Genomic DNA, 137578 nt, shown 5'->3' on the forward strand with positions numbered 1-137578 from the left:
AGAGGAGAGGAAAGGCTACTGTTCTGTCCCTGTTTTTCTTGAAAATATTTCACACTCATCTGCCTTGCAGGGGCAGTCTGGGGACCGCCAGGCCGCTTGCAGCAGAGGTTTTGATCAGAGCGCGGCTTGAGGTAGGTGCCGTGCCTCTGGTAGTGCCCTGCTTACACTCCCTCCACAGACAGGAACACAGCGGTGGCAGCTCCCCGGCTTTCCCTTGGAGACCGTTTGCCTCTCTCCAGCCTGGTCACTGTGGCGTGAACATTCGTGTCCGGGTGGCCAGAGCCCGTGACCTCTGTGGAGGCAGCACTGTTGGTGGGGGACAGCCCCTTTCACCATCACATGCCCGACACGGGGGTAAGACCCAGCCCCCAGCAGCTGTCCTTGAGTCACGGCTCACTGATGGTGGATCCGACTGCTGGCTTCCTGTGTGCGAGGGCTTGGCCTGCTACCAGCAGAGAGACAGCTGGCGAGGGCCAGGTCTGAAGTGTAATGTATATCCCAGCCCAAGGCTGCTGGTTTGGGGGGGAGGGGGGCAGTCCTTAATCTGATAGCGCACACATGTATGGGGGAGTGAGGGGGTTGCTAGTGCCTGCAGAGTCTATTACCCTCTACACGGAACTTGTAACTAAAATATTTAACACAGCGGATTTTAAATGAAATAAAACTGGGCAATGACTGCGAGGTGGGAGTGTGTTTGAGGGGGCGAGCGGCAGCTCCGGAGCGAGGCCTCGGGCATCAGCAGCGTCCCTAGTGCAGGGTGAGAAGCCTCCTGTTGTCTGATGGCGAGAGAAAAGAGAGAATGGGAGCTGGGCCTGTCCCTGGTGGTACTGAATTGAGGCTTCTCTGGCTGCTAATTCTACTGTCCTCAAACCCTTTCTGGCACAGGATTGGCTCTTCCCAGCAAAGAGGAGGTTTTCAGGGCTGGAAATCATGCTTTTTGTGGTCTAGCAACAGAACTGTGGCAGACAGCAAGGAAATCCCAGTATTTGCTAAAAGGCATGATGGCCAAGAGGAAAAAGTGGGACAGGCTCTTAAAGCTCAAGTGTAGAGCCAGTTTGGTTTTTCCCTAATGTGACCGGAGTGTTGTAAATCATGAAAGTGGGAAAAAGGCTGTTAAGGGTTGCAGAGGGAGAAAGGAGGCAAGATGGAAGAAGAACTGCAAAACAAAAGCCATCTGTGGGGCTGGGGGCAGTTCCCCAAGGGACTGTTGGAGCAATATGAAATTGTTCCTGGATCACGGCAGGGTTTTTCCAGCTCTGACATCAGCTTAAGAGAAGGGTTTGCCCTTCCCGACTACGAGCGAAGACAGCAGCCCCTTTTGGCAGAAGACGCTCGCACTGACAGCTGGCGTGCTGGTGGAAGGGAGAGCAGTTCTCCGTACTGGTTCCTGGCAGCTGTGGACAAAGCTGCATGTGGCGTTGGCTTTCCTCTGCCTGTCCCTGGTTGAGGTAGAAGCTTAGGAGAGAGAGGAGAAACCCCTTCCCTGTGCTGTAAAGGAAGGGCAGAGAGTCTAGCTGCTCTTGCACAAATAAATGGGATGAAAGAGAAGGTTCTGATGACAAAATGCTGCTAGCACCCCCTCCCCCGTGCTGGTGGAGGATGCAGAGGGCCTACCTTGACTTTGGCCATGAGCCTGGGGAAGGGCAAAGCCTGTCTTCTGGCTGGAGCTGCAACAAATGAGGCTGTCGAACTACCCAGGGAGCGAGCATACAGTCAGGTGCTGAAAGTGATGCAGCCTAGCGAACTGCTGCATTTCATCTGCCCTGCCAGGGCTTGCTGTAGGAGGGCCACGCAGCTGCTGTCCTTGAAGCTTCCTTTTTTGACCCTCCTGGGTGCTGCCCAGGGCACTTGGTTGCAAGAAGCCGTGCTGTGCCTTCAGCCGCAGGCCTGAGAGCCCGTTCTGCTGAACCCCATGGAATCCAGGGCCAGGAGGCTGCTGGAGGGCAGGAGAGAAGCCCCTGGCGTAGCTTCTCGGCCGGCCATCTCACCTCCTGTGCCAGGCTGGGAGATGGGCTTCTCCCAGGCTCCATTCCTATCCGGTGGCCGAGTGCTCCTGCTGGTGCCCGGGAGCCAAGTCGGCAAGGAGCCAGGTGTTGCTGCCGGGGGCAAGAGGGAGCTGGAGCCAGCTAGCCACCAGAAAGTTTCACTTTCACGGCCAGTAATTCCTTGCTGTCGGGACGGGTGAGCAATGGGAGTGCTGGGAGAGGAGGGCCGAGGCTAGCTCATCCTTCAGCCCAGGCTTTGACTGGCACAGATGCCCACAGCAGCTCCTGCCCTGGGCTGGTAGCAGACAACTTTTGTGTTTGCGCTGCTTTTCCTTCCATCCTGGCTTGTATTTGCTCTTACCCTCCTCCTATCAGTGCTGGTTCTCAGAGCTGATCCCTTCAAACCCTTGCTGTTTGTTCTACCAGGAGTGACCGTGCTCAGAGCAGATAGCCAAGGGCAGCGGGGGCTGCAGTCCGGCAGGCAGAAAGGAGCCAGGCTGGGCAGCAGCGACAGCACTCGAGGCTGGAAGGAAGCACAGGCACTCCGTGCGTTTTCCCGGCTCCGAGCTGCAGCCAGGCGGCTGTGTGGATCCAAGAGGCCAGGGTGCAGGCAGGGGAGCTGGCAGGGCCCCCGGTGCCACCTTCCAGGTTTTGGCTGCAGGGCTCCCACACAGGTCTGAGACAGATCTGGGGTCCTCCCTCGCTCAGCCCAGGCCTCCCTGGTCCAGCTCAGAAACAAAAGGACACTTCCGCAAGCGATAACGAGTGGTTTATTCTTTTCAGAGGGCCGGGGGGAGAAGAGCAGCGGGGTCCGCCCGTCTCGCCCCTGCAGCAGGCATTACCCACACACATGCTGCCAGCAGGGGCTCAGGCACCAGCCAGTGGGGCCCAGAGGAGATGCACTTGGAAGCCAGAAAAAAATAACAGGGGGGTGGGTCACTGTGATAGCAGCAGAGATAAAAACCATAGGGAGGGAGTCCTAGGGTGAGTGCTCAGCTGAGCAAGGGATGCCCCAGAAGGGGAGCGTGGTCTCTGCCCAGTGGTGGGCACCTGGGCTCTCTTTCCCACCAGGGAGGACCTAGAGGAGAAGACAGCCTGGCCCAGACTGCAGCCGCCTCTCTCGCAGACTCCATCAAACACAGAGACAGAAAACGTAGGGCTGCAAAGCCTCATGCGTACCCCACCGTGGGGCAGCCTGTGCAGGCCAACCTCCCCCGGCAGGCACAGCTGCCAGTGCCACCGGGGGACACAAGCGCTAGGGACCGTGGCTCTGCGCCCAGCTCCCCACAGGAAGCACTGCCTGCCTAGCCCACGAGCTTGTTCCACGGGATGGTGCTGAAGAAGGAGTGGGACTTGAGCTTCGCCATGCCACCTCCTCCAGAGCCCAGACGCTGCTTCGGGTTGTACTGCAGGAGCTGCGGAGAAAGGTGATGGGACAGCAGGATGGGGAAATGGGGTTGCTGGAAAAGCTGCCCAGGCTGGATCCTGCCTTTCCCCAGCCTCTGCCGTGTCCTCCCTCCCATCTGCCCCAGCCCTCACCTCAGTGAGCAGTGATGCAGCAGCCAGGCTGAGCCGCTCCGGCAGATGCAGCTGGGTGTGAAGTTGAATCCCTGAAGGGTGGTTTTGGGACAGTGGCTGCAGGAGGCAGGGGGTGATGGTGAGCAGGGGCACCCCGCTGAGCCTTCATCGCCACACAACCCCAGCTCTGCACAGCAGGATTTAAAACCTGGGGCCCTGACCACCAGAGACCATGCACAGGCACCAGGAATCACACGCCTGAAGTAACCTGGCACAGTGCTGAGGTGCCAGCAGGGGCAATGCACCCTGCACGGCAGGGAGCTCTTGGGCTATGGCGTCACCTCCTCCTTCTCCCCCCACTCTGTGCACAGCTCCTCTGCTTCTTACCACTCCTGTCAGCAACTCGTACAAGAGAGAGCCAAAGCTCCAGCAGTCAGCTGCCTCGGTGGGCTCCATGATCCCCCCAACTTCTGCAGAAAGAGCCAGAGAGGCGTTAGAGCCGTGGTTGTGCCGTGCTGGGCACATCTTGCTGCCTGCAGAAGCCCCCTCTCCCCTGGCTGGCAGCGCCAGGCTGAGGGCAGGAGAAGGCAGGGGCCACGTCCCTTACCGGGGGCACTGTACAGCTCGTCCCGGGCCTGGCTGCAGCACTGGGGCTCCACCTCTGTCCACTGGCCAAAGAAGGTGAGACGAACATGACCTGCAGAGTAAGTGCCGGAGCCAAAAGCAGGGAGGTTAGGACAAAGCTAGGGACTTTGGTCAGAGCACAAAGCCAAGCCCTGTCCCCACAGCTGGCACCAGCCAGGGCGCCGGGTCCCTGCCGTGCCCTGAACGCAGCGGCACTGCGCATGCCCTGGCACTGCGCATCCCCCGGCCTCCCAGTGCTCGCCCGAGACACCCAGCAGGCCCATGCAGCTGGTGAGACTGCTTAGGTTGGGCTCCAAGCTCACAGCCCTCAGGCCAGGCTCCAGCGAGGAGAGACGCAGTGCCAAAGGGAGGAAGGTCAGCTTTCCCCTTGCAAAGCTCTGGGCATTTTTCTATTCCTAAGCAATTTGTAGCTCTCCAGTTTGCCCCAGCTGTTGCCAGCTGAGCAGGGACATGCACTCGGCTTGCACTGACAGTGGTACCCATGGCTTGAGGGGATGGGCAGGCTCCAGAATACCCCAGTGAGCAGTAACTACAAGCAGGGGAAAGCTGCAATCCCACCAACTTCGGGCACAGTTCAGCTGGTCTCAGCTTCCCCGTCCTGGGATTTCCCAGGCAGCCAGCCCCAACGTGGGTGCGGGGGCAATGCATTCCTGTGGCTGTGGGCCCCAGCTCGCCCACTGCAGAGCCATCTCTTGTAACAACTGCTTGGAAACCCCACCTGAGACCACAATTCCAGGCTCAGAAACATCCAGCCCTCCCCAGACTCCCGCTCTCCCCCAAAGCAAGCTCAGCGAAGTCTGCGTCCCTGGAAATGGGGCACACAGCAGCCTCCTGGCCGAGAGGCCACCCTCCTCCTCCTCAGGGCAGCAGCCTAGGGCACTACGTACCGGCCGCGTCCAGCAGCAGGTTCCTGGGGTTGAGGTCCCGGCACAACACACCCTGTTGGTGAAGTCCCTCCAAGGCCAGGAGGATTTCCGCTGCCCACAGCCGCACCTGCTCCTCTTCCACAGCCCACGCTCTCCGGCCGGGGTCACGGGAAGCCAGAGGCCGGCACTGTCCCGAGGGCAGCCCCTCTCCAAGCTGGCCACAGGCTGGGCTCGCTCCCCATGAGGGCTCCCGCACCGCGGGGTCAGGCCCACGGGGCTTGCTGGAGCTGGACGGGGCAATGCAAAGCTGCCTCTGCCCCGAGGAGAGCAGGAGAGGCCGAGCCCAGGGGACGTCAGACGCTTGCTGCGACAGCGGCTCCCCTGCCCCTGGCTGGCCCCCTCTCTCCACCTTCAGTACCCCCGCCTGGGGTAGCCTTTCACTGGCTCCTGGCCTGGGGTCTCGTTGGAAGGCTGCTCCCTCCAATGCACAGCCCACGCCGCTGGTCAGAGCATCCCAGGGGTAGACGACCAGGCCCTGGTTGGTAAGGTGGCTGGGACCTTTGGCTGTTGCTGCTGGAGCACAGTCCGCGATGGCAGACGTGGCCTGGGTCACGCTTAGCTCCTGCTCTCCAGGTGCAGCCCTCGTGCCAGCAGCAGGAGGCAGGCGAAGCCAGCAGAGGTTCCCCAGGCCGGGGTCCATGGAGTCGGGGGACTGCTCCCGAGGGGGCAGAGCATCAGTGTTTCCCAATGCTCGGTGGGCCGCAGAGCCTGGGAGGCCACTGCCTGTCTGAGCAGAGAAGACGGAGACTTGGCTGCTGCCCTGGGAGCTTCCGAGGCCGTCCTCTCTGCCACGGTCCCTCAGGGCTTGCACGGTGTTTGAATCGGCAGAGCCCTGCTGGACACAGTACTTGGAGCGGAGGTGAGACCACAGCGTCTCCCCTGGAAAGCGGAGAGAAGAACGAGTGATGGGGCAGAAAGCATCCCTGGTCCCCCCGCTGCGGACACGGCCCATTCAGGCACAGGCCAAGGCTTGCACGCTGGGGACATGACCGAGCAGCATTAATCTCCCCAGCAAAGCTCAAGTCCATGCAGACTACTCCCCAGCCCTACAAGCACCATGCTCAACACCACACCTTCTGCGGGACCTGTCACATCAAAGTCTCACTCCCCCCCCCTTCTTTAGCAGCCCTGCTCCCTCTTCTGCACGGTCTCCTTGATCCCAGCTCTGCCACTTCCACGTCACAGGCCAGCCACATCTTCACACATGCCCTTGATCCTACCGCCATCCCCATTTCGCCTGAAAGCCTTTCCTCCTCGCCTGACAGCGATTCTAGAGAGCTCCTGCCACATGGCACAGAGCCCGTGGGTCAGCAGTGAGTCAGAGCAGTGAGCCCTGGAGCCCACGGCACACTGCTCGGGCTTCCCAACCTCACCACCTCAGCCGCCGGCTGCTTTCTGCAAATTCATCCTACAGCAATGCACAAGGAGCTGAGGCTGCTCTCCAACACACGTCAGCCTTCCTTTGCCACTGCTGGACTCCAGCTGCTGCTCCCTACGCATCCGTGCAATGAGCAGAGAGCGAAGAAGCCCCTTGGAACAAACCTCCACCTTGTCATGCTTCTTCACCAGGATCTGGGACAAGCCCCAAGCTTGCCTCCTTGCTGTACCCAAACCCCAATGTGCTCCTTGCCCTTTATGGCCTGATTTTCCATCTCCTCTCTTTGGTCTGATCTCAAAATCCAGCGTGGCCTCTTCTTTTGTAACCAAAAAATGTTTTAGAAAGGTCTTATCAAAAGATTATTTTGTTCTACCACATCTAGGTGAACTCCTTCACTTGGTTCTCCTTCTCCATCGCCTTTCTGTCACAGACAAACAGTGCCACTAAAATGAAGAGTTTCTTCTTTTTTCAAGGCACTGGACCACCTCAACCTCTTTACCTCAAGGCATGACCGTTCCCTCCCATGGGACTCAGTGCTCCCCAAGGCTAGTTTCCATATAACATCTCTACAAACACGACCTCTTTCTCCTTGTAGGTCTCCACAGGCCCGTTTCTAGGTTAATTCCCCAGTCAGCTCCTACCAAACCTGCAGAAGCCCCAACACAGCTGAGCAGCTCCTTCCACAAAGTCTCCAAGCCCTGATACCCATCACCCTTCTATGAAGAAGACAGGTTGTGCTGTCACCATAAAAACCAGTTCCAAAACAGCAGAAGAAACATATTTGAGACTTTAAAGTAAGGGAGGCTGGGGATAAGAGCAGGATGCTCCACAGATGGGAGGCAATGCTGTCCCTACTCACCCTGCACATGCTCCAGGTGGAGGAAGATGGAGTCCTCACTCACATAGTAGCACAGCAGCTTGACCATGAAGGGAACCCCATGAGGGATGATGGTCTGTCGCTCACGGGTCTCAACGTGGGATTTGGGGAGACTCTGAGGAGGCACAGGTAGATGGACGTTACAGCACAGTAGAGGCTTGGAGTCCCTGCAGCCTAGCACCCGGCAGGGCAGGAGGCCAGCCGGAAGGGCAGCGTGCCATCTTCTAAGCCCCCCCAGCACGCAGCTGTGACAAGGCAGGGCTCTGCACAGCTCTGCCAAGGCAGAGCACTCCCCACCTGCACTGCAGGACCTAAAGGACAGCGCTGGTCCAGAGCAGCGGCCTTGCCCCACAACTGCCCCTACCTCCTTCAGACGGGAAGCTGCCATCCCAGCCCTCTCTCCTCCCCACTCTGGAACTGATGCTTCTCCCTGTCATGCCAGAGCCTCCTTGTCCAATTATTAAAGTCCTTTGTTTTTAATTCCAAGGGCACTGGAAAATGCCCTAGGACTTGTACTGATCACACCTCACCCACCACCGGTTTCAGGGGTTGACCCAGACTAACAGGGGCATGTGGCTTGGCCTGCAGCATTACAAGGCAGAGGAACGGAAGACCGAGGAGAACCACATCCCTTTCACTCACAGAACATGCCTGAGGCACCCAGAAGAAGCTTTATGAGCAATGAACTTCCCCTAACACTTCTGCGATCTGCGATTTTTTGGTCCTCTCACCCGCCCCAGCCATCTGCTTGGACAAGGAGGCTCTGGCATGACAGGGAGAAGCAGGGAGATGAAACTGAAAACACTCACCTTAAGTATAAAGGTCCCACCAGTGGCCGGATCCTGGACGACCTGCACCTGGGAGCAGCACATACAGCACGGATCAGAGTGGGTGACGGCTGCCGCCCTGACACACAGCCCATGGGAATGCCCCAGGGACTCTGCAACAACAAGCTCCCACCCAACTAGAGGAGTCCGGCGGTGCTCAACCCCCTACTCTTGAAAGACGAAACACAGGCTATTAGCAACGAGACAGCGCCAGAGCCAGGGAGTGCAGAGTTAGTTAAAGAAAGAGATGACTCCCACACCATTTTTGCTTCCTTCTCAACGAAGGGTTTCGCATTGCTCCTTCTGTGGGGTGCGTGGGGTTGCCCACCATGGCCTCAGTGGGACAGGAGGACCACAGCAGTCCTGACAAACAGAGATGTGTGACCGGCAGAGGAGAGCAATCTGCCAGTGTGCGTATGGAGATGGTAAGCCATCTTCACTCTGAGATCAAGAACTACTAATTAGTTAACTCCTCTGTATAACTAGTCTTCTGCTGAAGTCTAGGTTATCCACAGGAGTCCACCATCATGGTACCTAGGCATCAGTCACGATTCCATGCGTGGGAAAGAACCGGATGCATCAACCTCCTTGTAGGGAGGTCTTGTCAGCAAAAGGAATGGGGACATTAAAAGATTTCCCAACTAAACCCTAAAGGGACTTGCAACCTCGCCTGCGAATTTTCCATGGTGGGAACATGTCCTGGGTTCGGCCAGGACAGGGTTAATTTTCACCAGGAGCCAGGAGGGAACACAGCCAGGGGGGTTGACCCAACCTGGCCAACCACAGCAGGGAATTCCATACCATGTGCCTTCATGCTGGGTTCTGGCTGGGGGAAGCTGGGCGGTGGGAAGGCAGTTGCAGCTCAGGAGCGCGGGAGCGCATGGCAGCGGCGGGTGGTGAGAGTTGCTCTCTGTGTTCTGCTGTTTTGTGTTGTGTTTTCTCCTCATCTGTATCGTTGTTGTTCCTGTTCCCTCTGTTTGCTGTTCTGTTGAACTGCCCTTATCCCCACCCACCAGTTTCTGCCTGTTTCTTTCCATTCTCCTCCGCACCCCGGCGGGGGGAGGGGCGGCAGAGTGGCCCCATGGCCCTACTGTTGCCAGCCACAGCCAAACTACAACAGAACGGTGTGGATGGTAACCCTCCCGTCCCTTGGTGGGTGTGCTGGGGGACAGGTTAGCCCATCCCCGCTGCCAGGACCCTCCAGGTTAACTCCCCTTGGCCCAGCCCCAGCCTCACCCCCCCAGTCCCAGGTCCAGTCATTACCTTGTCGATCACTCCCACAACCTTACACCGCCTCAGGTTCTCCACCGCCGAGCTCAGCGTCCTGATCGGCCGGAAGCGCAGGCTGCTGTAACCCTGCAAGGCAGTGAAGAAGAGGGTGAGGGACCTAGAGATGCTACTGTCCATCAGAGCGGCTGGGAGAAGTCCCCGCATTTTCCAGAGCAGGCAGCAATACTGTCAGGCTGGTCAACATCTGGGGACAACACTCCAACCGCCGTGGCTGATTCCTAACATCAGCTGGACCATTTTCTTGGCCAGCTCCTGGATTTCTGAAGTTTTCAGGGGAAGTGTGCACCTGCAGCAGAGGCAAAATCACTCCAAAATTTACACCTGGACCCAGTCTGCCTCAGTACTAAGCGGATCTGTATGGAAGGTGGTTGCCATTCTCCCCTTGTCCTTCTCACCAGGCCTCGACCCTGCCCTGCCTCGTTCCCCTCCCTCTTCATCAACCACCTCCTTCCCACAACACAGCAAGCAGCCATCGTCTTTTGTTTCCATCCAGACGGGAATAATGACAGGGAAGACGACATGTTTAACACCTGACAAGGTGGGTCCCCCCCATGGCTTCAGTCCCACCAAAAATGGCCATTTTCACTACGATGGCTGCAAGCTGAAACATCCACACCTGGTGGGTCCTGGGAGCACCCCAGCCAAGCTGGGCCCACCTCAGCTCTTCGCTCCAGGCAGGGCAAAGGGCTGCCAGCTCCCTCGCAGCCACTGCCATGCCAGGACTCTCTGCAGCTGATGTGTCTGCCTTTTCCTCTACGCCACCTTACCATGACCTCTGGCAGAGGTGGTCGAGGAAGCTCAGCGGGGGCTGCTTTACGTGTGTCCCCCCCCCACCCAGGTTTCCCAGTGCCACGGACCCACTGCCATCCCACCCGTGCTGCCCCATGCCAGCCCCTCACCGTGGTGGTGGGGTTGCCACCCCCTGCAGCCCGCTGGAGGTGGCAGTTGAAGATCTCCTCTGCACGCCTCAGGTACTGTGTGATCTTCCGCTTCACAGCCTCCCGGCGCTCCTTGTTGGGGTCAACTGCGGACAGTGCAGAGGGTGGGCGTGAGGGGCCTGCTGTGCCTCATCCCCTGGCCGTGATCCCCGGAGGCATCATAGAGTCATTAAGGTTGGAAAAGACCTCGAAGATCATCAAGTCCAACCATCAACTCAACACTAGAATGCCTGCTAAACCATGTCCCGAAGTGCCGTATCGACATGTTTTTTGAACACCTCCAGGGATGGTGACTCCATCACCTCCCTGGGCAGCCTGTTCCAATGTCTGACCACTCTCTCAGTAAAGAAATTTTTCCTAATATGCCTAGTCCCCTGGCTGCCTTCCCCGGGGGGGATGCCCCAGCCCCCTGGCCACGCTCCCTGGAGGGATGCCCTGGTCCCCTGGCTGTGATCCCCAGAGGGATGCCTGGTCCCCCGGCCGCCTTCTCCAAGGGGATGCCTGGGATCCCATCCATGCTCTCTGGGGGGATGCCCCAGACCCCTGACTGGTCTTCCCGGAGGGATGCCCTGGACCCCATCTGTGCTCTCTGGGGGGATGCCCTGGTCCCCTGGCCGTGATCCCAGGGGGAATGCTCTGGTCCCCCAGCCACAATCGCTGGAGGGATGCCCCGGTCCCCCAGCCTCGGTCCCCGGAGGGATGCTGCAGTCCCCTGGCCGTGATGCCAGGGGGAATGTTCCGGTCCCCCAGCCACGATCCCTGGGGGGATGCTGCGGGTCCCCAGCCGTGCTCCCCGGGGGATGCCCTGGGCCCCCGGCTGCGATCCCCGGAGGGATGCCGCGGTCCCCTGGCCACCCTCCGCAGAGGGATGCTCCCCGGGGGGATGCCCCGGCCCCCCGCCCCCCCTGGCGCCGCACCCTGCACGCCGCGGAGCAGCACGTCCACGCCGTTCTGGTAGTGGTTGAAGGCCTCCTCGTAGTCCTCGCTGACGTCCCGCTCCAGCGCCAGGCGCAGCTGCCGCGCCGCCTCCAGCAGGTAGTCCCGCCGCCCGCCGCCCTCGGGGCCCGCCGCCGGGACGCGGCCCCGCCGGTGCCCCGGCCCGGCGCGGGGCTGGGCCTCCGGGCGGATCATGGCCCTGCGCCGCCGGGAGCCGGCAGCCGGGCGGCGGGCGGCGGGCACGGGCGGCGCTGACTGGCCGCGGGTGAGATCATCGCCGTGCCCCCGCCCCACCGGGGGGTCCCGGGGGGGTCCCGGCCGGGGTCCCGCCGCCCCCGCCCCGGGGCGGGTTCTTCATGCCCCTGCTGAGCGCCGTGCTCTGCTGGCGTTGTTATCGCCGTTAGTCAGCGCTGGCTGTCCTTAATTAATAAAGCTCCCGTTCGTTAAGTGCTGCCTCCGCTGCCGCGTCTCCCTCCTGCCGGGCGCCCGCCGGCCGCTCCGAGCCGCATCGCGCAGGCGGGCGTCGTTGCCCCCCAGCCGCGGCCTCCCGGCTCGCCCTCCGACCAGCTCATAGAATCGTGGAATGGTTTGGACTGAAAGGGACCTTTAAAGATCACCTGTTTCCAACTCCCCTGCCACGGGCAGGGACAACTTCCACTGGACCAGGCTGCTCAGAGCGCCATCCAACCTGGCCTTGAACACTGCCAGGCAGGGGGCAGCCACAGCTTCTCTGGGCAACCTGTTCCAGTGCCTCACCACCCTCACGGTGAAGAATTTCTTCCTAATATCTGATCTAAGTCTGCCCTCTTTAGAGTGGAGGGCAGCCCACAGACTCATTATGTTTCACACGCTTACTCCAAACATGCAGGGCAGGGAACGGCGGCACAAACGCGTTGAGGTGCCGCAAAACGGCAGCGCAGTCGAAATCCCAGCTGGTGGGTGACAAACGCTTTGCAGGTGGAAAATCTCAGTCTTTGGCTTCAGCCTGGAAGGTCAGGTTCCTGACCTCCAGGGCTGGCTTTTTCCTGGAAGGCCAGGTCTGCAGGGCTCACTCGGTCACCACAGTCATCAGCGAAGGAGATTTGCCGACTCAGGAGCGCTCACCCGGTTACGGCTCAGGCCAAGGGATTTCCTGCATCTCTGGGACGGTCGGCCCAGGTCCAATTCTCTCCGCCCCTCCCCGGAGGGCTGGCGGGGGACCTGCGGAGGGAGGAAAGCTGCAATGAAATCCCAGTGACACCCTAGCAAAGACGGTCCTAAGAGTGGTTGGGAAGGGGGAGGCACCTGCACCTCTGTCCAGCCCGTGCTAACCTCTGGGCATGTCCCACTGCCGCAGCGAATGTTGCCAAAAAGCGATGTCACTTCAACGGAGCCGGCCCCGTGCCGCGCCGTCGCAGCCACGCCAGCCTGCACGGTCGCCGTGTTCGGTCCCCGCTGGAGCCTGGCCCAGCCTTCCCCAGGGTGCGACCAGACGGCGCCCGAGCCCGGCGCCGAGTGAAGGCGCAGGGCCAGGCCGGGCTGCCCAAGGGGCACCCGTTTGCAGCTGACCCGTCGCTTCGTACCCTGCGCACACCGACGGCAGGGATCTCCCCTGGCTCAGCATCCCCCCCCTCAGCTCCTCTGCAAAGCCCAGTCTGTCAGCGACAGAACGGTCTGCTTTGTGTGACAGCTCGCTGACCAAACACCATCCGCGTGTTTGGGGCTTTGGTTTCTTCTCAAAACACTTCCAGGCTCCTTTTTCCACCAATCTCTACCTAACAGGGACCAATTCTTTCTGCCCAGCCTGTTTGTCCCCCCCAGTCTCCAGGGCCTCTTAATTCCCACCACAGCCCAGGGGCTTCTCCTTCAAGAGAGAAGTCTGAGCAGGCAAGAAGTGAAGCGGGGCCCGGGATGAGAGGAGGGGCTCTGCCAGCACGACTCACCTGCCTGACTTCAGCAGATCTGTGCAGGCCTGGAGAGGACGGAGAGCACAGGTAGACTACAAAACCCAGCGTAAGGTGTGTGTGGAGGGGTTTGGACATCAGGGTGATGGAGAGATGTCTGAAGAGCAGTTGCCAGGAGGGGAACAAAACTCCGGTACCGGAGTTCATTGCCAAACACCTCCTTTATCCCTCACAAAGACAAACCAGCCATTGCCCAAAAACCACATCAGGACTGTGTTTAAAGCATTTGGTTGCTTCACATAGTTAAAGCTGTGTCCCCTGTGGACAGAAAGGGAGGAGCTGGAAGATGGTGGTTTGACCTCCTTTCGGACCCCACAGCGGAGCTTTGCAGCGCTGAGCGGGGCCAAGTTTGGGTGATGCTGGGGTCACCCAGCCCTGAGCAGTCACACTGCGGGGCCAGCAAGGCGGAGGGGTCATGGGGCAGCGCAGCAGAGAGGGAGCCAAAGGCATCGGCAAGGAGGAGTGCCCCAGGGACTGGCCTGCAAGGAGGAGCCTGGTGAAGGGAGAAGATGAGTACCAGCCCTGAGGCACAGCCACCCTCACCTGTGGGCTTCCAGTTTCCTGCATCAGTGCTGTCCAGAGGATGTTGAATTTTGGTGATTATTTTTAGCTCAGCCTGCTGAAGAGCGTGTGGCCCTTGTCGGGAAGTGGGAACTTCCAAAGCAAGACCAGCATCGACAAACAACAGGGAGGGGCGCGAGGGCTGCACGGTTTCTCACAGCCTGAAATAAATGCACGAGCCTCTCTGCAACTGCAGATGTTGCTGCCTGCAACAAGCAGAAAGGTTATGCACAGCCTTCTGAGAATGCAAAATGCTCTAAGTCACAAACCAGAGATTAGGACCGCGGGGCATCTTTACTGGCAGGGAAGCAGGCGGGAGAGCTGTGCTGGCGTGTGCGGGGCGACGCAGCGGGGAGGCAGCCCTGCGCTGGCATCCCGGGACTGGGGAGGCTGGAGCTCAACAGCGAAGCTGTAACGTCGGGGCTTTGTCAGCTACGATGCTACATCTCTGGGCTGATCCCCACATCGCCGTTTCACGCCCAAAATACATGGTGTTTTGTTGCTAGCACAGCCTGAAGCCCAGCTTATGTTTAGTCTCCCCTATAACTCTCCTTCTAAACCATCTTGCTGCAGCTCTGGCTCTTAAACCCTGATTAAACAAACCTTTACTCTGGGGCTGGGAGCCGTGGGGAGACGCGGGACACTGATAACCCAGGGGCGTGCTGCTCCCATGCGGCGGCTGCCCCTCAGCAAGGGGTGTGCAGGCAGAGGAAGGATCAGGGCTTTGGGAGCACTGGGTGCAGGGTGCCTTTGTTGTCTGTCCATGGAGGACCACCCTGGGGTTGTCCTGCTCCTTGCTGGCTTTGGGGCCAGGGTCTGCTCTGGTCCCTTTGCAAGGGAATAAAGCCTCCCTACAGCCCCGCTCCACAGCGCTGGGGAACTTGGGGGTCTGTAGATGTAGCTGACCCCATCAGGGTGCTCAGGGGACACGTCCACTGTGGCCAGGGAGGGCTGGCAGGAGCTACTGGTGGAAGCTTCTGAAAAAGGTACAACCAGGAGCAACACAGTGAGGGGACAGGCAGACAGTGGCTGGTCCCCTTGGGAGGGAGCGTGAGTGGTGGCTGCAAGCCATGAGGCCAGGAGCCCCGCTCTTCCCCCCCAGGGCAGCAGGCCCCCACTCTGACCCTCATGTCACCGCTGGGTGCCATGTCCCACTGGCAGCCCCCGCCACCCAGGGATGAGGAGGGTCCCAGGACTCTCCCCTCTGGCAGGGACATTGCAGGGGCAGGGAAGGGAGCTGGTCCTCCCTGGGCGCGATGCCTGCAGCAGTCCCGTGAGCATCAGCGAGCTGCTAGGGCTTGTCAGGTTCCCCTCGCTGGTGAGGCCTCAGCGGAACACCCCGTGGAGGTGGAGGGAGCCCCGACACCCAGAGGTGCAGATCCCAAACCTCCTGTGCCAGTGGTGCCGTCCCCTGCTCCTGTCCTGCCCCAGCCGACCCTCTCAGCGCTGCCACAGCAGGACAGCCGCCTCCCTCCCAGGCGCCCAGGTCCTTGCCCCCCACCCCAACAGCCCACGCCATGGGAGGAGCAGGGGACAAGGCCACACACAGCGTCCTGGGACTCAGGCAATGCAGGGCAAGCAGCAACACAGGTTGGCTGTGTGGGGCCTGAAACCTCTCAGTGCCGAGGAGCAGCCAAAGAGGTGATGCCAGACACCAGGAACTGTTAGGAAAAGCCTCTAGGCAGGAGCTTATTTGGATTTTTTTTACAAACTTCTTTTTTTTATTAATTAACATCCTTGGGTTTATGTAACTTCCTTTTTAAAGGTTTAATACTACTGTGGTGAAACTTTTACTGTTAAAACCAATACAGAAACCATCACGTACATCCCTCAAGTGCTGCACACGGTTCTCCTTGGCTTCAAAGCACAACCAGCCAGGCTGAAACACCATGCAGGGGTGGGAAGAGCCTGCACGGACCTGGACAGGCCACGGGAGCTGAGGCACCACATGGCCCACGCAGACCCTGAGCGGCACGGGAAGGGGAGCAGTGAGTCCCCCTCATCCACGAGGCAGCCAAGGAGGAGCTTCACAGGCCATTCTTGAGGCAGAGCCCATGTAGGCTGTGCCCCAGGACACCGTGGATACCAGAAGTGGAAATGGGGTCCAAAAGCGATCCAGCAGGCTCCTGGAGGATGTGCCCAGCTGCATGGGTGCAACTCACCCCATCCATACCATGCTGCACACGGCAGCATGGAGGTTCACATCGCCTCAACACACACCACTGGCTTTCCTTGCCAGGGTTCCACTGCCACAGGACCTGCCCTGTGCCCACGCTCTTGTGCCAGCCCCAGGCAGCACCAGCACTACGGCTCGGAGCGAGCCGGCCCCAGCTACAGGCTGCCATGTCAAGACCTGGGGAGGAGCTGCCTTGGACCCCAACACCTGGCACGTTAGGCTCCACTCTTGTTCCTCAGCACAGGATAAACTGAAGGTCACCTCATTTGATGGCAGCATTGAAACCTTTGCATGTCTTGCCCTCCAGCCTTCTGCTTGAAGCTTTCAAGAACAACCCTTGATTTTGTTTTAACCCCTTGTTGGGGGTGCCCCACGAACATGGTGTTGCCCAACTTTGTCCTTCGGACTCCAGGGCATGGCTTGCATGGAGCAGAACAGGATGCCTTTGGCAGCCAGCCCCAGCCCCCCTGCAGCGGAGGTGCGAAAGGGGAGAGGAAGAGCTCCAGTGGCACTGCTTAAGGCACACAGGAACAAGTGCTGGGGCTGCCCCCAGACCTGGGCACGGACCTGAATGAGTGGGGAAAGCGGGAAACACCAGCACTCACAGCCACCTCGGTGAGGGCCACCAGCCCCCTACACACCCCAGAATGCTCCCAGCAAGAGACATGGCCCCCCAGCCAGCCTGCCCCAATGCTGGGTGAATGAACCTCATGGGGTGTTTCTTGGGTGGGAAGGCCCATGAGCAGCCTGCCACCACTGCCCTAGCCTTGCATCAGCCCAGCCAGGGAGAAGGAAAGCCACAGGACATGTGGACTGGGATGGGAACAGGAAGAAGATGGAGAACAGAAGGAGGTACCAGCCCCACACCATGGTGTGAAGGACAGGGGCAGGTCCCCAAGAGGCTCCCAGTGCCCGCCCGAGCTCCAGCACACAAGTAGCCCCAGCCTGGTCCTGACCTGCTGGTTGCCCATCTCCACCATCACACCACGGGCAGCCCCTCAGGTACTGCCAGAGTTGGTGCTGGGGACAAGCGCTGGGCCATCGCGGGACTGCCCTCCTCCAGCCTGGGTGGGTGCCCACGGGGAAGAGCCCAAAACGGGGCCGGAAAGCAGACAGGAGTGCTCGCACTGCCAGCTCCTGTGCCTGACCACCAGGTTTTATTGAGCAGGGCAAGGCTGGGACATGGCTGTGTGTATGGGAGGGCTCCTGGCACCACTCATTTCCTCGCCTTCCCCACCAGGAAGGCTCCCTCCCACACTGGCACCCTCCCGGGCTGCCGTGCCAAGGCCGGGACGGATGCAGCCCCGCAGCCCTGCCTGCCCCAGGTTTCCTTCCTCCCCAGCTGCCTGACCCTGGCAGGGCAGAGCAGTTTCGCAGCTGCAGCCCTCCGAGCCGTCTCTGCTCGCCCCCCACATCACGCCGTTCCCAGCCAGCTCCAGCAGCACATCCACCAGCTCCGCTCCTCGTTGCTCCCAGGACGCCCTTCAACACCAACGCGATGCTTGAGCTCCTCGTCTTCAGCCCCAGGCCTGGTCACAGGTCCTTCTGTCCCGCTGCCAACAGCACAGATGGGGCAAGGCAGTCCTCAGCTCCAGGCTGCGCTCCCGCCAGGGCCAAGCAAGAGTCCAGTCGGCTCTTTCCTGACAGAGTCCTGTTCCCCACCGCTGCTGCTTGGAGGGGCCCAGCTCCGCAAGCCCCCCGTGCCAGGGGAGATGCAGCTGGCTCAGACCCAGGCAGCAGGAGCGATGCCGGGGACAGAGCGGAGGCTACCTGCGCGGCGTGCCACATCTGCAAAGAGAGCACGGCACGGGGTGAGCGCTGCTGGGGGACGGGTGGGACACCGGGACCTCCAGGCTCACCCGCTCTGCCCCAGGTCCCCCTCCCTGTGCCCGGCCCCTCTGGCACAGAACTGCGGGGTAGGGATGGCAGGCAGCCTCTTCGCAGGGAGGAGCGAGGGCGACGGGGCAGCAGGTGTGGGCTGAGCCCCCAGCAGCGAGGTTCAAACAAAACAGGGAAACACAAGGGGAAAGCGCCAGCCAGGGGCACCGTACCCCAAAGCACCTGCAGCAAGAGCACAGCCTGCGCTGCCGCAGCAAGCGCTGCGCGGTAGTCGGCCAAACGTAAGGAGGGAAAGGGTAGAGTAACCCAAACAACGACCAGCCAAGGACTGAGGGAAGGACACAGCTGGCAGCAAGATGAGGCTGAAACTGGAAATTCATGGATCCAGGAGACCCAGCATGGTCTGTGATGGTGATAAAGCTACACACCGCCAAGCCACCCAGCCCACCCATCCCCACCGTGGGTGGGCCTGGCCAGCTTCAACCAGCTGAGCCTGGACACTACCAGCCACCTTCTAAGCCTTCAGTAAAGGGCCACTGTCCTCTCCATCCTGCTTTCTCCTGTGCCTGCTCTGCACAAACCCCTCACTGCTCACAGCATCAATAAAGACCTAAAGGCTTAACGAAGCTGCTCCTCCCAAAGAAATGAGTTGAGAAGACACCACCCACACCTGCCCCTGCTCACTTACAGTTCACAGTCTTTACGTCTCTTCTTGTCTTGTCTTCTCTTACCTCGACCCTTGGACCTCCTCCTTCAAAAGGAAAGCACCACAAGAGAGGCTGATGTGTGGGAGCCGAGACCCGCAGCCCCAGCCGGTAACGCCGCCCCTGATGTCACTTACCTTCCCAACCGCATCAAGTCCTGCCTGGGCCTGCGGAGCAGGAAAAGGACAGAGTGAAGTAGTTACTCGGGCAGTGCTGTCTGCTGAGCCGCTGCCCGTGGTTTATTGAGAGGCCGCAGGGCACAGCACAACCTACCTGTTCTCACTCACGCTTAAAACAGACCCAGTGTGTCTCCACGTTATCAACTCCTCAGCCAGGGGCTGATTCCAGTAGGCAGAGAGAGCAAAGGGGCAGGGGATGGTCACCTTTGGTGACTCCCCTGGGGATGGGACATTTTGCCCATGAGGCTGGGAAGCACGGGTTCAGTTTCGGTTGCTCTCAGTGACAGCCTTCATAGCTCAGCTGGTTAAACAAGATGCAACATCCTGAGTAACACCTGGATTTGCTGCAGAGTCTCAGTAGTGGTTCTCAGGCAGCAGCCACAACACGCTTGGCTTAAACATCCCCTACAGGGGCCAAGGCCAGGACATCCCCCACGCCTACGCTAAACTTCAAAGGGGAGTGATGTAAAGGTGTGGAAGGCGGCTTAGGGAGAAGCTGAAAGGTGCTGCAGAAGCAAGAAGTTCACACAGATTCACAGGCAGCCTGCACAAGTACTCGTAGGATATCCCCTGGGAGTTACCCTAGGTAGGAAAACCACAACAGGCTCAGGAAATTCCCTGCACGGAAAATAGCTGGAAGCGGAGAGGGGGCAGAAGTAACACATCTGCTTCTTCCCACTCCCTCTTCTGCATCCACCAACAGACGCTCCAGAGACAGCGTGGAGCTGGACGGGCTTTGGGTCTGCTCCAGCACAGCCGCTCTTACAGCTGCAGGGGAATACCGACCCGGGGATCCTCAGGCTCTTCTTCCAGGCAAGGATCACATCTTACAGCTGCCCAGCAGCACACTCAGTCCCCAAGTTTTCGCAATACAAAGCACCCTGGGGGCACGATGGAGGGCGAACACCAGGAGCCCCACGCAGGCAGTGCTGGTCCAGCTGCAGGCAGCACCAGAGCCGCTCCTCACTCCCACAGCACTGCAGACCCCAGGCAGAGGCCCCATCCTGCCCAAGCTCCCACCACTTCTGGGACACAGTGGGCACCCCAAGGGGTTAACTACGTGCCAGGAGTCTGCGGCAGGTTGGTGCTGTGTGTCCATCCCAGGCCAGTAGTGTGTATCCATGCCAGGCTGGCACTGCACATTCTAAGCTTCCATTTGTCAGCCTGGATGCAAACCCCCACTCCGCAGCCCTACCTTCAATGGAGACCCAAGGGCCAGCCCTTCGGTTTTCTCTTTGGGCCATGGTCACACTGAGGTATGCCAAGTCATGGAGCTCCCTGCTGAGCCACCACCTTGGGTGCCCTGTCCCACACCAAAGACCCACCTCAGGGCCACCAGCCTTCTTCCGCCACCCACAGCCAGCTCCTCCAGCCAGAGGAACACATGCCAGGCATGCCAAGGCAGCCACAGGGATGGGGGGCACAGACACCCCTGCTCATAGAGCTGGGGGGCCGCAGAAGCTGAGCAAGGGCCATAAGCACCGCTAAACGCCGGCACGGGGACAGCCAGAGTGTCCCGGCACAGCTGGGGTGCTCCCAGGGCATCCTCATCCCACACGTGGGGTGAGCTGGCAGGGTCGCTCTTGCTGGAGGGGCATGGGGGTGCGAAACGAGCCCTGGGTCCCTACCTGCACTCGCACTGCTTGTGCTCGGTGAACGCCATCTCCACGTAGGGTGCCTCCCCGTTTGGCTTTATCTTCAGGAGCTGAAAGAGGGGCAAAGGTTACTTCCTGGCCGGCGCAGGAGGGGGCTGGAAGGGCTCCGGCCGCACTGCCTCGCCACCCCAGCCTCTCAGGCAGACGCGCATCTAACCTGTTCCACCTCCACACGCAGGCAGCACCCGGCAGGCCCAGCCACCCCAGCAGCTCAGGAGGCTCTGCTAGTGCCGCCCCGTGTCTTCAGGGCTGTAATTCAAGTCCCGTGGTCTTGGGATTTCCCAGCCTTAGAGGAGATTTTTACATCTCTGCCTCTGTGGAGACTTTCCACATTATCTGACCACTTTGCACATCTCCCTTCTCTGATGGGAATATCCCCCTAGTCGTGTTTTCCAGGCTATTCCCGTTGCCGCTGCCTCCTCCTGGCCCCCTTTCCCACAGCACCGAGCCTGCAGGCAGTGCCACAGTGCCTTCCCAGCCAAGGGGAGCAGGATTTGCCCTGTCACGCATCAGTCCACAGCCCAGCCTGGAGTCTGGGTTGGACATCCAGGGCCTTCATGAGGTATGTTCACCATTGGTGTGATCCACACTAGCCCCCACGGAAGGGCCTGGCATTACCACCCCACGCATGGCAGCGGGATCTCTCCCATGGAGGGAGACCTGTGCTTGGGGAGTTGCCTCCTGTCCACGTCAGGCTCTTGCTCCACCTCAGTCAAGAGTTTTGTGGGGGTTTTTTTTGGGTTTTTTTTGGTTTTTTTTTTTTGACGCTCACACCATGCCTTCTGACACGCTTTCAACCTTCAAGGGATCAAAATCACTGGTGATTTATCGCAGGCACTCTCTAGTCAGTCACCCACGGTAAAGCAGAGCTTTTTCCGGCTCCCTGCAGCAGCAGCAGGCTGATGAGGGCTGCAGCAGGGAAGAGCCGACCAGCAGCTTGTTCGCAGCCCAGGATCCCCCAACCCTCCCCACTTCACACAGCTCCCACAGCCGGGACTGGCAACGCGGCCAGCACAGCCCTCCATGCTCACTGTGCCCCCAGCACACGGTCCCTGTCAGCACCACCGCGGGCACGTCCCAACCCACAAGAACCTCACTCCTCCCTGCGACGCAGGGGCAGCCCCCCGCTTCGCCCCAGCAGGCAGGGTCACAGGCAACTGGGACACCCCCAGCCCTGCCACGGGACAGGGAAGGTCTGGACAGGCAACAGCCACCAGCAAGATGGACCATGCAGAGAGGAGAGGGCAGGCAAGCAGGGAGAGAGGTGTCACCGCGGTGTCACCCAAAGAGCGGGCAGAAGGAACCTCGTGGCTCGGCATGCGTTTGAGCAGTTGTGAGCAAGCCCCCTCCCCTGTCATCCGTGCTGCTGTGATGCCTGGAGGGTGTGAAGCTGCTTGGCGAGGAGCCCACTGCCTCCCTGGCGCAGCCACGGCCCCGCAGCGGCAGCGCTTACCTGCATGGTGACCGTGCTGGTCTGCACGGGGACGCAGCGGAGACCCTCATCCCCACAGCAGCCCCCGCAGCGTTGCAGGGAGACGCAGGAGGGTCTGAACATGTACTCCACCTCGTTGGGGAACTCGGTAACGACGTCCACCAGCTGCTCCAGAGGCCGGCAGAAACTACGGTTCCAGATCTCCCGAAAGGTCAGGACTGCAGAAGACGGGAGGGGGGGCTGGACGGAGGCAGCCCGGAGGGACAGAGCCCAGCCGACCCGCAGCCGTGGCGGGGTCCTGCGTCCATCACGGGGGCACGGGGATGGAGAGGACACCCCCACCTCCCCCCAGTAAGTCCATCGCCGCGCTGGTGCGGGGGACCGCGCAGCCACCACCCGCATCCCCCCTTTCTCCGCCGGCTCCGGCTCCCCGCTGGCGGGAGCGGCGGCCCGGCCCCGCGGCAGGCAGCCGGCCCCTCGGCTTTCCCGGCGGGGAGGCCGGAGCGGACGCGCAGCGCGGTGCTCTCGCCCGGGACCCCGCGCCCCGCCACCCGCTGCCAACTCACCGGCCGGCTCGGTGCTGGCGGTCCCCCGCGGCTCCGGGGCCTGCGGGGAGGGAAAGGCGGGCGCTGGCGGGGGGACACACGCACACACACACGCCTCGCCGCCGTCCCCCACCCAGCGCCGGGACGGGCCCCCCCGCTCCGACCCCGCTCCCGCCCGCCGCTCTCACCGGGGCGGGCGGCGCGCCCAGCGCCCCGGCCACCAGCAGCCGCACGAGGGCTCCGAGCAGCCGCATCGCCGCCCCCGCCATGCGGCCCCGCCGGGCCGCCCCGCCGGCCCCCGCCGCCCTGCCGCCGCCGGGCCATGGGAGCGCGCCCCTCTCCGCCGCCCTATTTCACCGCCGCCGCCCCGCCCCGCCTCCCCGGGAGGCGGGAGCAGGTGCCCGGCCCCGCCGCCGGCCACAGCCCCCCGCGCCGGTACCCGCCGTTGTCCCGGACCCCGCAGGGAAGCTGCCCCCGGGGCTGCGGCGGGGCTCCCGGTGCCCCCCCTCAGCCCCTCTCCCGTCCCTCCGCCCCGCTCCCGGGCTGCTGCCCGCTGCCCGCCCGGGCACCCCGCGCCTGTCCGCCCGCCCCGCTTCCCCCGAGCCGCCCCTCCGGCCGCCGGAGCCGTGGCGGGGAGGGGTTGGTTCCAGACCCCGCAGCCCCGGCACCCCGCTGCTGCCCACCACGGGGGTCCCTCCGGCGGGGGAGGGAAGGGGCACAGCGGCTTCCCGGAGCGGGTCTGGGGCCAAACCCCGCTGCCAAGGGCAAACCCAAAGGAGCTCTGTGGCCTTTTCCGTTCTATTTTTAAGCCCCAGCGCCCGGGGGAGCTGGAGCTGCGGGAGGTGGGCAGGGAAGCGATGCCAGCGGGCAACACAATCCCCTGCGGGCCGCGGGTCCCAGGGAAAGAACGGGCTCTGTGTCCCCGCCAGGATCCACGTTTCTGTCCCCCTGGGAGAGCAGCGAGGCTGCTCCAGAGCTTCCCTGCCCACCTCTGCCTGAGGTCCGTCCCTCCCTGCGGCCTGAGGACACCAGTGCCTTGTCCCCCGCCTCGCGGGGTCCGTCCCCAGGGGCTGTGGGTCACGTCAGCCCCCTGTCCCCAGCCCTGTGGGGCCACGCAGGTGGCACCAGTGGGAGCCGGGCTCTGGCTGGAGCTCCCAGGCGTTGGTACCGCCGAGGGCGTGAGAGCTGCTGGAGCGGGGCCTGGCAAGCTAGCAGGGAGACGCCGCGGAGATCAGCGCACAGGAGCCCGGAGCTGGCGCGGGGGGCCAGCTGCGCTGCAGTTCGTCACTCAGCGGCACAGCACGGCAGGTGCCAGGGGTGCTGGGGCTGCCGCTGCGGCGCTCGGTGCCTGCTCATGCTCTCGGCCTTGGCTGGGCAGCAAGGAGCAGGTAACGTCCCTGCTGCGATGGCTGGAGCGTGCCTGTGGTCTCCCTCCACCACCCCACGGACCCTCCCGGGCCAAGGGGACGCCCCCCCACCTCCCCAGGGATGGTTTTGAGACGGGGGGCGAAGCGAGCGTTTCCTCCCAGCCCAGAGCCCGGACCAGAGGCCGCCCCGAGCAGCAGCTGCTGCCAACTCGCTGGACAGACAGAATCCTGTTATTGCAAAGACCGTGACCACGCGGAGCCTCATGCCTGTCCTTGCAGGAAGGTCCCTCGGGGCCACCTCTCAGACACAAGGCCAGCCTCTGGCGCTGGAGCAAAGGGCTCTCCCCCAGGAGCCGTGTGGCCGGGGAGACCAGCCCTTAATTGCCGAGTGCAATCCTGCTCCTGGTCTGAAGCTATTTCCTCAGAGGCCTTGGGCAGAGTTTACATTCCTGGGATGAGCATCCCCTTTCCAGGCGGCACGGAGCAGAGACAGGAGCACAGAAACAATATCTGGACGCTGGTAACCTGTGACCAGCAACATCCTCCTGCAAATGGGAGAAACATCCAGCTGGCTGGGGCCGCGGCCGCTTGCTTCCCCCTCTGCCGCACTCCTTCCCCGGGGGCCGAGCCTTCCCTTCCCCAGCTGCAGGACGGGGCTGGAGGTCGATGCTATAAATGCACCGGCGTGTCCCTCGCACTGCCCTCGGGGAGCCGAGCTACGCACTTTGGGAACAAGGGACAGAGGAGACTGGAGGGACCGCCCAGGGACGTCAAGCAAATAGGGACATTTCCTTCCAGGGCAGATGCCTGCCCCGCGCTGAGCCCCATGTGGTGGCCACAGGCTGAGGGCATCGCCTTGAATGTCCCACCGAGTGGGAATGATGGCGCGTCCCTGTTGCGGGTGAGGCTTGGCAGGCGGGGACCGGCAGCCCCAGCACCCGGCCGCAGGCACGCCACGCCGCAGCCATCCCGGGGTACGGGCTCACCTCCGCGCCTCTTACCCCTGCTGGGTGAGGGGCAGGAGCAGGGGCCCAGGCTGCCTGTGAGCACTGAAGGACCCAGTGCAGGCAGCAGCTCTCCCCTGTGAAACCTCACCTTGCTTGTCGCAGGCACGGTCCCTCTAAGCCCCCTTTTCCATAAAATAGCCCCATTTAAGCATCAAAATCCCCTCACGGGCATCTTCTCCCCTGCAAAATCCCACCTTCAGCATCTCAGATGGAAAGAGCCCAACAAAAACTCAACCCTGCGTTGCTCTGAAGCCAACCGTAGCCAGGACCTCCTGCATCACCTCTGAAGACCTTGGAGAACACCCCTGAAATCCTCAGGGCATTACTTTTGTGCTGCTGCTATTCAGGACACCGGAGTCAGCCTGGTCAGGGCTGGAGGCTTCTGCCAGGGGAAGTGCCAGACCCCCCGTGCTCCAATGCCTAGCACAGCCACCCCCATGGGCTGCTGCTGCCGCTCCTGCCCAGTGGGCAAACGTCCCCCCAGCACCTACCAACCACCTGCACTGTGCTGGGGCTCCCAAGGTCAAAGCAGCACCAAGACATAAGGTGCTGGGCTCCTCGTGCCCACCCTTCATCCCGGAGTGCCCGCGTTTCACCCTCGGTGTTTTGTCCGACTGCTTTCCCCATCTCTGTGATCCGGCTCTTAGACTCTGCTGAGCTCCCCTGTCAGCGGGCGCGGAGGACTTGGCTCGTAGCTAACACTGGGATAAACCAGCTCCATCTTCCGCAGGCTGTGTCTCCGCAGCGGGCACAGAGGGCAAAAGGCAGAGAGGGCTGGAGACTGGCTGGCTGGAGCTGCAGGTACCTGCACGCGAGAGCGGGAGCAGGGGTGGGCATGGTCTGGCAGGGGCTTCCTCAGCACCAGCCTCTCAGCACGGCGGGACCCAGGCCTGTCCACTAGGAGATCGCTCTGGTTTCATCCGGGAATCACGAGGCTCTCCACGACCCTCGCAGGCAAGCAGGGCTGCACCAGTGGCCCCTGGATGGTGAGCACTGGTCCTCAAGAAGACAACTTGGCACCAGTGACCCCTGGATGGTGAGCACTGGTCCTCAAGAAGACAACTTGGCACCAGTGACCCCTGGATGGTGAGCACCCAAGGAGACGACCTGCAAACCATCTGCCTGGGCATCCAAGCCCTGAGGGACTCCCCAGAGCCACGCCATGCGGCTCCTGCCCCGAGGCAGCGGCGGCAGTGGCGGCAGCGCATCCCTCGCTGCCGGCGGCTGGCTGCTGCGGCGCCCGTGCCTCCTCCCAGCCCAGGTGCGCAGGGGGATGTGTGTGCCGGGGGGGACGCTGACAATAGTGGGAAATGGGCCGTGCCGCGCACCCCGATGGCGGTGGCTCACGGCCCCGGCCGCTGCTGCCCACGGCAGGCGGAAGCGTCCGGCCTTAGTCAGCCCCGGCCACACGTGGCAGGAACTCTGCTGTTTGTTTTGGTTCCTTGGGAGGCGAGCTTGGCCTCCCCGGGGACCCGCGACCGAAAGCGCAGGCACCTGACGGGCCGGTCCCGTGCCTGGGGACAGCAGGCTCTGGCCCCCCTGGGCTGCAGGCACCGGGTCAGGCACCAGTCCCAGAGGGGCACGGGATGGGCAGTGGGGCTGCCTGAGCACGCTCAAGGCAGGAGACCTGTGCGAGGGGAACCCGCAGCAAGCCTGGCTTAAATCCCCCACGGGTGCAGGGACGATGCCACTGAGGAGGAGGTCCCTGAGACCACCAGACACAGACCCTGGGAAGCCGTGGCCCTCAGCCGGCCGGTTCTCCAGGAACAGCTCAGGAAGTATGGGCTGGATGAGTGGTCAGTGAAGTGGATTGAGAACTGGCTGAATGGCAGAACTCAGAGGGTTGTCATCAGTGGCTCTGAGTCTAGTTGGAGGCTGGTGACAAGTGGTGTCCCCCAGGGGTCAGTACTGGGCCCAGTCTTGTTTAACTTCTTCATCAACGACCTGGATGAAGAGTTAGAATGTACCCTCAGCAAGTTTGCTGATGACACCAAACTGGGAGGAGTGGTAGATACACCGGAAGGCTATGCTGCCATTCAGCGTGACCTGGATAGGCTGGAAAGCTGGGCAGAGAGGAACCTGATGAGGTTCAACAAAGCCAAATGCAGGGTCCTGCACCTGGGGAGGAACAACCTCATGCACCAGTACAGGCTTGGGGTGGACCTGATGGAAAGCAGCTCTGCGGAGAGGGACCTGGGCGTCCTGGTGGACGACAGGTTAACCATGAGCCAGCAGTGTGCCCTGGCTGCCAAGAAAGCCAATGGGATCCTGGGGTGCATCAAGAAGAGTGTGGCCAGTGGGACGAGGGAGGTTCTTCTTCCCCTCTACACTGCCCTAGTGAGGCCTCATCTGGAGTCCTGTGTCCAGTTCTGGGCTCCCCAGTTCAAGAAAGATGAGGAGCTACTGGAGAGAGTCCAGCGGAGGGCTACAAGGATGATGAGGGGACTGGAACATCTCCCGTAGGAGGAGAGGTTGAGGGAACTGGGCTTGTTCAGCCTGAAGAACAGAAGGCTGCGAGGGGACCTTATAAATGCTTACAAATATCTGAAGGGTGGGTGTCAGGAGGATGGGGCCAAGCTCTTTTCAGTGGTGCCCAGCGACAGGACAAGGGGCAATGGGCACAAACTGAGGCACAGGAAGTTCCGTCTGAACGTGAGGAAGAACTTCTTCCCTCTGAGGGTGACGGAGCACTGGAACAGGCTGCCCAGGGAGGTTGTGGAGTCTCCTTCTCTCGAGATATTCAAGACCCACCTGGACAAGGTCCTGTGCAGCTTGCTGTAGGTGACCCTGCTTCGGCAGGAGGGTTGGACTAGATGACCCACAGAGGTCCCTTCCAACCCCTACCATTCTGTGATTCTGTGATTCTGTAACAGGTCCATGGCTGGCAGACCCAGTGCCGCCCAGCCTAGCGCTGAGGCTGAGCCCAGAGCAGGGGACCGTCACCTTCCCACCAGGGCAAAGCTGCGGGCAGGTGGCAAAGAGGTGCTGGCAGGAGGGTTAATGACGACCAGCCATCCCCAGTGCGGCTGTCGGTCAGCTGTGCCCGGTGACGGAGGTGACGGGGAGCACACACTGCCAGGCAGCACCACGCGGCAGGGACCGGCCGGGCCACGGGCGCTGGCAGCAGAGCAGAGCCCCGGAGAGCCGAACCACAGCCCCAAGCATACGTGGGTGCCTACAGGTAAGCGCTGCGTCAGCAGGCTCTGCAGCGCCGGCAGTTACTGCGCCGAAACAACAGCCCCTTGTACACGAGGTGCCCAGAGCCTGGACTGGGAAGCGGGGACACAGCGCCCACAGCATGGCTCACCCCGCTCTGCCCAAGCTCCTCTCCTGAAGACCTGGGTGGGATCCCAGAAAGCCTGTGGGGATTTCCCTCCGGCAGCTGCGGAGCGCTGCCCTTGGGAAAGCCCGAGCAGGCCGTGGCCAGGACCGAGCGGTGCAGCAGCGTGTGCGTCACCCTCCACCGCCGGCAGAGATGAAAGACCCCAGGTCCGCACAGGGCAGGAGGGACTGGGCTCTCCCAGTGGGAGCAGAGCAGCTCCTCTCCCCTGGAAAGGGACGGAGGTTGCTTTTCCACCGGAGAACGAAGCACATTCTGCACATCTATCATGTTTCATCTCCCCTGGGAAAGGGGCAGCGGGCGCTCAGCGGAGAGGAGAGGCGCACGGGCACGAATCGCCCGCTGCTCTGCCGCTGCCCCTCGCCTCCCAGCTCTCCCGGCCCCGCCAGCCGGTGGGCAGGGGCTGCCAGGCGCTTCTCTCCCCTGCCAAACTCCAACCCGATCCACGCCCTGCCCAGAGCTTCTGGCTGCTTATCGTGTGGATGCAGTTCTCCTGCTTTTAGCTGTCATAATATTGACACAAAGCAAAATAATAGTGACGGCGAGACTCTGCCTGGCTCTGGAAGGCAAACAGGCGAGGAGAGGGGGAGCAGCAGGCTCCGCTATTGTGCGGGACAGGGCAGCAGCCTGGGCTGCTTCCAAGCTCTGCTCCCCAGCATCACGCCTGCTGATAAGGCGGGGGGGAAGTGGGATGCGGGCGGGGGGGATGCAGGCTCTGCAGCACGCTCTCCTCGCCGAGGAGCGAACGTGTGCATCGGCAGGGCTTCATCCCGGAGGCTTTCCCAGAACGTGGGCGGAGGAGTGGCTCATCTCTCCCTTTCCCTGAAACCTGGCAGCCGCTGAATAGCTGCCATCACCCGCAGCAGACAATGAGCAAAGCGAGCCCGGGGCCAGCTGCAGCACCGGGAGCGCGTGAGCGGAGGAACTGCGGGGAGCTGGCCGGTGACCAGGAAGCAGCCCAGACTGCTGGTGTCACGGACCCCTCGCTGACCACAAAGCGGCCGGGCCGCACTTTGTCTCGCCCCAAGGGCCTGGCTTCCTGCAGCCGCGCCAGGTTCGCTCGGGGGCTCCTCCAAAGCCAGCCTGGAGGGACGGGCTGCCGGCATCACCTCCTCCCCGGCCCAGCCAGCCTGCCGCGCGTCCCCCGAGCGGGGACAGGGCCACAGCCAATGCCTGCGTGGTGCCACCAGGCTTTCCGAGGCCCTCGTGCCTTTGGTGGCACCACGTAAAGCCAACACCTTTCCTGAGCACGAAGGCCCGGCACACCTCTAGTGATGCTGGGGCCCACACCTCCCACCCAGCCCCGCACCGCGCTCCCGCGACCCTCACTGGGGCTTGTTTTCCTACACGACACGCAGCGACTTCCCACACTTCCCTCGCCTCTTCCTGACCAGGCTGGCCTTTGAACCGGCTGCCTCCAGCTGCCTGCATCCCGAGAGGAGACCTGGGAGACTGCCACAGATGAACGAGCCGATGAGTGAGGCTCCGTATCCAGGGCAGGCATTCGGACACCAGCTTCCCATGCCTCTCCCAGAGGCCAGGAAGGGGAAGGGGGAGCCCAGCCTGGGCCGCTTCCATGACGAGCCCTAGAAAAGCCTTCCCGTTTCTCAGCCTCGGTCTCTATTTCTCAGGCTCCAAAAAGGACGAGGACGTGCATGGTGAACTTGCTGGCAGGAGAGATGGTCCCTGGGCCGGATTCAGAACCGCCTACTCGTTGCCAGGAGGGATCGCGGACTCCATCGGTGCCGCAAGGGTCTGGCTACGGGCTCAACCTGCCCATGGGTGCTGCGCTGACGTGAGGGTGAGCCAGCAGCCGTTTCCCAGGCAGAGACAGGCGCACGTACACGCGGGCTGCCGCACAAGAATCTGCATCAAGTCCTTCGTTAACCTGGGGCGCTGAGTCCGTCTCCTTACTCCCCAGAGCAAGCCCTGCCTGTTTCTCCTTGGCTGCCCAGGTTGTTAGGGCAGCCACCTTTCCCGAGGATTACCAGTTTTAGGGGACAGTTGTTACCAGCGAAGACCAGCAGAACATGTGTCCTGGTACCTGCAGCGTCAGCTGTGAATTTCAGGCATGCTAAAACTGCCGATGATTCAGGCAACGTGTGCGTGCATCTCCAGACCCACAGAGCTGAGCTTTCCAGCTATGCACGTACCTGCTTTTGATCACTGGCTGCTTGTTTGGGGTTTTTATCTTTCTCCCCTGGAAGCTCAAGTTTTAAAAGTGCCTTCAGCAGTCGGTTCAGCCCATCATTTCCATCCCCTTCACTTACTAAGTGAGCTGCTTTCTTCCCTGTAGCACGGCAAAACCACTGGTTTGGGCTCCCTGAGCCCTTCAGCAGATTCACTCCCGCCTCCTTACAGCTCTGCCTCCACGTCTGTGGCTGCAAGAGCTTTGGGCTTGAGTTGTCCCCTCCATTTTTGTCTCAGGCCTTTGAGCATGGACTTTCCAAAGAGCAATCACGTCACACCAAAGATACCTGCAGTGCATCTTTCTCCTTAGACTGCGCTTCGTGTTCCCCCAACTTCCACACAACATGCTGTCCTCAACTCAGTCACTCACGCTCAGCGAGTGGCTTAGGCACCCTGTGATGACCCTACGCTGCTTTCCTGTGCCACCTACCAAGTCATCATAGCCCGTGCTGTGCCGACAGCCCGCCTGGCTGTTCCTGCTGGGCCGTGGCTCCGCTGGCTCTCGCCTGCTGGCTCCTTCCCTTCGCCTGTGCTGAGCGTGAGCAGCTCGCTTGGCTTACCAGGGTGCTGCAGACGAGTCCAATTACTGGAGTTCAGCAAACTCTGATTCCCCTCCCTGGCATTTCATCCAGCCCACTTATCCGCCGAGAGTTTCTAATCCAAACAGCCTCCCAGCACACAATGTTCCAGTGCTCCAGGGCTCTACCCAGCCTCCGTCCTACCTTCTCCTCCCTCACACGAGCACTTGGGGGATGACATTCAGCCCCCAGGGATGCAGAATTCACTGGGTGGAGGGGAAGCAGCGTCTCCAACAGCCAGCCCTGACGGTACAGAGCAGGACGCCATCCTGGGCAGGCTGGCAGCTCTCCGAGGAGACGAGACAGATTTCAGCTCCTCTGCAGGCCCAGAAAACGTGCTGCCTTGCTCGGCCGGCCAGCTCATCTCCTGCTCAGCTCCTTCACCCGCAGCAGCACCACCACCGTCTGCAGCCGTGTCAGCCCCCTCGCTTGCTCACGCACCAGCTGGGAAGCCGCAGCGGCCAACTCTGGCCTGGGGAACCTGGATACACCCTGGAGGGAAAGGAGGGTGTGCTGTGCAGGAGGCAGCTGCCTGGGGCCGCAGCAGCAGAGGGGGGTCCCGCTCCGTACCAGCCAGTGGTCGTGGACCACCAGGTGGGTCTACTTCCAGCTGCTGGGGATGCGCACATGCACCCCCCACCCCACTGCCTTGGCCACCGGGGCCAGCGCAGCCCGCAAGGCAGTGAGATTGTAGCCGAGTACACCAGGACACCAACACACGTTCTTCCAGCTGCCTTCCCCACTTGCCCCACGCTCCCTGCACTGCCACTCCTCTTCCCCACTCCCTCCTTTGCAGTCCTCCTGGGCACTCCCTGCCTAACTCACTGGGTCCTGGCAGCAGCTGCTGGATAATGACAACCAGATGTCTCGTAGCCACAGTCCCTCCGAGCAGCCAGAGCCCAGGGTTTGCCTTTCAGCTCTCCAGAGAGCCACAGATTCTGGCTCAGCTCAGCTACGCGGGGCTAATAGCTCCCGAAATCCCCATTCAGAGGCTTTCATTCATGAAACACAAGGCTGTAGACCAAGCGCAGGACTCTGCCCCTTGAGGGACACCGGACTGCCAGCCATCCTTGGCCGGCTGTGGCAGCAGTGCCTGGCGGAAAGAGCGGTAGGGAACAGGGCAGGAACAGCACAAGCAGGGAAAAACCTCAGCAGCCTGGCGAGGCGCTGAGAAGAAACTGCCCTGCAATAGTTACTGGGACAGGAGCAGGGAATGTAAACAGCCCAGCATCCACAAGGAGGTCATAACCTCAGAGTGCAGTTTCCCTTCCTCTTCTCCCTCCTGCCTAATCTCCAAGACTGCTCTGTTTACTAGCGAGATAAGTAAACAAACAAAGGAAAGCTCCGGAGCAATGACTTTTTTTCTTTTCTGGACAATTCAGTGTGTGCCACGGTCGCAGGGTGCACACGTGGGAGCGGTCTCTGTACACAGCAATGCACGGGGACAGCCAGCGGCAGAGGCAGACAGCTGAAGGGCGCAGGCAGCCCTGCCCTGCCCTGCCTGCAACGCAGCTGCACGGAGGGGCAAAAGGGGGAACCACCTTACCCTGCACGAACACAGAGCCCGGCAGGCCTTGCTCCAGGGAACCTCCAATTTACGCAAGATGGAAGAAAACAGATGCCTAAAGCTGGGGAGAAGGGGGAGAGAAGGCAGCGGGGAGTGAGGACGTGCCTGGTCAGCACGGCGGGGCCCAGCACAGCCGAGCCAACAGCAGGGCAAACCCTGCCACCCTCTGCTGACTCTCTCCAGGGCCAAAGGACAAGACGAGCTCATCGAGGAGGGAAACAGCACCCTCAAGGACATCCAGGCAAACCCAGACACGTGGCCTTTCGCCAGGCATTCGAGGGATGTGGTGAGCTTCCTCCCCCAGGCTGGCAGGTGCTCTGGCTTCCAGGCACAGAGGCAGGAGCAGGGAGGTGTGGAAGGACTCTCGGCCCAGCGCAGGCGTCGGGTGACAAACCACGTGCGGCATGTCCTCACAACCCAGCGCACCAGCTGCTGGTACCTCGCTGGGCACCCACCAACAGCCCCTGGATGGCAGCCGGCTGTTGGGCGAGCCCTGAAGGAACCGCACCAGCAGCAGAGACGCGATCAGCACGCCAGGCCTTGCAGGCCCCCGCAGGAAGCGCACGCTGGAAGCTTCCAGCATAAACCCGTTTGCTTTGACTTGCTCACCTAAAGCAACAGGACCCAGAGCAGAGTCACAGGGCAAAGCCCTGCCGCGGCGAGAACGGCTCCGTGGCTCCCGCCCGCTCCCTGGGTGCCGAGCTCCGGGACCGGACACAAAGGAGCCACATTCCCGCCTTACCCAGGGCCGGCTCTGGCTCTGCCAGCAGGAGCCGTCGGGCTGCCAGGAACTGCGCCTTCCCCGCCCCATTTGCTTTGGCTCCTCGCGCCCGGCGCGCCGCGCGTCCAAAGCAAATGGCCGCACACCGGCTGTCCCGGCGCAGGCCTGGCTCCCGCCCCGGCCCCTCCTGACGCCGGCCGCAGCGCTCCCCTCCGCGGGGGCGCCGACGCCCGGCTCCAACACCTTCCTACCCGCCCCGGCGAGGCCCGGGCGGCGGCCCCGGTGACAACTGCCCCCCCCCACCCCGATAGCCACCGCCCGTCTCCCGGGTTACGAGAGACCGCCCGCCAGCCCCGGCGAGCCGCAGCCCGCGCTCTTCATTGGCTGCGCCGCCTCGGGGGGTGGGAGCGCTTCGGCAGTCTCTGCCAATGGGGGAGCGGGCCGGCGGAAGCGGAAGCGGCGCGTGGGGCAGGCGGGCCGGAGCGGTGCCGCCGCTATGCCGGGCGCCGCGGAGCGCGGCTCGGAGCTGTCGGAGCAGATCGAGGCTTTCGTGGCGCGGCTGCGGGGCGGCGGGGAGCGGCCGCGCTCCGAGGACACGGCGCGGCAGACGCTGTCGCTGCTGCGGAAGATCATCGCGCATGGGCGATGGAGCCGCGCCGGTGGGGGCCGGGCGGCGGCGGGCGGGCAGGGCCCGGCGCCCCGGGGGCGGCGGGGCGGGGGCCGCCGTGCTTACCGGCGTCGCCGCGTGAGGGGCCGCGCCAGTCGCGCCCGGGCCGGCGCGCGGGGCTGACGCTCGCCTCCCCTCTTCCAGGGGAGCTCCTGGAGCTGATCCGCACCGAGGGCCGGCGGATGACGGCGGCGCAGCCGTCCGAGACCACCGTGGGCAACATGGTGCGGCGAGTGCTGAAGGTCGTTCGGGAGGAGTACGGCAGGTGAGGCGGCGCGCTCCCGCCGCCCGCACCCTCCCCGGAGCCCAGAGCCCGCTCTGCTGCTTCCGTGAGGCCCCCGCGGCGTCCATCGGCCCCTCTTCCCGCCTCTCCTGTAGAGGGGTGCAGTGAGTTGAGCGCCGAAGGAGACCTGTCGTTTCCAGCGTAGCTGATGGCTGGGAAACCCCGCCTGGGGTTCGTGTTGGGAACGGGCTGTGCCCTCAGCTGGCGCTGCTCTCTGCTGGCGTTGCCAGGAGGGCCCATCCCCCTGGAGCAGCAGCCCTGAGCCCGCTCCTCTGCGGGCTGCAGTGTTTGCGCGAGACTTGGGAAGGTGCTTCCCGGCAGAGCGGGGGTCTCTGGCCTGGCGTGGCGTGGCGTGCCTCCCGCGTGTGCTTTCCCTTCCCCTCTGGTGACACCCAGGTGTGCTGCGCCATGGGGACGCCAGTCCGCCTGGCCGTGCCCCCGCGCTCTCTCCCGAGGCTGAAGGGCTGCTTCTCCCCGCAGGCTGCACGGGCGCAGTGAGGAGAGCGACCAGCAAGAATCCCTGCACAAACTCCTGACTTCCGGAGGACTGAGCGAGGATTTCAGCACCCCTTATCCTCCCCTCAGAGCTAACGTTATTGAAGCTATTAACGAGCTGCTAATAGAGCTAGGTATGATGGGTCTGAACTGCCCCATGGGTGGAGCTTGTTAAGGGATGGGACAGATGCTTCCCCCTCCTCTAGGTGGAAAGAAAACAACAAGGACCTGAGAGACTTAATCTGAAGGAACTGAAGTCCTGCTGCTCCCAGGACTTAAGTTTAAGTCCTCTTTGGCTTTCAGGGAGATGGGTGGAACATTGTGGAGGGAACACCGTGGGGGGGGGTGGGTGGGTGTGTGTGGGGGGTGGGGGTGGGGGTGTGTGCGTGTGTGTGGGGTGTGTGTCCCTGCGCACATACAACCTGGCCCTTGCCAGAAAGCACTGTGACACATTTTTCTTTTCCTGCGGTCTCGTGACAGAGCAGGTACCCGTCTCTCCTTCTGAGGCCTGGGTTGCCCTGCCTCTCCTTTCCACATGGTTCTAGTGCTATTGAACTGTAAAGCCATTGAATTTCTGTGACTAGTTGTTATCTGGGCATGGTGGTTAGCTAGAGCAGGGTTGACACAATCCACTCCCTTCATGATGGAGTTTTCAATACAGCTATTTCTACAAGTAGCTAGGGAGCACAGGGCATTCAACGGCCAGCTTCTTGGTCCCTCTCCACTGGTAAAAAGAACGGGGAGGAAAGCTGCTCTAACCAGTGCTCATAGCATCGCTTTAGTAAAAAATGATCTTGTTGGAGGACAGCTCTAGCGGCACAAGTATTACATTTCCTGGCTGCTTTTCCACCCATGGCTTCCTTCTGTTCCAGAGGGCACCACCGATAACATTGCTATGCAGGCGCTGGAGCACATCCACTCCAATGAGGTGATCATGACCGTTGGCTACTCGCGCACCGTTGAGGCCTTCCTGAAGGAAGCTGCCCGCAAGCGCAAGTTCCAGGTCATCGTGGCGGAGTGTGCGCCGTTCTGCCAGGTGAGGCCCGGGCTGGCTGTCTTCTCCAGACGCCACATTGTCCCACGCGTTCTTACTCAACTCTTGTCTCTGGAGGCAAGCTGAACATACGGAAGTTCCTCTGTGGTGGAGAGTCTGAAGACAGCTCGTTATCCTGCCCCGTGTCCTTCAGTCAGAGGGCTGTTATTTGTGCTCCATTGCTTGGTATTTTTGTGGTTCAGACAAGAACTGAGTGCCAATATCTCTACAACTGCAGCGCAGGAGCTATGTCCCAGGGGACCAATTGGATTCTCCCTCTTTTTAGGGTCATGAAATGGCTGTCCGACTGTCTAAAGAGAACATTGAAACTACTGTCATGAGTGATGCAGCCATTTTTGCTGTCATGTCTCGGGTCAACAAGGTAAGTAGGGCTCTGCCGGAGGGGGGAGTTCATAGGCAGGTTTTGGGGCTTAGGCCTCCCAAACCAGTGGCAGGTCCCAGCAGTGATGGGTGCGTTTCTTCACTGAAGACTCAAAACTGTAATAGTCCCTGTTTACAGCTGGGGTGGAGATTCAGTGTGGAACCCCAAGTCAGTACCATGACTAACTGCATGGTGATAGATTTTTCCGCCCCAGTGGCTAACAGGCAGAACAGTTACTAGAAACCAAGACAGCAAAGCCTCAGAGGATTAACTTGACGTTTTTTAAAGAAGATGGAACAAACCCCAGCATTTCCAAAAGGGGAGAAACTCCGCTTATGTGGAACACGGGTGGTGAAGGGAATCACCAAGGTGCGTCTTTTCGAACAGACCTGTTCTGTACTTTTATAGAGATGAAGATCTGGCACCACAAGCTAAAAAAAAAAAAAAGGTACTTTTAACATAATAAAATGCAGCCACACCACTTCTTATCTACCTGCTTTACATTATTCCCGTTTTACAGGAGGCGAATTGTTGCAGCCAGCAGTCAAGTTACTTGTACAAAGCTTACTTTGCATGCTAGTAGAACAACAGAGAAGACAGCCCAGTTTCTGCTTGGTGTTCCCTGCAGTAGAACATACATTTGTCCTCTGAAGTTCTCTGTGCTGGCCTCACCATGCTGGAGTCATGCTCTTGTTAGGGAGAAACGTCTCAGTGCAGAGCCAGTGCCAGATGAAACAGATCAGGCATCCAGCTGCCCTGTAACTCCGGCCTTTGGCTGGCTGGCTGTTCTGACAAACTCCTCCCCCAGCTCATCCGGCAGGGTCTGAGCCAGGCAGCGTTCCTTCCCCAGTTTTCCGTGGAACATGCTATCTAATGCTGATTTGCCTTTTAAGGTCATCATTGGTACAAAGACAATCCTGGCCAACGGTGCCCTGATTGCTGTGAGTGGGACTCACACTCTGGCACTGGCAGCTAAACACCACTCCACTCCGCTCATCGTCTGTGCCCCCATGTTCAAGCTTTCACCACAGGTAAGCACAGCAGCTCTTCAGGGCTAGAGGTGGGGGGGTGATTTTGTGCTTGTGGAAGCTTAGGGTGGAGACCACCACCTGTCCCAAGGTGAGGTTGGTAAATGAGCCATCTTCCCGCTCTGGCGTTGTTATTTCAGATAGGAGATCCTCACCCAAATCTGGCACACCTCAGGGTCTCCTTGAAGCACGCTCCTCTGCCACATGTGCTGAGTAAGCAGCACATTGGGTATTAGGCTGTAGACCACTGCCTACTAGAGACTGACATCACCGTATGTCTTTTTCTTCGACCACAGCAGACTTCATTTTGTACATTTAGTGTTGAAAGACCCTCTGTACTGACAGAGGAGGTAGACGGAGATGCTCTAAACTGTTTCTTGCACTCAATACTTCTTCAGTATTGTCAGATGAAGTTGCAGACTGAGGGAGTCACTTCTCTGCTCCAGTTCTCTAGGCTTTGCAGAACGGCAGAGAGGTCTCAGAAGGCTGTAAAAGCTCTAACGAAAAACCTTTCACCTGTAGATGTTACAGAGGTTCTACGCACAAGCACTATTAAACAGATGTAGTGTCACCTGGCAAGTCTTCTTCCTCTGCATTAGTTCCTTCCAGCACCCAGGATCTGTTTTCACTAGGATAATGAGGCCGTCTCCTTTTTTCCTGACCTTCCTGTACTCTCTCATTCAGTTCCCTAATGAAGAAGATTCATTCCACAAGTTTGTGTCACCACAGGAAGTGCTGCCATTCACAGAAGGTACTGGTTCTTCTTTATACAGGCTGGTCAAGCTGGATCAGGCTATAATTTTTAGATTTTTTTTTTAAATAGCTCACACAAAACTTAAACATAAGACCGTTCTGAAACCCAAGACAGAAATACTTTCGTATTTTCTTAAGCAGAAAAAAATGCTGGGAACCATTATATTTTATACATAACTTTCTATTACAGAAAGTACAGAAAAAGGATTTCCTTTGAACAGTGTCTTTGCACTTTTGCTTCTGCTCTGAAATAGTCAGTGTTTTATTGTAGGAGTGTGATAATGGTGCCAGGCAGGTGGCATTTTCCTGTGGGACGGAGCAGATGCCCAACACTGAGGGCAGCTTCCTTTCCTTCCTGCGACTCATTTTAACTTCTTGAAACTTCGTTATGTGATCTGCTTGCTGAAACCCATTATCTCTGCAATGAGCTTCCCACACAAGCACTGTCTTTGGAAAGGCATCCGCTCCCAAGCCCATTTTCAGATAGCAGTCTGTTTTAAAGCCCCGTGTCTATGTGACGAAGACTTTTGAAATGAAGATACCTGGTTTGGCACAGGTTTTTGATTTTTGCCTTCTGAGCTTTTCTTTAACTAGTAACTTTGGCAGCATCAGGATTCTTGTATTCTAATTACATACTGGCAGGTTTTTTGGCAGTTGGGTTAGTCTACATCAGAGGATCCCATCTACAGAGGGGATCTTGGGTTTTTATCAATCAGTAAAAACTACCAAAAAAGAGTGCTGCCATTCATCCAGGATTGCTGTATACCTGTAATTCCATGACATCAGTGAGGAAGTTGGAAAGTATTCAGGATGTTTCAGTACTGACTTCAGGGTGGCATGCGCATAGCCAGTTTCTTCAGGGGCTCAGGAGGTTGTGCAGAAGGTTAAATGTATGAGTTTGTCTAATATTGCTGCTATTCACTTTACAGGGGAGATCCTGGCAAAGATCAATGTTCATTGCCCAGTGTTTGACTATGTCCCTCCAGAGCTCATTACTCTCTTCATTTCTAACATTGGGGGTAATGCGCCTTCCTACATCTACCGCCTCATGAGCGAGCTCTACCATCCGGATGACTATGAACTCTAATGCCATGAAGCACGCCACTCTCCAGACTTTTCGTATCTTTCTCTTCAGAAAGATACAACAGCTAATTAAAGTGTACATTGCAAAAATGTCGTTGCTGTGGGGAATTTGCTCAGCAATATCTTTCCTGCCCAAAAGCCACAGAAGGCACAGCTCTTGTACAGGTATTGATGTCTGTGCTGTGTTAGAAGCCACATGGAGCTGCTAACCCACTTTGATTTTGAAACAGCAAGGCATGCATGTAACTCTCTGGGGCAGTTAAGCTGTTACTGGAAAGTTCTTGATTTTTATGAGGGGCAGCGTGGATCACCACAGAAATCTCAGACTCTTGCAGGTCAATCAGATTGCTTGTCCCGAGTCCCTTTTATCAATGTGTGGCAATACACTACATCACAGTTAAGGCATGAAATGAGAGTAATTTCCACTCCTTGTTTTCATTTTGATTCAGTAGATGTCAATATCTTCTGATTTGGTTTTAAGTTGGATGTCTGTGATTAAACAAAGACATCATCTTCTTTTACCATTCTGAAATAAACTCTACTCCTCTACCTTAGACTGAGACACAAAATAGAACTGGAACCTGTCAAAAAAAAAACCCAACAAACTGCCTGTTTTAAAAAATGCTGTGGGCTATTTAGTTGTTTCTGTGGGGTTAAGTTTCTGTACCCTGAGAATTTGGGGCTAGGATTTAGAAATCTCTCACTCAAGAATGCAAACTGCAGGGAGCTGGAGGAAACAGCTGGGTGTGTCATTCATTGCCTAGTTAAATAAAAAGAATGTTTTGATCTTAAGTTGGCCTATATATACACTATGAAGCTAGTTGGTTCTCATTCCAACCACTGCCATGAGCCCAAAACATGAGTTTAGTGTTTTATTAATAAATACCTCCCCATTTTCAAAGCACTATAAAATACATTAATTAAAGTCTCCTCCCTATTATGCAGAATCATGCTGTGCATGTGCAGAGAAAAAGCACTTTAGTAACTGTGAGTGGCACAGGTTTACAATGTAATGCCTTAATGTTGAAGATGCTTCTCCAGGCTACAAGGGTGTGTTCCTCCTGCCATGTTCTCCTGGCTGGTCTCTGCTTCTTAGGTCAGTACTCGGAGCAGAACTTCAGTTACCGCGCTGGCTCAGAAACTTGGCTCCACACAGGGTATTGCTGTCTGACAATAGGTGGACCTGCATCACAGCAACACTTCTAGTGGCTGCAGCGTACAATCTTGCTTTTTTCTGATTAGGGTCTTTTTTTTCCAAATAGCTGCCATGCTCGCACCATCTTCCGCAGTCTAGCCAAATTAGGTTTAGCCTGGAAGGAGAAAAATTAAGAAGCACTAAATCATAACTAAGTAAATTAACTTCAATGCCTCTATATTCTTTGTCCTAATACAGTCATTCCCAAGTTTTTTTAATATGCAATTCAAAGTCCCACGTGACTTTTAACAGAATCCAATTTCATAACTTGATATAATACAGCAAAAGGGAAGGAGTAATGCTTTTTTTTTTTTAATTTACATGTTCCTATTTCTTTCTTTTCTTTTTTTCTTTCTTTTTCCCCCCATTTTATAGCATCTTAAACTTTGAGGAATCAGGTATTTGTTGAAGTAGCATCTTTGCCACTAGTATAATATCAGAATTTACATGTTTTCCAAGTTTTACACTTAAAAACTGCAAACAGTTTAAACATATGCTTAACTTGAAGGGCTAGTGGATCCCATTCAAGTCAATGTGACCACTCAAATGAAATATGTTAAGACCGTTGCTAAACTGTTTGCAGGACAGAGGTTTAATGTTCTAAAGTTTTATTGTATTGGTAACAGCTATGTAAAATTCAGGTAAGATACAGCCAGTGACCATGGTTTAAAACTGGTCCATTCTAGTTATAACATACACATATGTGACATGCCTTTGATAACCCAGAGTGTGAATTATCAGAGGCGCATCTGTGTCCCACACAGTACCTGCTTTTCCTGCTGTAGATGGTCTATGTCTGCAAGAGGCATCATGGAAGGTCTTCCATGAGCACACTGGAAGGGCAGCTGGCAAGATGACAAAGCTTCAATAAGCCTGCAGCTCTCCTCCAAAGTCAAATGCTCATTAAACTTAATGGCTCCTGAAAAAAAAAGGTACAAATTCTTAAAACACACTGCAAAAGATTATTCAAACCACCCAGCAGACTTTCCTCCACAACTGTGGTTTTCACGGGCAACAGGGCAGCTCCCAAAGATGAGCTGGGAGGCTGCAAAGGCAGCCCAAAGGCTGCAGTATGGCAGACTTAGCGCTTAGCTCAATTGATCAGCTTGCTGCATACGCATCAGCTTTCCATGACCTAAATTTTCACTTCGCCCAAGTCTGATGGATGGTAAGATTATTAGTTTTTGGCTTTTCAGATGATGTTCCAAGAGGCAAATGGGCCTTTTTTTTTTTTTTAAATACATGTGTGTATGATGGCTGAAGATGCAACCAGTTCACAAATGAAGAAGTATTAAACCAAGATGATGGCTAATATCAGTTCCATAGCCTATATCAGTTTTATGTGCCTGCCACTGACAGGCATCAGTGCCAACCCTGCCACTAAGTCCGTTCTCACAAATGAACACTTACTGGCATCCAGAGGAAATCCAAGCAGAACATTAAGGGGTCATTTCAGAGGTGTTTGCAATCTTTAGCCTTCACAGATGCACAAGACCATCTGCAGGCTACCTTTCAGCCATGAGACTTTTTCAGGTACAAAAAAAATTATATATTGTCTGCCATTTGTAGACTGCAGTGATACTCATTGAAAACAGCTGCTTTTAGTTCACGTTTACCCTTTCAGCATTATCTTGTTAATACTGTATACGGCACAGGAACTGCCACAAGAGGCTAGAGCTACTGCAGTCTACACCTGTAAGGTCTGCTCATTCCCAGGTGCTGGAAACCCATAGTCCCTTAACAGACGCAAATCCTTACTGCACTTCTTCCAAAAATACTTGAAAGGTCACAGGCACACTTAAACTAGCACTTTTGATACTTATATGAAATAAAAAATGCTTTTTGGGAAGAGTGTCTAAGTCTTCTCTCCTGCTGGCTTTGAAGCAGATTCCAGCACCTCCTCTTGCCCCTTCACAGAGCTGTTATCTGAATGGTTTAGAGCTCACGCAGATGACTGCATCTCAGAACTGTGTTCTTTGTTTCATGTGAGGGTTGGAAAGTACATTAGGCCCATACATGAATAAATCAGAGCAGTATTGCTTGTCCCTCACAGTGCTGTCCACGAAAAGGCCATTATCTCATCATCCCGGTGAAACACACGGGCTGTAATCCTGGAATTCCTGCAAACACATTCTGAAACCACTGTCCCAGGGAGGATGTTGGGTAGAGACAGGTTAAAAAAAAAAAAATGAAAGAATGAAAGAAAAGTACAGTTTCCCTACCATGACAGGCCTGGGAAGCTAACACCTTCAGAAACGTCAGAGGCAGTGTCCCTCGTGCTCCTCCTCCTGTGGTCTGCACTAGCTAAAAGTAGTAAGGGAATATCATCTTACTTTCCATTTAATATGAGAAAAAGGAAGAACTGGAACACAAAGGAAACTAAAAATGAGGAAAAGCTAGTGGATTATCTAGTCCCACTCCCTTTGGTTCACGCAACAAGCTTGGAATTATTATACTCAACGTCAGAAGCGGGCAACTCACCTCAACTTGTTCTTGAATAAGCTCCTGGAAAGAAAAAGGAAATATCATCAGTTGCCATTTCTCCCTTTCATTGCCCATACCCTGCTTTGTCCACATCTGTGTATAATTTACTGTGTTATCTTTGAATAGCTACCCCTTCTTCTTTGGATAATAGTAATTTCTCATGTCTAAAATGCGATGAATTGAAAATCAATCATGCATAGGTGCTACCACTCCTAAGTAAAATAAAAAGGACTGCAGAACAGATCTGCCAAAATGCTCAAGAGATCTTGAGGCGTCAGCTAAGAATGAGCGCTCCTGAGGCACAGGCACAGGCCTGATCCCCTCCTCAGCCACTGTTAGTGTTTTTACCTCCCATATCACACCAGGAGAGTGCATTTTGAGCTCTTCCCGATTATAGCAAGGTTGGAAAAGAAAATTTAATCAGATGAATCATCCTCTCTGTTTCTTCTTTTCATATCAAAAGACATGTATGGCAAGACTGGACTGATTCACAATGGCTCAGCTTAGTGGCTGAATAGGGTACTCCAGAAACAATTTTTAAGGACTCCTTGAAGCAGTTAATGATTGTGGAGAATTGTTTACAATGGGAACTGCAAGTAATCAGTTCACCAATTTCTTTCTCAAACTGCAGAGCATCTGGAACAGCAGCTTTTAGAAAGCTGCACTGCCCATGTAGAGATTTGATGAAAACGACTTTAAATCCTAACAAATAACACTTCTGTATCAGCAATATTAATTTTACTGCTCATTCACGCATTCACTGTTCATTCAAGCATTCGTGAGCAGTAAACTGTTGAAACATCTGCACTATATGCTGTTTTTCTTATCTTCTCCACTAGTCCAAGTCTGAAACAGTCTCCTGTTGTTTCTGTTACAGTTCAGGGATTTCAGCTGTGGGACTATTTAGCCACTAAAAGGGATGGTACCCACATTTGCCAAGGGATTTCATTGTCTCCCTCATAACAGAGATACTCTTAATACCCTGGCCCATTAACAGAGAACAAGACCCAGTATCACAATTTCACCCATGTCCACAGCTGACCTCCACAATGCTTTTAGTAACAGGTTGTCTTTTCCGTCGTAATTCATTGGCTTCTCTTTCTATAAAACACAGCGGCACTTTCCTAACCAGAATCAAGGAGTTGTTGGTCTCAGGAAATGACAATTCAAGACCCAAGTCCTCCAAATTTTTATAGCAGCATCTGAAGAGAAAAAAATACCAGAAATAAGACATCAACCATCGTAGCTATGTCTCCATAGCATACATAAATATTTTGGTAGTCCCCAAATATGTTTCTTCCTGCAACAGTTTCCAATCTCAAAATCCATGCATCATGAGATTCCAAGTAGTTTTCCCTTTTCAGCCTACATTCAGCCAGGTTTTTTCACTGCACGCAACTGTGCATATTTCACTTCCCACAAACACAAGATCTAAGAGTTCCTGTATTATGTAGAGAGAAGCTTTATGTCTAAATTTATAAATCTATCTTTTCTAAAGATGCACGAGGTGTCTGGTTCAACACACAAACACTCCAAATATTGCAATTATACAGCATAAACACTCCTTTAAGTCTAACCCAAAAAATTGTGATTTCAATTGACACATAATAGCAAATACTTACAATGGAAAAAAATATTGTAAGAAATTTATGCTGGTTTAATTAACTTTATATCCCATTAAGCAAAGAGAACTGAGGAAAGAACAACCTCTAGTTATTCTGACATATGTCACCCTGTGGATGGAAAAATACACACAAAACCAGGGCTTCACAGTCAGATGAGAACTTGTCTTTAAAACAAAAACAACTGTAAGAACTGTAACAGCACTGGGTGTGCTGGTGGACGATAAGTTAACCACAAGCCAGCAGTGTGCCCTTGTTGCCAAGAAGGCCAATGGCATCCTGGAGTGCATTAAGAAGAGCGTCACCAGCAGGTCGAGGGAGCTTCTCCTTCCCCTCTACACTGCCCTAGTGAGGTCCCATCTGGAGTCCTGTGTCCAGTTCTGGGCTCCCCAGTTCAAGAAAGATGAGGAGCTACTGGAGAGAGTCCAGCGGAGGGCTACGAGGATGGTGAGGGGACTGGAGCATCTCTCCTGTGAAGAAAGGCTGAGGGAGCTGGGCTTGTTCAGCCTGAAGAAGAGAAGGCTGAGAGGGGACCCTATAAATGCCTATAAATATCTGAAGGGTGGATGTCAGGAGGATGGGGCCGGACTCTTTTCAGTAGTGCCCAGCAACAGGACAAGGGACAACGGGCACAAACTGAAGCACAGGAAGTTCTGTCTGAACATGAGGAAGAACTTCTTCCCTCTGAGGGTGACGGAGCCCTGGAACAGGCTGCCCAGGGAGGTTGTGGATTCTCCTTCTCTGCAGATATTCAAACTCCGCCTGGACGAGGTCCTGTGCAGCCTGCTGTAGGTGACCCTGCTTCGGCAGGGGGGTTGGACAAGATGATCCCCAGAGGTCCCTTCCTATCCCTACCATCCTGTGATTCTGTGACATAGTTTATTTTTTCAACTTAGGGAATATTGACTTAAAACAAAGATGGTGAAGGTCAAATTTAGAAACGAGATTCTTTGAACAAAGAAGCAGCTAATCTAAACTTGCTAAAATCAGTCACGAGAATAATACAATTATTAGCCTCCATATGGAGATAACTTGTGTAATTCTACCCCAAAAAAAGAAGACATGTATAGCCTTCAGCAAGAGCAGAAAAAGACAGAAAAAGCCCATTGTGGTGAAATGACAGAATCCAAGCAGCTATTGAGGTCAGTCAGGTTCTTTTTTTTTTTTTTTTTTTACAAAAGGAGAGAGGAAAAAAAAAAAAGGAAGTTCAAGAGAGTCACCAGAACAATGCATTACTACAATGCTTAGTAGACAAATAACACAATCAAAGCTGCAGGTGAACCAGACGTCCAGCTGAACTATTAAATAGCATGCATAGCTGAAGAGAAAGGTCTTTTAGGGAAGTTAATTGATTTTATTGCATCAAACTTTACCACAGAATACAGTCATACTCTGCCAGCAACAATAACAACAGAATTCAGATTTTTACACAGTACTTTTAATTTGTAGCTTTTTAGTAAGGATAGTCTCACAGAGTGACTGTAAAGACATGAACTGCCAGTAAATACTGATAAATTAAACAGCACTACAATAAAAGCACCAGTAAGCCAGCATCAGTATATGCCAGCACCAGTAAACTTGAATCAATTATCTTAAGTGATAACTGAAAATCACAACTGGCATCCCACTGTGCTGAATTATTTAACCAGTGGCCTTAAAAGAAAACCATGCCTCTCTGATTTACTTCATCTTACTGATTTTTGTAGTATGCTTGTGATATAGCTGATGAAGAAAAGTAGCTCACAGAATTTATTTGGTCTTTCAAAACGACTTCAATGCTGTCTGTTAGGAGTGGCTAGAAATGCAAATGTAAAAAGTGGATAGAGAAGTAACATTTGTCATGACTTAGAAACTATGGAAAAATGTATGTTGGCAGAGTTTGTCAATGTTCAACTTGACATGAGTCATGACCTGTATCTTCACAATTGTTCATTAATGGTATGGAAAAGAAGGGGCATGGTCAAGCAGGCAAATTTGTAGAAAACACAAAATTATTTACGTTAGCTGAGATTAAAGACGATGTTGAATTCAATCAGAACTTCAGTTAAAAAATTATGAATGAAATCAGTAGGATGAATGAAAAAGGTATAATGAAAAATGGAACGAAAAACTGAATTCACTGCTCCTAAAGACAAATAAATGCAAATTATCAGGAATAATTTGATCTATTTGTACCTTTTGTTGGCATCTACATAAATAGCAAAAATTAAAAAAAACCCCCACAACTCTGTTTCATTGCCACAACCATTCAATAAAGAAGCAGTTATGCAACCAGCAGTAGACAAAAAAGCAGAGGTGTGGATATAATAGACAGAAAATATGGGCACAACTGCAAAGCTACTGTACAAATTGATGGGATACCCTCACTTGGTGTATTGTATTCAATTTTGGCCATCCAGTCTCAAAAGTAGATACATCAGAAATGGAAGACATTCAAAGATGAGTGCAAAAATAATTCAAAGTTAAACAAGAGGCATTACAAATATTAATGATGTTCTTGCTAACATCACAAGAGGTGGGAACAACAAAGGCATCCGAATATTTCTGAACTATTAACAGCAATGGTTACGTTCTCACATTTTTCCCTAAGGCAGGTGGAACATAATAGTGCTCTACACTTTCCTGTGGAATTTCTGGTATTGGCCATTGTTACACAAAAGAGTTACCAAATGGATACAGCAGTGATACTGTTATGACTGGAATACGCCCAAAAAGGGCTTTACACCAAACAAGTATATCACTGTAATAGGCAACAGTCTTCACACAGAGTGATTTAAAAGCTGTCAAGTTTGCCACAGGCATCACAAAAAAGAGCAGTTTGAGAATAATGAGGTAGTCCTGTGAACGTTAAGATAGAACTTCACCTGAAAATGAAGAACAATGCAGGGAAAAAAACCCACAGATGTATGTGGCAGGTGACAGACAGGGATTTGGGAGGAAAAATGTTTGATTAGTGTCCAATGGGTCTGCAATAGCCCAGCAACAAGTCCGTATCTAAACTCTTCGAGTACAAAAGTTAAATATCCTAATAGTAGCTACACCACCATTCTGAAACACTTGGGAAACAGCGTTCTTTAGTTCCTCTTGGCAGGCACCTAGGATTAAGGAATGCGTTTTTGAAGGATTCGCAAGACAAACTTTCCATACCCCATCCTGCTCTTCTCAAACAGTGCCTGTTCAAGCATCGACACTACGGGCACTGCATTCTGTTGGGCACTCCCACGTCCTGAGCCCCAGGCAGTAGGATCTGCAGGAGACTGCTTTGGCACTCTCCTGGCCTACACGTGAAGGTTGACTTTCCCAGGGAAACTGAGCACGTTGCAGAGGCACAGAGATGGCACACCACAGGTTTTGTCTTGAGATGTTGTAACGACGTGCCTGAGAAGCACACCTGTTTTCCTCAGCATGGATATACCTGATTGGTCTCAGCTCAGGAAAGAATCAGCAGCTTCTTTCCTGAGCTTCATGGTAACCCAGCAATATATAGAGAACTTCCTGGTCAAAAGAGCCGTCCCCAAAAGTTTAGAGCTATTGGCCATTACTAACCGTAGAAATCGTCTTTGTTCTTCTGTAACTTCAATCTCCAAAGGGGGAGAGATGGAGGAGGACAGTAATTTCTTCTTGCCACATGCTGCAGCTTCCTTCTCATAGGAATCTGTGAATGAATCATTTAGAAGTATCCTCTCTTAGAATATTTACGCAGGCATTACCCGTGATGACCCTATGGTTTGGCATGTAATCCTCTGTTTGGATTAAAAAGTGACCACAGAATGCCTTCTCCTGAAACTTGTGGAGGACTGGGAATGTCACAAACCAGACATCTGGTCTCTGGGGAAGGGTTGGTTAATGCCACTTTGTTTTTTCCCATCAGTTCCAAAAAAGAGTCACCCTAAATAGCAAAAAAACCCACTGATATATTTAGTCCAACTCACAGAGAGCAATTTTTCCACAGAAAAGTCTGATATAAATGGCATTAAATTACTATTCACTAAGCATTTCTCCCTTCAGTCTTTAACTTTTTTTCAGTACCTGACCAAAAGGAGCAGAGTTCCTGGAACCCTCTCTGCAGGAACTGCGCAGTGTTTGTTGATGAAAGAGAAGGTCAATGATTTTTAAGTACTTGACGGATGGCTATTGTGCTTTTTAACATTGAAACCAATGGCTAATGAGCTTACAGAGAAGACTATTATTCCTTTGCAAACAGTTTCAGATTGTGGAAATTTTAGGTTTTAAGCACAGTATTCAGCTAAAAAAGAACCAAATGAACTATGCTCTTTACTCTGCATCCCATGCCTTATTCTTCACAGCATAACCATATAATCTTATTGATGTTGTTCTATTTCCTCTTCATTGTTTTTCCTATCAGTCTTCCTGCTCTTTCATTATGTCAGGAGTATTTTAGTTTGATAGTTCTGTGGGTAGGCAGTGTATCTTCTATTTTTGGAAGCACTGTCATGATTTTCAGCTGCCAATGCTATGACTGCTACAGATACTGAATGTCTGCACTCTCCTAGAGATCAGGATGGAGGTGACAAATGAATATCCTATTTGATCCATACATCTCAGATTTATCCTTACGACAAGTTAGTTAGCAAGCTTCCCCTTTCAGATAGCTCATTTGTACTTTTCTGTGCACTGATTATCTTTCTTCCTAAGACCATATGAATCCTCACCTGCAATAAGCTGCTCCAGGCGGATCCGTTCATGAGCTGCATGTTGGTCTACCAAAATCAAGAGGTTTCCATCTAAAAATGTACCACAAGAGATGAGAAATAGGCAACTTTGTACCAGGCAACTGCACAGGTTGGGAAGAATGACCACTCTCTAGAGGCCACATTTAGAAGATAACTATCTGCCAGTTTTACAAAAATAAAGTGAGGAGGTGGCTGTGTTGGCAGAACATAAAGTCACTACAGAACAGAAATTTAGTGATCCAAATTGGCATTTAAATTAATGTAATTAGACTGAGTCAGAAACTCTTGCCTATTGACATCTTCATCCAACTTCAGAATGAGAGCTGAGGTCACCCACGAACTGTTCTGTTTAATACAGTCTTTAAAAATGTTATGAAAACTGCTGGTTTTGAATGCCTTTTTTGTACAGCTTCAGCAACTTCAACAATGAATATGTCCAGACACTTTGAACAGAGTCTGAAAGATGTTAGTAATTTGAGCACAATCTATTTTTATAACACTAATCTGAAGGTGGTAGGAACATTCAACAACGTCCAAAATAAAGATAAAGAAGATCCAGGGAATTTCAAGTGAAGACTAACATTTTCCTCTACGCACAGCATCATCCCAAGGCAAGAAGAGAATACAAACAGGACAGTGTTCCCTCTGCATTCTAACTGCACTTCAAAGCCACGTCAACTTCATGTTAATAACCACTCTTACCTTCCTTTTTATCCATTTCATTCCTAGTGTTGATTAAACAAGCGATAAATTTATTGTCCACTTGCTGAAGAACCTGTAAGACACTCAGAAAAATCATTACCCAGTGGTTAAATTATTTAAAAATGAAGGTAAACAAAAGAAGACCACAATCAAAATGTATCAAGTGCAACAAATAGCTAGTAGGATGATCAGGAGATACGAACCACATCTTTTCTAACCCCAAAGGCTTAAAGAATTTGGCCCTAGCAAAACTGAGACTGAGAAGGGATTATATTATACTTATAAATACAGTGGGGGGCTAAATATGGAAAAGGCAGCAATTATTTAAGCTAAAAGACAATACTGGCAGAAGATCACAGCACCATAAATTGGTCATGAAACAATTTAGCCTGGAACTAAGAGAAAGTTTCAAAATATCCAGAAAATAATTCTGTATCAATTTTTTGTCACAAGGGCAAGAGCTCTAATTGTTCTAAGGTGGAGCTGGAAATTTACAGAATGGATTTAATGCTTGTAAATGCTCATGTAGAAGCCTCCCTGAGTTGGGAAATTAAAGCTGTGCACACTGACTCTGAGTATTTGATTTGCTGATATCACCAAAAGAGAATGTAAACACACATTTTTTAACCTGCCCTGTGTTTAAGGACTTGTGCTGATCATCTGTAGGAGCCATGACAGCATTTTTCCCCCCCCTCATTTTCTGATGTAGAATTTGCCTCTGTTACTTGATTCCACCTTCCCCTCAAGAACCAGAAATCAAACAGAGCTACAGGGAATACTGAGCAGGGATGCACAATGTTTTCAGTATCCAATTGTTAGATTTAAATTAACAGATGTGGTGTTAGAGAGGAATTTCTACCCAAGTCACATAGCTAGAGCTCAGTCTGAATTCTTGACCTCACAACATGTGCATTGTTCACCTCACAAGTAAAAATGAACAGATGATCCTGTTTCTTTGCAGGGATGCAAGACATTAATGATTCTTTTTATTATTTTCCTGTGACATGATGCAACATTTTGTGTTTTTGGTCTTTTCTACAGAGATTCTCAAAATTGCTATAGGGTACTGAAGGCAGTATTTAGCTTCTTCAGAGATGGGAAGCAGTAATTTCTTCTAGCTTTACCTTCTTAAAAACATACAAAGGAAAATATTATGCAGGCAAATGTAATCACAGAACCACTCAGTAAGTTTTAAAGAACAGTTCTTACTACAAGGAGTGAACAGAAAAATGGTACCTTCCATTTTCCAGCTCTCCTCTCCTGTCTTTTTGAAACATGATCTGTTCACCGTAATAACTTTATTTACTCCTGTTATTCTTGCACACACAACATAAGGGAATCATTTGGATTCTTGTCCACTGTAGAGATCAACATTACCACACCCACACAGTCAGAACCTGCTATCTCAAAGTCAGCAACCCGACTGCATGAGAATAATGCTAACCGGGTCTGTAAGCCTTTTGTCACTGGGATGCAAGAGAGGGAGAGAATCCACTTTGGCATTTCTATCCAGGCAAACCATCAAAGAATGTAAGTTGAAGCCATATATTTACATTAGGTTTTAAGCTAACATTCAAAACATTTGATAAAGAAGCACTAAAACAGTTAAACTTAATGCTGTGATGCCGTTTTTAAGAATCGCTTTTCAGAGCAGACATAAATCTTGAAGTGAAAGTTCACGTCTTTCCAGGAAATCTGGGATTTGCTTTTGAAACCACTCTGCTGAAGAATTAAATTTCTAAGGTCAATAAATACAGAAGATACATGGAACAGATTTCAGAGGAATAAGAACTAAGCAAATGCCTACAATAGATATAAAAAACTGCCCATTGAAATAGCATTTCGTTAACAGTGTTTCTAAGCAGCAGTAAAAGGGCTGCCTCTTGATTTGATTTAACCACACAGTCAAGCAATTTTAGAGTCACTTGCAGATAGCTGGTTAACCATGAAATGATACTAAGATCTGGCACGACATACATTCTGTCAGTATCACACAGCAACCAAGAATTCCATTTGTGCTTGTGAAAATTAGGGATATGAACTATTTCCCTGGGTACCTCTTTCCCACCAGGCAGAAACATCAGCAAATCCCATCAGCTGAGTGGAAGTTTGGGGGTGAAAACTAGTAATAGACCATACTGTACCTGCATTGAATGAACCATGTCTTTGGTAAAACGGTAAGGATACAGGATATTGTGAATTTTCACAGCCAGATTGTCAGCTTGACTGCTGGTCACATCAATGGCAATCTGTAAAAACAGAATTACAGACCAAGCAGGCTATAAAGGATATGGCAAAAAACCCAAACACACACAAAATACCCCCAACAAACCAGCTTTAAGAAAAACTGGAAATAACTCTGTATTTTGACAAACCAAGCTTTCCACACAAGAATAGCACTAACTAAAGATACTATCCAGCAATCCCTTTGCTTCCATCCTCATATACTTTCCCATCGGGATATTACCTGCTAACTTCAGTGCATTCAGCTGATTTCAAGTACCTATCAGAAAACCTGAAGTTAATTATAAGCCTATGTGAGCACTCAATGGATTGCATTACAAAAAACGTATTACCCTGAAATGAGTCAGAGTACATCACACAGCAACAACTGAACAGAACTGTTCCTTTTCAGAAACTCACCAGCAGGTGGTTTGCTGCTCCGTCTCTATTGTTTGCAGGTGGAAATGGTTACATACATATGTTTACACACACACAACATGATGATTAAAGATAATGCTACCTCATGAAAACAAAGGAAGTTTTTCTAAAATCTCCGACATTGTTTCCCCTCTCACAAACTATAATCCTGCCATGCTATAAAAACAAGTATAGTAAAATACACTTCTAAGACCCATTGCATCCCAGAGAAGAAAGCTGGGTAATTTTAACTTTGTCCACAAAGAAGACAGACACTGTATTACAATTTTGCCATCCTTTAACTTTTAATTTTAAGATGACTATCTCCGCAGAGGAAACAACAGCTTATAACAATGTTTTGCTTTTGAAATGACATAAGGCAAAAGATCAGTGCGACACCTGCTTCTCTGACTTTGAATAAATCCACAACAATGACTTACATATAAACAGTCTACAAAAACACGTAACTGCCATGTCTATTCTCTAATATGTCGCTGAATAACTTACGTGCAATGGTTACAACATTTGGAATTTTAGTCCCCACGTCAGAAATAACAGAAGGCTAAACTGACTGCTTTTTTAGCATGAGATGCAATACTTACCTCTGGGCAGGGAACAAAAACAGGATTATGCCATTCTGCAAGCAATGACTGGAGAGACTCCCCTTCAGCATCTAGGAAAGAACACATAGATAATACAGGGACTACTACCATCCGTCAAAAGAAGGTGCATTGGGTACCTCTACCTCACACAGGTACTTTTTTTTTCCCTCATCATAAAAAGGGGAGAATGTGGAAATAAATAATGGAACATGAGACTGGGCTTGTCTATTGCCTGCTTTAACTAGGAAGGTCACTGTGCAGCTTTCTGACTCCTAAACATGCTGCAGCACAAATCAACAGGCCCTGGAAAAGGAGGCGGGGGGGGGGGGGGGGGGGGGGGGGGGGGGGGGGGGGGGGAAGACAGACCTGTTTAGCTACCCACTCCCTCTGGACAAAGCCACATACCAAAAAGATGATTTCATCCTTTCCACCGCGAAAAAAAATATGTGAGGACTGAAGCTATTTTTCACATTCCAAGGTTGGAACAAGTACAAAGAAGGGAGGAGGTAATTATTCGTTAAACTACTGACATAATCCAACAAAGAACTGGGTATTTCATCCTGTAAATAAGTATCCCCTAACCTGCCTTCAACCCTAAAAGATTTTTTTTTTCCAGTTCTAGATCTGAGATGACTCACACGGTCCCATTGTTAACAGACCTTGAGTAATTCTGGGTTCCTGTTGGGACATCTGGCAGAATTCTTTTTTTTTTTTTTTTTTTTTTTTTTACCACAGAACACTGTGTCCTGGAAAGCTGGCCCTACCTTTCAGATCCTGGCTTCCTAGAGTCTTTTCTTTTCGAGGTCTAGGAAGGAAGGGTAGCACAATCTCACTTCTAAAGGGATGGCACCTGAACTGAATCCCTAAACACAACATACATATATACATTTACTGCTGCAAATTCAACAGCATGCAAAATTACAAAAAGCTATACAATTATTATAGTCTCATAAATGAGCATGTGCTTAGCCCTGTACCAATTAAGAGTATCCCACAGATTTTGCAATCTAACATTGAGAAATAACATCACATATGTAAAAAACTGAGAATTATCAGACACACTTGCATCAGGAAATGTTATTATTTTAAAATATTACCATGGCTTCTGCAAGACTTCTTAAAAATTGGCTGCTGCTTTAATCACACAATAATTATTTCCAGAATTAGTGCAATCAGAAGTCTTATCCCCAAAAGAAAGAGGAAGCCTATAGTAAAGTCTGTCAGATATCACAACACTTTTGACTTCCCTCTGTTAAGGTGTGGCAAAACTGTCAGTCTATCACCACTTCTATCAGTACTTAATACAGTTATCAGGAACTTGTAAAACTGAAAACTACAAGTCAGTGAGACCATATGAGATATCAGAGTAAGCCTAACAACGTGTTCCTACCCACCCAGAAATGATTTAATGATATTACAAACCAGCACTGTTATCAAGATTATTAAGAAAAGTGGCTCAGATTTCCAGCACAGTGGTAAACATTTCACCCTTCCTTTAGTACAATTCAGACTTCTATTCTTTGCAAAATAATAATGAATTAATAAAGTTCCTTTCTACTAAGAAATTATGGGTGTGCATTCAGGAAAAGTGGCAGTGTGATAACGCCAAAGAAAACCAGCTGTGTGCTGATAAGCTCAGTATGAAAAGGCTCTATAAGATCCTTGGCCAGTCCGTAGGCTCCTGACTCTTGGTCCCATTCCAGTAAGGACCAACGATGGTCCTACACCGGGGACCGAGAATCCTTTCAAGATCCAAACTGGCAGCCCAGCATGGGAGAGTAACTCAGCATCCCCCTGTCACAAAACCCAGAACAGAGGACAAGATGGCCTGACGTGGTACCTGCTAAACTGTGACAAGTTGAAGAATGATACCTAATTCAGACTCTGACAGAACTTTTATAGCTATTATCATGGAAAGGTATTATCCCTCCGGTTCACAGAGGCATCTATCACCTATATGGACAGAAGTCCAGGATTTTATATGTAGAATCATAGACAAAGATTCATTTCCCTGCTTCTTGCTGCAGGGAAAATCCTTGTTCAGGACATAAGTTTTCCATAAAGTTAGGATTTTCTTGCCCAAAGGCCAGTGAGAATTCAGAGCTAGCAGAGATATTATTAATATGATTTTTCTGACAAGTAACATCAGAAAAGGTGCTGAGGGTAATAAGGTATCTATTTTATATATGCAAGCCACATACAATTACCACACTCCAGTATTCATTTTCACTTGCCTCAGTTAGATCATTAAAATATACTAATGACATATGAGTCAATAATGTAATAAAAAATGCAATCATAGCTGGCCTAACAATGAAAACCAAGTTGAACTGCAATGTTAACCTACTACAAATGCTTAGCATTAGGTTATTCAAAAAGGCAGTGATGGTGAAATGAAGCTTGATAAATTTTCCTGTAGCAATCAGTTTAATCAGTACAAAGATGCCTGAGTCTAAGCTACAAAATGTAGCACCTCTGTTGGGCACACAGCAGGTGACTGAAAAAGATAGCAAATGGCCACTGCAGTCATGGAAAAGAGGATAGGGATTACTCTTACCTCCTTCCCCCTGTCACCAATCAGTGTAATTTCCCTAAATTTGTGTATGAGATGCTGTTCTTAATATATCATAATTTATTATTAAATTATAAATAATAAGTCAACACCATGTGGTTACTGACACTACTCTAAAAAGCAAAATCAAAGCTTACATAGTAAACAAAGAAATTATTCCACTCCTGGGTCTTAACAGCAGTCCAAAACTGTGCTCAACATCAAGAGAATGAATGCTGTGTTTGTTAGGACACAGTTACATTTATTCCTATGGCTAAATAGAATAAATAGCCTTTGCTTCAAAAACGTGTGAAAGAACATGTTTGTTGAACTTCAAAAATCTAAGATCTATAGGGTCTAGCCCCAGTTCAAACACCTTGTGAAGGTTTGGGAGGTCTGACCTCCAAACTAAGACAAGCAAAAAAGCTGCAGTAGACATCTCACCAAAGAATAGCACCACTGACAAAGTTAAGAAAGGGTGGCAGCATTGATATGACGGACAGTAAGGCCAGTGATAAGGCTAAGAAAGAACAATGCCACTGGAAGCAAAAAGATGCAACCCAATATGCGTCTTCACAGACTACAGAACTGTACGTCATCTGAAAGCGTAAGGGTACATGAGGTATTCTCTTCACAAACATGAGTGCGCTATCCAAACATTCTGGATAGAAGGTCAAGCTCCACTTGTCAGTGTTTTGGCTGGTTCCTAAACAGCACTGTGGGCAACTGAAATTGGTTAACCACAGAAATCAAAAGTGTTAGGCAAGGACTGTACATTTGTGCTTCCAAGTAGTTTTACCTAGTAAATAGAGATGTTCTCCTTGTAACAAAACTACTTCAATGGAACACAATAAATATTAAGAACTACTGGCATCAATTATTGTACTTAAAAGGGAATAGCTTGACAACTGAAACGCCTACTGTGCCAGTGTTTCTATGACTGATGATAAAGAAGTAACAGACAAAAATGGAAAAAAACAGAGGCTATCATGATTGATTAGACAGACATTTCACAGGAGAACTATCCAGAAAGAAGTCCAAACTATTTTTTCAAAACAAATAATGCAGTAGAAAATACAGTCTACATGTGGAATGACTGCATCTTTGCTCATAAAATCTGCCCATAGACAGAAGAAAGAACAATTTTGAACAAAGATATGTCTATGGAAGGGAAAATTATCAAAGACACTGTTCTGCCGACCCAGATCAGGAGACCACAAAAAGTCAAACCCAACAGATGGATCAGTCAAGACTCGTGAACACCACATCTCTGAAAAACCACTACAACGTAGTGTCCTGTCATCCCTGGAAAAGCTCCGCCATCAAACCACCAACAATGCTGTACATCATCTCCTACAAAGCTAAGTGTGAAGGAACAGCCTTCCAAAATGTGTGGAAAGGAGACTACACATTCTCAATGAAGAGTCAGATCTTTGTTCATTTTTCAAGTGTTGTTTTTAAATTTTGTATGCAGGTTGAAAAAAAAGATAATTTTAATATGGGGCTCTCAGTAACAACATATTCTTGGAAACACAACCATTTAGGACCAAATGGTAAAAGCCGCAATATTTTTCTGGTACACTTACTTTGAAGTATGTTTCTCACTTTATATACAACAACAACTATATATAACTGTGAACAACTATATGTAACTGCGATCACAGTAAATGTCATGATGGCCAGTGAAAACCAGGCAGCTGTCTGTTAATTGATAAGTTGCTGACATTTCTTTTTACCGTTTTATTTAAAATTATCTTTTAATACTTTGAATGTTGATGTTTTACTGTCTCCATAGTTGCCAACACTTTCCTGTTTTCCATACAGCTATTACGTGTAAGGCAGTGGCTGTTTCAGTACCAATGGCCAGGTGCTGCCAGCAAGGCATTGTATGCACCTAACAGAACAGAAACGGTTTTCCTCATCCCGTTTTTACAACCACCACCACCTCCCCTCTTACCATTCCCTGAAACAACATTCACAGCCATTGTGGTTATATCTTGAACGCAGGCAGCTTGAAATCCTTCAGCAGGAGGGGTGCCATAGGTGCTCAGTCCAGTTGCTTTATTGATGTATATTGTCTTACCCGACGAAACATCAAAATCTTGCAGCCAGTCAGAACAACACAAATCCTTCCTAGGATTGCCCGTGCTTGTGTTGTCTGCAGAGAATTCCAAGTTGCTTAGGAAGGTCATATGGGGAACCTCAGCATCTTTCAAATTTTGTTCTGAGGATTCATCTAACGTCCTTTTATCTTTACAGATGATGTTAGTACAATCCTTTGTAGCAGGTAATGATAAAACACTGCCTGAAGAGGCTATGTACTCCCCTTCTACACTGCTAAGTGGCGATGAGCAGACAGTACTTTTCACGGACTCTGCTCTTGTACGGTCTAATTGCGAGCACGCATCCCCCTTAGAAATGCTGTAATTACATTCCCTCATTTTTTCCACTGAGGATTTATATGTTTGACAATCATTATACAAAAAATCATTATCTGAAGATTGAAGATCAAAAGAGTAGTCATCTTTTCTGCTTGAATCTGTTTGGAACTGTTCACCAAATTGTTCTACCTCTTTGCGGTCACTTTTCATTCTGGACAGTTTGGATGATAATGATCCTGGAGATCTTTTACAACTTGTATTTTTTTTACTAACCTGAGAGTAATCAGACAATGTCAATGGACTCTGACAAAGGGCTCGTTTGTCCTGTGAAGTTTCTCCACTGCAGAACAAAGTCTCTTTGAAACAACCAAATAAACGGCTACTATTACTAGAATCTGTATCTTCCACAGCTGGAGTTTCATAAGTGCTCAGGTTACCATGATTATCATTCTCATTCTTTGAAAAGTCACAATTAGCTTGTGAATTAAAAACCGGGAGACCAAATTCACTCCGCTCTGACAATGGTGTTGGCAGCATACACTTGATTCTGCCGTAGTATCTCCTGAACTTCTCTAACGAACCCAGCTGTGTGGACAAGCTCAGCTTCTTAGAGGGCCGAGACCTTGGCATGGCTATTCGTCTTCTAGTGTTTTCTGCAACTTTATGGTGAGGAACACCTGAAGAAGTTGCCAGTGGCAATTCTGTAACATTTGACATCTCATAATGTCTTTTACTGGTGGCAACAGGCATAGCTATCTCCTCACTCACCTGATTTGACAAAGTTTTGTTCTCTAACCACTCATTACCATCAGCCGTGCATACTTCTCTGGTGTAAGGAGGTGTATATTCTTTATTTATGTTACTGCAAATATCTGTAGCATTTAAAGATTGAGTCGGAAAACTCACTTTGCGGCCAAAAATATCCTTGGCACTGACAGGGCCAGGTCTACACTGCATGTTTAATTCAAGGTTTGTTTCTGTTTGTTCACGTTCATGTGGGGGCTCACTTTGCATAACACGCGTTATGAGGCCTACAGAGGACAATTGTAATGGTATTGAACGAACAGCCCCTCTTCCAGCATCATCTAGCACTTCAGCTGTTTCCTCGTCTCCTCGTCTTGCATTACGCAGTCTTATCAGTGAACTTCCAGAGACAGTTTCAGGCCCCACTGCTACTTCAGTAGGGTCTTCTCTCTCACACAGCGACTGAATAACATTGTTACTTAAGATAGGGACCGTATTGCTTTTCTGCACTACTTTGTCTTGCTGGCTTCCCACATCTTTTATGTAACTCTCTGCACAATGCTGCAGGTCACCACAACTGTCTGTTTTTCTTATTTCTGATCTGACCCCTCCACTGATAGAGGAACAATTTCCTGAAGGTTTCAGATGAGTATCAGACACTTTTGGGGAACTGTTAGTGTATTTTGGCTCCTGCTCTGAGATGTCTGATATAATGCAGTCAGAAGCTGTGTCATCTTTGCTGGGCAGTGGAATCTCTGCTTTATTGTTCCTACATGGATCAGATGGTTCAGCAATCTTCTGATGTGGGGCAATTTCAGTTTCCTGTAGGTTTTTATCTGACTCTCTAAGACCTGAAGATTCTTTTCGAGTAACGGATTTCCTTTTGACATCTTTTGATTGCAAGCTACGCATTTCATAGGAATCCGCAATTTCATCACATGCTTTCTTAAAACTGTCTTGGATGCTCTTCTTGTCAGAGACTGAGGGCTTCAGAACTGGAGCGTTATACAGACAAAAGTCATTATCTTCATTGAATTCTCTGATGTCCTCACTACATGGTTCAATAAATAAATGTTCTCGTTTCAAAAATATTTTCACTCCTTCCTCTACGCAAGTTAGAAGAACATCCCAGTTCTGGAACTCAATTAGAGTCTTTGCAGGTTCCAGGCACACATCGTAGTCACTGTATGCACAGGTCACGTTGAGAATAAAGATCCCATACAACTCTGGGCCACAACGATGGCGACCAGGACTTGAGCTAGCCTGTCTGCTCACAGGGCCACTTTTTGCCTTGCAAATGACACTTTCTTTTCTTAATAAAAAATCGATCAGTTTATGTAGCCTTGTCTTTAAAACAAGCCTTCTATTCACATACAAGAACTGCATATTCTTGTTGTAATGTCCTTCAGTACTGATATAACCACTTATCTCAAATCCCCCAGACTTATGATTGATTTCTTGTAACTTCTGGGATCTGCCCAGTCCATAAATTTGACAAAACCGAGAGCATACATCTCTTGTCTTACGGAGCTGAAGCACCATAGAACAAGAAGCGTCGTTCCTTAAAGAAAATGAAATAGAGGGATGCATCAACGAAACAGCCTCCACTTTCTGTCTCACTCTCTCCAATTCCAGTGCAGGATCCATACACTTTCTCCTCACCGGTAACTGGTAGAATAGGTTACACACGGTCACTGTAGTTCCGCCACTTTGTCTGCTCAATTCAGCTTCGCAGACTTCCAGCGCTTGCCCATTGTGAAATATCTTCACAAATGTTTTTCCTGTCCTGCTGGTCTTAGATGAAACTTCCACTACGCTGGCCATGTTGGCTATGCTTGCCACAGCCTCCCCTCTAAAGCCGTAGAACATCAGGTTCTCCAAGTCTCCCACTGAGCTGCACTTGCTGGTGAAGTAGCGCTTTCCCATCGCATTTAAGTCCTCTCTCCCCATCCCCGAGCCGTTGTCCACCACTTGGATCTTAAAAGCTTCCAAATCCACCCTGATAGCTACACACGTTGCTTTGGCATCGATGCTATTGAGGACAAGCTCCTCAACACACTGCCCCAGCGAGTTGATAGTCACTCCAGAACGCAGCCTGGCTCGCACATCTTCCACCAAACATTTGATCATGTCAAAATCAGATAGATGGGAAACTCAAGAAACTGCAGGGAACTCACTCCTCCATGTTCCTTAGAACAACTCCCTGGGTGGAGAGGGGAAAAAAAAAAGGAAGGAAGAAAAGAAATACAAATTAAAGGCCTGAAAAAACTTTCATTTATTGCATTCACCCTCATAAATACACTTTTGTTAGTTTTCCTGGTATTCAGAGGCTTTTTCTGTGATTGCTTTCCTGCTCAGGCTTTGACTACACATCGTTGGTGCCTTCAGGGTAAGTGGCCAGAATCTGAGTCTACGCTCCTTACTCACAGCATAGGTGTTCTCAGACTCAGCATACCCAAACCAAACTCCAACCACCCTGAGGCAAAACTCAAAGGACCTGCAAACAAAACGGCTTCTGCTCCCATCTGTATCAAAAATAGAGAGTAGGTGTCCCCAGGAACCGGGCAGAGAGCTGCTCTCCTCTCGTTTCCAGCTCAGTCTCCTCACGTGCATTCACACTGCCTCACGTTCTGGCCGCAGAGCACCGGCTGCAGTTCGCCTCAGGAATGAACAAAGCGGGCTCGGGAACGGCTGCGGGATACCGAGTAAACTCTCGCGTGGAAGAGAACCCCCTACTCTCCAGTCCCGTCCTTGACGGCTACCGGTTTCTCTCTGGTACTGGAAGGGGACACCCCTGCAGGCCGCGCGGCGCTCCCCGCGCAGCTCCCCCAGGACGGCCCCCCGCGGGGCAGAGGAGGGCGGCCGGGGCCCTCGCCCAGGCTGGCTGCCACAGGCGGTGCCGGCGGCGCACGGGAGCGGCGGGCGGGCGCGGCCTCCCCTCACGCCCCGCCGGCGGGCCGGGCGCTGACGGGCGGGGCGGCCCCTCCCCCCGCTCGCACCCTCTCGCTACCCGCCAGCCCCCAGCGAGGCGGGGCGGGGCGGCCCCTCAACGGCCGCGGCGCGAGACCAACCGTGGCGGGACGCCGGGCCCGCGCGCGGCTCCTCCGGGAGAGCAACGGCGAGCGCGGGCGCGGGCAGGGAGCACAGGGCGCCTGCGCAGCCGGGGGCGTGGCGCCCGGGGCGGTGCATGCTGGGAGCTGTAGTTCCCGCCCCAGGCCGGGCCAGAGGCGGCCGGAGGCGGGGCAGGCTGCGGGAAGCAGGCCTTCCCCCGCACAGCGGCACCGCGGGCCGGCCCCAAACCGCTCAACCCCCCCTGCGACCACGTCCGCTCCACACAAGAAGCAAGCTCCAAGCAATTTTATTCTAACGAAAAAATAACGTTCTGGAACAAAATAAATGGTTTCCGAAGCATTCAGGGCACGGAAATGACGCTTCTAGTAATATCAAGTACCGGCACTGGCTCTGTGCTGCCCCTCACGCGAGCGCAGCACCACACAAGTCACGCATTTACCCAAGCCCCGCTCTGCACGTCCGCTCAGAGCTAAGGAGGCCACGTCCCTACACAGCGCCTTCAGCAGAGCCAGCACAGCCCCTCCTCCACCTGCCAAAACTCTGTGACAGCCCCAGCGTCAGACCAACAGGACAAAACCCCAACAAACTACAGATGCAATAAAATAAAGATCTCTAGAGATGAGTATTTGCTGACTGAATGAACGGGGAAGGGTGGACACGTTCCGTGAGGGCATCTCCAGGCCGCGGCCTTTGCTTCAGCCGGGACACGGTCACTTCAGAATCCGGAAGTCCTCGTGCTCCAGCGCCGTGACCTTCCTCTCGTCGGTGAACTCGGCTCGGCTGATGCGGGAGTCGGGGCTCCCCGTCTTCCTGAGCCACTCCTGCAGCTCCCGCACCCTGGCGGCGGGACCCTGGGCCTGCCCTCGCACGGTGCCGTGGCTGGTGTTCTGCACCCAGCCGACGAGTCCAAGCCTCTTCGCCTCCTTCTGAGGGGACAACACAGAGCGAAGGGAGATTAACCCCAAGCGGCGCCGCGGAGGGGGGGTGTCGCGGAGGGGGGGCACCGCGCACCGCCACGCCACGCACCTGGGTGTACTTGCGGAAGAAAACGCCCTGCACCTTGCCGGACACCTCGTAGTCCACGGAGAGCAGGCCCTCGACCTCCGCCATGGCGACCGTGATGGTGACGCCACCCGCTGCCTCCTGACGCCGCCACGCACCCAGCTGCGCCTGCGCGGAGCGGCTGGCGCTGGGGGCGCGGCCGCACCCGCCCCTGGGACCAATGAAGAGTGGGCGGGGAGGGGCTGGCCCACTATTAGCCGCCTCATGAATAATGCATATTGCCCCTCCCCGCCCCCCCTCCCCCTCCCCGCCCCCCCCTCCCCCTCCCCCTTCCCCTCGCCCCCCCCTCCCCCTCCCCCCTCGTCAATGGCCCCTACCTGCCCATAGAGGCGGGGTCCTCCGGAACGCGGAGCGGAAGGGAAGCGTTGCCGAGAAACCACCGAGTAGGCCGCTCACCGGCGAGAGCGGCGCAGGAAGTGGCATTCGCGTGCCTGTCTCCAGGCAACGGCCGTCAACACGGCGCCCGGGGCGGCGGCGGGCAGAGCTCCGCGCTGCCAGGCTGCAGGGCGGCGGCGGCGGCAGGAGCTGTCGGGCATCTCGGGCGGTGGGAGACCCCTGAGCGAAACGGGCGGCGACTCAGGTAACCCCGCTGGCTCCGCGGGGCCGGCCTGTGGACTGGGCGCCTGGCGCGCTTCGGGGGATGTGGTGGAACCAGCCACGGGAAGAGCGTACTGAGCTCTGCCGGGCGGCTGCGTGTCAGAGCGGAGTGCCACACTGGCGGGTCTGCGACGCCAGGGGCCGAGGGGACGCGTTCCGGGCGACACAGTCGGGGAGCACAGCGGTTTCCCTGGCAGTGCAGCAGGCTTCTGCTGCTACCGTGATAAGACAGGGCTCAGACAGAAAGCAAAATAAAAGCATAGCCCAGTTCTGGCTGCATAAATGATTGGGACTGGGAGAGGCAGCATGGGAGCTCCTCAGACGGAAGGAATGTAAAGATTTACAAAACCCAGAAAAGTCACAAAACCTTTGCTAACATTTATTATAGCCTGTAGACTGTTAGGAGAATATTTGTCCAGTTTTGGATAAGATAGTCTGTAATGACTTTGCTTCTAACCTCAGGCTCTTTCTCAGGCACTGAATGGCTTTGTTTCCACCGCTGGATCCTGTGGTGGCCGCTGCTGAGCTCGTTCCCAGTTGCCACCTGAAACACCAGAAGAACAACTTTCAGCATGAACGCATAGCTGACAGGGAGGACAGTTTAAAGGATCTCTATGCCCGAAAGAGCCGAAGCTATTTGTATTCTCTGTCTGTAGAAAGCAGTCAGCACAGCTGCAGGCACGGAGGCTGCTGTTCAGCTGGGCTGCAGAGCAAGTGTCTCCCCAGCCAGACCAAGACTCTGCCAGCTAAATCAGTAGCCAGGCGGAAAGAAGGAGTGGACCGTGCATATCCCCTGAAACCAATTTTTCACCACAAGGGTGTGAGTGTTCCAGTGGTCAACACAGCGCAGCTCGGAAGTTCCCCATACATGGAGGAAGCTCCAAATTGTAGGCCTAGCTTAAAGAGTAAAGAGAAGCCTCTGGCAGGGAGGTCTCAGCTAGCTGCAGTGCTCTCTCCTTGGGCAGCAGAGCCTAAACAGTCAGCCTTCCATCTGTACAGGAGAGAGCTGGCCTATATCCTGAAATTGGAGGCAGATGGACAGAAGCTGGAAGAGGAAATTCGAAAGAAAGAGGCCCTCCTCAGAGAGAAGCTGAGGAGAACAAAGGAGGAGCTTATGAGGATTCAAAGAGAGAAGGAGATTGTCGAGGCAGAGGAGAGGAGACACAGAGAAGCAGAGAGGACCTACGAGCGAAAGGCTGCAAGGCACCCTGAAGAGAAAGCTTTCAGAGTTGCTGTCTGGCCATGCGGCAGTGGGGGGGTCTTCGGTGGGGCACAGTCTGCAGAGGCCACTGTCCCCAAGCCTGGCACCGCCCTCCGCCCCCAAGAGCTGGCTATGGGGAAACTCAAGAAGGAGCGGCTGATGGCCAGCAACAGCAAAATTCGAGACCACGTACCCATGGAGCGTTTAGCCTCTTGTTCAAAGCTGGCCCCAAAACATAGCCCTTCTCCCTCTGCCCTCTCAGACCGAGCTTCTGGTGACCACCCGTCCGCAGAGGTGCTGTACATGCAGGCTGGCAGTACCGTGGAGCACGGGGGGCTCGGACAGTGCAGCTTCTGCAGACGTAAGTTCCTCTGCACCAGGCTTGAGAAGCACACCAGGATCTGCAGCAAGAGCCAAGGCTCCAAGAGGAAAGTGTTTGACTCCAGCACGGCCAGGGTTAAGGGCACAGAACTGGAACAGTATCAGCAGTGGAAGAGCTCAGAGGAGCCTCAGGTAATGTGCAGTCCCTTTGCTTCCCTCGATCCACATCTGCTGCTCAGGTTCCTTCCACCTTGACATCTAATTCTGACCCAGATGTGAGCGCCTTCACCTGTACAGGGGGCTAAGGGATACAGTCCAGCTATTGCCTCTGAAAGGTTCTTGCCAAATGGGTAAATAGATCCATTTAAAATCTAATAGATGGGAGGGCGGGGGTCCTAACTGAATTGTCTTTGTAACGTGTACTCATGGCAAAAGCTCACTCCTTGCTGTCATCAGGCTGCTCAGGATGCTGACTGGGTCTGCTGCAGTAAAGCTCTGTGACATGAGGGGCTGCAGGGAGCTGACTGAAAATCCAGGTAGTAACGCAGGCTGTTAAAACAAAGGCAGTGGAAACATGTGGCTTTGTTCCTGCAAAGCAGCTACAGCAACTCTCTCCAGTTCCTTGGCCCTACTGCTTGCTTTTCTGGTTATTCTCAGGCTCTTTCCGAGTACTGATGTCTCCGCCAGTATTGCCTTCAAATCCTCCTTGGTGCTGGTCTTTTTGATCCCCTTTGTGGACCTCAGCTTCTCAGGGAGGGTTCTTACATCAACAGGGATGCGTGACCCGAGTTGGGCCCCGAGCGTAAGAGGGAGATTGAAGCCTGATGGTGGTGCCAGCGGCTCTGACTGCCTTTCCCTTCTGCAGAGTGATCCACCCAGAAAGAACAACTGGAGAAAGAAGCACGAGGTTTTCATCCAGACCCTGCGCCAGGCCCGCCAGGTGCAGCAAGTCCTCTCCAAGGGCGGGAAGGTGTCCGACCTGCCCCCGTTGCCTCCCATCGAAAACCCAGACTACATTGCCTGCCCCTACTGCAGACGCCGATTTGCTCCCCAGGCAGCCGAGAGACATATTCCCAAATGCAAAACCATCAAGAACCGGCCCCCACCCCCACCGCAGCGCAGGTGCTGCTGAGGCCACGTCCAACTGTACCTGCTGCTGCTGTCATCCCCTGCCACTTCTGCTGTGTCTCCCGCCATGGACACTTGCACTTTCCCTAGTCTCAGCGCTGGCTGCAAGCATTGAGCTTGTACGTACAGCAAGCAAGCAGCTCAGGACATATAAGCAGAATACTAGAACTCGTGTACTTTGACCTGTGCCCGGGGCTGCCCCGTGCGGGATGTCCCTCTGGGGCTGCTTCTCCCACCCAGTGAGCTCGACGCGGGGTCTCGGTGTAGGTGTCAGGCTGTCGCCGTTCGGTCAGCTGGGCGGGGAAGAAAGGCTGTAGTTCTCAGTGATTTTGGCCTCATGCTAAAAGTTTTTGTCACACACTGCTAAAGGGTCTTTTGGTGGAAATAGGTGTCCTACAGACCCTTTTAGGGGATCATCTGCTTATAATTGGTGACAGTTCCTGCACGTTTCTAAGTTATTTTTCCAGATTCTGATTTTTGATATATTAAACTAGTTCTGTTGTGTAAAAATTGTTTTAAATGGTCACAGAGTGGTTTGTGTTCTCAAAGTAAGAATGACTACTTTGTATGAGAAAGTTGCAACAGGAAGCAAACAAGGAACAAAAAAATTCCAGCAGCTCCTTTTGCAAGTCCTTCAGTAATGTAGCAGCAGCTCATGGGAACCTAAAAACATAAAAAGCAACTAGATTAAACTGGACTGGTCGGAAGCTGAACATAAAGAAACACTCCAGCCTTCAATGGGTGGCCAAGACTCCGGAAAGAAGTTGGAGAGCTTCTCCTCTATAGATACGTGGGTCCCTTGGCACACCCTAGAAAAGCATGACAGTCCCAGAAAGGGTCAGTGCTGCACTGTGCCAGCCAGGTGTAAGAGTGTACAAACCCAGAGAGGAGAGAAAAACCAGACTCCAAACAAGAGAAAGTAGCTATCGTTTGCTATATCCAAATTGATCGGAGGAGCAAGACCTCTGCTCTAACTTCACAGCTTCGAAATACAGGATAGCAAGAGCTGACAGGAGGTAGGAAAGGGGTGAACTGGAAGCTTTATGCCAGCCTCCTTCAGTTAATGAAAGGTGTAACTGAGTTAAACAAAGAGTAGTTCAGAAATTCAGTACCACTGCCTGTCTTGTAATATTAACTCCGTTTCCCTTGTACTGTGTTTTATTGACTGTGTTTAGTGGACCCTAAAAATCAGCAGAGTACAAACGGTGACTGGGCTAGATACACACAGAAAAGCTTTTGATACTGTAAAATAAATCGATCTGTTGGGGACTTCTCTTAAGTGACAGGCAAACGGCTAAAACTGAGATTGAAACTGCATATTAAACAAAAGTTATTGAAATTAAACCACCAGGCTTCCTTTGTTATTTTTGTTTTGGAGCTAGCCCTGGGCAGTTCACCCCTCTTAGCTGAGCTGTTGTTTCAGGTCAAGACAGACAGCAGTACCCAGAAAGTCTCCGGTAACTGGTTTAAAACTTAGCAACAGCTTAGCCAAAGCATCAGGCTCAGCACAGATTTACCCTGCTGCTTTGCTGTCGTGGTTGATGTTGCCCTGACCCTACCCAGGCTGTGTTATTCACGCCACCTCAGCTTCCTTTTCTGCTACTGCAGTACAGTCCCCCTCTCAGAGACATGCTGCATTTTCAGTAGCCAAATCTCTGGTGAATTTTAAGTCTTTAACCCAGCTCTGCCTCTCAAGACATTTCACAATTTACTAAAAACCCTGATAAGAAGAGTCAGAAGTGACAGGCATTCAGGACAGCGTGCAGGAACACCTGGCTGAGCAGGTGTCAGGCAGGTTCTCCCTTCTGTAGGCCTTAATGCTCAGTAGAAGCTGTTCCGAGAGAAACAGGTACTTCTTCCCTTTGAGCCTCTCTCTTCCCATTACTCATTTCCCACTTGGCACTCAAACCGTTGAAATAAACACACACACACACACAAAAAGCCCCTGACGTCACTAGGAGGAGATGCAGCAGCAAAATAAAGCATTGTTTTGTTGTTTGTTTGTTGTTTTGGGTTTTTTTAAGGTTTTTTTAATGAAGGGACACAGAACCTGACATTTTTATTCCCATAGCAAAGAACTTGCAAGCCCCTTGGCCCTCTTTCTATAAGCAAAAATAAAACCACCACCAACCAAACAACAGAATGCCATGAAGCCAGCTGACTATATGCATATTTCCCCTTCCTCTTTGGAAAAAAAACCCAAAACACTCTGAACACAGGACAATGAGTTTAAATATTTATTTAAACAGAAACTCCAAACCACTACACCCTTTAACCTTTCAGAAAAAGACGACAAACTAGTTTTCAGCCAGAGTGTCAGAGCAGGCGTAAGTTGTGTTCCACTATAACAACTCAGTAGCAATACTAGCAGGAGACCAACACATACGGAGCTAGCACTGCAAGAAGGGGAGAAGTAAAAACGGTTTGAAACTGCTCAAAGGCACTTCTGCCCACTTGCCCTTCCATTTTCAGCCCAAGACGAAGGTGCTGGCTTTAAACTGCTTTTTTGGTTGCATAGCTGGCTGGTGTGAAATCTGTGGTCTGTAACAGGCACAACCTGGGTAGCGTGAATCCTCGAAGGCACATATGAAATTGCGGAGCACAGGGCATCCTCTGTCAGGGACCCTAATCCTCCGCTAGATCCAAGGGGAATCCAGTCTGTGCACCTAGCTTCCCAACTGCAGAGCATTGAGAAATGAGGATAGCAGTGCACTGCAGGAGAGCGACTCCCATCAGCTTGGTGCTGGCTTATTGGACATGGCTCAGGCTCCACGCTTCACTCCTCAAAGGCACTGCCGCAGCGTGACCAACTCAAATCATTCCCAACCGCAACAACCACCCTCCAGCCGGGACCCTAACCTGAGGACTGGCTCCAACGCACGAGGGGAAAGGAGAGCAGAGTCACAAGGGCGACTAAGGGACGTGGCCACGCCAGGGTGCCTGACGCTCATCACCTCCCAGGAGGGCTGTCCTCCTAGCCTTCCTTCGGTAACGATGGACAGGCACACCGGTACGATCCTTGCCCTGGACACCGCACTGGAGAGACTGCACTTGTTTCAGCTCCAAGATACTAGCAACAGGCACCAAAGAAGTAGTTAAGGAGAGTAAGTTACAAGCAGTATGGTTTGGCATCCACCTCTAGAGACAAACAGGGAATGCTGGCTCCCCCAGAACTGTCTCTCAAAGGAAGAAGTCTAGGAGAGGTGGCAGGATACCCAACTCCAACAGACCTACGGCAATTCTAGTGACATGCCATTGATGGGGATGGTTTAAGCCTAATGAGGTCACAACTCCACTCTCACAGCAAAAGGTGAGAGGGACTCAGGACTCCTTAGAGGCTTCACGTAAGGCAGGGGAGGCTAGCTGCTCCCAGTGATCCTACCAATCCCAAAACCTTAGTTCAAATTCACTTTGCTAATAAATTTAAGGGGAATAAAATTAACCTCATTGTCTAACAGGAAATGAGGAAATCTTGAGCATCAGACCATGCCTTTCCCATCTCCAATTTTCTTGGGAAAGCCTCTCGCTTCTAGAAAGAAGGTGAATTCCAGACAGAGACTTGATCACTCGTGGTCATTGGGGAAGGCTGCATCCTGTGACCACGGCATTAATGACCTATTCTGGGTAGGAAGCTGCATTCCAGCTTCATCAAAACACTGAGTGGAAAAACACTGATTCTTCCCACACCCACGCAGAGGGTGGGCACCAGGGGCTGAGCAGAACAGAAGCCAAGCAGGGAGCAGCTATGGGCTTATGCCAAGAAACCAGAAGCTCTGGCACCCAAACCAAGTTGAACAGCTGGAGCAAGAAATGGGTGGCTTCGTCTGAGGCCCAGACGCTTGTCACCTGGTTGGGAAGCAGGTGGTCTGAAACCGAGAACCAGAGATCCCATCTCGGACAGTCCCCGCTACTGCTGTTGGAAACAACACCCGATTCACTCACCTCGGTGCACTGCCTGGAAGTTGGAAAGCTCTAGGCACCCAGAATAAAGCCTTTGAACTCTGTCTATACAGGCCACTGGACACAGCCATGTGGCCAGAAGCTGTGCCTCGAGCCCAGGGACACACTGTCTGCCATTATCTCCCTGACAGGAAGATCTCCGCTGCCTCCAGAAAGAGACATTCTCCACCCCCTCTGCCCCTGAGCAGAGGGGAGCAGCCTCACCGGCCGGGCCTTACCATGCAGTAGGGAGAGGATCCTAGTCCTTCACCCCTCTGAAGTGAAGGTGGCGAGTCTTAGGGTTCAGCCAGCTTCAGTACAAAACATGTCTCCTCCTCTCATCTAGAGATGCAGTGATGAATACTGGGGTCCCAAAGGCAGCTCCCAAGAAGCAGTGAAACAATGAAAGGGCCACGAGCTGCTACTGGAGCCATCGCTGTGATGGGGCCGTTCTGCTTCACGTGCGGAATTGACAGATAAGGTACAAAGAGGAGCTGTTGCTGCTTCAATCACTGAGCTGGCCTAGAGCTCAGCGGCCCTTCCCCTCTCAAACTCACTCCTAGTTCATATCAAACGTACATGGGTGCTGCTCTGGAGCCTCCGGCCTCGCTCCTTGTCTGCGAGTGACCTGAAGCCAGGAAAGCCGCTCTCTGCATTCGGTTAGTGTGCTGTGAAGTTAGATGGATCCCAGTGGGCTCAGGAGACTAGAGGCTGGAGCGGCACGAGTCCGTTCCCAGGAGACACCAGGAATCTGAATCCAAGTCAGGTTTTGGATCCACTTCCATCTCCTCTTTGGCTGTCTGTGTTCCTTTGGAATGAACCTCCACCTGCCAAAACACACAGCAGTTATCCAAACAGCTCTAGGACTAGCTGCAAAGAAGCCAGGAGCTGCACGAGGCACAGTTCCAAACCTCCACAGCCATTTGGGACTCTCTGTGACATCCGAATGCTCATCCCTTCTCACCAGGAGAAATAAAGGGGAATCCCAGGTCCCTCAAGGACTGAGCTGTCCTCACAGGAAACTCGTCTTGGCTTCATTCCCGTTGCTACCACCAGAGCCTGCATCAGCAGCTCAAACAAGAGACAGGCACCATGCTGAGTCCCCCCCATTCTGCTCTAAGAGGGACACCTGTTAAGAGCTGCTTCCTTCTGCGCAGCCTCCACAATCTGCACAGGAGCCACCACCAGTGTAGTGAGCCCTGGGCATGGATGTGCACCCAGGTGATGGGTCCTCACCTGATGCATTCCCTCCATCCCCCTGCAGAACTGCTGGAGCTGGGCACTCAGACAAATGGTTTCCTGCTGCAGCTTCTTCTGATCATCCAGACACTGCAAAACCAGGCCTCGGAGGTGCGTCACCTCCGCCTGCAGAGCACTGCACATGCAGCCTGCAACAGGAGACGCAGCCTTCCCTTCACCACATGGCAAGGTTGGACTCAGGCAAGGAGGCTGCAGAGACACGGAGGGAAGTCAGGCCAGGTTTGAGTGCAAGGCCAGCAGCTGAAGCCATGCACAGACAGCGTTATCCCAGCTCGTTTCCCAACTTCCAAACTTCTAGCAGGCAAGGTCAGCAAGCTACTAGTCATTACATCTTCAGTACAAACCCACTAACTTCCTAATTTTTCTGGGAAAGTGGCTCCTGTCCTCCTATCCCCAAAACCCATCTGGTTTACTCCCCCTTTCCCTAAGCCTGGGGTCTGTACCTCCTCTTGGGACAGAAAACGCCTGCAATCAGATGCTGATTCTGTTTGCAGCATCATCTCTGATTATCAACAGCCCTCTTTTCTTCATCCAGACAAATGAGGTCAATCCAACACCCTCTTCTCAGCTCTCCCCATAATTCAAACATTGCCATTTACAGTCCCCAAGAACTTCTGGCCAAGCATTCACTTGGATAACATTACCCAGGGCTCTGTTTTGGGCTCGTTTAATCCAACGGGTTCCTCAGAGGCCACTTTGAGTCCTTGAAGTTTCTGGTAAGGGAGAGTCTCCTTCTCAGGCTCCGAAGATGCCATACTCAGAGGAAAGGGGCTGTCAGGCATGGGGATGAATTCAGCGTTCTCCAGCTCCTGGAGACACAAAAGCAGCACCGTCAGGTCAGCCTTCCTGCCTCTGATTCCATCTCCTCAACCAATGCACCAACCCCCTCCTGTGGTGAAAAAGGCAGCGAGGCCTAAAGGGCTCCCTGCGCAGCACAGCTCTGAGAACCTTTCAGAGCATCGCTTAAAGGTGGAAGGGGCCACTTGCTTTTCCCCCACCTAGATCGCCGTTTTAAGGCATTTCTGAGACACCGCATTACCTTCCGCAGCCAGCCAGGGCAGGAGCTGCTGTCAGCACTGTTGCCTCCCTTCGCTTCTGTGGTGCTGATCCAGCCCCCCAACTCACGATCTGCTTCCATGGTTCCCCGAAAGCCTCCACTGGGACTGGGGGTCTCTGCTTCCTGTTCATTATCCTCTTCCTCTCCTCCTCCAGTTGTGCAGCTCTGAGCCACTAGCAAATGAGAGTGAAAACTTTATACTTTCCCCACCTCTGGTATTCCTGTTGCCAAACCCCAGCTGGAGCAGAGAAGATGCAGAAATTTGGGCTGTATGTCCACGGTGAGAGCACATGCTAGCAGCATCTCCCTCAACTCCCTGGAGGTCTCCCCTAAAGGGCTTGTGTGCCAGTCTTTTGCAGCTTCTTGGCCCCAGCCCTCCCACAGGTCCAAGAAACTGGACTCCATCTCTCCAGCAGCTGTCCCATAGCCCCCCTTCCCTTATCAGCTCCCTTCAGTGAATTCCTCTCAGCTTTTCCTTGTCAAACTGAAGTTCCTGCTGCATCCATGTTGTGAGGTCTTTCACACACAGAGAAACCATGCTACAGGACCAAACTGCATCCACTCAAACTAACCACTGAACGGAGTTAAACCACAGCTCCCCAGGGCAGGTTACTCACCAGTACCAATGGACAGGCCACTGCTGTTGGATCGAATTGTTTTAGAGTTCAACACCTTTTCTGCAAGGAGAGAAGTATGCTTTCAGTTAGAGCGCCACATGGAAAGCAAGACAACTCCTACAAAGGCACGCAACAAAGCCAATGTCGCAGGCCTAGAGCTCAGAGCAGCTTGCCACATTCCCCAACAGCAACCTGGCCTGTTCCCAGGCAGGATTTATAATCTAGGTCCTGGCCAACAATACATCATCATAACCAAGATCCCAAAATTTCATCCTAAACTTACACTTACCAACAATGATGATGGTGTGCCAGCCACGGCACGATAAGTCTGGAACATGATGCAATGATCCAAATATTGGCCGAGGCCATGAGGTACAAATATCCGAGCCATGAGTTCTCTCGGTTGATGTCATTGCCAGACGCCCATTCCCGCCGTTACCCCAGGCAAAGATATGGTTGTCTGAGGAAAGAAAGATTCAGGACCCTCAACTCCCTCCCTCCTTCTTGGCCTGTTGTCACTACAAGGGTCACAGCCTCTCTGCTCTAACTGCTGTCCCAAAGTATCTCATCCACCAGCTCCGTTTTGCCAGCGGGAGAACAAACTGATAATGAATCTAACAGGCAGCCACCAAGCTGGCACTCTGCAGCCCCAGGGACAGCAAATGCTTGGCGCTGCACTAGGACAACTAACAGGGCCAGACAGCCCCAGCCTAGGAGGATTTCCTTACTTCAGTGCAGTGCTGCAGGGGTGGTCTAGGAAACGCTCAATGGGAGACAGTTAACCGCCCTGCAGATCTAGATCAGAGGAACCCACCACAACTTTGCAAAGACCCACTCACCGTCAGTAGCAGCTATGGTGAACTCATCTCCACATGAAACCCTGATCACCTGCTTACCCCCCAAGGGGCCTCCCAGCAGGTTAATTCCCAGGTGCTTCTTATAGTCCCCAACACCAAGCTGTCCGCACTTGTTGGAGCCGAAGGTCAGCAGGCGGCCTCGCTCTGAGAGGAGGAATAAGGAGACAGTCACAGCCAGGGCCCAACTCTGGAAGCAGCCATGCGCACAGAGAACTAGCAGCAACAGCCCATGACCAGGAAGAACTCTGCTGAGAAGCCAGCCAGGCTGGGAGGGGACAGTGCCAGCCAAGAAGAATGGTTTCAGCCTGGAAACGTCTCCCCAGTTCCTTCTCCCTTTGCTCCCCTTTTGATGCTGGGGGCTGAGGTTCCTCGCAGCCCTCTGACTGGTGTCACTTGGGCAAAGACTAACTTGGGCATAAACGATTTCTCTGCTATCCCAGAGAATGATTCTTCCCCAAACTTTTTTCTTTCCTCCCTTTAAAAAAAAGGAGGGTTGACCCAGCAGCTGATGTTGCTGCTTCAGCTGGCCAGGAGGCCAACACTGCTGAGGAACAGGAATCCTGGGCTACTGGAGCAGGCATGAGCCCCACTACCATGAACACAACCCTCAATGTCAAGAGCCAGGCTGAAAGGGCAAAGCTGATGTAAAGTAATCCAGCAATCAGCATTCGCTTCTTATTACGCAGGGCTCACCATCAATGGAAGCTGTGTGGGTCTTCCCTGGAGAAATGGTACGGATCTTGTAGAAGGACAGCTGCTTGGCCAAAGTAAGGGAAGTGGCATATGGCACCTCACAGTACGTCTGAGAAAAGACAGGTGGGTAAGCACAGAGGGAAAAACCACACACTCATCAGCTAAGACCTACTCAAGCAGCTCTTGACAGGCCACAACATTAGCCTCGACAGTCCCAAAACAGGCATGGTAAAGAACTGCCAGAATCCATGTCGCTGGCTAAGGCACCCTGGAGCAGCTCGCAATTTGTTTCACTGCCTCAGATCTGACATAAGCCCATAGGGCAGACAGGAAACTGAGGAACAAACTGCCTCTCCCCACAATTCCAGTATCCATTGCCTTGGATTTGAACTAACAAATTGGCACAAAGCTAATGAACGCTTTGCCACTGTCACAGGACCTCCATTTTCCCATATACTGCTGGGAGCTGGAGCCAGGGACCCAAATGCACTTACATCATGGTTGATGATCCCTGATGTGCACTGATTCAGGCCCAGCTTGTTGAATTCGTTGAGTCCACATGCCAACACTTTGCCTGTCTGGGTGAGCAGGAAAGTCCCATCACAGCCACAGTGAACAGACACAATGTTTAAGGTCTTTGGAACATCCACCTATGTGGAAGAAATATATCCCAAGAAAATCAAAAATCCCAACATCTACTACACAGAAGCTGGCATGTGGAAAACATACGGAGTTAGAGCAGTGGTTCAGCTAGTCTGGGCACTGACAATGCCCAATGCAGTTATTTTGAATAAAGGTGAAAGAATATCATAAAGTCTATAGCATATTGAAACTCCCATTGCAGTGCAGAAATTCAAGGCATTCTAGACCTCGTGAGCAAACACTGGGGAGCCAGCACAGGAACCAGAAATGTGGTGCACAGGCATTCTGGCCAGCTGGGGTCCACAAGCACCAGACCCAGTAAGCTGAGCAGGGCTGGGTCTGTGCTCTGTGGGTGTGATACTGTTGTGATCACAGATGTTTGGCTTTCAGGCACATCCTTGTTGGTTTCTAACCCCCAATGAGTTAGATTACCTCAATCACCCATAGCGCTGTATTTCAAGAAGGTTTTACTTTCAACTCATCTTTAACTCTTTATATAATGTCAAATTCAAAGACTCCCAGTTGTTTGCGCTGCTGCGAGTTTCCTCTACAGACCTGAGGTATGCAATTTGGTATTTCCTACTATGATTTCTACAACATTAAGTTTGGCATTTCCAGTTCCAGCTGGAGATCAGAGCAGTGAAGCTCTGTGTCATGATGCTGGCTGTTTTGGGAGTGGCATATCCCTCTGCCATGATCTCTGTGGACAAATGAAGCAAAATAAAAAGTAGGAAGTAAAGTTAAAACCCCTGCAAACTTTACGATACCTCAGAAAAAAACACGTCAGCCTCAGACAGCTAATATTTCCAAACAGCAACTAATTTTGTTTTATGTCCATGCAGATTTTTAGAAGTAGTAGTCGCAGCCCTACCTTCTGAGGGGTGTAGTGATCTTCTTCTGAATCCAAGCCCAAGCGCCCTGCATCAGTGACAACACTGCAGTTAGAAACGGCCTCACAAGGTGCCCTCCCCTAAGAAATGGTACTGTCTCTCCATAGTCCCAAAGGAGTCTCCCTACAGAACTAGCAACCTGCTCCCTTCCATGCATCATTGCCTGCCAGTCCTCAAGGCAATCCAACCCCACTCACAGAACAACTGCCTTACCCACAAGGAAGCCAAGTGGCACCTTAGAGCTGCCCAAAGTCCCAAGGGCTCAGTCACCATTTCCCCATTCTTACAAGGAAAGAAAGCCCCAAAGAAACTACGTTCTTTGCCCCCCAGACACACCAGACAGCCCTCACCCAGGCCCTGCATTACACACCTGCACCAAGCTGCTTTCTGGAGCAGGCATGCCCCAGTGCCCTTGAGTTCCAGGGAGACTCTACCTACCATACTCTCCACAGCCCCATGTGTAAACTTCTCTGCTCCTGGTCAGCACTGCCACGTGGTTATCTCCACACGAGACCTGCTCCACAGGGTTGGTAAGAAAGAAATCCAGCTGCAGCGGCTCAAGCACTTCAGAGCCATAAGCCTTGTCAACGCCAATGCATCCATAATAGTCCGAGCCAAAGGCATACACCTGGCCCTCATCTGAAGGACACAAGGGAAGCTTGGTCAGCACACAGAGGTTGGATTAGGCTGCATACTAACCTCTCAGGACATGGCCAGAGCAACCTCTTTTCATAACCATCTTCCTCTTTAGTGCAGAAGAGTGTCATCAGGAGAATATGGAGTCCTTTCTTGTTCATGTTAAGATGGATGACGTTACACCACAACCTGCAGCTATTTCAGGCCACCAATGTCAAAAAATCTTGTGTTGAACCTGCCACTTTCTTGAACAGAAACCCACAAATTGATCCTGTTGCTCCCGAAGTCACTCCTCCAGCGCACTGAGCATCTGAGTTTACCTCTGTCAAACCTCTGCTTTTCCAGCATTGGCAAAATAAGCTGGAAACTACCTTGTTGATTATTGTTTTTATCAATAAAGCGAGATTCAAATTCTTCCATAACAGACAACACCACAGTTAACACATCTTTAAAAGCATGAGCAGGGTTAAAACTAGAGACAGCTACCAGGTATCAAGCTTTCTGAATCAAATAGCAAATCTCAGATACACATCTTTTATCATTGAGTGGCTCTTTTGCCACACAGTCCAAAAAGAGTTTCAAACATACTTAAATTTTTGTCTCCAGACTCCTCTGTCTTTAATACAGGCATGTATGGAGGCAACACATGCACTGACAAGAGCAGGGACTCTCCACAGCCACAAGGAACTGTGCTCAATACCCAGCTTCATTAGCAAAAAGGAGCACATCCTTAGTGAAACACCCAGCCTGCTTGCGAGTCAATATCTGCCTCTGTATAATAATGTTGATCTACCTCCACTATCACACCTACTGTCCTCAAAACTGAGCAATGAGTAGCATACGGTACTTTATTCTTTGTGTACAAAGCTGCTCTGCTAATCTTACAGTGAAGGCAAACATCTCCGCAGCACAGCAAAGTGAGAGGACCAGTGGTCCCCTTCCAGCTCTCACCTGTGATGCACACTGTGAAGTCATCTCCACAGGACACCTGGCGAATGGCTTTTCCCTGCAGCTTCTCAACATGCTTTGGCTGCCGGTAAGAGGCTCTGTCTCCATGTCCCAGCTGCCCGTGCAACTTGGTGCCCCCCTGCATATTCTGCAAGGCAGAAACATCTGGTAAGGTTATGCATCCACAACTCAAGAGATGGTGCCAATAATTACAGCACCTCAAATGAACAACTGAAGACAGCAAAGAGCAAAAGAAAGTGTGTTAGCTAGTGTAGGGAAGGCACTGCTATCTGCATGCAGCGCAACAGCAGGTAACATTCTAAATGGCAGCTCAGGCTTTTGGGCAGTTACACGCTAACAAGGAGTGATCCAGTCTCAGGCCACCAGCTGGTGAGGAACCCCTGCTCCCTTCTCATCTCCCAGGCTACAGAACCTGCTCCCTGCTGCAGGACTGAAATTCATCCTTCAGCTTTTTGACCTCCTTTTCTAAATCCAAATGTCTGCAAAGAAATCCATAACATGAAACAAATATCACTGAAGTGGCCAGACCTACCAATTCTACAGGAAAAACAAAACAATTCTGCATAGTGTTAAAGCTGAAACTAAAGTATTAATAGCCACCTGAAAGTTTACAGTGGCCATTCTTGCAGTAACATCATACAACAGTTTGGGTTAGAAGGGACCTTATAGATCATCTCTTTCCAGCCCCCCCTGCCACAGGCCAGGACACCTTCCACTAGACCAGGCTGCTCAAAGCCCCATCCAGTCTGGCCTTGAACACTGCCAGGGAGGGGGCATCTACAGCTTCTCTGGGCAACCTGTTCCAGTGCCTCACCACCCTCACGGTGAAGAATTTCTTCCTTGTATCTAATCTAAACCCACCCTCTTTCAGCCTGAAGCCATTACCCCTTGTCCTGTCACTACATGTTCTTGTAAAAAGTCCCTCTCCAGTTTTCTTGTAGGCCCCTTCAGGTACTAGGAGGAGGCAATCAGGTCTCCCTGGAGCCTTCTCTTCTCCAGGCTGAACAATCCCAACTGTCTCAGCTTGTCCTCATAGAAGGGGTGTTCCAGCCCTCAGATCATTTTTGTGGCCCTCCTCTGGACCCACTCCAACAGGTCCATGTCTTTCCTGTGCTGAGGGCTGCAGAGCTGGACGCAGGACTCCAGGTGGGGTCTCAGAGAAAAGCAGAGGGGCAGAATCACCTCCGTCGTCCTGCTGGCCACACTTACTTTGATGCAGCCCATGATACAGTTGGCCTTCTGAGCTGTGAGTGCACACTGCCAGGTCATGCTGAGTGTCTCATCAACCAGCACCCCAAGCCCTTCTCCTCAGGGCTGCCATCAATCTATTCTCCACCCAACCTGTATTTGATCTTGGGATTGCCCCAACATCCAGCAAATGACTTCAAGTTGCTCTCCTCCCATTTGGCTCTCTCTCCTCTCACCCACCTACCAGTATTTTCTAATCTGTCTTAACAGATTCTGTATCATCAATACAAAAGCCTGTGGAAGCCTGGAGATGCAGAATACCTCAATGTCACTGACCAGCTAAGCCTGACAAGACTGGATTCAATTGTTTTAAATGCATTATATGCCAACACTTTTTTATTCTCTTTGAACTATTACAGAATTTCCACTCATCATAGAAAGCAGAGTTGTTTAGTATAAGACATCTCTGGTTTCACCCACAAGTTGCCTCACAGATGACATCTGTATTACAGCGAGGTCACTCATGCCACCCATTTTGATCTTGGAAAACTTTCCTCAAAAATACACAGGCCAACAGAGCATCACAAAGCCTCCAGTGCATTTCTAGTAGTCAGGAAGCGGAAGAAGAGATGTTTGACTCAGTGTCTGGGCCTACAAGTCCACCACCTACAACCCTCAAGTGCACAGCAAGTCTCCAACACTTCCTGTCATGATGGAAAACTTCTCCCAAAAACACGCTTGCCTTGGGAGACTTGGGTCAGCCCCGAAGCAGATGGCCTCACAGTGTCCATTGCAGTCAGATCTCTCCTTTTCCAAGCTGCTTGCCCACTTGACTCTACCAGGCTCACAAACGGACAGCAGTGGATTTGGACTGTCCGCTCCCACCCTCACCCCCTTCCTGCAGCTTCGCTCACTTACCACCCAGGTGTAGAGCTCCTTCTCCACTGTCACCACAGCAAAGTGAGTGTTACCAGCACACACCTGGCGTGCACTGCAGCCACTTTTGATGGCATCCAGCTTCTGAGGAGTGGACTTCCCGCCACCCCAAACATACACCTCACTAGTGCGCGAAGTCACCACTGCAATGGGAGCCTCATTCACGGTACTTGACCTGCACAAGACCCCCCCACAAAGCACACATACTTTTAATAATGAGTCTGCTTTCACGGCCATCACTCATTTTCCTAATGTTGTCTATCAGTTTCCCCTTCACAACCATTTATGGTTTTTATATTGACCAACTGTTCTCTTTGTTGAGTGGTTGTGAGGCCTCAACTGCTATAGAGAGACTCAGGACCAAACCTGTCTCAGAACAGTACAGAAAGCAGCCTCCAGGAAGCACTTAAAAAGCCTACAAACCAATTTTGTGTCATTTAAAAAGGCTGGGCTTTCACTGAACAGCCATGGAACTGTTCTCATTTGTGAAAAATGAAAGCCTTACAAACGGTCATGAAATCTCGCTCAAAATACAAAAGCATCCAAGAGCTTCTAAGTTCCCTCTATCCTCTTTATTTGAATTACAGGCTTTCATCTGAGGGCAAAAACGTAACTCTGATGCAGGTAAGAATCAATTCACAAGGAGACTGCAAAATCGAAATTGTAATCAAAGCAAACTGTTTGTGAGCCACCCATGAACTGGAACAACTTCACATAAAGTGCTCAGATAGTACTTCCAAGTTTATGAGGAAAAAAGGTCAAATTCTATCTGTCGAATCAACAGAAAAACAGCTATGCATGTCATGGAAGCTATCTGCTTCATGGAGCAACCTTGCTTACAGGCTTACTGGGGACTGTGGAGAACCTCTACATATCCATATGTTTTATGAAAGATATTGATATTTATTTAATCTTTATCATTCAGACAGTCCTATTCTTCCTGCTCAAGGGAATCTGAGCAACAGGAGGGATCTATACTGCATCCTCAGATAAGGAGGCTGTAAAGACTACACCCTCAGTAGGACAGATCAGAGCTGTATGGGACCTGCTGAGGTAAGGCTCCAGCCATACATATAAGCAGGATATAGAATCACAGAATAGTTTGGGTTGGAAGGGACTTTTAAAGGCCATCTAGTCCAACCCCTCTGCAATGAGCAGGGACACCTTTAGTTAGATCAGGTTGCTCATAGCCCTGTCCAACCTGACCTTGAATGTTTCCAGGGATGGGGCATCGACTACCTCTCTGGGCAACCTGTGACAGTGTTTCACCATCCTCATTGTAAAAAGATTCCTCCTTACATCCAGTCTAAATCTGCCCTCTTTTAGTTTAAAACCATTACTCCTTGTCATATAGTAGAGTAAAATGTAGAATAGCCATGACTATGTCAAATTCCCAGCATTTAGGGATCTTCTAAACTACACTTTTCCATTAAGGCTGTCACAGACTAACACTCTCAGCAAAGTTCCTCTCCAGGGAGCTGTTCTTGCCACACTTCCTTTCAAACACATGCCCAAATAATTACCTTGGTCGCTTATTCGGCCCATTAAGCAGTGTGACTTTCTCTTCCATCTCCCTGCCAAAGGAGAAAAAGCATTTTAGGAAACAGTAACACTGCCCAAAGCAATTTACTGACAAGAAGCACACACAGACTGCTTTCTTTTCCAACAAAATGTTGCTCCCTTTTGGAGGAAATGTGGCAGCTGTTTACCTGCTCACAGCAATACACAGTAAGTAGGGCAGAAGTAACATAGCACACAGCTAGCAAACTTCCAGGAGAGCCGAGGACAACAAACTACATATATACCAGAATGTGGCCACCTAATATCCATATTGCACAAGAATGAAGAGGCTAAATATTATCAGGATTTGGGCTTTTACCAGTGCATACAGCAAGGTAAGACTCAAACTTTGCTGACCACCAAGAATGTTGGTATAAAGGAATAAGTCTTCTGTCCCCAAAGCAACAAATGTAGGATCCAAACAGTCCAGAATTATGGTCCACCTTTCACAAAAAGACCGTGTGTGCAGGCTGCTGGTCAAACTAAGCTAAAATGGGCCACTTTCAGTGCAACTCTCTCCAGAAGAGCGAGGCAACAAAGGGAGAAAGCGAGGTCTCTATATTGCACGATACGTGTATTTCAAAACGCCTTTTCCAATGACCATAGGAGGATTTCTGTGACCCTTCCTTCACAGAGATTTGAAGAGCGAGAATCAGCATTCCTCAAAGGAGCCTCAGAAAGGGATGGGTCAAGGTTCTCAATACAACAGTTTCTAAGACAAAGGATGCAGAGACCTTTCTCACCATAACCATGCACCAACAGAACATAGGGACTGATCAGCAGACAAGAACGCCAGAATGCACTTCTCTCCTAAAGAGGATGAAGTGTACTTCAGCAACTGCCTCATATCAGGTCAAATTAACTTAAGGACTTTGCTACAAAAGCATAAATGCCACTAGTCTGCACAAACCCTTCTGATCTCCCTGACACCTGTCCAGTTTTCAGGCAAGACCATCTGATTACCTCCTGCGTTTGCTGAGAAGGGGATGTTCAAGCAATTCATCTGCAGTGGGTCTTTTCTCTGGATCCTGAAAGAAGTGAGCAACAAGTCATTCTCTGGGAAATGCTCAACATCTGCAATGAAATCTTGGGTCAGAAGACCTCATTCAAGCCTGTATGGACCTCCTTCCCAGACCCCCTTCACAAGAAGAAGGAATTAATTCAAGTATTTGGAATGAACGGGCATAAATGCCAGGGATGTGCAGGAGGGACTTCCATGCTCTGAAGGTATCAATACTATGTTTGCTTTCAAGAAATTAATCCTCTGCAAAAAGCCAGAGTCACGGTCAGGAAGCCAGAACCTTAAGACACTGTACTGAGAAGATGCTCCCACCTCCACAGCACTGCATCAGAAAATAATTGCTTCTGCCAGCCCATTAAATAATTGTTGTCAGAGTAAACCCAGCACCCCTCCAGAGCCTGCAGGACTGAATGGCATCTTGAGAAAATGCTTTCAGAGGACTGTAGGAAGCCCAGCCTTAGTGACGCCTCAGGCCTCACAGAAATTACTCTGCATCAACAGCCCTCATGCTGAAACAGGCATGTCATTCCCCTTAGTCCCTGAATTCCACGGCTTAGGCAGCTGGGAAGGGGTGTCTGAAAATTAAAAAACTACTTTGCCAACCTGATCAAGGCAGGAATTCACCATTTGGATCAGCTCTCGGGAGTAGACAGTGGAATCAACCTCCATGGCGCGATTTCCCTGTACAATCTTCACACAAAGGTTCAGGGGATTCTAGACAGAAACCAGCTGTAAGCGAACTGAACTGGACAATCTGTCCAACGGGGAGAGGTGCTACAGGCCACCATTATTTTCTTCCTCCTTCTCTGATCAGGACACATCCTTCTTCTTCCCTGCCTAGTAGGTTCTCCAGAAATCTAATAAATAATTCCTGCAGAAATGGTACCTCTGATAGCTAGGACTTGGTGGCAACGTCCAGCTTTTCACCAAATTCCCTAACAGTGGAGGGAGGATCGGCTGCTCTCTGCACGACATCTCCTATGCAGCATACTGCCATAGAAACATCACACAGCAGCAAAGTTACTGGGGACTCGATATGCATGATGAAAGGAAGTCAGGAAAGGATGGTATTTTCACATCGTCCCTTTAAGGGTTACAAAATCTTGCACCATGGCAGCTAGCAGCTTTTCCCATCTCATGGCAGAAGATGGCAAATCACATATGCCAGCCAGCAACGCTCCCTTCCACCTTCCCCATGCCAGCTTGACCACACTCCTCTTGCACCCAAACTTTAAGAAAGGGTAACAGGATTAAATCTTATGAAATCCAGAGGCTGGAAGTTTTTGCTACAGAATGTTGCACAAAAAATTCACAGCTAGGAATGCTGAAAAAACCAAAAAGACTACACAATCACAAACTTCCTCCTTGTACAGGAAAGCATGTTTCTTTCACAACCATGATACAAATTAGCACAGCTTGTATTCTGCATCTGGTAAACCCAGGGCTGCAGACAAGGATGGGTTTGGCAGAAGCCAAAGAAGCATCTGCAGTGCAGGGTATGAGAAATCGTGCAGCCATCTTCTCTGGCTATAGTTGGCACTCCTAGGCCACTGTTTAATTAATCAGCAGATTTAAACAAAAGAAAAATGTTAAAAAGGTTTAAGAAAGAAGTTTCGCAAACTATGAGCCAAGTGTGAATCTCGGGGTGATACAAAATAAGGTTACTCAGTACATCCTGGTTTGCAGACTTACAGTGGCATCAAAGGTCCTCTTCAGAGTAAGCAGCTCAAAGATGACACAGCCCACTGCCCAAATATCTGATTTGAAGTTGTATTTCACACCCTGGCACAGTTCTGGGGACATGTAATATGGAGTTCCCACCAGCTAGGAAAAAAAGAACATTTAAAAATCAGAAATGATTCAGCAGTCTTCAATTCACAAGCTCTGCATCCATTATGCTCACACAGGCCCATGAGCATCAGAGCTAGGCACAGCTCTGGAGTGACACAGATGACACACCCCACCAACGTGCTGGAGGGATGGGAACGACAAGCACGCTTCTGCCCTTCTCATCCACAAGCCTGTGCCTGAGTTTCTTAGAAGATCCTAGACACCCCTCTGCTCAGATCCTGAGGTAGTACATACTTCTCAATAGAGCAGTAGTCATGAGAACGCTGCAAGGACTTGCCCCTCTCTCAAATATACCACACTTTGAGGTAATCAGGGGCTTAGGTACTGACCAGGCATACTGAAACCCTAATGAGAGGTTGAAGGAAAGGGGATCTAGCAAAGCCTCCAAACACAGGAGGAGGCTACAGAGCCAGGACAAAGGCTACTCTGCCTCCAACGAAACAAGGGTTACTTTTGCATCAGTAAGTAGAAAGCTGGCACGAGTTCCTCCTGAAAGGCTTTCACTTCAGAAGCGGGCTTTCCTTAACAATTGGTTTAAACCAAACACCCTCAGCACACACAAAGTCCTAAACCCCAGAATTTAAATACAGAAGCCCTCCCAGCTACAACAGACATAGCGGCATAGCTTAAAGTCACAAGAAGGAGACACAGAACAAACATGATAAAAGGTGTTAAGAACGAAGGTTCCACATGAATGGAGTTCATTCCCTAGCAAGGAACTAGGTAGTGAAATAAAATCAAAAAGACAGAATTTAGAAGAAGGGGAAATATTTCTAGTTGCCTTCTTTTCAAGTCTCTCAGCAAAGCTCCAAGGACTACAAAGCCTGCCTTTCATTAGGCTCTGCTAGTATGCTAGATACCTAACGGGCACATTCAGAATCTGCCATTTCCCTTCCATTTCCCATCACAGAGCGTGACAGCTACAGAGTGACGCGAGTCCTAGCCACAGGAAGGTTTAGAAGCCCACCTAGCTGGAGTATCATACGGAGAACTAGGACACTATACCTAAACCTTCTTTAAGCAAAGGATAACGTACGCTTTCTGTAAGACAAACACAGACACACCTTCTATGTCTTCCTTGGTAAATGTGAGAAAGAATCAGCATCTAATAAGCAAGACGTAAACATTTTACAAAATCATAATTTGACTGTTAGAATTACAAATACTGACAATAACATGTTTTGCACTTCTTTCACAGCAAAAAAGACTTCCAAACCGCCACTGGTCATTAGATCACAAACTGAGCAACTAGCCCAGAGCACAGCCAGCATATACAGAATGAAATACCGCTGAAGTTAGCTAGTTCAAAATTTTTCAGAAGTGAAAAAGGAAAAAAAAACTTTGCAAGTGTAGATGAACACACACAACACAGGCAAAACAAACCTGGAAATTCATAGCACAGACTGTACTTTCTCTGAAAGCCAGAGGGCCATGAAAAATGTGATGAAACAGAAATGATTTTGCTGCAGCCCAGCTTAGCAAGGGCTTTATGCAGTAGCCTTCAGCTCCTACTTACTGTGCCACTGCACAATAGCACACACGTTCTGGAAGGAGGTTGGCAAGTATTTAACTACACATCCTAACAGAACACCAATAGCTTGCATTAAATCTAATAATACGGCCTGGTAAGGGGAAATGCAAGCTGGCTTGCATCCCAAACTGTAACAAAGGCCTGTAGCAGATAGGAGCTCCAGACAACATTTCCCTTTCCAAGCCTAGTGATCATCACAGAAATTAACGGGGTAGGAAATCCAAGCTGAGCCTTTCAGGTGCCTGCAATACAGCTTACTCTGGGTCACAACACTGGCTGCGAAACTGCTTTCTGGAAGGGTCTGGAACAAAGCCAAGCTTGACAGCCTTCTGGCAGAACTAATCCCTCCTACAAAGCTTTGTCCCTCTCCAAGAGCATTACCAATAAACCATACAGCTGGTTACCATAAGAAGCACAAGTGCCTTTGTTGCTTCTTGGTAATTCGGCTCTGAGTCTGAGTATTAAAGAGACAGGAGACCCATCTATGGCACGGTTCAATGTCAGGCAAGCACATCCAAGCTATCTCAGACCCAGCTGAGGCAAAATGCCCCTGTTAGCACGGCAGCATGACCAAATTAGTTCAACTCGCTAAGCTGGACTTAACTAGTTCAGAGGGAGAACGCTGTACTGATGTGACTACACTGCTGTCTTTGTACCTTTGGACAGCACTGCCTTTGTATTACACAGATTCACCTTTGGAAGTACCATGCCTGGGTACCAGGGAAAGCAGAGTAGTGCTCTCTAGCACAGCTACACTGGCTGTGGCACAATTCCATGCCCACAGTGGCACACATCTTTAGCCTACAGCTGCTTTGCAGAGCGACAGACCTCCAAAAGGTAACCTGGGAGCAAGGATAACTACAGGCTGTAACACACCAGCAAACATGCCAATGTTACTTAGATAACACTGAGGGAAATTGAAATCACAGAATCACAGAATGGTAGGGGTTGGAAGGGACCTCTGTGGGTCACCTAGTCCAACCCCCCTGCCGAAGCAGGGTCACCTACAGCAAGCTGCACAGGACCTTGTCCAGGCGGGTCTTGAATATCTCCAGAGAAGGAAACTCCACAACCTCCCTGGGCAGCCTGTTCCAGGGCTCCGTCACCCTCAGAGGGAAGAAGTTCCTCCTCATGTTCAGACGGAACTTCCTGTACTTCAGTTTGTGCCCATTGCCCCTTGTCCTGTAGCGGGGCACCACTGAAAAGAGTCTGGCCCCCATCCTGTTGACACCCACCCTTCAGATATTTATAAGTATTTATTAGGTCCCCTCGCAGCCTTCTCTTCTTCAGGCTGAACAAGCCCAGCTCCCTCAGCCTCCCCTCGTAGGGGAGATGCTCCAGTCCCCTCACCATCCTCGCAGCCCTCTGCTGGACTCTCTCCAGTAGCTCCTCATCTTTCTTGAACTGGGGAGCCCAGAACTGGACACAGGACTCCAGATGAGGCCTCACCAGGGCAGTGTAGAGGGGAAGGCGAACATCCCTCGTCCTGCTGGCCACACTCTTCTTAATGCATCCCAGAATGCCATTGGCCTTCTTGGCAGCCAGGGCACACTGCTGGCTCATGGTTAACCTGTCATCCACCAGGACACCCAGGTCCCTCTCCACAGAGCTGCTCTCCAGCAGGTCTGCCCCAAGCCTGTACTGATGCATGGGGTTGTTCCTCCCCAGGTGCAGGACCCTGCACCTGCCCTTGTTGAACCTCATCAGGTTCCTCTCTGCCCAACTTTCCAGCCTGTCCAGGTCACGCTGAATGGCAGCACAGCCTGCTGGTGTATCCACCACTCCTCCCAGTTTGGTGTCATCAGCAAACTTGCTGAGGGTACATTCTAACTCTTCATCCAGGTCGTTGATGAAGAAGTTAAACAAGACTGGGCCCAGTACTGACCCCTGAGGGACACCACTAGTTACCAGCCTCCAACTAGACTCAGCGCCGCTGATGACAACCCTCTGAACTGAGGGAAGAGGGAAAGGAAAACAAGCAGCAAGAATGTACAGCATCCCTGGTCTTCTGTAAGGCATGCAGAGATGAAAGAAAAACACACCTCAGTTTGCACACAACAAAGGCAGATACTCACAGTCTCGGCCATAGAGTACTCAGAGTTCAGCTTCTTTGCCAACCCATAGTCTCCCAATTTAATCAGGTTTGCCTTGGTTAGAAAGATATTTAATGTCTTTATATCTCTGAAAGGAGAAAAGGAAATGCAGACACTCAAACATATTTCTGGATTTCACAGTTTTCCATACACTGCTATACCTCCCTCCCCAAATGAGGTACTTGCTACTCTGCCAGCACTCTCTCTCTCACGCACAGAGCTCTCCAAAGGCAATTTGATCCCAAGTACTGGGGCAGTAACTGCAGTTATCCATGTTTTATCACTTCCCCACAAAACGACAACACAGTCTAAAAGCTCAGGCTCCAGACATCTATGTAAAGGCCACAGATCAAAGATAGTTTCCCTCCCCCCCCCCCCCCAAGTCTCTTCTCCGATGAAGGTCATTGAGCAGGTCTTATTTTTCCTGGTTTTATAAATAGACCCAAGCCAGGAGTCGCTGAGCTCACTAAAACCACAAACGTATGCATGAATATGTATGTATGCAAATATAAACACACATACAGAGGGTGTGAAACAGAAGCCACTCTAGAACTTACGCATAACATCCTTCTACCTTATGCCTCAAGAACAACGCTTTATAACACGATGTACTATCCCAGAAGGTCAGAAGGCTGATGGCCACAAAAATGCTGAATTCCAAATCTCATTGAAAACACTTTCTCACAGACAGAATAATTTATGTCTAGTTTCACAGGTCAATATAAGAGGCTGTAAATACAGAGAGGAAGCCCCCACCATATCATATGCTTCCCACAGCCAACAACTTTGTAACACCCCCTTTTCCTAACGTACCATCAACAACTTCCCAGTGTAGATCAGGACAACATCAAGTAAAGCAGCACTTTGCATTCATCCACTTGGGGCATCGCAAAGTCCTGGGTCACTCTGACAATGTCTGCAGCAGAAGGAAATCACTGCAAACATTTAAATAACTGTTCAATTCATTATTATGGAAGGATCCGTGGCCACACAAGTTCCTAGACTGTGAACCCTGCTATGAAGATGGGCAGCAGAGGTGGTAAGCAGTCACTGCAAAGCTGGACAGACATGACATCTGCTTTAGGTCAAAAACTTTGGCACTACTTTGCTGAGAGTGGGGTACCAACCCTTGATCAGCAAAGCTTGCCAACTACCAAAGATTCAGAACAGTAGCAATCAGGTTGCTATGCCACAGAAAACATCCTCACACAGCTATGCTCATTAGTTGGAGAAGAATGTTGTGCAGCACACGATCCAACCATGCTGGAAACAGCTGTCTGCGTGTGTGGCACTCCCCAGAACATCATGGCCTCCTTGAAGCACACATAAGCCATGAGATTTACCCCTCCCAAACAGAAAAGGGCAACAGAAAAAGATAATTAGCTGCTCATTAAGATCTCAGAGTCAATGTCAACATTACCACTACCAGCTAACAAGCTATATTACTTCCTTAAATAACAAGCCAAAGAAATGATGTTCAGCCAAATGCAGGACAAATCTTCGCACAGGTTACATTACAGCAATGCACCAATGCAAAGTCTTCATCACCGTTAGCCTCCAGGCATTACAAAAGGATGTACCTGTTGGTTTGAAGCTATTAATTGTGGAACAGGCAGAAAGCACCTTTGGCCTGTGGTAACTGTTCTTCCTACCCACTTTCGAAAACACTTCTGTGCTGTGTCACTAAAGCACAAATTTCCTTCGTTCCTACGCCGATTAACTCTTTGTTCACAAAGCTGCAGCATCAAAGACAACAATTCTATTTGCATACACAAAATTTCTTGCGCATTTATCACAAGATGGTTTCTGGCCCAATAAAAATTCTTTATGGAAGTGATGCTTAACATCTAGGCAGTCCAGCTACACTTTGGAGGAAAGATCAGTGCTTGCTTCAAACACAGAAGCAAAGGCTATTTCCAGGAGTTCTGCACTCACATCCACGAACCACACTGGTTACCTTAGCTTTACTGCATGCCACACTTACCTGTGCAGAATTCCTGCTCGATGAATGCAGCTCACAGCTGATGCAATTTGGAAGAGATACCAAACCACCATCTGCAAGGGCAGGAATAAAAAGCTTTATGTGAGGCTCAAAACAACTCCCCCCAAAAACCCACACATCCCTGTCACACAGAGGCACAGCGAGAGACCCTGACCGTGCCATTCAGATGCTCTTTCAGGAGTATGAAAATTTTGAATTTCCTGTTTTGGAAATCTCTGAAAAGATATTCCAAGAGGTAGATTGTTCTAGTGCTGTTCACAGTGTCTGTCCTGAGAAGCATTACAGAATTCAATGAGTGAAAAGATTTATGAGTAACAGCTAAGGACCACCTGGAAAAGATCTACAGTTGGTCTCTCTGGAATATGAACTGTGACCATTTAATATTCACCATGAGCCAGAAGGCCTTAAAAGTCATTAATGATTACACTTATTTATCTTATTTAATCACCTCAAGCTGAGTTGGAAGCAGACAGCAAAAAAAATTAAAAAAAAAAAGAAAAAAAATAAAAAGGAACAAAAAAAACCTATGGTGAGACAGATTCAAGGTAATTACTCGGAAAGCAAGCTACAAAATGGTTGAGAGAGAAACTGAGTACCAACCAGGAATAAACACAGAAAGAGATTTTAAAGTGAAATGTTAGCCAAGATGATAAGGTGACCAAAGTCAGTTGAACAGTCTCCTTTGTTACTCCTCCCTTGGAAGTTTATGCTGCTTATAGACAGCCAAACAGGAAAACAAAATTTTCTGATAGTCAATAAATGCTTGCAATATTCAAGAGGAGATGAAGGATACCAGTCCCCAGATATACACACAAACTCCCCACCAGCGCTACGGAAAAAATGTTGTATGAATACGCAGATAACCAGACAGATCCCCAGAACATTAGGCCAGCCCCACTGCTCCCTCAAACCAGCCCAAATTACCTCTTCTTCAAATAACTTGTCTTTCTGCCGCAGAATCTTATCGTAGAGGTTCCCTCCTGTAATTATGAGTGAGAAAGAGAGGTTCATCTTAGTTAATGGCAGCAGTTACTCTGCTCAGGTACTGCTGGGAATCCCCTAAGAGAGCTGATGAATCACTGCAGCTCTCCCTCAGCACTCTTCACTTAAGCTGGTCAGGCACTCACAAAATTAAGTTCTTCCATCTAAGAACTTCACTGGCATATCTAAGCTTAAGCAGAGATGACTCTTTTTTTAACACCACCATTTAATACTCTCTGAAAAGTGAATCAGTAAGACAGGCTACAGAGTCCCTACTTTTCACCTGTAAGCACTTCTTGGGATATGCAAACATTTATAACCTTTACACCAAATCACGTGAGATTGTCCTGCTCAGCATTATATATATTAATACATAATACATTAAAGAAAGAGAAAGAAAGCAATTATAAGTTCAGAGTAGTCCCCGAAAGCACAAGTTCCTGCCTTTCCCCACTTACTGCCCAGCTCTGACCTGCATCTCTCTTTCATCTGCCCTGCCAAATACATCAATGCAGAATCCAAAAAGCGTTGACAGCAGCAGCAGCACCAACCAAAGCCTGAAATCAGCAGCTTCATCAGGGAACCTCACAATTTCAAGCCAGCAGACTGGAAATCAAGGAGAGCTAAAAGAAACGATGCTGAGGGCTGCAGGCAGTGAGACTCCATCAGATTAGCATCCTAGCAGTAAATCCCAAATCTCTGATCACATCCTGTTGCTATTCCATTTCCCAATTATCATATAATATGTCCTAATAGTAACGGAACACCAAGCCCTTTCCCATTCTCGCAGATATGATGCAAGACAGCTTCCTGCTGTGTGATTTCCATGGGCCTGTCAAGCTGTAGATGTCCGAAGCAGGTCACAATGGCTCCTTTGCCTTCTTGAGGGACTTATTTCAGACTTCCATGTTACAAACATTTTTCTGATATTCTAATTAGGATTCCCTTCACTTAATTTCTTCTCATGCAGCCTTGCTATAACCTCTCAACATTTCTTTTTTCTGCCTTATGTTCACATTCACAAATCACTCGTCACATTCACAATTTCACCAAAATATTCACTTCTGCCTTTTCTTATGAACCTCTTTCCTAGCAATTCAGACTATGCAGGCTTTTAGTGAATTCTGTTGCTCAACTTTGATTTTCTGCCATCTTTTTTGCAGCTTTTCTGAACCAAAGAGCAGCATGACAGGTACTACATCGCCAAAATCCTAAACAAGGAGACAAATTAGCTCTTGACTCAGATAACCAATACCACTTTGCACACATACCAAAAAGAAAAAAACAAATTACTTTCTTCTTTGTTTCATCTAACCACATCTAACCTTCCAACACTCTATTCTCTCTTCAACAAATGTACTTTATAGGATATTTCTTCCCACATCTATTTCATATGTATTCACTGATGTTATTCCATGATAAATCCAAGTCTTATGGCACCATGGTATACATACAGAACCATAGACAAATAAATCAACAACTTGGCTTCCTCCCCTGTGAAATGGGGGAAATACTCAAATTTGAAAGTCTATTCCAGATCTCCTGAAGAGACATGCCAATTAAACAGTAAAAGCTTTGAATACTGAGGACTGTCTGCGAGTGACTAGTCCAGCCTTACTCTAAAAAACTCACAGATTATCTTGGACTGGTACACTATAACAAAAGCCACACAAACAACTGTCGACACATAGGCAAAACCAGTATCTGTAAGTCTAAATTAAATTCCCTTTTTCTCAAGTCCCTGGTTCCATACTACTCAGATGTATTCAGGCAATACAGGCTGTGTATTCATCCCTTAGTGTCCCAAAGTAAATCAGTTTAGAGACATTAACAAAGCACAGACATCAGTACTACGCAGCCTCTCTCTATGCCCTGCAATGAATTTATAATGGCCCCAAGCACACACTATTCTCAGGGCAGCTAAATAACTCACACAAAATAAATGATACACCAGCTAACATTCCCCTACTCTCGCACTGGAGTCCACCCGGCATAAGAACAAAAAGCAGAGAAGCAAAACCAGCTTTGGCCAACCTGCCAACCAGGGTCTCTGAAACCCTTCAAAAATACTTTGTACAATTCAGTTGTCCTCCCCAACCTGTCCCAGTGAAAACAATCTGTCCAAGATGATGACAGCCTTTTCCAACAAAAAAAGTTTCTGCTAAGCCAAGGCTTAACGTAACACCCAAACAGGATACCTAGCCAGGGGAGCTGTCCCACGCACCCACACAGGAACCATATTGCAGTTCTAGGCAGGTACCCTGTTCCAGCAGTATTAGCTGTATACGACCTTCTCTTCCAGCTGCCTAAGAGCAGCTGCAGCTCAGACCCTCATACTGAACACTTCCACCTCTCCATTTCAGCTGGGACTGTTTCCCCTGCAAACTCCAAACGATAGCATCTGATCTACTCTTGGATGGAATTTTAAAGTTTTTTCCACCACCAGAAGAACTGGATTTTTTTTAAAAAGCAGTAAACGTAGAAGCTGATAGCACAAGGCAGGAAAAAAAGTCCCAACTGCAGTGTGCCAGTAGATTTTTAAGCTTTGATTTAGAATTGCCAGACAGAGGGGTCTATTTAAGTGACACTACTGGAAAACAGCCCCACTCTGTACTAGCAGAGAGGCACGAATATCCTCATGATCTTTTCCCACTGTCGTACTAAAAGGACACAGCAAGGCCCATTAGAAGTGTAGATTACCAATAACCCACTTCTTCACTGCACCAGCTACTCAGAAGACTCAAGAAACCATGTGCTGCCTGAACTGCCTGCACTAACTACTGGGCTTCTTTCTTTGGCACCTGAGACACAAATCAGTCAGAAGGGTTCAATCTCTTCCTCAGGAGCTACACAGCAGAATTCACCTCCACTCCTCCGCTCCAGAGGACACCCCAGGAATATTCCCTGCAAGTTCTGCAGCAGGGTGACACAGTGATGTGGCAGCCGCCTGTTTGTAAGTGGGAGGAGGGATCTCACCATTACAGTACTCCAGCTCAATCAGCAGCGTGGTGTTATCCATGAAGTGATTGTAGTACGCAATGATGTTCTCATGCTGCAAGAGGGCAAGGATAACAATTTCGTTCAAAGCATCACGACGCTCCTTTTCTGACAGTCGGGTCAGGTCCACCTCCTTCCACACTACAAGTGAGTCATCCTGAAACACGAAAACATCTTTTAATTAAAAACACGCTACTATGAAGAGAACAGTATGTGCCTTTATAGCAGGAAATTAAAATTTCAGGGAAGGTAAAAAGACTTTCCTGCCTCTTAAGATTTCAGATAAAGATTCTTCACAACAATAAGTCTTGAGGTTTTCCATTTGTCACTAGGAACAGTGATGGCCTGAAGCCATCTTTCTAGATGGCCAGCACTCCTTTTGAAAAAAAAAAAAACCACAAAACAAAACCCACCCAAAACACCATACTACAAGATTTCCAGGGAAAGACAGAGTTCGTTTTGCTTCGATAAAGACAAAACATACTCCGGTTCAACAATGGGAGAACAGCATATTTCCAGTCCCCTAACTGTAGGATCTCATACAAGACCATAAGACATTACAAATACCCATGTATTCCTAAAAAAAAAAAAAAGTTGAGGAAACGAGAACCAATCCAGTTTGCCCTTGTTCAGCCCACCCACGCTGTCAGAGACGCTATGCGTGATCGGTTGAGTGAACGGTGTAGGACTGTTCAAGCCGTGACGCCTCAGGGTGGCCTTCCCACAGAAAAAAATGCTGAGGAACTTCCCTCGGGAACAAAGTCAAGCGCTGTTCTTTGACAGCCGCTAAAAAGCACAACTACAACCGAACTGGACGAGATTAAATGCCTCGCGAGCAACGGCAGCGCCAGCTTGTCAGCCAGTTTCCCCCGGCCAGCCGAAACGCCACTCACACGCGATTCACCTGGACGAGATGCCCCCATGTCCCCTGCGACTGGAGTAAAACACAGAAAAATGAGGACTCTCTCGGCGTCAGCAGAGTCTCTGCACCCTCCTACAAAACTTCAGTGGACCGAGACAACGGCGACGCTGAAACGCGCCGAAACCCAAACCCCGCGCCCCTCGACACCGAGGGCCCCCGCTTCGCACCGGGGCTGTTCTCAGTCACCCCGGGGGGCTGCTGTCAGTCAGTCAGTCACGCCGCGGGGCTGTCTGTCTGTCAGTCACCCCAGGGGGCTGTCTGTCTGTCTGTCTGTCAGTCAGTCACGCCGGGGGCGAGCCCCGCTGCGGTTCTTCGGGCGCCGGGGCCTCCAAGCACCCAGCCTCCGCAACCGGCCCCGCTCGCCCTGACAGCGGCCCCCGGGGCCCCCTTCCTCGGGGGAGGAGGAGGAGGAGGGGGAGGGGGAGGAGAGGGCCCCCCCCGCTGCCCGCCCGGGGCCCGGCCTGCCCCCCGCCGCCGGGCAGCCCACCTCGGTGCGGCGGTAGAGGGTGGCCTCGCCGAAGGCGCCGCGGCCCAGGGTGCGGATGGGGATGTAGTGCAGCTCCTCCTGCTCGCCGGGCAGGCCGCCGCCGCCGCGGGAGCCGCCCCTGCCCGAGGACTCGCTGCCAAAGTCGGAGCTGATGGAGTCGCAGTGCCGCTCGTACTCGCCCAGCGACATGGCGGCGGCGCGGCCCCGCTGCGGCCCGGCTCTCCCTCAGCGAGGCCCCGCCAGCCCGACGGGCTCCATGTTGGCTCCCGCCGCCGACCCGGAACCGCTTGCTGCCGCCGCCGCCGCGACGGCCTCCCCGCTCCCGCCTCCCGGCCCGGCCCCTCCCGCCCGGGCGGCCATCGGGCCAGCACCCCGCGCCGGCCGCCGCCACCTGGTGCCTCAGCGCTGCACAGAAAAGCGGCGTTACTTCCCAAGAAGTCCAGGGTTCAAGGTTGTTTTCCTAAAAAGCGTTCAGATTATATTTTGGTAGTAAAAAAAAAATGATGTTAACTTTTCTTTTTGCTTGACTGTACTACACGTACTACGCATTATCAAAAAACAATTGCTGTAGGGAGACGCTGCCGGTCCGCGCCACAGCTGTGGCCCCGGCTCAGAGGTCTGCTGGAAAGAGGAGCTCAGCTCCGGCGCACACACCTTTCACACCACCGGTGGAACGTACCGGTGTCCTTCACCTCACCATTCGTGACTTTTCTCTCTACAAAGATGAAATGAAGCTTCATAAATAATATTTTAGACCTGGAGCTGCAAGAAATTCTCTGCCATGAGGAAGTGTTAGCAACCTTAATCTGAGGCGATTTATTTTCTTCACAGATAATGTACACGATCATCATTTCAATGTTCTGTTCTCAAAGTTCAGCAGTCACAACCAAGAGATGGGGAAGCGGAGCTGGACGACGGGTAATGTTCACTTCAGGACAGGTGATCCCTACACTTACAGGCAACCTCAGGAGCTGAAGCACAAATCCCCTAAAACAAGGTACGACAAAGCCTGGTTAGCTCTTATCCCACTACCTTGGGAAGATGCTCAGAGCGTGAAACGAGCAGAGCACGTTGCAATGTGGTGAGGGTTAGAGAACTGTTCAGCATTATGCACACTTACTTTAAAAGTAACTTACCCATCAAAGTTTATTTGCTGTGCATCGTAACTATTTCCATACAAAGGTGTTGTCCTTCCAAGCAGCAAAGACAGCGCGTCAGTTTTAGAATAAAGGAGCTTGCAGGAACACGTGAAAAAGCTCAGACATGTTTTGCTCAGGATCATCCACTCCCTCCACTGCAAGGGGAGTACCTGGCAAAATGTCATGCGGCAAATAATTAAAAAAAAAAAAAATCTAGATGGCAAAATCTCATGGGAATTAGATTAAGGAATCTGGAACCATGGAAGAAAAGCAGGAGACTAACTGAAAAAAATAAAATCAATCTTCATTTTTCCATTTTGAAAAGTAGTGTTATCTTGGCCATTATTATCTACAGTATCATACAACTTCTTCCATAAAGTGATCACAGTAGTAGCTACAGTTGGGTTTAGCCACCCCACACCATTGCCTTTACCATGCTTTAAAAAGCAGGGCACTAACTCTTACGGCAAGATGCCCCTAAGGGAAGTAACAGCCACTGCCCACCCACGTTTATTGGAATATGACTGAAGAATATACACCTGATTTTACACTGAATTTTTTACTCAAGCATTTAAAGAAATCACACCACCTAGAGGCAATGTGCCATTCTGCCTCTTGCAAAATCGTTCCTCAGCGATTAACTTGGAGAAGGGTAAGAACACTGTCATTTAAACCGAATTATAGCAAGTATCAGCTGCAGCTCAAAGATCTCATTCATGGTTTTCAGAGTCAAGGCAGTATATTGATTATGTTACTAACACAAGGAAAGAGCAGCCCACACTGAGAAGGAAGAAATGACAAGGCATCTACGTGGTTAATTATAATTAAGACGACAACACCATGAGATTCCAGTTATATATGTAAAGCAAATATCTTACACCTGAGGGGAGATTATCCAAACAAAATATACTCAGGGGGAAATAAAAGACTGAGCAGCTGGTATGGGTGAAGAAAACCCTGGAGTGTAAAGCTCTGCAGCAGATCAGACCAGAGCTGCAATGGGATACAGCTGGAAAACACAAGCACGCCCTCCCCTCTGCCTGCCTCGGCTGGTGTGGCAGAGGTAGGAACAGCATTGGAACAGGCTGCCCAGGGAGGTGGTTGAGTCACCATCCCTGGAGGCGTTCAAAAAAAACGTGTAGATATGACACTTCAGGACATGGTTTAGCAGGCATGGTGGGGTTGGGTTGACGGTTGGACTGGATGATCTTCAAGGTCTTTTCCAACCTATGATTCTATGATCCCCCATATAACTGAGAAAAAACAAGTTCATCTCATTACAGTCCCAGCAGAACCTCCTGGTGCAGCTTATGCAAAGAACACAATGCAACCAATTTAACAGCTCAGGGAAAAGGTACCTCAGGAATATCAGCGACGAAAGGAAATTGAGTGACAGAGGAAACCACAGAAGTGAGACTGAGCAATGCAAGCACAGTTCTGTCGTTGCCTTTTTTGAGTAACATGCCCCTAAAGGAAGTTATTCAACATGTACATTTTATTGCAAAAACTGAAATAGGACAAGTCAGATGAGCCCTTCGGGACACGGCAGCTTTCTCCAAAAGTGAACTAAACAAATGATCCTCACAGCAAAGACCACTGGGACAGACACCTGGAGACCACAGGTCCTCTGGCAGACTGTGTCAGGCAGCTGGAAGGGCAGAAGCTAACACACTGACTTTAAGGTGATGAACCACATGGACCTCTTGCAACAGAAGGAGTAATCAGGCATCAGTTACTGCCATTTTGCAGAAAGTTTAAGTCACATCAGCTGCGGATGAAACAGAGCAACTCACACCTCCTGCCACTGCAACAGACTTCCCCTGCAAAGCAAAACAGGCTTCCTAAAACCACTGCTGAGCAAATAGAAGTATTTCAGTGCTGCAGCAGAAGCTTGGGCTCACCTGTTTCCAGTGTACAAAAAGGTCCCAGAAATGCCACCAGGCATTTTTTTCCTAAATCTTCTGCTCCTTTCACCTTCCTCAGAGAAGGGCAGGCCTGCCAGAGCCACCACAGCACCACCAGCAGTGGTCTGGGGGAGGAACAACAGAACAAGCATGAGCCTGACAAATTTTTCGGGTGGAGAAGAGGCTGCAGACAACCTGAACTCCCACAGTCTTTACCAGGCCTAACTTTTTTTCTTCTGTGAAAGACGTATCCATTTGGGGTTTGTGCTCTCTCCTTCTCAGCAAGCCACCTTGAATGTACAGGAATTTAACTTCTCAGAGATGTTGCTCACTAAGGGCAAGGCCATCTCGGGCATCTGAAAAACAGCCACAGTGGAGGGACACGATTAAAGAGACGAGAGAGGCAGAAATAAATCACATCCACTGGTAGGGGTGAAGAGAGGCTTTCTCTGCTGTAGGACCCCGTGAAATGTACAGGCAGAAATCCCCCAACGATCTCACTAACCAGTTGCCAAACTAGTTTGAGTTGAAAGTCCCTGATCTGCCAGTTAGAAGACAACACAGGGTTACTTCTCACATACCTGAACAGCTTGGAAGAAATGAGCAACAGAGTGTGTAAAATGCTCATCCCCTCACGCGTGCACGCACACAGCAGCTGCAGCAGGCACTTTGTACGGGGTGCAGCCTACGTTGGCACAGCAGCAGCAGGAGGGGAATACGCGAAGATATACCTTACTTAGGAATGCTCACGCGCTGTGTTAAGTAGCGTGGTAATTAAATCGTTAGTCACATTGACAAGTGGGTGGAAGAGGCTGGAGACGTCTGATGCAGTTTGCTACAGGCAATTACAGATTTACCAGCGATACATCTGTCACACACAAAGATGGGCACAGACCCAAGTACCTGCAACAGCTCAACTTTAGCCCATTTCCCAGAAGTAAAATGGAACAAAGACACCAGCGCTGCATCCATGGGGCTGTGGAACAGCCCAGACCCACTGCCAACCTACCGCATGTGAGCAGCTGTACGATTTCACATGCTCAGATATTCATGCAGGCAAAAACTTGCAGAGGCTAATCCTTATCCAAAGATCTGGGAATTTCCCTTCTTGAAATTCTCCCTAATAATACTAACTAGTTCTGTAGCACTTATGTGCCCCTGGTCCTGTTATGTGGCTTATCTCACTTGGCCACTGTGTGACAAAAGGCTCGCAGGCTCAGCAGAGGAGATCTGACAGCAGTGCAGTAAATACCTAACCACTCTCTTTCGTAAGCATCTGCCACTCACATCGAACCAACTCGTCTTTGCAACGATGTAAAATTTCCTCTAAAGCACAAAACTGAAAAGAAATTCTGTCTTAATGAACTAAATTTTACATGGGAGCTGACAGTGAAAAACTGGATCTTGTACTCCAGAGCACCAGCCCTGTTTCACCATCAGCCTCAAAATTCTTCCATGTAGAGGGATATAATTAGGAAGGCATGGGAAGAAGGGCAACAAATGGTAACCTGTATTAGAGACACCTCACTTGCTGCGCTGGTCCCACTCCACAGAGAAGCCTGTGCAGCTGGTACCTTTTCTGAGTCCAGAATTCTCAAATTCTTCAGAAATGAACTGTTGCTAGAGAAAAACCAAAGGCTTGCGGGGCGTCTGTGTACTTGCTGCTTCCCATGACAGGTCAGCTTGCAGGAAACAGCAGTCTGTAGGGACGTGCATGAAGAGGACAAGACTCACACGGACAACTGAGGTGGGCTGGTTTTCCCCAAAGAAATTTTATTTGAGAAAGTTGACAAAAATCCCCCAACCACTTATTACAGGTAAATCCACACCAGTCCCCCACACCTGCTCCCCAGTAACCATACCAGTACAGTGAAGATCAAAATGCAACACCAGAATGATGATAGTGTAACAGTCACCTGGGGAACTTAAGGCCTCGCCACCATTTTTTGAGATAAAGGTATCTTTGTACTTGGATAAGGACGGGGAGAGGATATCAAAACAGAAAAGACTGGAAAAGCCCCTTTCTTGTCCTGTCTTTTCGAGTTATATAAAAACAAAAGCAAAACCTTAACAGATCTACAGGCTTCAAACTGTAGGACCTAAAACTACCTTCAAATGACTTCTGCAATTCAGTCCTGTGGCATCACTGCTATTCTGCATTGTAACAGCTTTCAAAAACATACAAGGATAAAACAGATGCAAGGTCAGAGGAGTGGACTTGGGTTCTTAATATGGCTTTATCAATAAAGAAACAAATTAAAAGCAATCTAAGCACTTGCCAGTGGAACTAACAACTCCAGGAACTTGGCAATGGCAAAGGGGAGGCAAAGTACTAATGTATTTAGATGACAGGAGGTCATCTTTTCATCCTCTTTCCCATTGCCTCACCCTGGACAACCATTTCCTTCCCAGCAATAGATCAGATTCAGGTCAGAAATTATAAAACCAGGACTTTTTCAAAATGGTAGGCTGGGCCCAGGGCCATGACAACCCCTTCCCTAGCCAGAAGTGTCTAGGCACATGACACCAGAATGCTGTGCTGCTGAACCATTTGCTCTGAAGGAACGCGGAGAAGGTGAAAGAATTTTAATCAATGCCTAAAAACTGCAGCAGGTAAGTCCAGGAAGTTAACCTGCCCGTTTTATGCCAGCCTGGCTTATTTAACATCATGCCACCTGGATGGCTGAGAAATGACGAGAAGCTGCTTGCTCTCTCTGTAGTACCACATAGGAGAATAACAATTCTGTTGAGGGCACAGTTCAGACTCCCCCCAGATGCTGAATTAGCCTGTTCCTACCCTGTACTGCTTTTTTTGAGTTCGTCCACATTCTTCCAACTCCTCTGCCAACCTGCAAAGCACCCCTTGCACCCTTAGACATCAACGCAGGGTACAGGCCCTCATGCTTCACATGAGCAGCAGCCCACCTTGCTTTGAGGTCTCAGAAAGTGAGATTCAGCCAGCTGCCTGCTGGATAAACTCAACGCTGTTAGATGAGAAAAATCTCCTGCTCAATGTAAAAAACAAGTTTCCTAGCACAACCTGCTCCTATTTGCTCTGTGACTGTATCTGACTGAGGCCTCCTGTCTGCACAAAAGGCCGTCCCTGACCAAGGCTTTCAGGAAAACTGCTGCATCATTTCAGAACAAGAGAGCCAAATCCAAGACAAACACGTGGAGCAAGGGCGGGACCAAGGCTGGACAGCTTATTTGAGCAAAGCAGGCTTCTCCTTTCCAAGCTCAAACATGTTCCCAAGCCCTCCTTCCCAGGCTCCCCTTCCTCCAGGCTGAACCACTGTATGCTCAAGCACCCCTGACCTGTCAGCACAAAGACACCAGCTCCCACAGGGAGAAACACAGAGGTCCACGACAGGGACCAAACCTTGGACGTCCCTCTATCCTCAGACCCTGCTGGAATGATGAATCCTATTGCTTTGTGCTCACCTCCGTTAGATCCCAGCTGGGCAGAACAGGGAATCCCCGCTCTGCCCCAGTGCTAGCTGCACGGCACCCAAAGAGCTCAGCAGGGTCAAGCAGCTCGGAGTAACGCTACAGTCACAGACAGATGGGAGACATCATCAAGCCAAGATTATAGAAGGAGAACAGACAGCGCAAAAACTCGCTGCAGCTGTCATGGAAACATCTTTTTTTTTATTTAATCGCTGCCCCAGGAATCCCCAAACCCATCACAACCTCCCCCACCCTCAACATCCAACAGGATTTCACAAGTCCCCCGTTGCCTCCAATGTTTAGGCTCCCCTCCCCCTTTAGGGTCCAAGTTCCTGCAGAAAAGCTCCAGTCAGTGGGTATCGTCTGTGAGATGGCTCCAGGGGGCCATGGCTGGGTCCCAGCGGTGTCCAGCTGGGTTGGAGAGGAGGGGGAGGAGGACTTGCTCCTTTACTCAATCAGTTTCTTGGCCTTGAAGAAGCGACGCAGGTAGAAAACCTGCCAGGTGGCCAGTCCGATGAGACAGCACATGGAGAAAATGCTGAAGTACAGAACCCGGGTGTTTGTTGACTCTGAAACAGAGAGCAAACAATTGCATGGGAGTCTGACATCACAGGACGTGCCTCGAGAGGCAAGTTCCCAGGATTTTCTCTCCCTACCCGTGCAAAACTTCAAAGGCAAGATATTACAGAGCAACAAAGGCAAGGGGACCAAAGCACCACCAGTACTTGAGAATAAAGGCAGAGGGAACAACCAGAAAGATAATGAGGGGGAACAAGGCAAAACTGTGTTTAATGGGCAACACTTAATGGTAAAGAGTAACTCACAATAGAAATGGAGACGGAAAGAAATTATTTCTAGACATAGGACACAAAAGACAGTTACTGTTTCAGAAGGAGAGAAATATCAGCAGGCTTCCCTTACTAGGAACAGAACAGGCAGAGACCACTGCAACTGCTTGATCTCCAAACACTGTCCTAACAACACATTCAGCAGAAGCAAGAGGTCTCAGAGCTCCATCACTCTGAGGGAGCACACGGTCTCTTACCGTTCGTGTCCCTCATCTCCTCTTCTCGTTTCTTCATATAGGCAAAGTCGTTAACGATGGACTCTGAAAGGTCCTCCAGGCGCCTCAATTCTACTTCCAGAGGCTTCAGCTTCTCCACTTTAGCAATCTAGAAAACAGAAGAGTCAGGCAATCACCGAGCCAAAACCAAAAGCTCCCACACGGGCTTTTACTGCCAGTTTGAACCACTTCTCCTCACATACTACAGATCTGGGGCATCCTTCCCCTAGGGAAACACCTCTGCATGCCAGAAACTACCATTTCATAAAACACTATCACTTCTCCCACCTGTTCTCTGTCACACACTTTCCTACTACCCCTCCTACACAACGGAGGAGCACAGTACGCATACAAGCACATTTCTTCCTTATTCGGCCTAATGTTAGCTTATTCACAGTCGGCTTCTGAGGAGTGGGTAGAAGAGCTTGCCACATGACTAAACCTCCAGTGAACAGAAGTCACAGACTGACATACAGGTGACTAACTTACATACGCACACGATACTGTTCTACAGGCACGCAGGATATTAGCGCTGAAACTCACTTTGCTAACGGTTGCCGCACGCCCCAGAAAGCCCGGGCAGCCCGATTCCCAGTGGCAGTAGCTCCATTACACCCACAAGAGCTCAGGGCTTTTGCCACGTAGGCTGATAACCTCCACGGCAGCGTATGTTCCTGGTATGGACGCCGCAGCGACACAGCGCTCCCTCTGCCTCAAGCCACCAGGTGACGCTGCCGGAAAACTTACGGGCGGCTGCCTTTCGGCCAGCTGGAAAGAGACACAAAAATACACCTCCCTCACAAAAGCTGGTCTTACAGGACATCATTTTGGTGCAGAACACGCTACCCACAAGTCCTACAAGTCACAGGCTTGTATCCAAAAAGAAAAATCCACAGGAAATTCAATCAGAAAGCACTCTCCACAACAGCAACTATTTATAAAGATGTGAGTAAACACGTGTCCCTGTCCCAGACCTGGCTATAACCTGACTACACATTATGTAAAATCTGTGACACAAGGACATTACTTAAAGGAAGCTAACTGCAATTCCTGCCACGGCTACAGCGCAGGGTTTGGGTAACTGGTTCTTATGTAGAATTTGTAACTATCCTCAACAAGCGACAGGCCCACACCCTCGCCCCCCCCCCCCCCCCGAAGGCCAGACGCCGTGGCCCCGAGTAATGCAGCAGAAGAAAGATGCTCTACAGAAAACGCATGGAGCACCTGCAGCTCACCGCCACACCAGATTACTCGGCCATAAGCCGCAGGATGGCATCTCTCAGCTGTCCGGGTGCTGACAGGCAGGCAACAGGGTGCCCAGGGTGCAGGCACCCCCAAAACGCCGCTTCCAGAGGCAGCTGCCAGGGTGTCAGGGCCCATCCGAAGGGATGCTCGTGATCAGGCCAGTGCTAGCTAATCAGCCACTTCACTGAAGGGTCTTCACATGACACACCTATCCTAGTGAGATGCAGGCCGTCAAGCAGTCATCTGAGGACTTTTACGCTGAGGCGAGCCGTGTATCACAGCTCTGTCAGAACAGCAGCGTCAATTCAGAGCGCGTTTGCGAGGAGGGGTAGGAAATGGGAGGTCAAACCCCTCCTGCTTCCTAGCCAATAGGCTGTACTGACAAAATCCTGCAGCCTGGACACGTATCTGCCAGGAGAGCTTTGCTGAAAAACTGGCATCAGCATTAGCATGCCTATGGCCTAGACTTTGCTGACACAGCAAGAGCAGCAGGTCTGTAACACACACAAGGTCTCAGGCAGCTCTACTGACATGCTAACCCTGCGTTCACCAGCTCCGTTATCTTCTTGGATGGCACTTTTCCTCATTCAGAGAGAGATACAAAGGTTCCACTGGGGAAAAACAAGGCTTGTCTGCTCCATGCTGCATCCCTTCAGCTGCTCTTAGTAGCTGTAGCTCGAAACATCTGATAGCTACTTTTAGTCCTGCACACACTCCAAGACACACATCCTGGAACCTCTTTCATCCCTAGTGACGCCAATATGCACAGGTGCTCTAAGGAATTTTGTAAAAAGCCCACCAAGCATCTGTGATGGTGGAACACCATCATCCTAGAAGGAACATCTGGACCACCAGAACAACCAAGACAACAACTCCACTGTACTTCTCAGGGGCCGCTCAAAGGTTTGTCAAAGCCTAACTCTCTTCCCAGCATAGAAAGAGACATGCTGTATATAACCAAGAATTGACAAGGAGTAGCTGATCTGGAAAGGAACCTAGATCACCAAGCCTTCTTGGTGCCTCTGAAAAGTCTTTTCACTTTTCGCTACCTTCATTTCTACTTACCGAATGGAGGAAGGTTTTCCTCCCTAGCCCAAAGAACTAAGGCACAACACGGCCACACAGTTAGGTTTTCTAACCCAGCTTACTATCCCAGTTGCTCTGCTCCAAGAATGTCTGGATCTATGAAAGCTTATGAAGCCAGACTTGGACATCATCCCTCCTCTCACTGCATATATCCATGCACAGGCAGGACAGTATCAGTGACCCTCGTCCAACTCCCTGCATCAAATCTCCCTGCAGCAATTCAACAAGAAGAACTGGGGGAGGAAGACAGGTCACTGGTACCTTACAGCAGATGAACATCACAAGCAAAAGGCAGCAATTCCAGGAGAGAAACCTGAGCAACAGCCCTCCCCTCTGAGGCCTTACGGCAGCCTGTCAAGTCAAAACCCACAAATACTACAGCAACCTGGGGAGAGAAAGGATGAAAAAATGAAAACACACTGAAAAGCAGCATGGCTGAACATCTGTAGCAGCTGTACAAACAGTAAACCAGTTTGAGTCCTTTGCAGACATGCTGCTCAACACGGCTTGACACAGTCTGCCACTCTGAGAGGTCCTCACAAGTCCAGGATGCTTGCAAGGGCTGCCAAGATCTGCATTTGGTATCAGGTGGGACTGAAAGTCTAAATTCTTTTCCCATGTTTGTCCATTGACCTTTTCCATCGATCTAACTACACTGACGAGCACAATGGATACTAACTTTTATTCTAAGAGAGTTGTATCAGTACAACCAGTGAGTACATACATATGTGGGCATAAGAGAACCTTTCTGCACAGGGACAATGCTTCTAGGTAGCACTACAGTAACGTAACTCAGAATATCCTGTGGGGTTGTACTTAAGAGAGATTCTGTAATGTAATCACCATAACCCTCCCAGTTATGCTCTCAGGGGTCATCCCATCAGATTTCAACATCTTGTAATCCTTCAGTAGCTGGTTGCCAGACAGCTGGCCCAATGATTGCTCCACTCTTCCCTCACCCCAAGCGCTTTTTCACTCTCCATGCAGGATGTGCTCTAGACCGACTTAAGCCACACAGGACCAGCTAGCCCAAAGCTCAAAAGAAGATAAAGACTCCATCATGCCCATCTCAGAAATCTGTTCATCTTCTAACTGGCACCATACACAGCCTCCTCTGCTACCCAGTCTCCTCACTAAGGCATCTCCCATGCTGCTGTGCGCGGTGGACACAGTGATAATTTGCAGAAATCTTTCTCTGCCAACAACTATCATTTTCTCAGGTATAGGCTCTATGCTGGCAGCTGATGGACCCCAAATTCCAGCGAGCCAGAAGCATAGTAGCAGCCATCAAAATGCCGCATCCAAACCAGCCAGGACTGTCCCAGCCACAAAGCAACTGCTATTCCACACAGCTGCCTCTTGGGTCTAAGAAAGCTATGTCCTCCTAAGATGGAAACGTTCAGGCTTTACGCCTATTTGCAATATCACGTCTTCAAACCAAATGCCCATTTCACACCAGCTACTCTCTGTCAAAACACCTTTACACTGACGCACCACTAGTTCTTAGAAATGCACAAGCACCATTTCAGGGCTGTTGAGCCTTCCAGTCAGGAAGGTAAGAACAGTAACAGAGCAACTTGACCTTTAAGAGGGTCTGATATTAACCTAAAACACTCTTCACTGCTGGGGCAACTGCACATCTCAGTCTCTTGTTGCCTCTAATACCTATGCCCAGAAGCTGGGTCACGCTGTCCTAGCAAAGAAATTCACACATTAGGCTCCAGTTCCCTGAGTACAGAATTAATTTTAGTTGATGTTTGTCTTTTTTTGTCTCCCCTAACACAAAAAGCTTCACTGGAATTGTAGGTTGCAGACAGGCTTTCGTCACCGCTGGGAAAACAGCTTCCCATCATGAGCCCCAGATCTACAAATGGCATCACGTGAGTGCTGGGAACGGGGAGCCTGCAGTGCAGGCAGCCAGGGGACATACCTCCTCGTAGTTCTTTGCTTCAACTCCATGCTTCATATCCAGAATCACGAGCTGGTCCGGCATCCTCCCTGTTCCTGGAAGCGTAATGAAAGGATTCATTGTGCGAAACATTCAGCCTGCCAGGAAATCACCAGCTCTCCTCACCACGGAGGAAGAGCTCACAATATCCCTCCCCTCCCTTCATGTCTGCAGCTAACTGCGGAGGCAGCACAGTCCAGCCTAAAAATACAGAGACTTCACAATAAATCCTGGCTGAAGGAGAGCCTCCCAAAGATAATGAGAACAAGCTGTAACTAAAAGCGCTAAGTGTGTGTAGGATGCAAATCACTGTAAAAACTGCAGAGGATTAGAAGATGAATACCAGCTGCTATGAGACAGCCTGGCAAAAGACAAGTCACCAGAGGGACAAATATTCAACTGCGAAGCCCATGTTCCTCCTAGTAGGAAGTGCACCGGCAACTTGTCAAGGTTACTGGGGTTGTAAATTATTTTACATTCAAAGGAGCACTAGGCAAACTGCTCTAATTGAGGAATATGGCACACGGGCACTGCTGACCCTCGCATGCTGCAGTATCTGCAGAAACGAAGGCAATCCCTTTACCGACATATCTTTTCAGGGAAGGAATAGCTCAGATGTTCGAGACCCACACTGCTAATGCAAACCCCAAGATGGCAGGAGGCTTCTGAAGCCAGGAAAACGCCACTTCTGAGAACTGCCAGCTGGAGTCGCACAAACAGCAAGCAGGATAAGGCTGCAGTCAACAGCACAGTAGGAATCTTTTAACCATGCAGCCCCCAAGCTAGGGACACCTGTGGCTAACAGCTTCTTTTAACTGCTACAAACTATCACCTCTGAGAACACTCATAACTGGGGAAAAAAATACAGAGAATAGGCATATAAGACACCCTAAAGAACGCAGCACATCAGCTGACCCAAGTATCCTATTCCACTATACCACCCACCAGGGAAATGTCTGCACATAACACATTCCCAAATCCCACCAGTCTGGGGCGTACAGTTGTCCTCAGCTGGCTGACAGCAAAACACAAGGTCTGAATTCACTTACACTATGAATTTCAGTGTCTTTATCCAGGAGCATATCCACTACTCACACTCCGCCTTAAGAGGCTGCCAGGTGGACATTCCCTCAGTCCACAAACAAGTTCAATGTACAGGTTACACTGGGTCACTCTAGTCCGAGCTAGGAAAACATTCCAGATCTTCAGTACAACATCCCCGTATTTTCTCTCTATCCACTCCAACACCAGAGTAGAATCACCTCTACCTTCTACTGCTAGCAGAACATGGCATAACCTACTGACAAGATGGTCCATATCAACTACAAACTGTTTCTTAAATTTCCTGAGGGATATAGGAGCTCAAAATTCAAACCCAGCTATGTAAGAGCCCAATGGATAAATCAGGATTAGGATGGAATTTTTTGCTTTTCTTATAAGAGACAGGTTACTGTAAAAACAAACTCAAATTCCAGTACTGCTCTTTAACAGACAGGCTGTATACAACCACCCAGTGGTCCTTCCTCCAACCACAAGTTTTGACCTCTTATGCCATACATATACCAGCACGCCTGGAACCCAGCAGGCAGGACAGCCAACAGTAGCTGCAGAAGAAAATTCAACGCACACAGTTCAGTGAGAGTTTGGTTTTTTTCTTTTTAACAATGTTTAAATTACAGCAACTTGGGTGGAGAGCTGGAGATTCCAGGAAAAGATGAGAAAGATGAAAAGGCCAGTGAACAGGAGGAACAGAACTGGAAGGATTAATTTGTCAGGCTGGAAGGGAGAGCTGCCAAGAGGCAGTAAGAAAGCAGAAAACTTAATAGCTGCTAGGCGCAAAGGGAGGGAAAGCAGACATTCTGCAAGAGGTTAATGTTGTCAGGGACTGGCCTGGAAAAACTCACGCTGCTCTTCTACAAGTTTACTGAGCCCACGGCACTAGTCAGCTCCCTTCACACTCATCAGATCCGCAACAACTCCCTGCTCTTCCTGCAGCCAGGGCTCACCACAGCAGACTGGATCAGCAGCAAAGATTAAAACAGTTAAGTCCCAGAGATCTCACACTAAATTCATACCTACATCCCCCAGGAGGTCTTCAAGAGGTCATCTCACATGAGCACAGAACTGTTTCCTGGGGGATTAGGGAAGCTCCTAATTTGCAAAGTCAGTGGAAAAACAGGATGGTTGAACTGGATGTCAAAAAGTTTTCCCACAGCATTTCCAGAAAAAATGAGCCATAACACTCTTAAGAAAGTTTGGGAAGAGAAGGATTACAGAAGGAGCAAAGAGGCAAAGATCAGCACACAGGAAGGGCCCTACAGGGGACCACATGGTGCAGGCCAGGCTGTTCTCCTCAGAGATTAGCACACAGTGCGAGAGTAAGTGTGCCTGGGAACAGAGCACTGGTCAGGCCGACAGGACCCTTCCAACCTGGAAGCAGGAAAAAAGCCTGTCATGCAAACACCCATAGCTCGAAGAAGCACCCCGAGAACTCCTCCACTCTGATAAGGTGGACCTTCTAAATAGGATCTCATTCTTGCTTCCTCTTCCTCATTTCTGTGGTTAAGGATTGAGAAATCCCAGTTGCTTAGACCCCTCAGGTCCCAACGGCTCTGGGCTTCCTCTACCAACAGTTTTTCTCTTCTAGCACTCCACCAACATCCTCCTTGGCTGCCGGACTACAAGTCCCGATCACTTACTTGATGAGACTGTGAAAAAACCCAATCCTTTAAAGAGACACATGGGGATAAAACAGAGCGTGGTCAGTTCCCCCATTCCCATGCTGACCTTAGAGAGGAAACGAGGCACTTTCTTGTGATGCAGTTACTTCTTCCACAGTACCTTAACCAAGTCCTGCAGACGATCAAGCCTCACAGTGCCACCTCCTTAACTTTAATATTCCCTTGATTACCAGCATAGGCATGGGAAATCTGGAGCTACTCATCATGCAGCTTCTCTCTTTAGAAAGGAATTTGGGGTGCCTGGGCGAAAAAAATGGCAGCTTGGAGGCCCCCAAAGAGAAAGCCTTCAGAAGAGGATTCAGCTGCTCGACTGAACAGCTCTAGATTTCGGCACCTCAGTGTCCCACTGATGACCAGGTAGAAGCTGCCCTTGAAATATTTTATGCTATCAGCACTGAAAGCTTTCAAGCAAACTTGCAACAACACAAGGGAATCAGGGAACAAACATTCGCTACAATCAAAAGAGCTATAAGGGGCTCAGTCTAGGCAAGCAACCTCTGGTCTCAAGCACTGAAGTAAGAGTTTAGACACAACTAAAGAAAGAAGCCTCGCCCACTTCAGCGTGTGATCACAAGGAAACTATGAAAAAGTTTGTGGGACTGTCTGGAGACCTCCCAAATACCCAGGTGTTGGACAGTAAATAGCACCAGATGAGTCACTAGTGCCTGCATGTCTCGATGCATGAAGGAGCATTTGGAGGCCCTACTTTTGGACTGAAATAAAAGCAAAATCCTGAGCATTCAGGGTCACCGTCTTACCTGTAAAATACTACAGCAGAGGTGTTACAGGCCAGATTCCTCCCAACCCCAGAAAAGATAGCCTTCTCTTTCTGGAAAGTTCAACTTGCAAAGTATTTGTATCTTATACACGGAGCAGAAGAGCAGAACAGAGGCTGCCTTACAGCAGATACGAGGAATGCTGCTAGTGACTGCTCTGTGAAATGCTCTGGCATCTTTTAGGAGAAGACCTAAGAAAAACTAGGTCCAGGGAGCAGAACTCTGACAGTGAACATGAAAAGATGTGAGCACCTACGAACTTGCACGCGCTCACGCCGCTGCAAATGAGACTGGAGCCCACGTGTTGGCTGTTTTCAGCACATTTGTCCTGAAGTTGAGCCCAGACACTCAAAGCAGCACATGCGTCACACTCACAGGAAATGAGCCTCAAAAGCTCGTTAGGCAACCATCTCTGCAGCACAAATGCAAGGCTGACGTCCTGCTCATTTCCCCTTCCCTTTACTGACCACAGAGAGAGCAGTTGCGGGTGCAAACCAAGGCCACGTTCTCTGTACACACACACACGCACCACCAACCCCAGAAAATGGCTGTCAGCCTAAAGCAGGATTGCTGCCAAGTACACACGGTGGAGAGATTACGTTCCACCAAACGGGGAGAGATGGTCAGCTGGGGCGAAAGACAGGGTCCTGGAGACGATGGCATCCTGCTCTGTCCTGGCTCAACTGCAAGATGGGGAGAAGCATGAAAAGGGTTAAAGAGGTGTGGTTTGCTCCCCGGTACTGCCACTCACTGCAACTGTGGTGACTTCTGCAGGAGGAACACGCGATTTCCCTTCCAGAGGAAAGCCAAGCGCTCTACACGACAGCCACAGAGGACTGCTTAACTTCAAACGCAACACCAACAGCAGATATTCTGCAGCAAGCCTGCCCACAACCTCCCAAAGATCAGCTTTAAACGTCAGTGTTCTGCGGACCACACTCAGGATGGCTTTACTCATAGCCCTAATCCATGCGTCTACGTGAACTTGACCAGAAGCAAGAAGCAGCCAACAGACCTTTCACTTCACTTACCTACAGGAAGCTTGCTCTCAAAGCAGGCCTCAAACATATCATAGTCTTCAGTGGTGAAGGCAAACTTGCCCTTAGTGGCGTCCTCCTTGGCATACAGGATGTGCCCAGCTGAGTCGGTGATCTGTAAGAGAGATAACGAGGGTGAGGAACACAGTGCTTCGCTGCCACGGGCTCACGCTGCCCGTGCTATGCTGGAAGAGTTCTTGTAGGATCCCCTTTGGAGCTGCTGCGGTCTCCTTTCAACAGTTTCCCTCCTTCTTCACAACTATATCAATTCCTCTCTTCCTCATCCCCACTCCAGGAGCTGACAAAGTCAGAGTGCCTCCAAGGTAATTATTGACTCTTACACTGAACAAAAAAGAACCCCACCAAAAAACAACCAACCAACCAACAAACCCCAAAACCACACCAATTCCTCTTCCTCCTATAACCTCTGAATATAGGCTACATTTATGAACTCTAGCTGAACCAAACCGTTGTTCGTGGCCTTCTTTTTGCAAGCAAAATTCATGAACTCCCATAGCAACAGAGATACGGAGAAGCCTTATGGGGCAAAAAAGACTCTTTCCTCAGAAGACGAAATGGAGAAGGGCACATCTATTTCTCTAGAAATGAACCACCAGCGTGGCCCCGAGTTACACAACCTCTGGGTGCCAAGATCCATAAAAGTGGCCACTTCAGAGGACAATTCAGACTACACAGACAGAATAATGACTGCTTTGTGCTAAGTCTATGAAATTACTAAGAATAGGCAAAAACTGTAAAAGGTCTACAAAAATGCTTCAACAAAGAGAAAAGAAAAGGACACACATTTCATGATGCGGACTTGAGAACCATTGTGCTCAGTTAAAGGCTCCGTCCAGTTGAAATACTCTGACCATGCAGAGGGGTGAAAAAACCTGAAGGCGTTAACAATACTGCGTGAAAATCAACAGTGTGTGTTCCACTGGAACGCTTCCCAGTTCCCTTCAACTCTATCCCGGAACAGGTATGCCTGAAAAAGCACGGGTGCTAAAGTTACTAGGGGTCTTTGAAAGTCTTAGAGGTGAAGAGACTAAAAAGCCTGGGAATAATTTTGAAGGTATATAAGACAGAAGTACACAAAATAATTTGTGGTATGGAGAAGGTAAGTCTGATGCTCTCCTTTACTCCATCTTACAACAGAAAAACAGCCTCATTTCACTGTACAGAGGCCATACAAAAAGGCTATGTACCCAAAATTTTCCAAGCAAACACTCTTCTTCTTAGCAGAACGCTGAATTAACTCCCTGCCACGGGATACCACTGATGCCAGCAGCCTGCTGGACTCAGAACAGGTGCGGACCTTCACATGGATAATGAAAGTTACTGCATTAGGCAGGAAAAATAATAAAGTATATAGATCCTTCATGCCTCGGGGCATAAACCACAGCAGGCAAGACTTTAGGAACAAGCTTCCTCTCCACACAGATTATCCCGTAACTGTCTGTTACGGGATTTGTTGTGGCTTCCCCTGCACCATATGGTATCTGTCAGCGTCTGAGCACGACGAGGAACACCGCTTGCTCTCCTTCCACGCTGCAGTTCCTGCTCAGAGCAATACCTGTGCTCAGGCGGCGAGCCGATGAAAGCACGCCTGCGCAGTCAGGCACAGGCAGCTACGTTGCCATCATCCCCCTGCCACAGGCCACCAGAAACAAGTCACCTTCTGTCTGGAAGCCACCAGACTACCGGAGGCACTCAGCTTAAGCGAGCAGTCCCCGCTGGAGTACAGGACTGTCCGCATCTGACCACGCAGGCACAGTGTAAAAGCATGTGTTTTGGCCACCATATGGTGACACCATATAATCTACACAGTGGGTTCTCCATTCCAAGAAACGATCACAAGAACACAGCAAAGAAAGCTCTCAAATGTCCCTATTATTTTGAGCACTATTGCCTTAGGGCTTTCTAGACACCGGAGCTAATCTTTAGCTAGAGGATATTACGCAGCTCGATCCATTTTCGCCCTCTGCAGCTCTAGCAATAGCCTGCTCATGGACAGGATCCTGGACAGTAAAAGCTCTGCTATCTGCTTTCGTCAAAACTGAATAGCATTACCCAAATCGGCCAAATACACCGCCCATTCAGCCGGGGCTGCGGGGGCGGGAGAAGCTGCTAGCAGCCCAGCCAGAACGCTTGTGGGGGAGTTGACCTGAAAGGGATTTTTCATGCTATTCTAACGTTATTTACGGTAACGCAATCCCCTACAGACAGAGCATTGTCCACCCTTGACAAACAGCCCGATGGTTCCCCACGCCGCCAGCCTCGACAACGGGGCAGAGGCACGTGGCCGGGCCCGGGCGAGACCCCAGCCGCCCCGACGCCGGCCCGGCAGCCAGCTGGCAGAGCCTGCCGGCTCCTCCGGAGCAGGGGGTGCCACTGCCAGCGCCGGGCTATCGCACACACAACGCTTAGCTCACGGGCAGGAGCCAAACCCAGCCCAGCCAGATTAACTACCAACCTCTGACGTTGGGTGGCCCAACCCAGGGGACCGAAGCAGGGCATCCAGTGCAGAGGGAGAGAGCCCACCTGCAGACACAACGTCCTGAACTAACCTTTCCCACACAGACACGAAGTATGCACCTCGCGGAGGGCCTACAGTGCTTGCTATAGGCCCAGCACACTGGGAGGCTACAGCCTACCCAAACAATAAGGAGGAAAGCAGTAACTGCATAAACTATTATTTCTCCTTCATAGTTTTTCAAACTAGTGCGGGACTTTTGGTTTTTTTTTAATTTTTATTTTGCACTTAGAATGAAATAGAAATTCCATGAGCAGTCCTACCTGGATACCAGCTTCAGCAGCAGAGCCAGGCTAACTCCCAAGCATGGGATTCATTGCTCCACCACCTCCCTAGACAAGTCCTCTGTCACAAAAGTGAGTTTTGGAACAGACTGCGGGGTCAGCTGACCTATGAGTGGACAACCAGAGAACCAGGAGGCTTGATCACCAAGCGGTAAGAGACAGATGGGCACACAGCACTCCATCTGAAACACATGCACCTCACCAGGCAAAGGCCACAGCAACGTTTTAAAGCGATAAAGCTGCTTGGCTCTGCCTACATGCAGACACAAGTTTCCTCTTACAAACAATGCACGAACAGCAGAAGAAGCTTCTTCAACAAGCAAGACTCTAGAAACAGCCCTCTCCAGCTGCCAGCAACCCCAGGCCTTCGGGCGTCTTTGGGCAGTTGCTGGCAGGGCAAGTTGATTTTGGGAGATCCCAAATACTGAGCAACACCGAGTTCAGAGACTCCCGAGCAGACCACCCTGCCTCTGTCTGTTTGTGTGCTTACTTTTGAAGCCTTTGGAGCTTAGAGAGAAATTAAAAAAAAAAAATAGATGGGAAGCTGTTACGACCTGATTACATGGCAGCAGACCTTACTCAGCCAGTCGGGAAATCTGGAGAAAGCTTAGGGAAAGCAGATCGTGGCTGGAAATCGAGTGAAGCTGTTGAATTTGTAACAGCTGCTTGTCACACAGGTGTGTTAGTGACCTGTATTCTGCTGACCCTTCCCCTGCGCTCCCTCAAGATCCTTCAGGACCACTTTCTCCCCCGCAGCGAACACCGGCGTCCTCAAAGCCCACGCGAGCCACCGCGCAGCCGGACGGGAACAGCCATTTTGAGTCCCGACACCTCGCTCCCACGCCCTCACCGTGCCCGTTCCCCGCAGCCTGCGGCGCCGGGCCGTGTGGGGGGAAGGAGCCCTGGGAAAGCCACGTCACCGAATCGCTTCCCTCCTCCCGCCGCGCCAGCAGGCTCCGGGCGGGAAGGGCTTTGGGTGGGAAGAGACGGCGCCGCCATGAGCTCTTTGGGTGGAAAAAGCTCGCGTTTGGCTCCAAACCGCGACCCAGCGCCCAGGGGGCAAAGCGCCGGGGCGAGCTGGCGGCCTCCAGCGCAGGGCGCGTCCCGCCCCGTGCCACCCCCCCGCCGCGCCGCGGGCAGGAGGCCGGCCCCGCCGCCACCCCACGCGCGGGCTGGTGTCACGCGTGGGGAACGCCCCGCCCCCGCGCGGCAGGGGGAGGCGGGGCCGGCCGCCCGCCCCGGCCCACCCCAGCCCCGGGCCCGGCCCGCCGGGGAGCCGCCGCCGCGGCCGCACCTTGAGGTTGGCGGAGGGTCCGGCGGAGGAGCCCGGCGGGGCGCTGATCTCGTACTCGCCCGTGACCAGCGTGTCGCGGTGGATCTCCTCCCGCAGGCACTTCCGCGCCTTGCCCGGCAGCTGGAAGGAGATGGGCCGCGCCGGGCCCACCACCAGCAGCAGCACCAGCAGCAGCGGCGGCGCCAGCAGCGGGGCCCGCCCGAGGCGGGGGCGGCCGGGCAGCGGCAGCGGCATGGCGGCGGCTCCGGGTGCGGCGGGCCGGGCCTCCGCCTCCGCCACACGTGACCAGCGTCGCCGCGCGCGTCACGCCGGGGGCGGGGCCGGGGCGGCCGCGCGCGGGGGTTCGTCCCACGGACCCGCGGGACGGCGCGTGGGTTCGGTGTGCCGGGCGCCGCCTCCCCGGGGAGCCGGGCTGCCGCGCCCGGGTGCTGGGGCGTCAGCAGGCGGTTAACGGCGTTCGTTCGTTAACAGCGGGCGGCGATGGCTGATAACCGTTTACTTCATTAAAGAACCGGAAAATTGGAACAGGCCGCGGCAGAGGAGCGCGCTGGGGACGGGCGAGCGGCCCGAGTCTGCGGGAGCCCTCGGGCGGCTGGAGGGCCTCGGCGGGCGGCGCGCCCGCTGTGCGGTGGGTGGGGTTTTGGGGTTCCCCAGCGATTGGCCCCTTGTCTGCTGCAGCCAGGAAGATTCGGTTTCATCGGAGGCCTGGCTTCGGCGCGCCAGCACCCTGCAAACGCCGTGCGGCCGCGGCGGAGGTGCGCCGGTGGTTCCGACCGCAGAGAAAACGATGGTGGTTTTTAGACAGACTCCGAGGATGATTTTTTTTCTCTCTCTCTTTCCAGCATGTGCTCAGATCTACTTTTTCTTAAGTCTGTTTTACTCTCTAGGAACGCAGCACTAGATGACGCACCAGACAGCTCTGGGACGCCGCTTGCCCTGGCACCACTCCTGCGGCCTCCCGCTCCCCCTTCTCGGCCTCCCTCCCTCCCTTCTCGGCCTCCCTCCCTCGCTTCTCGGCCTCCCTCCCTCGCTTCTCAGCCTCCCTCCCTTCTCGGCACACGTGGGAGAGGCGACTTGCTCCCCCATGAAGGTAGGAAGAAAGGAATGGGCAGTAACATCACTGGAAAGTGGAAAAGGGCGTTTATTTCTATTAGCTTGAGTTGAAAAAATAAAAAAAATTACATTGTTGTTTCACTTTTATCTCTTAAACATCACCGGTCCTCTCTCGTTGGGCAAAACACGTCTTTAGTGACAAGCAGTAATCAGGAATTGGTACAAAGCTCAATCTTAAGAGGTTTAAACCAGCAAACTTCATGCCTGGATGTGCATGTGGGGATCCAGACAGGACTCGCCACGGCCAGAGCATTTCTCAGAACAGCTCCGTGCCCTCACATCCTTGGGCTCGTATTCACTGAGGCGACACGGCGAAGCCTGCTGTGCACAGGAACAGAAACCAAGCCCAGCTGTACAGTGGTGGAGTGACCTCCTTGCTTGGGGGGAAATACAGAGAACCCTCACAGAAAAACCCTCCCAACGCTAGACCTTTGCCCTTCATTTAAATGGCTCTTTGGGGAACCACAGTTTCCCTGAGCAGAGCATGTATCTTTTAAGTGAAGGTTGACCGTGCTCAAGTATTCAGTCCGTTGCTTTGCTTTAAGCTCCGGTTTGTTGCTTGAAATTGGACTTGTGGTCACTTGTTGCACATTTCAGTACATCTTTATTTTTCTAATCAGTTCACAAACCTTTCCTTACTTGGACAATTAAACTATCTGGAAGCTTAACCTTGACAAAATAGATATTTAGCTCTTTCTGCAATATGCCAAAGTATATTTGCACAACGAAAACATTCTTTCCATTGCAGCACTTAAGGCAGAAATAGATATTATTTCACAAGCTTTAAGAAACCTAGATTCCTAGAATCTGGAGATATGAAATGTTGTAATGTTGTACCACAAAACTCCTGATGAAACACGCACAGCACAACAAATCTCACTGTGCAGAACATTCCTCATACCGATGATACGTACCCAGCCTTCCATCACGTTTAAAACGTTCAATAATGCCTTATTTTCTGAGGCAAATGTCAGAGAAAGGGGCTCATTCATGTTAAGGCAGCCTCATTTTCTAAAATCAAAGCATGAAGTCGACCGTCAGAGAGCAAATGTATAACCAACTGCCATCTCTTCCTATCGGGGCTGTTTTATCATGGTACATTTCTAGATGAGTTACGTTTACAACCGACAAACTTATCCCCAAATTTCTGCTGTAGCCTTCTCTCGTGTGGATGCATTACGCTAGAAACTGCCATGCAGGCAAGCTCAGATCTAATTATAAAAGCCCATCAGAGATGCCTTAGTGCTTTGGCGCGTTGAGAAAGAAAGCAGTACTGAGCGGCTGCCACAGTCTCTTCGTAGTCCCCAGCTTTTCACTCTTTAAAGTGCTTAAACATGAAATGGGGCGATCTTCCTTGAGCGTGCAAAGTACCTTCGAGCAGAGGGAAGGCATTCTGAGATCCCTTCAGCTGGAGGTTTAGAAATAACAGTCTTGCAGGGACATGCCTTAACGTTTCCACATCGTGGAGGCTGGCAAAATGCAACGCTTCCTGCAATTCTGAAACACTTAGCAGAGGAGACAAAGAGATTGATAACTCGTTACACAACTGCCGAGATGAAGCGATGACCTATTTCAGCCTGATCCGCCGCGTTGTGCGTTGCGGGACTCTGGTGATTAGCTGGAAGCAGGTATTTGTTCTCACTGCCGCTAATCCGCAGACAGACGGGTGTACCCCCAAAGTGTGTACCACCCTGCCGTCTGCCAGTCATGCACCATGCATTGCCAACATCTAAACCATTTCGGTCCTTTACGCTTTTTATATTTCCAAATATCGCTAACGCAGTTCCATCGCGGTTGTGAAAACAATGGAGAGAGCAATGAATGGTTCAGCTTTCAGCAACCCTGTGTTATCCAAAGAGACCGAGAAACCTTTGGGTAGCTCTGTAGTTCGAGGCAGCAATGGCCACTGAGGAAAATACGCCCTTTCCCACCAAATTTCTGATTTTTTCCCAGCTGACAAAGTAGTTCACGGAGGGTTGGCAGTAGTCAGTTTTTGCCATACCCAAATGTATCTTTTATCTGTGGTAAATGGCAGAAAACAACACTAATTTGCTGTCTTTGTGAAACAATGTGTATGAATGTGTGTGAATGATGTAATTAGACATTTTTTTCTGTTTCTGCGTCAGCTGCTGTGGCATTTCTGCATTTTCTTCTTTTAGACAATAAAACATTGAAACAATTTTCTTCTTAAAAACTATTCTAGATTTACTTTTATGCTCTAATCCTTTTGCAATCTGCCTTGCACCTGCCAGTCCACTGCAAGCTACTGAGAAACTTCTGTAAAAACTACACGTGCTGTACGATGCTAATCACTGTTTTTACTAACCGTGCAAAATTATTCATCCACTTCTTCAGAAAAGTGCAAGGTCTCTTCTTTTAAGGGGCTATATTTGAACTCCTTGCTGGGATATAACCATCACAGCCACCATCGTGATCACAATCCAGATAGGGATGTTATTCAATCAACTAAAAATAAACCAGTGGCTGAACAGCCCTAAAACAGCATCACGCTGCTCTGCCTCCCCTGTAACCCGTCCCAGAGACCCCAGGTACTGTGTGCTGGCCATATAACTAAAACATAAAGTGTTTGGGCAAGAGGCATGGGACGAAATAACCTTTAGACATCAAGAAGCAGGTAAGGTAATTTCTTTGAGGAGACAAACTATCATGACAAAATGTTTATACATACTTACTTGCATTCCACCCAGCGACCAAAGTTATTTCTACCTAAAGTAATGTAAAAATCCTCCATGAGTGTGGATTGGCTTTGCTTGAAATCGAGTGCACAGGGCTTGATCTAAAACATGAGTTTGTTTAGGGAAATGAAACATCCTTCATCAAAGACTGCCCAGATTCAGTCACACACAAACCACGCCAAGGAAGCGAGCGCTGGCAATATTTGTCTTGCCTCTCCTCAGCGCTTTGCCAGCTGCCAGGCAGGTTTTCAGCTTTCAAGCAATAGCCTGGCAGGCTCGTGAGGCTCCCTCCTAGCTTTTTGAGGAAATCTACTTCACTTTGCAGCGACTGTCACCCAGCGTCCTTCTGGGGCTCGAGGGGAGCCAGCTCCCCTTCGCTTTCCTGACAGGCAGCTCCGGCCAAAGCCCTGCTTCTCCCCCGGCCCCGGCAGCATACACCACACCAGCTGCCCACCTGGCAGAGGCCTGCTGGCCTCCCCCGCTCACCGGCAGCTGCGTCGGGATGAGCTTTCCCAGCAAACACCGATAAAGAGTCCACCTAGAAACCTCCACCCTCTGCGAGCAGCAGCTGGCTTGTTATCTCCCCGCAACGCCCCAGCCCCTGGGCTGTCCTCCTCTGACCTCTGCGAGAAACATGCCTCTGCCTAGGGAGGGTAACAAATTGCTGTTTACACAGGCTTTCAAGAAGCTCTGCAAAACGTTGCATGCAATTTTGTTACCTAAGCTACAACTCTAAGAAAAATAGAGGCTTGGGGTACTGTCATGTTCTAACAGGCAAACTCTCCAATGTTCAGTCACACCATTATTTTTCTTTCAGTTATGAAACACAGTGTGGGCTCAGGACAACAGAGAAGAGAGTACATTTCAAAGTTTGGGGCACAGCTTCACGGTTATTTTTTCTTAAAATATTAGAGCTGAGATCCATCTGATCGAACGCCCATCTCTGCATCTGGTGGGGCGCGGGGTCTGCATCACCTTTCCAAGCAATCACAGAATCACAGAATCACAGAATCACAGAATGTTTGGGGTTGGAAGGGACCTCTGTGGGTCATCTAGTCCAACCCCCCTGCCAAAGCAGGGTCACCTAGAGCAGGCTGCACAGGACCTTGTCCAGGTGGGTGAGAAAGAGGTAATTCCAGAGAGAAGGTCATCTTGTCCTGAACCAGACATCTGAATCTGGTGAGATATATCCCACCCCAGGTTTCTCCAAACTGAATTTATGCTGAAAATGAGGTCTGGTCAGCAGTTACATGATGTATTCCTGCTCTGGACAAGTCTGAGCAGTCTCCTCACCCACGAACCAAATGAGTGAAACAGAGAGATAAAGCCAATTTACAACGAACAGCACCTTAAAGAAGAGGTGGTCAGCCATGCTAGGTCCACCACCCTGCAGATTAGGTGGAGTCTGCATGCACCTCATCCCTTCCAAATGCTGGGGACCCTCAGACCAGCTCCCAGACCCCCCAGACCAGCTCTTCCACTGTCCTCTCTCTGATGGCAGCTAGTGATAGACATGATGTAGGAGAACGGAGAAGCTCACAGGACAGGATGTATGTACTCCAGCATCAAATCTTTACTAGTTAGAGCTAGCCAGAGGACCTCAGAAGACGACTCAGCTATACTTTTTAAAATATACACTAACTTTTAAAAAAACCTGAATGTTCCTACCAGCGATACAAATTTCTATGCTTTTCAATATAGCTGAATTCTTGGCTTAAATGCCCTCCAGACTCACTGTCCAATGTCTGTAAAGGTATTTCCTTACATTAATTTCAGTTTTTCGTAACTGAAAGCCTACCTGTCACAAGACTCGTCCTCCAATTTTACCTGATGAGAACATAGCCAAGTTGGCTCTCAAGGAAGATGGAGGAGAGACGTTGACTGAGAGCAACACATGAGCAGGTACGGGGAAAGGCTTGTGTGTGTGTCTAAGAGAAATTCTTCCAAATGATACCCCATTAAGACGAGTTGTGAGTTCAGCTGCATTTTTAAAAGAAAAATTCTGAACTGAATGCTTAATGTAACCATCCAGAGAAACTTTCACATGTCAAAAGCAATGTGAAAAATACCCAGCAACTGAAAAATAAATATTCTTGTGTTGGCTTTGCACATGATAGCAGTAAGCTTTGACTGTGTAGGAAGCCTGAAGTCTTTTTATTATTTGCTACAGTGATGATTAAACATCAAAAAGGTTTGTTACTAGAGGCTTTATTTCTTCAAGGGTAATTTTAATGATTTTTAACTTCTCAGCTATTTAACATTGGTATCTGTCTGTTCGCAGATCTTTCCTCTCGCATGTAGCAAGCAAGTGCAAGAACGCTGAGGAAGGAACTCCAAGACAGGAGAGAGCTCGAATCCCTATTTTAAACACAAAATTAACCTCAGCCGTAGCTGTGGAGCCACTATTTCTGGATGATGTTTTCCCCATATCACCTGGTAATAATAAGCAGAGGACATTTATGCACAGCGACACTATGTATTGCAAAGATATCTTCATGCGAGATGCAACGGAAAGGACCAGTCAGGGTTCTCCTCTGAAGACAACCCTTAATGAACTCTTCCAGACTGATGTGATTTTTCTCAGCTTGGAACAGCCTTGCTGATTATTTGAAGATTCACATGAAGAACATTCCTTCATGTAACTCGTCAGAGTGGTCAGCATCTAACTAACGGCTTCGTGAACGTTACCTTGTAAATATCAACAGCAGCACAGCTGAATGTTACTCAGGTCGCCAGCTCTTGGGAGGAGGCTTGGCAGCAAAGGCAGCAGTTAGATGGGATGTTTATTGGATGTCTTCCACCAGCTGCACTGTGCGGTGGCTTGAGTGCTGGATTATAAATATTTCCCCTTGTGAGAAGGGGAAGTTGGCTGGATGAACACTGATTCAGCAGGACATATTCATAGCCTCGGCAGAGATCGGAGTGTAAGAAAGCAGGAATGGGAAGCATCGAATTAGGGCTGGGAAGTCCCCTCTCTCCACAGGCACATGAGGAGAGCACTTATCCCTGGAAGCTAGTCAGCATGGCACGTGGGCAACAGGAATATTAATAACTCCTCTACAGCAACACTTCTGCGGAGCGGGATGGCTCACCCAAACCACAGCCTCCCTGGCCACTCGGTGCAGATGGGCAACTTCTGCATTGCAGATTTCCTTCTGCAAGGGCAAGCTGAGCTGCTGGGCTGGGTGGGGGTGCAGGAGACACCCCAAAACCCAGGGAAGATGTACCTTGGTGGCACTGGTTTTCTCACTGCTGGCCACGGGTGAGAAGCCACTCCTAAGCATCGTAGCAAAGACCTGTGGGCCTTGCCAGCCTTGCCAGTGCACCGGGCTTAGTGAGTCCCGAAAACATGGCTGACCATCGCATGCAGCGTCTGGTATGGAGGGTGTTAGTAGAGAGGCCTTTTGGTGAGCAGCAAAAGAAAGGCCTTCTAGCTGGAGGGAAGGGAAAAACAGGCAACAAAGAAGGACAGGATGTGCAGTCACAGGTTCTCATCCATCCCGCAGCATGGCTAGGAAAAGCTGATAAGAATAAACTGGTAAGAGCAACGTGGAAATTTCCTTTGCCCTGCAGAAGCGCTCCCAAGAGAAACAGGTCACAGGAGAGGCGTCAGAGTGGTGGAGTAGCTCTGGAGTTTGTCTTGGTGCTGGCTTTGTGCAAGTGGCTCTGACTCACCAGGGCGATTCTGGACCCAGGGGGTTTCCAGGAGGCTGGGGCTGAAATCCCCAGGGATGTCAGTCTAGACAGGGTGCTCTTCCCTTTGACCTCATTGAGGGCCTCAGCTTCCTCTTTATACAAGCAACACCAGCTGCCAGGACAGGTTATTTTGGGCTGCAGAACAGTTATGAAAGAGCAATGTGCTGAGGGTCTGAGGAAAAAGATGCTCCTTGTTGTAAGTATCCTTTTCAGACCGCAGTGGTGCCAGCAGTAGCTCCTTGCTACTGCCCATGGGAAACAATTTTTATTCCTGACGTGTTCTAAAGAGACTCAAACAGCCTGAGAATGGCTCCTTGCCTGACGTCGGGTGAGAACTTGTAAAATGAGCTCCAATTCCCCCAGGATAACCGGAGGGAAATCCCAGTCATTAAGTCTTCCGTCAAGTGACGTAAAAGGGATTGTAAATTAATCCTGCTCCCCATTCATCTCATCCTAGCAGAGATCCTGCTAGTAAAAACCAGTCCTCCGACGCCCCAGGGGTATTCCAGACAGTATCATAGTGCTCTCCTGCCCTCGCCTGCAACAAATATCCCCGATATTTGATGTTCATATGTTACTTCTTCCATCCCTCAAGAGCTGGTGTGCAGAAGAGAGCACAGACGAGGTGTGAGGGCAGTGGAAGCACCAAAGGCTTCCCATATTCCATGCCGCTGAACTGTGCGACCCTCTTTCTGCTTTCCCAGCGGCTGGCCCACGGCTGCCTCACCTGCCTTTGGTGTCTCACAGCTCTTCAGCAACAGCCAGCACGGTCTGAGGAGGGGTGATTTGCAGCTTGTGGGGAAAGGACATGTTTTGTGGGACGTTCTGGCCCATCCTGTCCTTGCTGGTCCCATCCACCTCTGTCTTCTCTGCTCTCAGAGGCTTTCTGCTACTAATAAATCAGTGATTTCTGTGGCCTGGAGGAGTCTCACGGACTCCAGTACCAACCAGAGAAGCTGGATTTTGCTGTACAGTCACAGGAAGCCCTTTGATTCCCAAATACCCTTTCTGAACTGCCTCACTGAATATGCAAAACCAGCCTGTGCCACTTCAGGCACTGCAGTGCGCTACGCGTGCACACACATCCCGCAGCCTTGTCATGGGCCAAAGGAGAAGAAGATAACAGAGGACACAGGGACACGCTGGTTGTTCTGCACTGTAAGGTTGACGTTTCGATTGCAGGGCAGCTCCTCAGAAATAGGTGAGATAAGATAACAGGCATAGACAGATACTCAGCAAACAATGTCCCCAAGGAAATGCGAGTGACTTCCAGGTGGCCTTGGCAGGCTGAGGGCAGGACTGAGTGAGGAGGGACGCCGCGGCGTGACACACGTATCCCTCCTCTCGTCTGGCCACTTCTCCCCTGTCGAGCTGTTCAACTCCAGGAACTCGTCGGGGAGATGAACAGATTTCTTTTGCTCTGTGTGGTTCCAGGTTTTTTTCGAGCCCAGCGTGAGGAGCTGCTGCTGTGGCTCTTGCCGTGCTGCTATATATATCTGCGATTCCTGCCTCCAGGATCTGGCTGGGATCTGCGCCACCTCTCCAAGAGCGGAGGTATCCAGCACTGTGGTGTGACAGAGGTGGAGGTGGAAGGTGGCAGAGCTCCAGGGAACGGGACATAAATTACCTTCACGGGTGGGCACAAGTCCTTCAGGCCAGGAAAGCAATTTTAAACTTTTTCTCCTTTTTTTTCTTTTTTTTAGTTGCTTTTCCGTAAATAAGGATTAATATAGAGATTTTCTCCAGGGCCCTTGCATCTTCAGTGTTTGACAAATGTTAACTCGTTCACCTTCCCAAATCCTTACCCTGTCAGCTGAAGGAGGGTGGAGAATGTTAGCCCAGAGAAGAGGATGGGACACCAAAGCACCCATGCAGACACGTGGATGTCAGGGGAAGATGTGCCCAAGGTCACAGAGTGAGGCAATGTCACAGCATAGCAGACAACCACATCCCTGGCTCCCTCACCTCTGTTCAGACCAGTAAATAGACAATAAAAATGAAAGCCAGCGCGCCCGAAAGAGAGAGCTGACATTAGGCACCGCCATCCGCGTGTGCCTCAGACAATGACACTATTTTTTTTACCTGGTATTCAGAGGCTTTGAGCAATTGCAGTTTCTCATGTCATCAGTGAAAGGCTCAGACCTTATCTGGGTGTCTACACAGGGCTGTAGGTGACTGTTTTCCAGCTTCTAGCCTAGGCTTTTGTCCCGGCTTTTTTTTCCTGTTCATTTTTTTCTGAAGGGGGTCTGAGTCTCCATGCAGTGTTGTCTGAAACAGCTTTTCACCACCCTCCAGTAGCACACAGCCCGGGGCCCCGCCAGGCTGCAAAGTCAGCAGAGACGGAGCGGGGCTGGCCAGCTCTGCAGGTCACCTCCCAGGGGACAGCGGCAGCTCGAGGTCCTAGACAACGCAGGCACGTTTGCTCGAAAGCTCTGGCAGAAGTATTCCTGCTCCGGCACTCCCCTGCTCGGGAGCTTGGACCTCCGAGACGCGTCAGTCCAGAGCTTAGCCTTCGGAGCAGCCCTGCCCCGGCCCCCGCGGTGTCCATGCTGGGAAGGCGAGGGTCAGCCCAGCGCCAAAGCACAGCTGGTGCGTGAGCGCTCAGCTGGCATTCCCGAAAGGCAGCGACGAGGCGTGGAGTGGTCCCCGCGCTCCTTCGGTAGCCATGCCCCCTCACCGCCTCCTCCTCTTCCTCACATCTATCCCCTGCGGCCGCACACCAGCCTGGCTGACGGATTTTACTTGAAAGCTCTGGCAGGCTGTGCCGCTAATGGCAGAGCCTTGAGCCGGCTCCCTCCGTCTCCCTGGAGTCCCTGCGCAGACGTAGGTGCACGTCACCGCCTGCTCTAATTTTATCCGTGTTTGATGGAAGAGATGAACTGAGCAGCAGGGAGGCAGCTATTTTGGTTTTCTCTGTGGCTGTGGGTTATATAAAGCATCCTGCCATGACCTGCATCACTCTGGAGCTGCTTCTCTTTCCCCGCCTCAGCTGCCACGAACCCGGGGCTCGGATGCTCGCTCCCGGCAGCCGAGACCTCCGTGCGCGCGGCACTGCGTGGGCCAGGTGTGCCGTACGTGCGTGCGTACGGAGAGCGAGCTACGGAGAGAGAGCCTGTCAGCAAGATTCGGGGACGACCATCTACAGCGGGAGACCGCATCTCCTCCTTGCCGTGTGGGGCGACATGCGCTCAAGGGTTTCACCCGTTCCAGGACCTCCAGGTCACACGTGCTCCCTGCCAGCGCAGGCACGGGCACGGCTGGGCAGCAGAGTGCCCGGGGTGTGCAAGCTTTGGCCTGGCGGTGCAGAGCACTGGTGCTTTCATCTCACCCGGACCAGAGGAGCAGCCCCGTTAGGTGGCAGCAGCCACAGCAGTGGCCGCAGGAGCAGGAGCAGCAGCCACAGCGGCAGGATCAGGAGCAGGAGCAGCAGGAGGCTGGTCTCCCCATGGGACCTCCAAGGTGTGCAGGAGGCCACCACGGAGCCTGGCGGGGCCAGCCCAGCACCCAGTGCTGGGAGCTGGGCAGCGTCCATGGGTGGAGGGAATGTGGGTAGCTCCTGCCCTCACTGTCTGTGCTTCCTGGTGCTCTGGGGTGCTGCGGTCTGACACTGTGGCCGAGCCCCTGTGAAATACCAGGGGCTGCTCCTTGGGCTGACCTCCAGCGCGTAAGGCGTGATGCGGCAAGCGGCCGGTGGTGATCCTGTCCCATGCTAGCTGACCGCAGCGCCCGGCCTCCACGCAATAGCTATTTCCCAACGACGGGGAGGGGAGGCATTCTGCAGGGCTTCTTGGCCGTGGGGCTGCAGCTCCTCTGCGCCTGGCCCTCCTGGGTGGTGGCTTCGTCAGCGATGCTCCGGTGCCTGGTCCCAGGCAGGGCAGCAAGCCTTGGGCTTGCCGGTTTGGGAATTTTTGGCAGGAGGATGCGTGACCAGGACTCCCTCCTCCTCTGCCTTGCACAGGCAGCGTCTGCCAATGTCTGGGTTGGGCGCTGGAGCCCGCTGCCTGGAGGGAGTTTTGGTGAATGCGTCTTGCTTTTGTTCCTCATGCAAGCAAGGAAATTTAATAGCGCAACATGGATTCGGAAGCTAAAGTAATCAGGACGTGTCACGATGCTGACTGGCACCTCCCTGCTCCTCCGCTCTCCAGGCCCTGCTTCCCTGCGCCCAGCTCTGCTGCTGACTCACGTCAGAGCTGCCTTCTCCCTCATGACTGGGGGGTCAGGCCAGAGCCCAGCCCGCTCCGTGGCTCTCCTCGCTCCCACACAGTTCCCGCTGGGCCTCCCGTGGCTGGCACCGGCGAGACGCACCCACTTCCTAAAGAGTCACCTCCTGGGAACACCGCCGAGCCTCCACGGCGGCCACGGCACCCGACATCACCCCCCCCCCGGGCGTGTGCCTGCCTGAAATCCCATGCCTGCCGCCTGGCTGCTCCCGAGGAGCCATTGCTGGCCGCAGGACAACCCCCAAAGCAAGGGGGCTGTGGTCCATATGCAACCACCACCCACCCACCCAAGGCTGGGGTGGTAGAGCTGCCTCCTCAGGGTCTTGCCAGCAGGACCCGTATCCGCCTTCCTTGTGTGTCCGCCATCGGCGCGGGGAGCTGCGGCCCCCCCGCATGCCACCGCACCCCCTTCGTCGTCACGCTCCCCCGGGGCAGGCCCCGGGGACGCCGGTGGGCGCAGGAGGCATGCCGGAGGAGGGACGGGGTGTGCGTGCAGCAGCGTGCATGTGCGCACGTCAGGGAGAAGGAAGCGGGGCTGCGAGCGCCGGAGGCGTTGTGAGCACCAGGCGCAGGCTGACAGGCGAGGGCTGCCGCTCCCGTAGGAAGTCAGACTGTTTCACAACAGTCACGATTGCAGCGAGCGGCTCACTCCGGAGCGGTCGTGCTTGCTGGGGAGGGAGAGCACAATCGGCGCTGAGAGGATGAGCGTAGCCCAGCCTGGGATACAGGGGAGCATCACGAAGGTCATGTGGACAGATTCTGCGTGTGTGGAGGAAGAGGATTCGCACGGAGAGCACATCAGCTCTACAAGCCCGCGTAGTGCTGGCCAGGCAGCGCGCGCTCGGGGTGAAGGGGCAGGAGAGGTGTGATGCTGCGACGCAGCCCCCTGCGATGCTGCTGTGGGTGCACCTCATGGCGAACGCTGCCTGGGGCGCAGAGGCCGCTCAAACTGCCAGAACCGGCACCAGAGCAACCAAGTAATGCACAAAGAAATGAAAATGTTTCAGGGAGCGAAAATGTTACAGACTTGGGATCAGCCGGAATGGAAGAGCAGCCAACCGCTTCCCCCCTCAGTTCTGCAGGGAAGTGCAAACACATTCAAACATTGTGTAAAAGGGCAAGTGAGCCCCCGGCCCCGACCCAAGCCCTCCGGCTGGAGCTCAGCTCGGTAAAGCCTGTCCTGGTGAGGCAATTCAGTAAAGATTTGTCCCAGGCTTGGACCCACAAAGACTCTGCAGATAACTGGAGTCCTGTTAGCTCGGGGTCATCTGTGTGGCCGTGGTTACGCTTTTTTGGTGCCAGGGCCGTCTGAAGCAATCGAAGCAATCCCAACACCTCGGCACTCACTTGCATCCGCTCTGTCTTGCCAGCACAACAACATACACAGCTGCTTGGCAAACCAGATCCGGGAGCTGACCTGGCAGAAAAGCCGTCACCTTCTGTTTTGCGGGGGTTAGCCGTCTGCCAGCGCAGCTCACCGCAGGGCTCCAGAGCAGCGCTGTGCGCCCCGGCTCGGCTCGGGAGGTGCCGGCTGTTCCTCCCAGATTTGGATCAGCTGATGGAGAGGCAGTTGGGCAGCTGCCGGCACCACGCCCTGCGTCGTGCCGGCACAGGCGAGTGCCCAGCCGCCCAGGTTGCGGTTCCGCAGCAGCCCGAGCCGAACTGCCGTAGGCTGGCTTTTCCCACTCCTCCTGGCGCGGGACCCACTCTTCTCCCTGCACCGGTTGCTGACTCCTGACTTTGCTCCCAGCCATTTCACCTTGCTAAACTGGCGGAGGACTGGTTGACAATAGGCAGCAAAGGGTTTTCTGCTGGGATAGCACAAGAGCTTGGCTCCTCACCCCATGGCCAAGAGCTGGATCCGGCGAGGAGCAGGAATGGGGTCCTCCAGCGGGGAGGGGACCCCGGCAGCAGCTCAGCCCACAGCAAGCCTGAGCAGCCGAGCAGCCCAAGCTGACCTCCAACCTGTCAAAATAAAGTGTTCCGTTTCCAGCCAGGTCAGCTCTCTGAACTGGTTTGCCAGACGGCTGCCTGCCCCTATGGCCCGTGCAAGGGCAAGAAATACGTAGCTCCGGCAGGAGGGAACCAGGAGCGACACAGGGCTGCGTAGCCATGCTCCTCACACCCCAAATCTCCAGCCACTTGCTCTCACCCCACATCACCGCTCAGCTGGGCCCCTGCGCCGCGGGGCAGGGCAGGTTTGGGAAGGAGCAGCCAGGGCAGGACTGGGCGGAGGTGATTTGAACTGCTGCTGCGCATTGAACCCTGTCCTCTGCCCTGCCGCTCCTGCCCTGTCCTCTGCCCCACTGCTCCTTTCCCAGGGGTGAGGTCCTGCAGCAGACACAGGGGAGACAGCCCAGCGTCGGCAGGGTCACTGACTGGCAGGATGGGGCACCAGGGCTGCCCGGGTCAACTGAGATGAGGCAAGAGCTAACGAGGAGGAAGACACTGGGCTAATTGGCCTCTGTGGCTCCCTGCAGCGCAGGAGCTGCGAGCCCCCATGCCGGCAGCCCCATTGCCTGCACCCTGGGACAGGACAGGGCCAGAAGGCAGACAGCCTGTCCTGGGAAAACGGGAGCAGCGGAAGTAAACAGTGGCGTTTTTCCTTTCTCGCTCTGCTGTGAACTGTGGAGGAGAAACCACCCCCCTTGACCGTGGGTACCAGCTGCCAGGACAAGATGCATCTCATGGAAATGGAGGTGACCCTGCATGCCGGGCATCAGCAGCAGGCGCTGGCTGGGAGAAGGGCTGTGGGAGGCCACCCATCTCAGTGGGACATCCCTCCCGCTCGCCTCAGTTGCCCTGGCAGGTGACTTTGGACACGCTCTGCATTGCAGCCGGTCAGACCCCGGGCGTGATCCCTGCCTTTGGCCACCTACCCACACTTTCCCATGCAGCCAGCGGTCCCCGAGTGCAGGTGACTGGGCACCTGCAGCACACGAGGAGCTGCCATGACCATGCAGCAGGCCTTTTCTCACGCTCAGCGATTACCTTCTCAAACACCGGCACTTCAGGCCTGCCCTTGAGAAGCAAACACTAATTTCAGCCGCACCCTTTCCTGCCCCGGGGCTGCAGGACAAGGGTATCCTCAATGCACGCCGTGTTCACCGACGAGGGGTGTGGGACAGGAACCAGCCCTCGTAAAATCGCCCGGATTGAACCTGCTGCCCTCAGCCTGCCAAACCAAACAGAGCTGATGTAAAGCGAACAGCGATGACAACAGCCCGGCTGCTGGCCAGGGTTGGGCAAGCAGCTGGTTTCCAGTTTGCTGGCCTCAGCAGATGGCGGCGGCGGCGGGAAGAGGAGCGGGGAGTTCCCACCCTGCAGGCACCCGACGCGGGCCCGAGGTTCCCTCCTCTCCCGTCTGCCCGAGGCGCTTGTGCAACCCCTGACGCGAAGACGGCGTCCGGGGTTTCGGGGGAGACCCCAGCCGGTGTGACCCACCCAACCTGGCCCCGGCACTGGGGAGGGAAATGCCGGTGGGTGGGTTCCCCCTCCAGCCTGCCAGCTCTCCTTGATGGGCGTCCCACCTAGCAGGGCTTTGGCCACCGCGGGCTATAGGGGAGGAAGCTGATGTCAGAGGGAAAGACACCCAAAGCACACCCAAAGGCTGGCAGCCGGAGAGCAGGCAGTGTGCCGTGAGCGGGGCTCTCTGGAGCAGCCTGTGCCGCCCCGGCACGCGGGGAGGAGTGTTTGGTCTGTCTGGCCTCCGCCAGGCACCGTCACCACCGGTCGCGGGAGCAACACCTCGCGCTGGCACTGGGCAAAGCCTGCCGGGCGGTTTTGGCCAGACAGGCTTTGTAGACGGGTGCTGCCGGGAGGGGAGACGACGGACCCAGCCGCCCTGCAAGGGATGGGCCAGAAAACGCTGCAACATCGGCGGTTCACTTCTCGGTTTGTTTCTTTCCACAGGCCGTGTTCCTGGAGTTTGCCTGGGTGTCCGCCTGGCACGCGCACCCCAGCTGGCACCCAGGGGACGCGGTGCATCCGCTGCTGGCGCTCAGCCCACGCCCGCTCCTCTCAGAGCAGCGCCTGCCACACGGCCTGCTGTGGATGGACAGCCATCCATCCATCCATCCGTCCGTCCCAGGCCAGAGCTCTTCCTCCAGCAGGGCTGCCACCACCGCGGGCCAGGCTCCCCAGCGCAGCCAGCTGCACAGCTGATACAGGTTAAAAATAAACGCTCATTTTCAGCAAAATTATTTTTAACTCCGCGCCCGTTTCCCTCCTCAGGCTGCCACCTCCCCCCCCCCACCCCCGGTGCGCCGGGCAGGGGAGCCCAGCAGAGCACCGGGGAAGGCCGCTCCAGGCGGGACAGCCGGCGGGAGGCCGCCCGCCTCACCGCGCCCCGGGCTGCCGCCGGCCCCCCGCAGCCGGGGTGAAGTGGCTCCCCGGGCCGGGGCCACCGCGGGTCCCCCGTCCGCCGCCGCCCCCCAAACAAACAACAGCCGCTGCCGTGGCGACCGCGCCGCGCCCTCCGCCGCCGCCATGGCGACGCGGCTCCTCCCCGCCCTCCGCGGCTGCCATGGCGACGCGGCTCCTCCCCTCCCGCCGCGGCTGACGCTGACGCCGCCGCCTGCGTCGCCCGCGAGCTCCGGAGGGGAGAGCAGGGAGGGAGGGAGGAGGGGGAGGGCGATGACGTTGCCGTCCCGTTTCTAGGGAAACCACGCACCGACGTCAACAGGTTTGTGTGTTTTCAACGTTCCGCCGTCTCCCGGGCAACGTCAGGCGGTCGGCCCGGCCCCAGCAACAGGGCCGGGATTGGCCGGGAGCGGCGGGGGGCGGGGCTCACGCGGTGCCGGCTCCTCCCCCTGCCCGCCCGGGTCCGGCCCCGCGGCTGCCCCTTGCGGCAGGGTGGGCGGCCGTTCCCCGGGCCGGCGGGCGCTTGCCGGGCCCGGGCAGGCCGGCGTGGCCGAGGGGCACCGCGGGGTACGGAGCTCCGCAGGGAGAGAGCGAGCGAAGCTGTGCCCGCCGGCTCGGCGGCGGTGGGCCTGGCAGCCAGGCTCCCGGGCCGTCACCGCTCGGACCGGGTCCCGGAGCAGGCCGCCGTGCTTCTGCGGTGGGGCAGGCGCTGGGGTTTCCAGGCCTGCACTCGCAGGGCTGCGCGCTGCCGGCGTGTGTCCCGCCTGACCCCGCCGGGGAAGGAAGGGCCGATCTCTGTCGGGCGCCGTGTGGACCCGGGTGACGGCGAGTGCTTGCCCTCGGCTGGGAGCAAGCTGCGGGCTGGGAGCGGCGAGCAGCGGGAGGGTCCCCGGCAGGCCCTGTTTGCCGTGCGGAGGGGGAGCAGAGCGCCGCGGTGATGCGCAAAGCTCGCGGTCCTTGGTGTGGAAGATGTTCCCCCCTGCCAGCAGTTCCCCCCAGCCAGACCAAACTGCCTGGCAGATCTGGATCCCTGGGGAGGATCAAAGCCTCGGGGCTGGGCTGGCAGCCCTCCGCGCTGTTTACATGTATATTCACGGCACTGTTAACTCCAGACCATTTAATAATCTTGAATTTCGTCTTTATTGCATTTCTTAAATACCATCCAAGGAACCTCGGTTTGCTAGGGTATTCCCGATGTGTGTTCCTAGGGCAGAGAAGGCCAACTCTCCACGTAGCCATCCCTTGTCATTTATTCCCTTGCTGCGTTACTGGGGTCTCCATTCCTGCAGTGGCAGCATCTTTCCACAGAGCCAGCAGCTTCCTTTGGCTCTGCCTTGCGTGCAGCCTGACCATCCAGCCCGAGGTACCGCTGGGCCAGAGCAGGGAGCAAACACCTTGCTTTCAAACCTCACCGTTTCCTTTCAGCAGAGGCAACTGCATGTGACTCCCCCTGGGCCAGGGCGAGCCAAGTCTCTTGTGAGTCCCTGCAACCGCCCCATCTCTCCCAGAGCCCAGGACTCAAGAAAAGAGACTTTGCTTGTGTTACTGGCTGTCCCCTGAGGCAGCTTGCCCAGTGTGCTGATCTCTGACGCACAGAGAAAGGTGGTCTGGGGACTACCTCCAGTGAAGCAGGGCTGTTTCTCTAGGCAGTGGCAAAGCCTTGGGCTCTCCCTCCTAGGCTATCTTCAGCTTTGTGATCCTTTGTCCCAAGTCCCTTTGAGCCGTTCCCTGGAGCCCTCCCCAGTCACAACAATCAGAGGGTTTCTTTATGTCCCAAACCAAACAATTTTCAACATCCTGTCCCTTCCCTTCACTTCAGCTGCTTTGTTCTCTGCCAGCAACAAAATCTCCTTAGCTAAGCACAGCGGCCTTTTCCTCCTTCATCTCAGCACTTCCTCCTTTGCTACCCTTGGCCCATTTTCTTCAAGAGCCACAGCACCGATGGAGGAGCAGGACCCCTTCACCCAGACCCCAACCCACGGCATAAGCACCACTGCTGCTGCCCAGCCCTGTGGGGGAAGAGGCAGCTCGTGCGATGGGACCATCCAGCAGCCACCTCCAGAAAGCTCTTGGACGCAGCGAGAAGCCCAGGCTTTCTCTCCATTGTGTGGGGTTTTATTGCCGGCTCCTTGTGGGGTGCCAGTCAGGAAAGCGCAGCTGTGGTTGCCTCATTTGGGTCTTGTTTGATTAGCAGAAAAGACCTGTATCAGCCTGTCTGTCACTGGGTTAGAACGTGCTGCCTCTCACCGCACGCGGGCTTATTGCCTTTCATTTCTGGGAATTCGCTTCTAAATATCAAGCGGTTCCACAAACATGCAGTTCGTTTTGTTTCAGGTGTTTTCCTCTCCTGTCCTCTCCTCCTGGCTGGTCAGTGCCCTGGGATGATCACCGTGAGCACGCACAGCGCCCTGGGACAGGCCTGTGGCCGTGGAGCTGGCGGGGAGATAAGAGGCCGGCTTGGCCATGGTGCCCCGGCTCTGTCTCACCGCCGCGGCGCACAAAGGGACGGTGCTGGCAGCAGTGGGAGCTGCGGCTGGAGAACTTTGTTCTTGAATTGCTCTGGGTTATGAACCCTCTCGCTCGTGGGGCAACGGCTGCCAGCCCAGCCCCAGGGCAACGGGGTGTGGAGGACGTGCCGCCATGGGTGAGGCCGCCTCTCGGACCTGCCGGCTGCGCGCGGCGTGCGGCTTCGTCGGCGTGTGGAGCAAGGTCCAGCTGTGCCTGGCGAGCTAGCGTCCACCACGGCGCAGGCAAAAGCAGCAGGTAGAGTGGTGAGAACGGGTGGGAGGGCTCGATGGCGTCATCCGCAGTAATTGGCGGCTGGTGGCATGCGGCTGCTCGACCACGAGATGCCGGGATGTCTCCGATCGCAGTGTTTATTCTTTAGGATGTCCCTGTCACACACCCAGCTGCTGTGATTATTAATTACTATTTATACTTTGCTTTGGGTATGCGCTGCATTTTAAAAACCAGCAGAGGTGGGAACCCAGCCCACCTGGAGGCTCCCGGGCTGGGTGGGAGGGCGATAGCCGCAATGTGTCTTGGGGGGAGCTGAGGCCCCCCGGCGAAAGTGCTGAGGGCCCTTCCTCCAGCCGCTGCTCCCCAGCCACATGAAGGGAGGGGGCAGGCCCCCACCACGGGTTTATCAGCCCCCTTTCCTGCTTTTCCATCCAGTTCGCTCCTGAGCCCTGCAGCCTCTGCCCGGCTCCGCAAGCCTCCCTGGGGCCGGGCGGGCGAAGGGGTGGTCTTCGCGCCGCGCTGGGAGTGCGTGGGGCAGGGGACACCGGGAACAGCGCGTGTGCGCAGGGGCAGTTGCACTAACGCCCCTGGAACCTGCCCACAAAGTCCGTGCCGCAGTGGGTGTTCAGGCTACTGCATGGATCCTCTGACGGGCTGGGCAGGGCGCTTGGCCGGGCAGTGATGTCTTCTCGGTGCAGAGGGGTATTTTACACTGAGGAGCTGTTTTTTGGTGCCCACAGCAGTGTCCCCTGCATGCCAGCCCTGCTGCTGGACTCTGGCCCCCAGGTCTCCTTCCCACCCGCCCCAGCAGCAGCCCCTGGTTGGCTGGAGGCAGTCATCCATCGCAGCATGTGTAGGGAGAGGGGACGTGGAACCCCGCTGCGGTCAGTGCTGCTGGCAGAGCGTGGGTCGGGGCCATCACGTGGCTGCCAAAGGGCCACGCTGCTGGCATGAACTTTCACCTGGTGAGCGGCCAAATTTAGGTGCAGCCATCTCGTGCCCCCGAAGTGGGTTTTGGCTGTGCGGGTTGCACCAGCCCACGTGCCTCAGGCACTTCTCTGCTGTGGTTTTCCGAGCCCAGGCTCAGTCGCAAGCTCAGCTGAAGGAGGGGTGTGAAAGCAGGGCCAAGTTCCCTTGCTGCACTCTGGGGCCGGGGAGCTCGCTACTCCCTTGTAAGCCCGGGAGCTGCAAGGCTTCCCGCCTCCCTGCTTGGCGGGGGGAAAAGTGGGGGCCAGGCAGGTGGGGGAGGCCTGCTGGTACCCAGGACAAGATCCCCGTGGGGTGGGTGCTCTTCTGCCCTGCCAGCACCGTTGTGATACCCAAGCAGTGCGGCGGCTGTGGCCCCTTCTGTCTGGCCGGGCATCTGGGAAAAGCCATCTCCCTGACGGCAGTGGTCAGCGGCCTCCTCCTCCTCACCAGCACAGGGCCCAGCCATGCCGTGGCCTTGTCTGGAGCAGGGGGAAAGGGTCGTGCTGGGATGGCGAACCGCTACCCCATGGCTGGGGAGAATCCCAGTCCCTACAATGGTGCATCCCTACAGCTGAGGCCTGGCCAGGCACTGACGGAGCCCAGCAAAACCGTGCTGGCCCTGGCTGTACAGGCTTAATAATGCTGTGGTGCTCAATGGACTCATGGTCTATTCCTAAGATCATGCTGTTTTGGAAGGGCTGAACGCCTCTGCCCGTTCCGGGCTGGCGAGGGGGGCGAGGAGCCTTCGTCAGGCTCTGGCGGCACGCTGGCAAGGGCAACCCCATCACCTGGGCAGGAGGATTTGTGCTCTGACTCTGCTTGGTCCCTGCGGTACCGCCGGCTTCCTCTTTTTTTTCTCACACATGCTGCGGTACAGCCGTGTGCACCCCGCGTTTGGAGCAAACAACAAACCCACGTCATATGTTTTCGCTTTCTCTGTTTCCTTGCCTCCACGTGTTAGAAATGTGCAGCGTCCGTGCACTTTCCGTTTGATACAAACGGAGCAGGCTCGGTCGCCAGCGGAGGTGGCAACCGACGGTTTGCCTGGGTGCCACAAAAACATTTTGGGCTTTGGCGAAGTGGGTCCCCCTCCCTGATTTCCAGACACTTCTTTCGGGGGGGGGACACGACACAGTTTGGCTGGAGGAGCCCTGGGGCAGTTCGTAGCCAGTGGCAGGGCTAAGCAGGGACTTTCTGAAACGCGCCTGGCAAACGTCTGGGATTTGAAACTGTTGGGGGCTCTTGCCTATGCTGGGCACCAGTGTGTCAACCGAGGCCCCGCCGGGGACGTGGCCGCAGAGGTTTGGCCCACTGCTTGGCCGCTGGCAGGGGCAGCAGGGTCATGGCTTTGCTAATTTGCTGGCACCTCATGTCCCTCCTGCGGGCAGCGCTGAGGGGGGACCTCCTCGCCTGCAGGCTGAAGGGACCATGCTCGACCCACTGCTTCGGCAGCCGGCATGGGGGCAATGCTGGCCGGGGCGAGGGGTTCCGGCAGCGCGGGGACCCAGGGTGGCTGACGCCGGCCCCGAGTGGGCCTAGCCCGCGGGCTGTCGCTGAGCTGTCGAGAGGCAGCACTGGCCCACGCGGGTCCTTTCCCGGGGAGCGGTGCAGGCCGTGAGCTGCGGCAGTCCTTGGCTGTCCCCTCCGCTCTGACGGGCAGCTCAGAAATAGCAGCTGGCCCAGTTCTCCCGCCCCCGTGGCCCAGATCTCTAAGAACAGAGGCTGCTCGCGTAGCAGCAGCAGCAGCGGCAGCGGCATCAGGCGCTGCGTTTAGCCCATGAGCTCAAACAGCCGGAGAGGCTGCCAGCAGGATCCCAGCCTGGCTGGGTGATGCTCCTGCCTGGAGACTGCGCTGCGGGCTCCGTTTGTTGCTGTAAACACTGCTCGCCGCTGCAGCTTCCCTGTTACTATCTATAGCCGCGATCGCTTGGCTCCCGTGCAAGGCGAGTCTGCGGTCTGGCTCCCAGCTCAGCCTGACCCGAGCCAGGGCTGCCTGACATCCCCGCCGTGGGTGGGTGTCTCCGGGCTTCGCTGCGACGGGGATCAAAACAAAACCCAAACTGGAGGAAAGGGCGAGCCTCGCCCCTCGCTCCTCGCCGGTTCTTTCCCGGTGGCCGCCTGCCCGTGCCCTTGGCGGGTGTCCCAGCCCCCCGTCCTCCCCGGGCGCTGCTCCCGAGCGCTCCCGGCCCTCCCGGGGGGCTGCGGCCCCCCGGCTCCTCCGGCAGGGCTGCCCTGCGCCGTTGCCCTGGCTCTCCGCCGTTGCCCTGCGCAGGCGGCAGGCGGGTCAGCGGGGCCGCGCAGCGCGCTCCT

The 137578-nt window shown here is 52.3% G+C and overlaps 9 protein-coding genes across 14 annotated transcripts in view; 3 read left to right on the plus strand and 6 right to left on the minus strand.

Annotated features, from left to right (window-relative positions):
* The window catches only part of DLST (dihydrolipoamide S-succinyltransferase), a 17540-nt gene extending 17015 nt beyond the window's left edge, over positions 1–525 (plus strand). The window contains exon 15 of the mRNA XM_075425577.1: positions 1–525. This exon is cut by the window's left edge and continues 539 nt beyond it. The gene's annotated coding sequence lies outside the window, so the exon portion shown is untranslated.
* A 2221-nt stretch (positions 526–2746) lies between these two features.
* RPS6KL1 (ribosomal protein S6 kinase like 1) lies at positions 2747–11515 on the minus strand. Its single transcript, XM_075427144.1, has 10 exons — positions 11302–11515; positions 10346–10470; positions 9420–9512; positions 8139–8186; positions 7312–7444; positions 5036–5953; positions 4111–4200; positions 3891–3973; positions 3525–3620; positions 2747–3400 (listed from the first exon to the last, which is right to left on the minus strand). Exons 1-10 carry the CDS (start codon positions 11513–11515, stop codon positions 3290–3292), a joined length of 1911 nt encoding a protein of 636 aa, XP_075283259.1. The 3' UTR covers positions 2747–3289.
* A 4051-nt stretch (positions 11516–15566) lies between these two features.
* Positions 15567–22608, minus strand: PGF (placental growth factor). The gene is made up of 7 exons (XM_075425578.1): positions 22543–22608; positions 22376–22415; positions 21831–22027; positions 20351–20427; positions 18681–18710; positions 18528–18590; positions 15567–17788 (listed from the first exon to the last, which is right to left on the minus strand). Exons 1-7 carry the CDS (start codon positions 22606–22608, stop codon positions 17767–17769), a joined length of 495 nt encoding a protein of 164 aa, XP_075281693.1. The 3' UTR covers positions 15567–17766.
* Positions 22609–33572: 10964 nt separating this feature from the next.
* On the plus strand, positions 33573–39397 carry EIF2B2 (eukaryotic translation initiation factor 2B subunit beta). Its single transcript, XM_075425585.1, has 8 exons — positions 33573–33783; positions 33936–34056; positions 34555–34703; positions 35442–35605; positions 35889–35984; positions 36878–37015; positions 37697–37763; positions 38695–39397. Exons 1-8 carry the CDS (start codon positions 33621–33623, stop codon positions 38850–38852), a joined length of 1056 nt encoding a protein of 351 aa, XP_075281700.1. The 5' UTR covers positions 33573–33620; the 3' UTR covers positions 38853–39397.
* A 319-nt stretch (positions 39398–39716) lies between these two features.
* Positions 39717–61610, minus strand: MLH3 (mutL homolog 3). 4 transcript variants are annotated; one of them, XM_075425579.1, is made up of 12 exons: positions 61535–61610; positions 57296–60666; positions 52788–52858; positions 51690–51794; positions 49546–49618; positions 48823–48894; positions 47696–47804; positions 43570–43729; positions 42525–42548; positions 42266–42347; positions 40811–40962; positions 39717–40158 (listed from the first exon to the last, which is right to left on the minus strand). In XM_075425579.1, exons 2-12 carry the CDS (start codon positions 60591–60593, stop codon positions 40087–40089), a joined length of 4218 nt encoding a protein of 1405 aa, XP_075281694.1. In that variant the 5' UTR covers positions 60594–60666; positions 61535–61610; the 3' UTR covers positions 39717–40086. The 4 variants fall into 4 exon arrangements, with proteins under 4 accessions (XP_075281694.1, XP_075281695.1, XP_075281696.1 ...); XM_075425580.1 differs by lacking the exon at positions 61535–61610 and adding an exon at positions 60961–61278; XM_075425581.1 differs by lacking the exons at positions 39717–40158; positions 42266–42347 and having other exon boundaries at positions 40847–40962.
* Positions 61611–61805: 195 nt separating this feature from the next.
* Positions 61806–63055, minus strand: ACYP1 (acylphosphatase 1). 2 transcript variants are annotated; one of them, XM_075425587.1, is made up of 3 exons: positions 62915–63055; positions 62562–62748; positions 61806–62458 (listed from the first exon to the last, which is right to left on the minus strand). In XM_075425587.1, exons 1-3 carry the CDS (start codon positions 62920–62922, stop codon positions 62246–62248), a joined length of 408 nt encoding a protein of 135 aa, XP_075281702.1. In that variant the 5' UTR covers positions 62923–63055; the 3' UTR covers positions 61806–62245. The 2 variants fall into 2 exon arrangements, with proteins under 2 accessions (XP_075281702.1, XP_075281701.1); XM_075425586.1 differs by having other exon boundaries at positions 61806–62461; positions 62915–63045.
* Positions 62952–67130, plus strand: ZC2HC1C (zinc finger C2HC-type containing 1C). Of its 2 annotated transcripts, none has more exons than XM_075425583.1 (3): positions 62952–63177; positions 63669–64908; positions 65582–67130. In XM_075425583.1, the coding sequence occupies exons 2-3, from the start codon at positions 63676–63678 to the stop codon at positions 65846–65848; spliced, it is 1500 nt and encodes a 499-aa protein (XP_075281698.1). In that variant the 5' UTR covers positions 62952–63177; positions 63669–63675; the 3' UTR covers positions 65849–67130. The 2 variants fall into 2 exon arrangements, with proteins under 2 accessions (XP_075281698.1, XP_075281699.1); XM_075425584.1 differs by having other exon boundaries at positions 65490–65618.
* A 937-nt stretch (positions 67131–68067) lies between these two features.
* NEK9 (NIMA related kinase 9) lies at positions 68068–95246 on the minus strand. Its single transcript, XM_075426102.1, has 22 exons — positions 94974–95246; positions 93544–93721; positions 90511–90566; positions 89569–89639; positions 87567–87672; positions 83802–83933; positions 82713–82823; positions 82052–82116; positions 81052–81102; positions 79511–79703; positions 77387–77531; positions 76238–76438; positions 75781–75827; positions 74762–74917; positions 74268–74376; positions 73557–73718; positions 73007–73177; positions 72718–72777; positions 72083–72273; positions 71688–71852; positions 71020–71232; positions 68068–70610 (listed from the first exon to the last, which is right to left on the minus strand). The coding sequence occupies exons 1-22, from the start codon at positions 95160–95162 to the stop codon at positions 70488–70490; spliced, it is 2895 nt and encodes a 964-aa protein (XP_075282217.1). The 5' UTR covers positions 95163–95246; the 3' UTR covers positions 68068–70487.
* A 4518-nt stretch (positions 95247–99764) lies between these two features.
* Positions 99765–115719, minus strand: TMED10 (transmembrane p24 trafficking protein 10). Its single transcript, XM_075425693.1, has 5 exons — positions 115474–115719; positions 111354–111474; positions 106788–106861; positions 102509–102635; positions 99765–102032 (listed from the first exon to the last, which is right to left on the minus strand). Exons 1-5 carry the CDS (start codon positions 115705–115707, stop codon positions 101911–101913), a joined length of 678 nt encoding a protein of 225 aa, XP_075281808.1. The 5' UTR covers positions 115708–115719; the 3' UTR covers positions 99765–101910.
* Between the last annotated feature and the right edge of the window lie 21859 nt (positions 115720–137578).

The sequence above is a fragment of the Opisthocomus hoazin genome, chromosome 7 (genome assembly GCF_030867145.1).
Source record: "Opisthocomus hoazin isolate bOpiHoa1 chromosome 7, bOpiHoa1.hap1, whole genome shotgun sequence".
NCBI classification, from domain to species: domain Eukaryota; kingdom Metazoa; phylum Chordata; class Aves; order Opisthocomiformes; family Opisthocomidae; genus Opisthocomus; species Opisthocomus hoazin.

Coding starts and splice junctions, on each gene's coding strand:
- RPS6KL1 (XM_075427144.1), bottom strand. CDS start 11,515: ATGATCCGCCCGGAGGCCCAGCCCCGCGCCGGGCCGGGGCACCGGCGG. Junction 9,513..10,345: donor GTGGCAACCCCACCACCACG/GTGAGGGGCTGG, acceptor ACTGCCTTGCAG/GGTTACAGCAGCCTGCGCTT. Junction 3,621..3,890: donor ACGAGTTGCTGACAGGAGTG/GTAAGAAGCAGA, acceptor TGCCTCCTGCAG/CCACTGTCCCAAAACCACCC.
- PGF (XM_075425578.1), bottom strand. CDS start 22,608: ATGCGGCTGCTCGGAGCCCTCGTGCGGCTGCTGGTGGCCGGGGCGCTG. Junction 22,028..22,375: donor CGCCAGCACCGAGCCGGCCG/GTGAGTTGGCAG, acceptor CGTCTTCTGCAG/TCCTGACCTTTCGGGAGATC. Junction 18,591..18,680: donor GACTTGATGCGGTTGGGAAG/GTAAGTGACATC, acceptor TTCCTTTTGAAG/GAGGAGGTCCAAGGGTCGAG.
- EIF2B2 (XM_075425585.1), top strand. CDS start 33,621: ATGCCGGGCGCCGCGGAGCGCGGCTCGGAGCTGTCGGAGCAGATCGAG. Junction 33,784..33,935: donor TGGGCGATGGAGCCGCGCCG/GTGGGGGCCGGG, acceptor CCCCTCTTCCAG/GGGAGCTCCTGGAGCTGATC. Junction 35,606..35,888: donor AGTGTGCGCCGTTCTGCCAG/GTGAGGCCCGGG, acceptor CCCTCTTTTTAG/GGTCATGAAATGGCTGTCCG.
- MLH3 (XM_075425579.1), bottom strand. CDS start 60,593: ATGATCAAATGTTTGGTGGAAGATGTGCGAGCCAGGCTGCGTTCTGGA. Junction 52,859..57,295: donor GAATGTTGTTTCAGGGAATG/GTAAGAGGGGAG, acceptor GTTCTTTCCTAG/ATGCTGAAGGGGAGTCTCTC. Junction 51,795..52,787: donor TTTTTGTTCCCTGCCCAGAG/GTAAGTATTGCA, acceptor CTGTTTTTACAG/ATTGCCATTGATGTGACCAG.
- ACYP1 (XM_075425586.1), bottom strand. Junction 62,462..62,561: donor TCTTCCGCAAGTACACCCAG/GTGCGTGGCGTG, acceptor TTGTCCCCTCAG/AAGGAGGCGAAGAGGCTTGG.
- ZC2HC1C (XM_075425583.1), top strand. CDS start 63,676: ATGGCTTTGTTTCCACCGCTGGATCCTGTGGTGGCCGCTGCTGAGCTC. Junction 64,909..65,581: donor AGAGCTCAGAGGAGCCTCAG/GTAATGTGCAGT, acceptor TCCCTTCTGCAG/AGTGATCCACCCAGAAAGAA.
- NEK9 (XM_075426102.1), bottom strand. CDS start 95,162: ATGTCGCTGGGCGAGTACGAGCGGCACTGCGACTCCATCAGCTCCGAC. Junction 76,439..77,386: donor CTTCACAGTGTGCATCACAG/GTGAGAGCTGGA, acceptor TGTGTCCTTCAG/ATGAGGGCCAGGTGTATGCC. Junction 71,853..72,082: donor GCCCTGGCTGGCTGCGGAAG/GTAATGCGGTGT, acceptor TTGTGTCTCCAG/GAGCTGGAGAACGCTGAATT.
- TMED10 (XM_075425693.1), bottom strand. CDS start 115,707: ATGCCGCTGCCGCTGCCCGGCCGCCCCCGCCTCGGGCGGGCCCCGCTG. Junction 111,475..115,473: donor GACCCTCCGCCAACCTCAAG/GTGCGGCCGCGG, acceptor TCTCTCTTACAG/ATCACCGACTCAGCTGGGCA. Junction 106,862..111,353: donor TGAGAGCAAGCTTCCTGTAG/GTAAGTGAAGTG, acceptor TTACGCTTCCAG/GAACAGGGAGGATGCCGGAC.